This window comes from Nothobranchius furzeri, chromosome 14 (genome assembly GCF_043380555.1).
Source record: "Nothobranchius furzeri strain GRZ-AD chromosome 14, NfurGRZ-RIMD1, whole genome shotgun sequence".
Lineage (NCBI taxonomy): Eukaryota > Metazoa > Chordata > Actinopteri > Cyprinodontiformes > Nothobranchiidae > Nothobranchius > Nothobranchius furzeri.
Window position 1 is genome coordinate 16,501,306 of NC_091754.1, and position 144,179 is coordinate 16,645,484.

Sequence of the window (144,179 nt, forward strand, 5' to 3'; positions counted from 1 at the left end):
CTTTCTTCACTGGCAGCAAATGGTAAATCACCTGTATTTGATTTGGGGCCTTCTAGAGTCCTGGGACCCCCCAAGTTATTTTACTACATGATCAGTCATTCACCCTTTCACACACACATTCACATGCTGGTGGTGATGAGCTACATTGTAGCCACAGCTGCCCTGGGGCACAGTGACAGAGGTGAGTCTGCCGTACACAGGCGCCACCGGTCCCTCTGAACACCACCAGCAGGCAAGGTGGGTTAAGGGTCTTGCCCAAGGACACAACAGCAACAGACTGAGCAGGGCTCGAACCTGCAACCTTCCAATTTTGAGGCTAGCACTTAAATCCTGTTCCACCATTGCCCATGAATTGAAGAGGTAAATGTGTAAAACAACAACGTTTATGAATAGTGAAAGTTTTGTAACTGTTTTTTACAAATCAGTAGATACATTTTGTCCTCCTGGGCTCCTGTAGAAGGAAACATGGCATCTAATATGGCAGCACCCAGAGACTTAGACCCGCTCCCATGTTGTTTAGACCTGATTTTTATGATTGTATGTTTCTAAGCCGCTAACTTCATCTTGATGGATACTTCCAGAGATTACCGGTAAAAACGACGCGTTTCTTAAAATAAGGTAACAAAGTTGCACGTTTCTAACTTGACACCTTTGGTTTGTTAGCCTGAATCGTATTACAGTGTGAGAAACTAAACCAGCTTTGCTATAATCTTAATGTAGTTATAATTTATTTCTACTTTTAAAGTTTTTCATTTATCATGTTCGTTTATCATTTAACACTTTTTAATCATGGTCTTCGAAGTGTTATACCATCAACTTTTCATTATTTATTTATTTATTTCAGCGATGAACATTTGATAAGATTGCAGTAGAGTGTACTGGTGACTTAATGATGGAAACTTAGCCAAAGGTACCTGTTGATGCAACACTGTAGACATCAGTGGTGTTACATTAGCCAACTAAAAAGACTGTTATTCTGCTCTTAGTCTGTACCACTTTGTGCAGACCTTTAAACATAATCACAACAAACTGAAGGTCTGACATCTCTGATCCAGCCAGGCACTGGGGGAGATCAAGAGACTAAAGAAAGCAGGTTTTCGTTTTTCTTTTCGGTTCTTTTTCTCAGATTCAAACTTCAGCTTGTGACATTTGTAGCGTTAACCACTTGATCCCCGGGAATGAGCGACCAGAAAAGTTGAACAAAGCAGAGATAATCTTTTTTTTTCAGAGCATTTCCACATTTTGTTGTTTTTGATGCTCAACTGCACTACAGTGGTTTAACATTCAGTAGCAGAAAATGAAGCATTTAATGTAAATAAACGGACGCGCAGATGATTGACAAGATCAATGCACTGAAATGTGAGTGATTTTCCTTCTTTAGGGTTAAGTTTGGAACATCTTTTATTCCTTTTTTTTTGTCCTATTCCTGTCCAGTCTTGCTGTCCTCAGTTCGACTCCAGTGCCAATAAGCTGAGGCAGAGGTATCAGACGGAGCACCCATGCAGGGATCCATTAGGCAAAAACCAATTTCACACCGAGCCAATTTCATAAATATGGAGTATGGCCCCACTTTTAGCTGTGCTTGACTAGCTTTTACAGGAACACACAAAACCATAAACAGCACGCCTTTGCCTAAGTACTCCTCCTAGGTGATAACAGGAGTGTGTGGCGCGGACCTCAGCGCATTAAGTTGTAATTTTAAACCGTTTAATGAGGAACTCGATAAACAAGTCTTTCACCCGAAATCGAAACAACGGCTAATGGAGGATGTGTGAAGCTATAGAAATTCATGACAATAGAATACACAAAATTAGTGTGTTGGAAGTAAAAGTTTCAAAAGAACATACATGCATTTTATTTTATTTTTTCGGGGGGATTCTTTTGTTTGCTGGCACTTGATTGGTTGTGTTTGTTTTACCAGTGATGCAATCAGCCAAAAACTGTATTTAAGTTTAAAAATAAAAAGTATTTGTTGAAAAAAGAGTCAAAAAAGGAACATTTTTGAGTAAATTGCTGTTTTTATGGTACCAGAAGAGATGTTTTGTGCAGACTGGAAATCTATAAACATTTAAATAAAAAATTTTAAAAAGCTATAACGCCACATAGCAATTTGAGTGCTTCGTGTCTTTGAATCAATTTATTATATATATATATATATATATATATATATATATATATATATATATATATATATATACTGAAGACGAGATGCATTTAGAACATACAGAAAAGTATGATCCAAGGATCTGATTTGGGAAAGTTTGGATTCCTGGTGTCTCTAAAAAAAATGAAGGTAACTGGGGCTAAAAGGTTTATGCACGTGGAGAAGGAAATTCTTTGGGTTTATTTTCCATTTTCACTTGCTTGAACTCAAAGCCTCAGAGGAATCAGAAAATCTGAAATGTTTTCAGAGAGGCTGCAGTCCAGCACAGAAACGGCAACATCAAGGTGAGTTAGATCAACTGAGGAAACCTTAATGCTTGAAGCCTGGAGCCTGAAGACTTATATCATCTCTTCATCAGTTAGCATTGTCCCAAAGAAACATTACCCTGAAGTCCTATCATTGTTTCTTGTGGCATCTCGTTAGCAGGGGCCAGTGGCGCCAGGCCCCGACAGATGTTGCATGGAGCCATATGCTCAAACTAATCACTAGAAAAGAGTAACATTGAATAAAACTCTGTTCTGTAGACAAAATTATTCTGTTTTAAACATGTGTATCTAAATCTTTGCAAAAATATCTTTTTGAGACACTGAACATTGAGACTGGTCCATCAGGGGTACTTTGCAACTTTTTCATATTTTTAAATCATTTTCTTGAGCCAGTACATGTTAAAATGACCCTTTACCCCAATCGCACCCCGTGGCGAGAATATTACACTTGCAACTCCAGACTGGTGAGCCGTTCATGTTCCAGTGCATTTCATGCATGTTTTAGATAATGAACAAAGGTGATTTGTTTAACTTGGAGATGAATTTCTCCTGTAGACACTAATGAAGACTGGGGAGATGTTTCAGCAGTTAGATTGAGGTGTTAAGGAGATAGATTCTGCTTTTGTTTCTTCAACTGGACACTAGGGAGAGCTAAAAGCAAGCCAGTGCTGCCTAGTTCCCCTTTAAATATTGAATGTTAAAACTGTGCAATTATTAGTGTTTTATTTGAAGTAGTTGACCCTTGAAATTATATAAAATTTATTGCAGAAAAGCATCCAATGCTGAATTAAATGAATCAACTCTTTTTTTTTTCTTAGTGGTTGGCTGTGAAATCCTGTTTTTTTAAACGTATTTAAACATAATGAAATCAAGATTAAGAGCAGTGTGCTGTGTGAAAGTCAAGTAGCTCGAACTGTAGCAGAAAGGATTGGAGTTGTAGTGTGTTAAGGTTTCAGTCTGGCTGTGACTTGATTTCATTTTATTTTTTTCTGAAATTAGGAAACACGAGGGCCAATATGAAAATCAAGGTAAAAATTAGAGTTATGTTACTTTGACCGTTTCTTCTTTGCCCCATCAGCCATAGTGCTGTTCCAGTCAGCATAACACGCAGAAGTTATCGCACAGAAATTCAGGGAGGGAATCAAGCCCCCTCCCCAAACCCTTCCAGAGCAGTCACATTTATCCAGGCCCTGTCAGTCACGAGCAGGATTCAAACCAATTCAAACCAGTTGCTGCATCACTGGCAACTTACGAAAGCAAACTATCCCACTGCACCACCAGAACCCTTCACACTTGGAGATTTTCTCCTGGGAGATTTGAAGTTAGATGTTATACTAGATATGTGAAATTAGTACATTTTAATGTTGTGAAAATCCTGATAAAGTGTAAAGAAATGTATTCCTGATCAGCTTTGAACCCTGGACCTTCAGCATATGATCCACATCTTCTACAGATTGAGCTATATCAACAGTTACATATTCCTTATTTCTTTAGAGCTTTTCATGTTTTGGTGACAGTTTTTTTATGTCTAAAATTTAATTTTTGCCCTGGGTTTGAACTGTGCACCTCATGCACTTCAACCCAGTAACTTTCAGAATGAGCTATCAGACCAAAATGTGTTTGAACCTTTTTCAGCCATCAGAAAAATAGTTGAAGATGTCGACAAGTCCAAGGTTGACCTCCATTTATCAACTGTGCATTTAAAAGGATGAGAACAAGTAAATCAAAGTGCTTCTGGTGACCTTTGTCTGACACAAACAGAGAAAAGAATACCGTTAAACACTCTTTGAGGATGTTGTTTTCTGCCCCACATCGCTTTTCATGCCGCTGCTTGTTTCTTTTAATTAGCTGTGATTCAAAAAGCAGCATTCTACCATGATTCTGCTGTTCCAATGTCTGAGGAAGTAGGCCAATCCTGACCCAAATAAACCACTCTTATCTAAATGGCTTTCCTATCAATGGTGTTACATAGTGATTGCTCACTTCCTTGCTGTTCCAGAGCTCATTACAAAGTTCCTTGATCATTTTGTTTGATTTATGAAATTGAAGGCTGCAGTCAGCGCTCTGTCGCGGTGTTGCTTTTAGAGGAAAAATCTAGGATATGACCTCAGAACAATTAGGAACAAGCCTCCATTGAAGGAAACCGAACCTCCTACAGTGTTTTGTGCTACCGGGGAATACTTTAGTTTTTGTGCCTACTGAAGGAACATTTGCAAAAAGCTCAACATGCTTTCAATGGAATAAAGTTTGGGTAAACTTACCACAGGGAGGAAATCAGCATTAATTGTTTGTGCTTTCTGTGTCCCTAAATTTCTATTCTGACTTTTAATGCCTGAGATATCCTAACATAAGGTAAATGTATATTTTAATACAAAATTAACAAAACAGTTATGTGTGTGTTTATTGTTCAGTAAAATGCATTTAAATAACTTTCAGATTATTCTATTAACTGAATGGAAACAAATCAGATTTGAAAAATCTAATGATTTAGTACAAATTTTGACTGAAATTAATCATATTTTGCATGTTTTTAAAGTTATTTAATTTGAGGTAATTTCATGCTTTGAAACAGGAGGGGAGGGAATCCTGGTCATGGAGCGCCACTATCCATCATGTTTTAGTTGCTCCTATAATCCTAATTCGATGGTTGAATAATCTGTTTCGCAGCTCATCGAGCTTTGCAGAAGCATGTTAATCACCTGCTGATTAAAAGCAGGTGTGTTGAAGCAGGGAAACAACTAAAACATGCTGCATATAGCAGCCCTCGAGGACCAGGCTTCCACTCCTCTGCTTATAAATGTACTGGGGCCTCATTTATCAAGCTTGCTTACGCACAAAACGGGGTCGGAAAACTGCGTAAGCAACTTCCCACACAAACTTTGGGATTTATGAAAGAAAACTTGGCGGGGAAAATGCGCACAACTTTAAGTTGACTAAAGACCTGGCTTACGCACATTTTGGACATGGACAGCACCTGCAGAGCTGCTGCTGAGAAGATAAAATTATGAAATCCTGCAGCATTGTCACTTGTACTGCTTCGTTTTCACACAGAACAAGACCCCTCACACACACACACACACACACACGTGCGTGTACACACACATGTGCACATACTCACACACACACGCACTCGCGCGCGCGCACACAGCCTGAAGCTCAGAATACGGAATGCAGAATATCAGCAGGGGGACAGATTGAGGCAGAATGTCATGCATCTGTGACAGTGTGTGTCCTGTCACTGTGACCCGATTGATCATGCACCCTGGCTACTTAGACAAGGGAGGTCTCTGTTTGGCTGACTGGTTAGTGTGCATGACCATAACCTGAGAGTCTGGGGATTGAATCCCAATTGGACAATTTTTTTTATCCGCCACAGATCTCTCTGAAGAATTCACAACATTGGCGGCTTCAGCAACGCTGTGCCACTCCGTGGATTTTCTCTTATTTATTTTGCAAAAGTACTTCCTTTCATTTCTCCACTTCACCCAGGTACCTCAATTTCTGCTTCTGTGAAATTGCGCTTCCTTGATCTGCCTTGATCCATGGTCGCCATCGTCATTGGCGGAGCGCTGCAACAGCCGGCTTATGTAAATGCATGAGGTCCACAAGGCACTTTGCATTCGCTATTCGTGGCAGTAAGTGGGTGTGGTCAGGGCGGGATGTGACAAAAATGCAGCTGAGAAACTTTCTCGTTAGTCTGCGATTTATGAAACGGAGATTGTGTGCAGCTGTGCGTACTCCATGTTTGATAGATCTTGTGTGCAGCTGTGCGTACTCCATGTTTGATAGATCACAAACCTGTTTGGCATAAGTAAATCTTTTTTTGCTGAGCTTAAGTACTGTCACGGCTGCTAGCCTGAAGAGGGAGAAAGCAGCCAGGATCGCCCAGCTCTGGTGATTTGTGATTGACTGGACACCGCCCCTCCTCCTCCTCTCTTCCAGGCTGCTGAGGAGCACAGCTGAGCTGAATCCTCCTGATGAGCCACACCTAGGATAAAAAGGCTGTGCCTTCAGCAGTCTGGAAGACAGCAGTGCAGGGGTTCTGCTGTTCTCCATGATTTGTTTTATTTTAACCCCTTCGTTCGTTCGAGCCTTCGTTTTGATGAGTTTAACTTTTATAGTTAAACTCTTGAGTGATCCTGCGGGATCTTGTGTTCGTTGGTTTTTAAAGTTAACTTTGTTTGTTGCAATTTTATTGACTTCGTTTTTAAAACACCTTCTGTTCCGGTAAAACTTTAAACATAAGTTTTAACCAGGTGTTTTATGTCAATGAATTGTTTTAGAACTTTTATCAACTTTGTGGATTTAGAAACACCTTCTGTTTTGGTGAAACTTTTAATAAGTTTTAACCAGGTGTTTTTAATGTTGGTAACTGCTCTTTTAATGTTAACCTTTTTGAGTGTTTTTGTTTAGCATTATTTTAATAATGCTCACCATCTGTTTGCTTGTGTTTTTAATACCTTTTTGTACAAATAAACCCATTTTAAACTCCTCCGCCAGTTTTTATGTTATCCCCATCCTTCACATTTTACCATCTCATGTTGGGACGTAACATAATTAGGGGCTCGTCCAGGATATTTTTTAACAACAGGCCGTGAAGGAATGTACAAATTCAATTCAAGTTTATTTATATAGCGCCAAATCACGACAAGAGCCGTCTCAAGGCACTTCACATAATAAACATTCCAATTCACAGTTCATTAAGCCAATCAAAAATAATGTTTCCTATATAAGTAACCCAGCAAATTGCATCAAGTCACTGACGAGTGTCAGTGACTATACAGCAATCCTCATACTAAGCAAGCATGCAGCAACAGTGGAGAGGAAAACTCCCTTTTAACAGGAAGAAACCTCCAGATAATCCTGGCTCAGTATAAGCAGCCATCCTCCACGACTCACTGGGGATCGAGAAGACAGAGCACACACACACACACACACACACACACACACACACACACACACACACACACACACACAAAATAATGTGTCTATAGTTCTATTGTGATGTCTTAGTAAATATTCTGTTTGGTGAGATCAACTTTATTGTATTTATCCTAGTGGATCTCTAATTAAATGGGTAAACTAGCAGTAACACGTCCAACGTCAAGGAAAGCAAAAAGTTATTATCAGGAGAAGGAGAATGTTTTAAGTGGTAAGCAGCAGTGTGCTAGACGAAGGCCCCCTCCTTGAGGCCACCACAGCTCAGCAGAACATCATTGTAGCTTCTTCTGGGGAGAAAAACACTTAGAGAGAAAATAAAGTTAACAGCTGAAATTGCAGAAAGTAATACAGTTAAAGAGCAGATAGTAGAAGAAAGCAGTAGAGTGTGGAAAGTGGTCAATGTATCCTCCAGCAGTCTAAGCCTATAGCAGCATAACTACAGAGATAACTCAGGATAATCTATCCTATTTAGATGGAGGCATGTTGGAGGCAGGGCAAAGGAGAGTCGTCTTTGCCAACTGTACACTCCACCTCCCTCTACTCCCTCACTTGTCCAGATTTGGGCTAACATCAGATTTTAACCATAGGCCCTATCAAATAAAAATGTTTTGGCCTATTCTTAAAAGTAGACAAGGTGTCTGCCTCACGGACTAAAGCTGGGAGCTGGTTCCACAAGACAGGAGCCTGATAGCTAAAAGATCTGCCTCCCATCCTATTTTTAGATATTCTGGGAACCACCAGTAAACCTACAGTCTGAGAGCAAAGTGCTCTGTTAGGAACATATGAAACAATCAGGTCACTGATGTATGATGGAGCTTGATTATTAAGAGCTTTATACGTGAGAAGGAGGATCTTAAAATCTATTCTGAATTTAACAGGTAGCCAATGTAGGGAAGTTAAGACAGGAGAGATATGATCTCTCTTTTTAATTCTCGTTAGAACTCTAGCTGCAGCATTTTGGACAAGCTGAAGACTTTTAACTACATTCTGTGGACTTCCTGATAGCAATGAATCACAGTAATCCAGTCTTGATGTAATAAATGCATGAACTAGTTTTTCAGCATCACTGCTGGAAAGGATGATTCTAATCTTAGCAATATTCCGAAGGTGGAAAAAGTAAATCCTACACACCTGTTTAAAGTGGGATTTGAACGATACGCCCTGTTCAAAGATAACACCAAGGTTCCTTACTTTGTTCTCGGAAACTAATTTAATGCCGTTCAGGTCAGGTGATTGACTAAGCAAAGTCCTTTTCTGAATTTTGGGTCCAAAGATGAGAATTTCAGTCTTGTCTTGATTTAAAAGCAGAAAGTTTAGTTTCAACCAACTTATTTTATCTCCAAGACAAGCCCAGTAAAGTAAAATAAAAAATTTGTTAATTATAATACTTAGATTGTTTTTTCTAGATGGGTTGCTCCTGTTTCTGGTTTTGGTTATGTAATCAACTCTGGAGATTTTTTCCTGCTGGTTGTTATGGCTGCCTGCCTTTGGAACCAGCACCACGGCCAACGCTGCCTTTCTGCCACCCAACGATCAGCACCATGGGCAGCGGCCGGCCTAGTTGTGCCTCTCCCCTCCAAAGTCTCAGACACCGCAGCTGCTGCCAACTCCGGTGTCAAATTACAAATGCCAGCACTGCAGCGTTAGCCCGGCGCAAACTTGGAAATCTCACAGGCTCACATATTGTAAATGGTGACTATGTCTCTCTGTAGCTTTTTTGAAAGAAAATGAACTGAACACCTCCTAGCCAGCTGAGAGGAATTTGGTTTCAATGTAATCTTCCTTCCAACATGACAGACACGTTAGACTGTTTTGTGGTTATTTCACTGTAGAATTCTTACATACGGCTCTTTTAAGTTGGGGAAAAAATAGCTTTTTGAGTCATATATTCAAGTTTGACAAACACAAGTGACATCTGATCCATACATGTATCCAAAGTTATTTTACTTCTTTATTTTAAGTTATGTTTTTCTAAATTTCAATGCATTTATTACTGTTTTCTATTTTAAACGGGTTTGGGCTCTTCTCGAGAATTTTGTGGCTGTAATTTTCTCCAGAAGCTAGCAAGTTGGAACCCCACTTCTTAAACATGTCTTCATATTAAAATGTGCATAGAAGCAAGTACATGAAAACACAATAAATGTGTTTCACCTGCAACTGGCTTGCTAGAAATTGCTTTTGCTGCAGGTTTGAGCACAAGTATTTGAGCGGTTTAGGATTGAACTGAGAAGGAATAATAAGATGAACTGGGTTTATTTTGTGAAACATGGCATTCAATCATGGCACTGGATACTGGAGGTCCTAAACTTGAGTTCAACGACTCAGATTCCTTCTTGGTGGGTTGAAAGGTCAAGACAAAAGGGAACTATAATGAAAAGTGTTTTCTAGAGCTGGAGAGCATTATGTCTGAGGTTTCTGCCAACCTAAAAACTAACGAACACCAGGGGCGGTGTTAGGCCCGGCTACTTGGGCTGAAGCCCCGGATGTTTCATGAAAAGCCCCGGATCTAAATCTCGGAAGTAACATGCAGTACCAAAGTCCAACAGAGAGGGAGCAGCTGGCAGTAGTTTGTATACAGCCTGCCTGAGCCTCCACCACTGAAGAAGAAGCCCTTCAGCAGCCGGCTTCTTCTACACTCTGCTTGAAACGCATGAGTGAAGATGGACATAAGGACGTTTTTTAGACCAAAAGTACGGCGACAGAACCCCAGCTTTGATGAGACTGGTGTTGACTCAGGTTTGTGAGTCTTATTTGAAAATATTTGTTGTGCTGCTGGTTTGCCTAAAGTTAGCTTACTATCAGGTAAAGTTGTTGGAGAAAGAAAGGGAATATTTACTATCATCTCACACTAAACACTAACAGGAACAGGAATATGCTTAATATGTAGCTTCAGATTAAAAATTATGTGGTACAAGACACATATATATGATGTTGACTAGTGCGTGTCACGTGTGTGTGTGTGTGTGTGTGTGTGTGTGTGTGCGCGCGCGTGTGTGTTAAGCCCCGGATCTTCTTCAGTCCTTAATCCGCCCCTGACGAACACAACATTTCTTTGCTTTGAATCTCTGGGTCTTCGGCTGTCTTAAGTCATGAAAAGGTTCAGATTTGCAAGGGAAAAGTTTGTTACCATCTCTGTACAAAGTAGAAGAAACTCAGCCTTCCAGACTTTTTCTCCTGCCAAATTTAACTTCACATTATTCTGCATTCGTTGTAGCTAGGGAGTGTGAACTCAATGTTTTTGCTTTGCTAATAACTGCAGATAATCTGCAGAAATGCAACACATTGTCTTTATAGTGTATACGACATATGCATATGGGATGTTTTCAAATTAGCTCATGAACAGAAACATTTCTTCATTTTTGCATATTGCTTTGAAACATGCTCCGAACATTTTTGCTTTACCAAGTTGACCTGCCAATTAAAGGGTTAATGCACCTATTATATCAGCAGGATCTGACTGATGATTAGTATTTAAAATGCAGCATTTGATATGTTCTCAGGTGATCTGGTTATTCAGCCCAAATGCTTGATAATTAATGTTATTGTAAATTTTAAATGCATGAGAAAATTTAAAGTAGTCAGTGTCTCTGTGCTGGTTTTGTGAAAGCCTGCCAACGAGCCCTAGGTGTGCTAGATAGATTACAGCCCCAAAATCCCAAATCGCCCTAAGATAAGATGCTGTCGATAGGTGGATGGGCTCTAAATTTGATACAGTAAACTTTGTGCATAATCACAGCCTAAAACGCCTGGAAAGTCTTCTGTTTCTTCTGTCAGCTTTGATATTCTGGAGAACATTTCACACTCGAGAAGTGTATAATCAGACAGGACAAAGTGCTCGTGCTGTGTGAAATGGCTCTCAAAGTACATAAAACCGCTCTACGGGGGAAGGCTGGCAAGCCGAGCAAAAGTCGAAACTTTATTTAACAAAATCATCCAATGAAGTGCCAACTGACCTTCTGGAAAAATATGAGTTAGAGAAATATGGCTGTAGAGAATTTTTAAAATGTTAACACAGAGTAAAGATACTTTTGTGTGAGGTTGTGAGTGCTGCCATTGACCTGCTTTCCTCCAAATGACGAATAAAACAATTAACTTAGAAATATGTGGAGTCCAGGGCTAAGACTGTAGAACTGGAAAATTAAAACAATTAAGCATCAAATGAATATTTCCTTCATCTTGCTCTTTCACCAGTGCCCTCAAATCGGCAAATTTCTGCCCAAAATATGTTAAAAAAATCATTAATTTTTGGTTGCTTTGCGGAGATATTGCCCTTTGTCAAATCCATAAATAAAGTTAGTGAGGAAGCTAACAGCTATTAGATAAATGGGACCACACATAAACTATTTTAGCCAATCCTGGTTGTGAAATGATAGGAAGCTCTGTATCCTGCATTTACCCCAGGGTGGACAAAGAATTGACCCATGTTGTCAGTTTAAGTGCAAACATTCTACAGGTCCATCTATGTGTGGATCCAAAGCCACAGCTTAGACCTCTGGGTTATGTTAACTGTGTACTAGTATAGTACAGTGCATTGGGTAAAACGTATTTGGCAACCACCGATTGTGCAGAGGTCCCCGCTTAAAAAAATAAGTGGTCTGTTGCTTTCATCATAGGTACACTTCAACTGGGAGAGGCAGAATGTAAAATAAATCCAGGAAATCACATTGTATACTTTATAAAGAATTTATTTGCGTAATGATGCAGATAATAAATAGCAGTTAAAAGTTCACCTTGGCTGGCAATGACAGAGGTCAAATGTTCCCTGTAGGCTTTCACACTCTGTAGCGGGTATTTTGGACCATTCTTCCACGCAGACCTTCTCCAGAACCTTAAAATGCTGTTTTATGTAGCCACTCCTTTATTGTCTGGGCACATTGGGTCATACTCTCTGAATGAACCATGTTTCATCTTCAGTGTTCTGACTGAAGGGAGAGTTTTTTCCCCCCAATATCTCATGATATATGACCCCATGTATCCTTTCCTTCATAAAGATCAGTTGTCCTGTCCTATTTGCAGTAAATTATGATATTTCCACCCCCATGCTTCACAGTGGGTAAGGTGTTCTTGGGATGGAACTCCGCATTCTTCCTCCTCCAAACACAGCCAGTGGCGTTAATACCGAAGACTTTTATTTTTGGTCTCATCTGACCACATTACATTTTTCCAATGCTCCTCAAGATCATCCAGATGTTCTCTGGCAAGCTTTAGACGGGGCCCGGACATGGTGTGTTTACGCAGGGGGACCTTTTCAGTACTGCAGGATTTTCACCCGTGATATGTTACTTATAGTAGTTGGTTACTGTGGTCCCAGCTCCCTTCAGGTCATTGACCTGTTACCCTGTGTAGTTCCTGGCAGTTTCCTCCGTGTTCTTAATTGTACTTCGCAAACTGAGATCTTGCATGGAGCCCCATGTCGAGGGAGATTGTCAGTGATCTTTTATTTATTCAGCTAATCTCTTCTCACCAAGCTGCTTGCCTATTGTAAATCGGCTCATCCCAGTCTTGTGCAGGCGTGCAATCTTGTCCCTGATGACAGACAGCTCTCTGGTCTCAACCATGGCGGTTTGAGTTTGACTGGTGGTGTGGACATGTGTATTTTATACACATAATGAGTGCCATTAATATCAGTAATGAGTGGAGGATAGAAGAGCTTCTTGAAGAGGAAAAAAGTCAGCAAGGGCCAGAAATCTTGCTTGTTAGTGGGTGCTGAATGCTTATTTTCTACACCATTATAGAAATAAATTCTAAAAAAAAAATCATACAATAGGATTTCCTGGACTTTATTTATTTATTTTTACATGCTGTCTCTCACAGGTTTAAGTAAACATATATTAAAAATAACAGAATGATATTCTTTTTAAGTGGAACAACTTGCACAATCTGTGGTTGAAAAATACTTTTTTTTTGCCACAAAGTATAAATTGTCATGTGTCGGGGTGAGTACTCCACTCATTTTCCCCATCTTTGAGCTGTTGTGTTTTAGGAGAGGGAGGCTCCAGCTGCAGCACATTGGCAATCAGCGGGTCCAGCTATTTAAGGAGGAGAACACATCACGTCGCCGGATGATTAACTACAACTCGGTAGTGTCCAGCCCTTTGTGCCTCTTGGATATAACTCTAGTGATTATAAGTATTTTGAGACAGTTTTTTGGAATTTTTACCTGACTTGCCCGTCTCCCAGGTTTTGGATAGTTTTGGATTCCCTCTGAGACTCCTCTGGATAACCTTAGGACTTCTGTGACTCCTTTGGATAACACTTCTGGTTTCCCGTGACTCCACTGGAGAACATCTTAGATTTCAGAGCCTTCCCTGGATTACTCACCTGTGCCCAATGGACCTCCTGACACAGCTCCCACTGTTCTCCTCCCCTCCCGGTCAGCCCGCTCTCCTCTCGCTCCCTCTCCTGGACACTTCCCTCGTGGATTCACCCCGGCACCCAACCTACCCTCCCTCGCTCCTAACCTACCAGCTCCCAGTAAGTCCAAACTCTGCACCCACCTAGTTTTAGACTTACCTCCCTAGACTCACCTGTTTTCTGCTCTCCCCTCCTCAGACGCTGCGCTCCCATTTTCTACCTCCACTGGTCTTGTCCAGTGCGCCATGAGTTCCCGTTTTATTAAAACATTATTTTACCCTGAGATCTGTGAGTGTGATTCTGCATGTCTTGGGTTAAACTCATTCCCCAGACCATGTCATAAATCAATTCAACTCAGAAAGACATGCCTAATCAAATGTCGCTTAGATGAAGCTGTTTTAGGTGGTCTAAGAAACAGGATCCACTAATTTATTTATTTTTCCTTTTCAAACATAAAAATCAGCAAAAGCATTCCGCGTGCTAAACAAAATAATAACTTGAAGAGCACATTGATGCCAAGGCAGAAATCCAAAAAGCACAATATGTCCTCTTTATATTTTTATAATCACGAAGCAGACACGGAACACCAAAGAGACGCTGATGATGCTTTCATATGCAGAGGCTGCTGGGGAGTTAGGAGTCAGAAATTAAATCAGGCAACGTGGGAATGAGCTGAGATCAACTATAAAGATGCTTAACTTGGCCTGGTTTAAAAATAGTAACACATCTAGAGTGTTTTCAACTTCTTTGTACAACGTGAGCTTTACCAAATGAGACTGAGGGACAGTCTCAGTGTAGCTGGGAAACAGAGGAGAAGCTAGGGATCAGACGTAACAGTAGCCTATGGTAAAATATTTATTTGGCCTAGATTCATATCTAATGAGTTTAAAGAAACCCAGTTATGAAACCGAACCAAAGTTAAATGTTTAATGTCGTGTTGTTGTGAACGCACTGGAGACCGACACACTCTTTAAAACGAGTTCATCCGACTGCTTTCATACAAAACATTTAGAGTGAAATCCTCCAGCTATTCTTGTGCAACACCTTTGTCATCCTCTGAGAATGAACTGGTTGAATTCATTAGACATTTAATATTAGAATCTGGCTTTTCCTCCAGTATGCCATCTGCTGAATGACTTCAAACGGGCCGTTAGGTTGTTGCCATTATTAATAATGTTGTGCAAGTTGGACTCCTATAGCTGCCTGATCAGTCTTCCACCCCTGCGTCTACAAGGCCTCCCCCAGCGGGGACTCCTCTGTCATATGAACTGCACCGAGCCATTTTCTGGATGCTTTAATTAGTTGGGAGCATACTGGTTCTATTCGTGTGTTCTTGTTTTAAAGCTCTACACTTTAAGGGACCCTCTCTGCACTCATCTGTGCACACTTGCACCCTGAGGCCAGAAGACAACGCACAAATAAAACAAAGTGGTAGAGACAGACCCAGCAGGTGACAGATGCTGTGATGAGCCTAACATTCCAACAAAATCTGTCATACGTATACATGAAAGGATTTTTTTCTTCTTTGGTCTTTTTTTTGTGTTTTTCTTTCTTCCTGGGGTATGTCTATGCCACTAAAGATACAGCGACAGAGAATGAGTGGCTCTGAGAATTACTCAGCTCAGAGGCTCCTTAGGAAGTGCATCCTAAGTGAGGTTGCTCTGTAAAATGTGCCTTTGTTGTGTCAGTCTCTGCTCAGAGTTTAACTTTGTTCACAATCACCCGCGATCACACACTAAATCGTCTCGATCACACGCCGACGTGACGCAGGTGTTACAGGTGCAGAATTGATCCTGGTATGCTTGAACCCATAAACGTCCTCTATTGTTGGTCCGAGTCGTGCCATCGTTCATTTCACCATCAAACCGATTCTATTTGAATGCAAATGAACTTTATCTAAAACTTATTGCATTTTCCCGAAAAACTCTGACTAAAATATCCTTGATGTATTGAGGGTATGGAACATCTGCTGCACGCTACGTTTTTCGTGCGCAGCCTTCTAAAAATGCATTAATGTAAATTAGTGAATGTAACTTAATTGCATTTATTTTTGAATGCGCGTTGGCATGTTTTCTGTGCCTCTGGGTGTTTTCTTCTGCTAGCAACATGTGTCACAATTCAAAAACCTGCATAATTTGATTACCTAGTAGCTGTAAACAGGAGGGATAGGCTTGAGAGTTAACAGGATTATTATGTCTGGTCTTTTACCTCGGTGTATATCTAATGTGGTCCTATAATGAAGTGTCACCAGGTGTCGTACCATGCACCTTTATCAGTTGCTTTTTTCTCTATAAGCGGGACCAGTCGGGTCACCTGGGTTGGTCACGTAAACAACTGCCAGGCCCCCCGAGGAGGGAATCCTGGGTGTGAGAGTTGGTAGGCCCCCTTCTCCTGGTTGATTACTCTCTGGGCTCATTCCTTGATCTCGATGGCCTCTTTGATCTAGGTTTTGTATCTTTTCTCTTATTAGTCCATTGTCTCACTCCTCATATGTGTTGCTGTTGATCTGTCTTTTGTTATTACAAGTCTTTTCACATTTATTTTGGTGTTGATTTATAAAAATTCTAAATATCTTTTTCCTCCTATATACATTTTTTAAAGACCTGCAGTGGTTTCTAGTATAAATAAATGCCATGCAAATCAATCTCTGGGGGGGAAAAAAAGCTCTGGTGCTCCCGTTTCAGGAACTAGAAGTCAACCAGAGCAGAGAAGAGCAGATCCTGACAGGATTTGGAGTATTATCGCCTGATATTCAGACATCTCACCTCTGACTGAGTAACTGCAACGTGACCCTTCCATTGACTCCATTTGCATATCAACACTGATGTTTTATCTCCACAAATAACACAATCCTAAAGGAGCTCTGCCACATTGTGGAGTTGATAATGATGATGGTTAGATTTTACTAGCAGAGATGTGCTCTGCCCTCTCCTGGACCATTACCAGCACGGATTTACAAAGACCATTTCCATTCAAAATGCTCACTTGTTTTAGGTAGACTCTCCTCCTGATGCTGAACTGCTTCACATCTGCTCAGACTGCTTAACGTATCAGTGAACTCATGCTGGGGTGACGAACGGCTGGAGGCTTGGAAACATAATCCTGTGATACTGTGGGTAGAACTTTTCCCTGGAGCGCGTTTTAGAGCTTTGTTGTAAGTTTTAGCAGACTACACCAGTTTTCTCTGACTGCACAAGTGTGTGTGTGTGTGTGTGTGTGTGTGTGTGTGTGTGTGTGTGTGTGTGTGTGTGTGTGTGTGTGTGTGTGTGTGTGTGTTGTCAGGAGCATATCACACCTTATCTTTTGAAATTCTAGACAAAGCCTCAGTTACAGCCTTCACAGACCATAGAGGGAAATCGTCCTACAACACCTGAATACTAACGCCGCTTCTCCTTGACATTTAATTGCTTCTACCCCTCTTGCTAAACAAGGGCTGTGATTGAGCTCAGTAGATTTTTTTTTTTTACGATGTTGATTGCCAAACATTTTCTTTAAAGCACTTAAAGTCCTCCCTGGAAACCGGAGAGGTAAAAGCACAACAAAATAAAATTTGCCATCACCGCAATTTCTTTCGCCAAGTGCGCCTAATTGTGTCATAACAAGGAAGTAATTCAAACGTGGGCTCATCAAGCAATCCTTCATACGTGGGGATTTGATGCAACTCAAGGCCGGTGTAATTACTGTGTAAGCTGATGATATCTACATATGTCAGAGTAATGAAACAGAGTTAACCATTTAGGCTGGACTCTTCCTGCTAATCAGGATTTACAAGTCACAGTAAACCCACGGTGATCTCTGTGGTTGTATCTGTGATGAATCTACTGATTGTGTTAGCGGCACTAACTCATTTCAATCACAAAGATAAAATGAAAGAAGTATTTTTTTTTTATCTGAGGGGACAGCAGATAAGGGGGTAAAATGTAAAACATGATGTGTGCATAAACACAATAATCTTTAATTAGGTGAAACAACAAGCAAATTTCACCTGACAGTCTAAAGCCAGTTTCCTACTGCAAGCATCAGCGGAATGGAACGGCAGCGAAGCGGCACCGCTTCAAATAGAATCCAGTTATAGTCTATGGAGTGTTTCAAACCAGCCGCGATGCGGCAACTTCTAGGCGCGTCCCAGAAGCGGCATACCGCGCTGCTAAAGATAGGATCGAGTTCTATTTTTTCCACAAGCTGCTTCTGGGTCACGTCAATTTCCGCAGTTCACACAGTGCGAGACAGGAAACCAGACGGTTTCAGTGTAAAATCCCTGGTTATTTTCAAAATAAAATGCAACGTTGCAATGTTACATATAACTTAGGTCAGCACGTGTGACCGAACGGCGCTGTTTACCACCAGTTTCTTTCGAGAAGTGCAACGGTGTGATTCCTCGCGGGGGTTGTGATCTCTCGATGAGGAGGGTGTCGGAAGTCTCGAGGGATTTTAGAATGTCGCGGGTACAGCGAGGCGCAGTGAGGGAGCCGTGCCGCGGCCAAGACTCTCCCGGTGGCATCATTTGGAATTCTAGGATATCCAGGGAAGGTCCCGCCTTTCTCACCTCTGATTGGCTAGAAGGGCTCCCCTACGATTGGCTATTTCATGTAAGAGGAAACTGCAGGATTTTATGTTTACAGCCAATTCTTGAGGAGTTTTTTGAAGAAAATGAAAACTCATCGCTATAAAAAGCATCCTTTCCTGATTTACAACAAACTAGTTTCAGTTTCTTTCATAAAAGAAGCTGAAAAACGTCAAATGTGAACTCGTAATCAATTTTGCTTCGTTTATCCCACTGTAGACTGACTTTATCTGCTAACTCTACTGGGGTTATCTTATTAGGTAATTATTACAATGATATTACATTATTATTATGTCTTCACTTAAATAGGTTGAGGCTGTTTACACATATCTCTCATGATCAGATTAAATGTGTATTCATCATCATCATTTCATCAAAAATTAAGGTAAAGCTGATGTAACGTCATGAAATGGCCTGATTTTGAGATCCCACAGGTCAAATGCACAGCCAGGTCAACTTACCCTGGCTATGACACATCTTACTGCATTTTCCCCTGAAAGGAGTCGGAGAGTCTGCACGTAGCCCCTTTAGTCAGAGCCTACTTCCTCACACCAGCCGGACTGCAAAGATAATAAAACATAAACAATGACATCTTCTCCTCCAAGGTCCATCACAGAGAAACTTTTTTAAAAATAAACTCATTTATTCCCAGAAGAAAAGAAGATTTTATAATTAAAAATAATCATTGAATGAACTTTTGTTCTTGCTAATTGCTAATAATGAAATGTTTACTTGACGAGGTCATAACATTTGCACTCAGAAGTAAGGTTAAGTTAACACATGACACATAAGTTAACCTTTTGACCACATTCAGAGTCTCCATAACAGAGGCTGTGTCTCTGCGATGCGTGGTAATGTCTTCAAACTTGTCAACCTGTGGTTGGTTAGTCAATCATAACATCAGTCCATTAAAACTAGCCAGCTCTGGTTTTCCCTCAGTTCAACTTCAGACACAACAGTTCGAACAGTACTGCAGTTCGAGGGTTGTAGAGAAAAGCTCCAGACCGGCCATCTGAGCGAAAGCCTCTTTAACCAGAAGGATTTTGACACGTCAAAACCTTAAACCTTTTTCGCACCTGCGAAGATGATACAAGATAGTTTCCTGCAGAACAAAGCTGACTCAAAACTCCTTCAGAGTGAACTGCGGAAATTGACGTGTCCCAGAAGTGGCTCGCGGAAAAAATAGAACTAGATCCTATCTTTAGCGGCGCGGCATGCCACTTCTGGGACGCGCCTGGAAATTGCCGCATCGCGGCTGGTTTGAAACACTCCATAAACTATAATTGGACTCTATTTGAAGCGGTGCCGCTTCACTGCCGTTCCGTTCCGCTGATGTTTGCAGTGTGAAACCGGCTTCAGTGTCACTCTAAATAAACAAAATAAAAAGCATTCATAGCTCAGAGGTGTACAGTTTTCAAGATGTAAAACTAAAATCTGATAGCTGAATACACATCCACGTCACAAAAATAGATTTATTTAAAAACACCACTTATTTTCTTTTACCTGTTCAACATTTACATATTGAAAAAGGTTTTTACGCTTTTTCATTTGTGTTATGATTTTTGTTTTTAAACCTTTTTCATTTGTTTAATGAATTTTTTCTATTTTTAAAAACATTTTTTAGCTTATTGAACTTTTTCATTTTCTTTGTTTTTGATTCATTTTATGATCTTTTCTTTTTAATAAAACCTTTTTTAGTTCAATGAACTTTTATAATTTTTTATGCTTTAAAAATTTTTCTTTTTATAAATTATTATTTTTCATTTTTAATTCATTTTATTATATTTGTCTTTGTTTATGATTAGTTCTAATTATATTTTTCATTTGTTTTATGATATTTTCATTTTTATATTCTTTTCAGTTTTAATAAACTTTTTTCTTCCACTAGCATTTTGTAGACAATGTAATGTCAATTTAAACAGAACTGGGTGGGGGTGACACTTGAGGTGGCCAATCAGAATCCAAGGGCATGTGGGACTGTACCCCACTCTACTCCCTGGATACACCCCTGTATCTTTTCAGTTTTAATAAAAAAAAAGATTCTTTAGCTTTATGAACTTATTTCCCTTTTTTGATGATCTTTTTTCTTTTGTTTTATCTTTTTATATATTTTTTTATTATCTTCTTTGTCTTTAGATCTTATTCTTTTAATTGTCTTATAATATTTGAATTTTGATATATTTTTATGAAGCACTTTCTGATTTATTTCTTCTCTGTGATGGGTGCTATATAACAAAACTTTGTTACATTGAATCTAATTAAAAAAAAATTTCATTAAAGATAGATAACGTAGTAAAACTTTGTATGAGGTTTTTTTTTTACGTTTGTCTAAATAAAAGGAAATGTTGACATTTCCGACTAGATTGCTCTTTAGTTTCTTCAGCATGAAGAACATTTTTCTTCAGTACTGATTTCACTATTTGGCCAAGGTTAATGAAGGGTGTTTTTCTGTAAAACTTCGTGAAATCAAAATAAAATACTCTGAATTGGACTTTCTGCTGCTACATCCTGTACTTGTGGTCCAAACCTCTCTGCTATTCTGGAACAGCAGTTGACAGCTGAAGAAAACCCCTTTGGGGTTGCAAATGGCCAATGAGTTGCACTTTACACACCACTGTTATAGCTTTATACTTAACATTTGACTATTATACACATTATATATTTATTATATGAGATGGTTCGGCTCCCATCTACCTGAATCCTCTTGCAAAGGCTTACGTCTCGGCCCGGCCGCTCCGGTCATCACAGGATTGTCGGCTAGCAGTGCCTACACCACGCTCAGCACAATCCAGACTCTTCTCATGCATCGTTCCACAAATGTGGAATGACCTTCCAATGACTACCCGAACTGCGGCTTCCTTTTCAATTTTCAAGACACTCCTGAAGACCCTGCTCTTCAGAGCATCTTCTAAACTGTAAGGTTTCTCTAAAGGAGTGTCCAATAGAGAGTGTGAGGGGCCACAGACCTGCCCCCCAAAGATGTGTAGGAGATGGAGGGAGCTCTAGGTCCAAGAGATCCAGGAGCTGCCCCAGAGCACAGGGACCCCAAGGAGACCGCAACCAGAAAAGCCCCTGCTCCCCTTGAGAGGCGCAGAGGATCGCCTCGGGGGGCCACAACCAGCAGCCAGCAGAGTCCCGGGAGATATCAGCAGCAAGCCTACAGGCCCGCCCGCAGCCTCCCACCCCCAACCAGCCGAGCCCGGGACCCAGCAACTCGGGACCCAGGGGCGACCACCCCCGCCCAGCAGACCACCCCCACCCAGCTGAGGACCCAGCAGAGCCCAGGAACCCAGATCCCACCAGGCAGCCACCGGGATTGATCAGGCAGACGCCAAAAATCTTAAACCTCCTGACCCGGGAGCCACGAACACTCAGGCAGACCAAAACACCACACTCCACACCAGGTGTGGCAGGGGGCGGGGGGACGAAGATGTATAGCATCAAAAGAAGTTCCAGGAGAAGGGAGGAGTCAAAGGCCCCACCTGACATATACAGTCAAACACAGACACAGTCACACACTCCCTCCCTCATGCTCACACATACACATACAACCAAAGACTTACAAAAATGCACACCAGACACCCACTCATGCTCCCCATACACACCCTATTCACTCTGGTCCCAGTACTGCTGCACATGGGGTACAACCATTACCGGTTCACAGAGTTCGACCCTTTCTGCTGGGGTGCTGATGAGCAGGCTCCCCCTCCCAACGCTGAGCAAAGCAACCCACCAACCCAGACCCCAACCAGACAGCCAGATCTCCCTCCTAGCCTCCAGCCCCAGGAAGCCAAGTGACAAAAGAGGTGTACTGAGACCCCCTAGTCTCCCCCCCCCCCCCCCCCCCCCCGCTCCAATATAGTGTTAGTGCATGTTGATGAGGTGTATTCCATGGCTGTGGTGAGTGGGCAGTGCGGGCATCGTCTGGCCTATGCAAGCTGATGCAAGCCCTCAGTGTCTAAGTGCAGTTCAAAATTGGAAGTGGGCACCGGCACTCGGGATGAGGCTGAAAAATCCCGCTGCCAAATGCTGTTGAATGTGCTCTCTCCCAATGCCCAAAGTGTGTGTTTGTGTGGAATGTCGTTGGTGGAAGTGTTTAAGGTGCAAATAAAATTGGGGGGCTGGTTGCCACAGGAATGCGGAAATGGGGTCCATACCCGCACCCCCTGACTTGTCCACCCCCCAAGGTCCTATGTGCATGATTGTGTGATGATGTGAGGGAGCAGGAGGAGAAAAATGTGTGGGGATGGGGATGAATGGCTGGTTGGACTTGAGCCCTCCAGGGAGCTCCTGTAAATAATTAACTGAGCAGCATGAAGGACCCATGTCAGTTAGCCAGGTCTGGTTTTTTTGAAAAGCACCAGGCCTCTCTTTATGCCAACTAGAGGAGTTATGTAGTGAAACAGTGCATTATTTAGCATTTCTGGACATGGCTGCTCAGATGACATGCCCTCATTCTTCTTCACAAAAAAGGAACAAAATTACAGTGTCAATTATTCTGTTTGAAGTCAGCACATTATTTATTTATCTTTTTCTTTTGGTGAAGACAGAGTCAAAGTTTGCCTGCTGTGCTTTTATTGCTGTGATTGACATTAATTTTCAGTCTTTTTACAGACTTATAGATCTCTGCCAGCTTCTTAAAGCAATTACTGGATGTAATTTTTCTATCTGTCTCAACGCGTATAGTGGCACTAGTGCCACAACATGAGACATTTATACAGACCCACAAAGTTAAAATAATACTAATTCGAGAATGTGTCACACCCTGTCCTGTCTCCCCATTTGGTTCAGCCTGCGTCTCTGTTGATTGCTCCCACCTGCCTCTCGTTTCCCAATCACCCAAGCTCCCGGTCCTCTTGTAATTAAACCCCTCCAGTTCTGTGTCTCTTGTTGCCTCATTGTTTCCATGTCCTGCATGAGTGAATCATTAAAACCCTTTAAGTTTTCCAGTTTGTCTGCCTGCCTGCTTCCTCCCCAGCACTTGGATCCTCACCTCCGCTCCACTCACCGGCACGTCGTGACAGAATGGTCTAACACATAATTATCTTAAGTACTCTTTTCATTCAACGGGATCATTAAAATGCATCTTGCTCACATCTGCAGTATTATAAGTGAAAATCTAAGAAACACGCTGTGGACAATATCGTCTCAGGGACACCCTTTACCTGAGAGTCACTGGTTTTCTACTTCTGGGTAATATTGTAGTGAATACCGCACCATACAAGACCAAGACCACATGTATTGTTACAGCTGATGCACAAGAGTACATTAAAATTGATTAAGATCCCGGACAAGCCCCCAGAATGTCACGATCCATGATGGCGCTAAAATGAAGGACCCAGCAAAACAAAGTGGTGTGTGCCTCTGTCCTGTTAAAAACTATGGCACCAATTTGAATACACAGAGGCAGCAGCCGTAACAATATCAAAGAAAAACTATAAAGCAAAAAAAGTTTTTTTTTATCTAAGTTTGTTTATAAATATGATGCAACACGTTTTCAAAGTAGCACAAAGAATGACACAAATCTCTAATCATACCAAACTTGTGTCTTCAAGTTAAATTGACCTGACAAGTCACAATAAACCTTCCATTTCAGAGAGAAAGAATGGAAAAAGCTGCTTGGGGAAATCGCAAAACTACCAATGATTTTTGAGTCTTTTTTCACCTTTTACATGTTTCTCCAAATATCCTCAAATACACTTCAATATCTGATTGCACTCTGGCTAACTGAGAATGATCCTTTATCCACTAGCCTTGTGTGGACAATAAAATGTCAATTTAAACAGAACTCAGTGGGGTGGCCAATCAGAATCCAAGGGTTGCATGTGCTACCCCAGGCCGCTCCTTGGATATGCCCCTGTTCTAAACCCTGTTTCTGTTCCACATTTTTCTCTTAGGCGATATCAAGGGTTATCATACAGTTTTCAGAATAAAAACAGTGTTTTCTAAAGCTTTGACCAACAAACTTGAAATTATTTTTTTCAAGTTTATATTATTGTGTACCATTTTGCTTAACCAGGAATGAGTGTACTGTCATTTTAGAACACCTTTCATCTCTTCTGGAGGGTCATATACTACAGCACACAGAAAGCAAAACACTTTCTAATAATAATGGAATAAGGTTAGATTTAATCACACTGCACTTTAATCAAAGATGGATTTGTGGGTAAAGTGCTAAACATCTACCTGGGAGTTATTGTCAGCAATGAACGTCACTTGCAGGCCTGTTGCTTAGAAACAATGGCAGAATTGAGTCTCGACTTCGATGGCCCAGGGCTGCTCAGGTGGAGTTAGTTATTCTGTACAGGAATCAACATTTTGCCCATACTGATTTTTTTTTTCCAGAGAGCAGGAGAGGGAGAAACAGAGAAGAAGAGAGAATGTATCTGTAGTCAAAATTAATCAGCAAAAACTGATTAAGTACTTAAATACATACTGTGCGACTTTCTAATATTTTTAAATAATTTCCTTGAGCAAATATGTACTGAAATGACCCTTTAAGGATTAATAAAAGGTCACTTAGAGTCCCACTGCCTCCTGTGGCCACAATACCACACTTGCAACTTTAGAGTATCTGGATCGGTCCCTGTTAAGTCTTAACTAAGTGGAGCTGACATGCTAGCGCTGCAGTCTGCTTCCAGCACGTTTCCTGTATGTTTTAGATCATGAACACACCTGTAGAAACTAATGAAGGCTGAGGTGACATTTCAGCAGTTAGATTAAGGTATTCAAAAGATGAGCACACAGCAGTTTCACTTTTGGTTTTATGAGAGCATAAGTAAGACAAGACTGCCTAGATTTCCTTTTAATTGTTAGTACAAGTAAAATTATGATTTTTGTCCTAATCATTAAACTTTCTAACATGTTTGTGAATTCATGGTGCATAAAAACTAATGAAGCAGTACTGTTATTATGGTTTTGTTAACAAAAACCATGTGATTGTCACAGATACTGAAAAACAACGAATCAAACATTTACCAGACTGATAGATCTCAGTTACTTTTGTTCTCATTTGTTCTTGAATTTATTTGGATCTTGGCATGATGTCTAGCTTTTGAGGTGCTTTTGGTCTACTTCGCTGTGTCAGGCAGCTCATATTTAAATGATTTCTTGATTGAAACAGGTGTGGCAGTAATCAGGCATGGGGGTGGCTACAGAAATTGAACTCAGGTGTCAAACACCACAGTTGGGTTATTTTTTAAACAAGGGGAGCAATTACTTTTTCACACAGGGCAATGTAGGTTTGGATTTTGTTTTCTCCCTAAATACTAAAACCATCATTTCAAAACTGCATTTTGTGTTTACTTGTGTTATCTTTGACTAACGGTTAAATGTGTTTGATGATCTGAAACATTTTGTGCACAAACATGCAAAAGAATAAGAAATCAGGAAGGGGGCAAATAGTTTTTCACACCACTGTAGATTGTTTTAAGTTGTCTTGAATAAAAGAATCCAAGAAAAATAATTGAAATAACCCAAATAGGTTTCTCACTAGGAATTCAGATATTGTCTTGCAGCAAAACACTGGCGTACCTGTGTGTGAAGCTGATAGAGTTTCTATTTATGGGCCTTATTGGGCCGCAGGAAAAGAAGCAGGTTGATGCCTAATCAAAGAAAAACGCAGAGGTCCCAAGTAATCTAAAATTAAAGCTGCTTTCTGGAGTTTCCCCCTTTCACAAATGATATATGATTTATCAGAAATCCGTAAAAGTGATTATCTCATCATGTACTGTGATAAAATCTAAGCAATCCGTCCTTTTATTTATTTAATGTTTGCTAAGCACGCCCCCTGCCCCGCAGAGCTCCATTCAATAGGAAACTGAGCGCCGACCGAACTAACCAATAGCGTTAGACTACCGCTTACTTGATTCAAATTTAAGGAATACCTCGGCTGATCAGAGTTGATGAACTTTTCACAGACAACAAAGTCTCTAAAATATAAATATATGAGAACACAACATGACATGAGAATAATACTCGTAAAACAAAGTGTTTTAGCTCAGTTTGTTGGCTAAGAAGCACATTTATAAACAGAAAAGTGAAGTCGCGATCTTAGACAGAGGAATAGACTTTTTGTGTGATATGCTTGTCAGCCACTAGATGGGGCCATCGGATAAGATAAATAATCCGGAAAGAAGCTTTAACGGTTAAATGTGACAAAGACGCACAAAAGCTGAGGTGAGATCAAAAAGTTGGTGGAAGGTTGCCAGAGATTTGTAAGCAGATCAATAACAACATTTAAAGAGCGGCGCCTGTAGGAACAACCTGAAGCAGTTAAATGAGCAGAATAAGAAAAAAAAGAAAATACTGGATAGTGTGTTTAAAGTTTCACCCAGTGATGATCTTTGTTTCAGTCTTGAATCACATATAACTTACTTCTTAATGAGAAAACATCAAGTTCGATCGCCAGGAGAAATTTTGTTTGCGTTGTTTGGCAGTTTGAAGGAAAAACGCGACAGTGGGAGGGAAAGTAGCCAACTTTTAATACACATCTGCTGCACAAAGCACACTTTAAAACATGACACACATGCAAGAAGATGACATACTGCCTAAATGGACTCTTCTAACACAAATCACAAACAACAAACCCAACCAAACTTTTAAATATGTTGTATATACAGAGAAGTAAAATATATAAACACAGCCGTTTCAATTTCTAAATTTCACATTGGTGTTTTAGGCTGAAAATCATAAATATGTTCAGTTTGTACAACTTACTGTGTTTCATAGTTACTTGTATCATTGGATCACTTGTAAATTAAAAAAAAACTCAAACACGAGCAAAACAGTTGCCAAAATGGCTGCAGATTTGTTTGGTAATTATGAGGTAACACTTTATAATAAGGGCCCTTTTATTAATGTTACTTTGTGCATTATTAAGGATAAAAAAGGTTGCTTTATTAACATTATCATTATTGTTACCTATTAAGTGTCCTTAAGGTTTGGACAAAGTGCCAGGAGGAGTGTCTGCTTAGTAATGCGTTATTTAATATGGTTAAGTAGTTATTAATAGTTTTTCTAATGCCTAATAATGCACTAAGTAATGTTAATATACAGACCCTTATTGTATTAGTGTTACTTAAGTAGAATAATTATTTTCCAATACCAGTGTTTTCTTGAAGTAAAATAAGGACTAGCCTCGATCAGCTCCTCTTGGTTGGTTTTCTTTCTGCCGGTAGTGAAAGAGGCTGGTTGTGTCGAGCTCACCCGCATAACGAATGGCTTCAGCGAACAGCTTCACCACCTGCCAAACAGAAAAAAAAACACGTGAAGCTAAGTAGGATAAAGTGTTTGCCTTTTTCATTGGTAATGACTCTTTAACTAACCTGGTAATTAGTAATGAGGGGAACGCCGTAGTCAACAGCCATTCTCCGGATCAGGAAGTTATCCTTCAGGTGGCGTGTGTTGTTATTGGGCAGGTTGACAACCAGGTCAATGTGACCCTCACTGATCAATCTATCAATAAATACAAAATAATTGTTTATTGGGGGGGGGGGGGGGGGGGGGGTGCAGGCTTCTTTCTGTAGTTTAACAACCAACATTTGAGACTGCAGGTATTTGCTGTTGTGGACCAGACTGAACGCTAATGAAGACATTTCATAGATTCACTTTTCATTAATCAAACGATCACTACATAAAGTCATTTGAAAGCAACAGTAAAGAGTTTTTAAAAATATTTAAACATTTAAAATATTTAAAAATATTTTAAAATATTTAAAAAAAGTGGTTCTTGGGCAAGAAACTGGAGTAACTTCAACCAGGATTGCGCTCTGTAGCCCTCTACTGACCAGAAACTGAACTTAACAGTTTTGTGATTCAGGTAGGTGCGCTAGGGGAGGTCTCTGCCTGCTTTACAGCAATAGCTGTTAATTGTGTCGGTAGCTAACATAAAGGCTAGTAGTTAGGGTTTCCATTTGATGACAGGCAATAAAAGCACAAAAAGAAGAAATTTTCTTCTATTGTTGACATCATGGAAAAGCCTGGAAGAAAGGGAGTAATGTTTTTTGGAGATGAAACAAAGAGTTTATACCAGAGTGAACATCGGCAAGGCCTAAACTCAATTTAGGGAGCTGAAGGAGGCTATGAAATCATGGACTGATGGTGACCTGGCTTTGTTGCTACTGGACTAGTATTAATATTTTTTGCCCAACATAGTTTTTTTGTTTTGTTTTTTATTCATGGCTTATTTGGTATCGTTTGGCTCGTGTTAGCATTAGCTCACACCTTGCTACAGCAGCTTGTGTATGACAGTTGTAATTCTGCTTTTAACCAGCAGGAGGAAGAGGCTGGAAACTCATTAAGTGTTGCTTTAATTAACACAAAAATGAATACAAAAATCATATTTGATGTAGTTTCAAATAAAATATTAAAAGGATTCTTGACAATGAGCAATAAATTGATCTCTGTAAATGATCCCGTCCTTAAGTTATTGCAATTTATTATGCAAGGTTGATGAAAAGCTGCAATTGTCATCAGCCAAAAAAAGTGATGCAGTAGAAAAGTGGATCAAGAGTAGAAATCCAACAATTGTTCAGTGTATTAAACAACATTGTTTGGTAATGTACCATACTGGTATACATTTGTTTTTTTATTATTGTTACAACATTTTGTTAATGTCTGCTAACCTCTTTATACTGGGAAATGCAGTGTTTTCATCCTTTCCAGTTGGCCAGGCAACAGGAATGGCGGGTACATCATTGGCACACAACCAGGCTGAAGTGGCTTCAGTAGCGTAGAGCTAGATGGAAAATTTGACAATATTGCAACATTTATATATTGTCACAAAACAGAACACTATTTTAAATAAGATTTTTCATGGAAAATTGATAATTCATCAATAAATGAGTCTGTTTTTATACAATCTGAAACCGATTTTCAGAACCCACCTTGAAACCTTCCTCTTTCAGCTGGTGTGCTGTAGCTAAGAAATTTGGCCGAAAAGATTGCTGAAAAGAAAGACGCAGATTTTTTTTTAACCACAAATGGGATACAGTCATGCAGAGTATCTCTGTTTGCATTTGGTTTAAAAACAGTTAGAAAAGACTGAAATGTTATGTTTGCATATAAATTCAGTGCCTGGTTTTGTTCTTAGTAAACTTGAGCATGTTCCTGTTAAAGCGACATGAGCAGTTTTGCAACCTAATTTCCTTCTTGTCCAGTTTCTGTAATAAATCTGTCAATTCTGAACAAATTTATACAAACTCTGAAAAGGTAAAAATATATCTGTTGTATTTTTATACCTGAATCCCAATTAGGATGCCCTTCTGTGGCAGCTTAAAGCCTGTGGACAGGATCGCCTTTAAGAAGGCTGAATAAATGTTTGGGCCAAAACAGGCTACCTGGAACAAGACACATATGCAAATGCAAACACTGATTCTTTACATTTTTTGTGACAATCCAGAAGAAAAATTAGATAAATATCATTCAAAGTAGCTGGTTTATTTCCAATGAGCTTACCTCTCCAGTGGAGGCCATCTCACAGCGAAGCACAGGGTCTGCATCCCTCAGTCGTGGCCAGGAGAACATCGGCGCCTAGGTAAAAGGAAAGAAGGAAGGATTTTTGTTTTTAATTTGTTCAATTGGCAGGTTTGTTCACATACCAGCAGTTTGCCTGACCCCATGACAATTTTGGATATTTTTTGTCAATGACCCTGGTCATTAAGACTCTGGCTTTTGATCAGATCTTGCAAGATAAAAGTCCCAGTCCAGGTGGGCCAGCATTGTTTGTCCTTTTCCACAATCAGACACAAAACACCCAATGGGCATTTCATGTTTTTTTATAGAAGGAGGCGGGGCACAGCCACATAGCTTCCTGGCTGTCATCCAGTAGGCAGGGGTGTATCCAGACCTTTTAAACTGGGGTGGCCCAGGTGGGGCACTCGCTTATGCATGAGTGGCACCAATGGTTACATTTTTTTATTTTTATTTATTTTCTTATTCTAGTAGTGAGTTTGTGAGTTCCACATTGTGCCATGACCATTTCTCTCTATTCTTCTTTGTTGAGGTATTTTGTGGTGGTTAGCAAGCCACTTCTTGGCGCATTACTGCCACAGACTGGAGTGGACTGGGACTCTATAAATAATAGTAACTAGAATACAGAAATGTATTCTATTGGCTGGGACAAGAAACCAATGTTAAAGCAGCATGCTGCCACCTACTGTTTTGGAGTTAATAACTCAAAGCCTTTTGTGGACAATATACAGTCAATTTAAAGAGCGACTAACACCGAAAACCACATTATTTTTGCTCATAACCTGTATAGATGAGTGCCCAATAGTGCTGTAGACATGTGTAATCATTATTTTGACAATTTAGCGCAACTTACTTAAGATACTTCAGTATTTCAGCCCAAAATTGTAATTATAGCTTCATCTTCAGGTTAAATCTCTGCTCCACTATGATTTAGAATCAACCACAGTTGATGGCTAAGCTGCAGGACATAACGTTGTCTGTACAGTACTGTGTGGCTGCACTGCACTGGGCTCCAGCTGAGTCTCAGCCACACCTCCACCTGGCCCAGCCACTCACCCGCCCCCTTTCTTTTAGTGATCGTGGTGGACAGGAAATCCTCCAGCATGCTGAATGCTTCTGTGTCTGCTCTTCTCCTGAGCAGTGAGTCTAGGGTGTGTGTGTGTGTGTGTGTGTGTGTGTGTGTGTGTGTGTGTGTGTGTGTGTGTGTGTGTGTGTGTGTGTGTGTGTGTGTGTGTGTGTGTGTGTGTGTGTGTGTGTGTGTGTGTGTGTGTGTGTGTGCGTGTGTGCGTGTGTCTTTGCGTGTGGGTGGGCTTGTTCTGTGTGCACACAAAGCGTTACAAGTGATAATGCTGCAGGAATTCCTCTTCTCAGCAGCAGCTCTGCAGGTCCTCTCCATGTCCAAAACGTGCGTAAGCCAGGTTCTTAGTCAACTTATATTTGCGCACATTTTTCCGCTAAATTTTCTTTCATAAATCCCAAAGTTTGCGTGGAAAATTGCTTACGCAGTTTTCCGACCCCATTTCGTGCGTAAGCAAGTTTGATAAATGAGGCCCAAGGACATGTTTTTGTACCCTTTACCATTTCCCTTGCTTTTTATGCATAAATCCAGTTAAACTGAATGCCCATCTCATCATTTTTATCGAAGTGTTGCTGTAGCAGAGTCGAAGTCACTGGTTGAAGTGCTCTCCGGATGACAATCCCCTTTGGGAAGAACCAGGGGAACCACGGGTAGAGCCAAGGCTGCAGTCAGCAGTCCCAACAATAACTTCACCCTGGTTCTCTGTATTCAAGCTTCTACAACTTATTTCTACAGCAATTACAATAACTATTACAGGTTTCAGAAAATGTAGCTTTACGATGTCCAGTCTACCTGTGTAATGCACAAATGCAGCTCAGCCACAATCTGACATAATAGAGTGGATAAATGAGTGGTAAATAGCAAAAAAGAAAGTTGAAAAGGTAGCGGGGGGGGGGGGGGGGGGGGGCAATGACATAAACAAAAGTATAAAGACAGAGAAAGATAGACAATTAGGGAATAATTAAAAGGTGATTGGAAATGGAAGGTCCCAACGGAAGAGAGGAGGAAAGAAGATAAGGTTTAGAGAATGAAAGATAAGATAGTGATGAGAAATGGAGAAAGTAAATGTGAAGGAACATGAATAAGTGACGGTATCATCTCTCTTTTGTATTGTAGAAAAGGCCAGAAAAGTAGGGTGCCATTTGGGAAGCCATTATTATTACTCCATTTATAAAGGGGACAACCCTTATTAACTTCAAGACAGCATGAAGTGGTGGTGTGTGGTTGTGTCCATTTACACACACACACACACACACACACACACACACACACACACACACACACACACACACACACACACACACACACACACAGCCAGGGGGCCACAGGACGGGTGGGGGGTGGATTTATCCTTGAAGCAGGCTATCTAATCAGACAATGTAACGTTAGCAAGCTAATGTAAGAAGGAATGAGGAGAACGCTCACAGGGAAACAGAACGGCTTGTTGTCCTTTTGTTTAAAGAGGCAGAAATAGACAAAGATGTAACCAAGAAAGATAATTAGACAGAAAAAGTGGCACATGTAAAGGGAATAACAATGAGATGGAACATAATAAAAGACTTCAAATAACAAATGAATGACTGAAAAAGATGCTCCCATCTTTTTCTATATTCTCCAAACTAACATGGAAACTCCCAAAACTAAATGGGGCAGCAGTAGCTCAACAGGTAATCGGAAGGTTGCAGGTTTGATCCCGGCTCCGGACAGATAATTCTGCTGTTGTGTCCTTGGGCAAGACACGTAACCCACCTTGCCTGTTGGTGGTGGTCAGAGGGACCGATGGCGCCTGTGCTCGGCAGCCTCGCCTCTGTCAATGCGCCCCAGGGCAGCTGTGGCTACATCGTAGCTCATCCCCATCAGTGTGTGAATGTGTGTGTGAATGGATGAATGATACACTGTAGTGTAAAGCGCTTTGGAGTCCTTACTCTGAGAGGCGCTATACAAGTGCGGGTCATTTATCATTTATTATTTAAATCTGCAAGGTTCTCATTTGAGTCATAAATCAAAAACAGCTAAAAGACACGCTGTAATTAAAAAGGAATCCAGAGCACTAGCGAAGATAAAACTGAAACTATACCATATTTTTAAAAAGGGCTTCATCTCTGGCAATAAAAAAAAAACATTTGTCACAACTTTGTGTCCATTGGACTGAATGTTTGGTTTTGTAACATTGATCAAACCTTCCTAACAGCATCCTACCAACAGACTGAAGCAGCAGTTAATCTCCAAATATTATGCAGTCCCCCCTCTCCTGAGGATTACAGCGAGGCTTCACCACATGAACAATGTTATCATGAAGCAGAAGACAAGCTCTGGAAAGACAACACAGCTGTTTAATGTGAACACCTGTTTAAACGTTTCAATAATCACAGGAATTAAATAAGAATCTTACTTTAACGTTAGTACTCACAGGAACTCTGGGTCTAGACGTGTACTTATAGCTGGGGTCCGTAGTTTAAAATGTTTAAAATAACTTTAAAATGTTCAAAATAACTTTCAAAAGACTTAAAAATGGACTAGTTTACTCTGTTTTATGATATGAAATAGGTAAATTCATAATTTATAGTTCCTAAATCTTTTCTCTGGCCTCTACAGCAAAACGAATCATTCATGAGAGCCTAGTTCCGTATCCAGAAGAGGGAAATGTCGGTGAACTGGTTCCCAGCATGCCCTGCGGGGTGACACACAGTCAACTTAGCATGCCAACCTAGCTTGAATGCTAACTCAACTTGCACTGAATAAATGCCAGGCCCAATCCCAATACTCCCACTGCGCCCTGAGCCCTTCTGTGACGTGCACTTGGAGGAAGCATGCAGCAAAGCTTTGAGTGTAGTACGCACTAGTGTGTTGAATTGGGACAGGGAGCATTACGTCATTGACTGCGACACTTGTCAAGATGCCAGTTGCGGTTTGTTCTACTTTAAAAAAAATCTTTTTTTTTCCAATTTTCAAACGATTATTTGACTAAATTTATATTCATTGCTGTCCACATTAAATCTGTCAGGTTCGTTGGCAGATCTGAAGCGTGACTGAGAGTTCTGTTGCCCAGACGCGGAGAGACGGAGATAGCCGGCGTGGTTATCTCCTGTAGGTGTAGTCTGAGTGTTTTGAGGGCTGGTAAGCCTGGAGACTCGATACAAAGTCTGGTGAGAAACGATGACTGAGCAATGAATGAAACGCCGGCACTTCCTTAAGTAGTGCCGGCGTGATGACGTCAGTCGCCACGTTGGTGGCAGGAATGAATGGAATGCAGTCAGCTGGAGGAGTTCGTGACAGGACCCCCCCCTCGAGGGACGGCTCCCGAAGTCCCAGGACGGCGGGCCCAGAAGTCAGTCAGCAGGGTAGGGTCGACAAACGAGCTCGTAGGCTCCCAAGAGCGTTCCTCAGGCCCGTACCCCTCCCAATCCACGAGGTACTGCCAACCTCGTCCCCGGCGGCGAGCGTCCAGAATCCTGCGGACCGTGTAGGTGCGATCCGCCTCAACACCGCGGGGCGGAGGCACCCGGACCGGTGGAGGGTGGAGAGGAGAGGAGATCACCGGCTTAAGCTGGGAGACGTGAAAGACCGGGTGGATCCGGAGAGTAGCCGGGAGGCGCAGACGGCAGGTGACAGGATTGATGACCTTAAGGACGGGGAACGGACCCAGGAAGCGAGGAGTGAGCTTCCGGGAGCCAGCCGGCATCCTCAGGTTAGCGGAGGAGAGCCACACCTGGTCGCCAGACCGGAAGACGGGGCCAGGCCGGTGGCGGCGGCGATGCTGACGGGCATACTCCGTGTTGGCCCGGGTGATGGCCGCACGGGCCCGGATCCAGGCGAGCCGACAGCGGCGGACCAGCGTCTGGGCAGCAGGGACCTCCACCTCGGGCACCTGATGATCAAACAGAGGTGGCTGATAACCGTAACAGGTCTCGAAGGGAGACAGACTCGTGGCTGAGGAGGTCTGGAGGTTGTGTGACAGCTCCGCCCACAGGAGAAAGCGGGGCCAGGTGGTCGGCTGGGACGAAGCGAAGCAGCGCAGGTAGCGTCCAAGCTGCTGGTTAGCTCTCTCTGTTTGTCCGTTTGTCTGCGGATGGTATCCAGAGGACAGACTGGTGGAAGCACCGACCAGGCGACAGAACGCTTTCCAGAAGCGTGAGACGAACTGGGGTCCTCGGTCGGAAACCACGTCCTGAGGGAAACCATGGAGCCGCACCACCTGTTCCAGGAGCAGTTCGGCCGTTCTCTTGGCCGTGGGGAGGCCGGCCAGGGCCACTAAGTGCACGGCCTTGGAGAAACGGTCCGTGATAGTCATTATAGTGTCCAGGTGGTCGACCGCCGGCAGTCCCGTGACAAAGTCCAGCCCGATGTGTGACCACGGCCGCTTGGGCACAGGGAGAGGCTGCAACTCTCCAGCGCCGGGTCGGTTGGAGGACTTGGATCGAGCACACACATCACATGCAGCTGTGAACTCGCGGACGTCCCTCCTCATGGACGGCCACCAGAGAGCCCGACGGAGGAACTGGAGGGTACGGGCTTGCCCTTGATGTCCCGCGAGCCGTGAACAGTGCCCCCACGTGAGCGCCTCTTGCCGGCAGGAGGCGGGAACGTAGAGGCGGTTCGGTGGGGTCTCCGGCGGCGCTGGATCGCCGGGAAGTGCCGCCTGTATGGACTGCTCCAACGGCCATTGGAGGGAGGCCAGGAAGCGTTGAGCCGGTAGAATGGTCCGAGGCTCCGGGGGGCTGGCATCTGGTGCGAAACGCCGAGAGAGAGCGTCCGCCTTGAGGTTCTTGGAGCCGGGCCGGTAGGCGATATGGAAGTGGTACGGCTCGAAAAAGAGGGCCCACCGAGCCTGACGAGGGTTGAGCTGGCGGGCAGTCTGTAGATGAATGAGATTCTGGTGGTCGGTCCAGATCAGAAAGGGATCGGTGGTCCCCAGGAGCCACTGCCTCCATTCCTCCAGCGCCCACTTTATTGCCAGCAGCTCTCTGTCGCCGACCCCGTAGTTCTGCTGTGTGGGGGAAAACTTCCGGGAGAAGTAGGCACATGGGTGGAGCTTAGAGTCTGGACCCCGTTGCGAGAGAACGGCCCCCGCTCCCACATCCGAGGCGTCCACCTCCACGACGAAGGGCCGGGTCTGGTCCGGATGGAGGAGGATGGGTTCCTTAGTGAAACGTCCGACCAGCTCATGGAAAGCACGGACAGCCTCTGGAGTAAGGCGAAAAGGGCGAGGCTGATTGGTGGTTTTGGTGAGTGAGGTCAGAGGTGCTGCGAGGGAACTGAAGTTGCGTATAAACCTCCGGTAAAAGTTCGAGAAACCCAGGAAGCTTTGCAGCTGCTTCAGGGTCGTGGGTAGAGGCCACTGAGCTACGGCCTGAACCTTCTGGGGGTCCATCTTCAGGCCCTGGGAGGAGATGGTAAAACCCAGGAAGGAGGTGGACTCCTGGTGAAACGCACACTTCTCCAGTTTGCAGTACAGTCCATGATCCAGGAGGCGGGACAGAACAGCTCGAACATGACGGATGTGCTCTTCGGCCGTGCGGGAGTAGATGAGGATGTCATCTAGATAAACAAAGACCCAGCGGCCCAACATGTCTCTCAGCACATCTGTAATGAACCGCTGGAAGACGGCGGGGCTGTTGCAGAGTCCAAAAGGCATCACCAAATATTCATAGTGGCCAGTGGGCGTGATAAAAGCGGTCTTCCACTCCTCACCTTCCTTAATACGGATGAGGTTATAGGCGCTGCGCAGATCCAGTTTAGTAAACACTGCGGCTTGTGTGATGGCGTCCAGAGCGGTGCCCATGAGAGGGAGAGGGTGGCGGTCCCGGATCGTTATTTTATTTAACCCTCGATAGTCTATGCAGGGCCGGAGATCCCCCTCCTTCTTTTTAACAAAGAAAAACCCTGCGGCCCCGGGGGACGTTGAGGGACGGATGAATCCCTTCTGCAGGGCATCAGTTATGTAATTGTCCATAGCCCGGGTTTCCGCCGGAGAGAGGGAGAACAGGCGACCCCGAGGGGGGGTGGTGCCGGGCTGGAGCCTGATCTCCAGGTCGTAGGGTCGGTGAGGAGGTAACCTGGTAGTGGGTTCTTTAGCGAAGACCTGAGCGAGGTCGTGGTATTGAGGAGGGACGAGCGTCAGGTCTACGTCTTTGGGAGGAGCTGCTGCTGCCCGAGGTGCAGGGGAGTCCCGGTGGTTATGGCAACCCGTGCCCCAGGCCAGGACTTTACTGGTGGACCAGGAGATGTGAGGCTCATGGCGGCAGAACCAGGAATGACCTAGGATGAGAGGCGTAGCCGGAGCCTGGATGACCAGGAAGTGGAGGGTCTCCCGGTGTTGGTCAATAGTCATGTGGAGACCCTGAGTTCGGTGGGTGAGAGGGTACGGCATGATGGGCCGGCCGTCCACAGAGGTCACGGGAATGGGTCGGTCGAGGGCGGTGAGGGGTATCTTGAGCCGAGTAACCAGTCCGTGGTCGATAAAACACTCCGCAGCCCCAGTGTCTAAAAGTGCCTCCAGTCTGGTCGGGCCTTGGTCCAGGTGGAGGGAGACCGGGAGAGTGGTTCGGTGTGGAGCCGGAAAAGTGGAGACTCCGGGCGGGACAGCTCCTAATCCGACCCGGAGGGACCTTTTCCCGGTCGTTTTGGGCACGTGCCACGGTGGTGACCCAAATCCCCACAGTAAGCGCATCTTCCCTCCTGGTAGCGCCGTGCCCGTTCCTCAGGGGGAAGATGTCCCAGCTGCATCGGCTCCTCCGTCGGTTGGTGAGCCGGCCGGCGGGGTGACGTCCTGGTGTGTACGGGGGCTGACATGGTGCTCGGCCGGTTCAGGATGCAGCGGTCCAGTTGGAGAGCCAGATCCACTGCCAGGTCCAGGGAGGTTGGGACCTCGTGCCCGATCATGCCCTCCCGGATTCTCGGTGACAGTCCCTCCAGGTAAACGGCCTTTAGGGCGGCGTCATCCCACCTCAACCGAGCTGCTGTCGTCCGGAAGCGAGAGGTGTACTGAGCCGCCGTCTGGGAGCCCTGGCGAAGCTGAAGCAGCCGCGTCTCGTCCGAGACCTCGCTGCTGGGGTGCACAAAAGTCTTTTTCATCTCCTTTACAAAAGTCTCATAGTCATTGCAGGCAGGAGATTTTTGATTGTAAAGAGCCGCCGCCCATTCACCGGCTCGACCTGTCAGCAGTGAGGTCAGCAGAGCGACACGAGAGCAGGATGTGGGGTAGCGTGCCGGCTGGCACTCGAAAGTCATGGCCAGGGTCGCCAACATGCCCTCCGGGGATCCCCTGGTTCCGTCCCACTTCTCTGGAAGGCTGAGGCGTGGTTCCATCCTGTCAGGAACAGCTGCGGTCTGACGTTGCAGAGCGGTGGTCAGCTGGAGTACTAGCTCGGTGAGTGACTCAATCTTTGTGGCTTGGCGATCAGCTATGGCACGGAGCTGGTTCATGTCTGCCGTCTGCTGATCCAAGATTGCGCGCTGTTGAGCCACTTCGGCACGCAAACGCGCGAACTCCGCTGGGTCAACTTGGGGCTCAGTCATCCTGTCAGGTTCGTTGGCAGATCTGAAGCGTGACTGAGAGTTCTGTTGCCCAGACGCGGAGAGACGGAGATAGCCGGCGTGGTTATCTCCTGTAGGTGTAGTCTGAGTGTTTTGAGGGCTGGTAAGCCTGGAGACTCGATACAAAGTCTGGTGAGAAACGATGACTGAGCAATGAATGAAACGCCGGCACTTCCTTAAGTAGTGCCGGCGTGATGACGTCAGTCGCCACGTTGGTGGCAGGAATGAATGGAATGCAGTCAGCTGGAGGAGTTCGTGACAAAATCTTAGTTTAAACCATCCAGAGCATGAATAAATATAATTAATCATCTTAAAATGAACGTGTTTTGCTCAAAAATACATATTTTCACAAAAGGCACTTGAGCCATTGCTCCACTTTCTCAGCAAAATTCCCATGAATCAATGGATTGTGAGTAATACCCTTGCTCAAAGTCTGCATCGACGCGGGTGGAAAAGGGGCGTCCGCAATTGAGGATCTGAACGTCCGACCACCTCCATTAAGACCCGTTCGCCCAATCCATTTCATTATGACATCGTAAGACCGGGGGGCTGGGGTGGGGGTTATTTCTTGGGCTACCCTTCGTGGGTCAGCAGAGGGCTCCCCTTAGCTCGCCCAAATCCAAAATGACTGTTCGTTTTACCTTACGCTACATCAAACTATTGTTTTGGCCTGTTGTCACATTAGCAATGTTTCCCTGCTTGAATGACTGCAGATTTGATTAAAACAAGTGATCAGCAGCTCCTGCAGAACCCGATGAAGGCTGAGGAGACAAATCAGCAGCTAAAACTGGGAACATATCCAAACCATTAGTTGCTATCACAACAACGCTATTTTTTGTGCACAGTCTAATGAGCTTTGAAAGAAAAGCGTCTGGACTTCTTTGAGTTGCTTGAAGACGTTTCACCTCTCATCCGAGAGGCTTCTTCAGTTCTAAGGTCAAATGGTGGAGAGTCCCAGATTTAAACCCAGTGGGAGTTTCCCCCCGAAGAGGGAACAAAAGACCCCCTGATGATCCTCCACATAAACACACGAGCCAAGGTGTGTGGGTGGGTGTGGGTCCTATTCAGCCAGAGTTTCAGGTGAGCTCGTTGTGAAGCCTGGCCCCACCCTATCATGTGAATTCCTGAGGTCAGATGGCCCAGGATATGCGTGGGCGTTGAGGCATCTGGGAAGGGATCTCAAAACTGGATTATAGATGGCAGACAGTTGGTGTTGTAAACCACCGCCTCTGTTCAAAGATGGTTGCTCACAGTGGACATAAATGGCTTCCTTTAGTCTTCTTTCAAACCATCTCTCCTCTCTGTCCAAAATGTGAACATTGGCATCCTCGAAAGAGTGACCTTTGTCCTTTAGATGCAAATGAACTGCTGAGTCCTGTCCCGTGGAGGTGGCTCTTCTATGTTGTGCCATGCGCTTGTGAAGTGGCTGTTTGTTTTCTCCGATGTAGAGGTCTGGGCATTCCCCGCTGCACTGTACAGCATACACCACATTGTTCAGTTTGTGTTTAGGAGTTTTGCCTTTCGGGTGAACCAGTTTCTGTCTGAGTGTGTTGCTGGGCCTGAACAGTATAAGGTGTATCTTTCAGCTCCACCCAGAAGGGGAGGGGGAGCAGGGCCGGAAGCTACAGCCATTAAAATTTCAAAATGTCCTCCTCCTCTCCTTGATGACATTATATTATGGACCCCAGCTTTAATCAGAAGGTTTGGTTTGCTGCCTGCACAAATCAAGGAGTTTAAAATGCACTTTTAGTTTCAACTGAAGGGAATTAACAATGGCATTCTATTAATCATTAAGCGATATGAGCCATTTTATCTGGTTCCTCCATTTTCACTGGACTGAACATAACAAGACAAAAGGCAATCATAAATACTAGAATTATGTGCTTTAATGAAAGCCGACTTCACAAAATAATCCACCAGGAATTCACCTCAGACTCCCTCAGTTGGTGTTCTCCACAGGAGTTTCTGTTGGTCATTCTCTGTGCGCGTTTAATGTGGATCAATCAGATCGGCAAAAACTGAAGATTTTTTATTGTATTTTTTTTTAAATAACACAATTGTGTTTCTTGTCCTTGAGTGTCGCTTTTAAGCTCCTTCTCCTTTTAGCATTACAAATCCAACTCAGTCACTGCTTCTTTGAGTTTATGCTGTATACGAAGAAAAGAATGTACACAACTGGGACTTGTTAGTGAAAAATAAAAATGAAATTTCAAACAAGGCAATGCCCCAAACGAAGCAAAATAGGCAGCAACGTGGATGCTGTTAGGGAGTAAGGTAGATAAATGAAGATCATCTCTCTGGAAGGCAATAACATGTGCCTTGAGATGATACAGGAAGGATGAAGGCTGGGACGGATGAAAAATAGATCACACACACTTCAGGCTACTTCTGATGGAGACATCACTGAGTGTTTATAGCACCAACATGCTTGGTGTTGCTGCAGAAATAAAATGCAAAACAGCATAAAAGAAATTAGCACCTATTTTTCTTAAACAACCTGATGCATCATTATTGCAGGGTTTGCAGCAAAGCTCTCATAGGTGTGAAGTATGCATCATAAAGCCGGTGTAAACTTCAGAAGTCTTCTTAGCAAGTCGTCTGGAGAATTCAGAGCTCCTATTAATATTCCGTACCAACGTGTTGAGTGGAAATTGAAAACTTTAGGGGGTGGGTGAAGAGCAAAGGGGGGAGGGATTATACCTGCACGATTGGTTCCACACTACAACAATTGTTACAGCAGCTCAGTTGTAATTAGAGTGAAAATAATTTTTGGGAGAAAAAAAAATTGCTTCAGAGCAGCGAGGGACGAGTAATCTGACTCATACTTGAGCTGAGAAGTACGTTGATGAGAAACATGTACCTACGCCTCCCCTCAGAGCTATGAGGAGGGATGGAGCAGTAATTGCTTCCCTTGTCATGTGATCCAATGGAAAGTGGATCAGAGGAACCTACAGTAGCCATTAAGGCATAATACATGTCTGAAAGCAGACAAAAGATAAAGATATTAAAGATATATGAATAACTTTCAAACGCAACTTTATGCAACACGTAGTGATTACATTTGAAATCTTTTTGTGTCAGCGCCTTCATGAGTAGCAGACACAAAGGCTGTATGAGAGCAGGTAATGGAGCAGGTATAAAAGCACAGGGAAATTAAGATTCATTTGGTCTCTATAAAGAGTTTCAGTTGCTATTTTTTGGTTGTCAAACCAGGTTTGGTGCCCTCTAGAAGCTTGTGAAAGCCGGTTAGCAAATGTTGTTTGCTCAGAAAAGAGAAAATAAATCTGTAATTTCTTTAGATCTGCAAATATTAAAATAAGTTACATGCTTGCATGGTATAATTGTCCATCACATCATAAAAACACTATTTTTTTATTACAATTTAACACATAAAGGGAAGCAGGATTGTTTTTTTGTAAGAATTGTTACCACAAAACAAAAATGATGTTCCACGATGATGATGAGAAAACCTTTGTAGCAGATTATTGAGTAGTGTCAGAGTCAGAAGTAAGATTATTACCATCTAAAGAAAAGACGTTGAAGCTGAATATTCCAATTTTATTTCATGCATCAAGTTTTTTTCACAGAGATATTCAAAAGTTGTGTTTAACAACGTAAATCATCAGTACATCTCTAAACAACTTTCTGAGAGGGCAAGTGAGCTTAGATGTTAGGATTTAAGAGATAAGGCCAACAACAAAATGTGGGAATGGTGTAATTCTAGACTAAAGGTGTTTTTGTCTTGTCGAAAGTCAATGAAATGGCATGCTGCAAAAGCTGCTAAGGTACAAACGACAAGGCAGTTTTCTTAGTTTGCTTCACTGAATCCAACATGGTGCATCCAAACAATTCAAGACCAAGAAGGAATGATTATGGATTTCTAATGCTTGATCTTGGAGGCAGTTTGGGCAAAAGATTTCAATCTCTCCTGAAGAGGAGCTCGTCAGAACCTTATCCTGTCACCACGAGGCGGTGGGTAATTATGATTTAGACCAACTTGAGTTTGTGAAACTGAACTAATGCATTCAAACTTTTAACTTTTAATGAAAACTATGAAACCAATGATTAGGTTTGTTTTTAGGGTATTTCAAAAAGCTGCTGAATGTTGTTGCCTTTTAAAACAACAGTGTTTGACTGCTCTGAACGTGTGCATTTCACACAGACCAATCCAATGGCACAAGAAAATAATCAAGCTGCTCTCCATTTCAGTTTTGAGGGAAAAAAATATTTTACTAAAATATATTAATCTTATTTTTCTTTGAATCCTCGCTAGAATAACAGCAGACAGAGGCATTTGGGTTGACATATGTGGACATGGCTCCTGACTTTTGAATGAAATCCACTTAAGCCAAAAGCAGTCACATGGGACAACTGAGGAGCCACTTGATGAGGATGAGCACTTGAGGCTGACTAAAAAAACTACAATGGTTCTCTGTAAAGACAATGCAGCTGAAAACACGTCAACTTAACTCTTCACAGGGACACTAGATGAGCAGCTGGATCTGATCCTAAAGGAGAGTTTAGGACAGCCTGTTGGGCTGAAATTGAGCTTTTTGACTCACAGTTGAAGCTTTGAATGTTCCGCTATTAATTTGATAATGAAAAAGAGAATTGAACTATGATTTTACAAAACTTTGACCAGTAAACGAAGTGCATTTTTAGGTGGATTTGTTTCAGCGACAACACATCAGTGATACTAAAGCAGGGCTATTCAATTCCGGGCCTCGAGGGTCGGTAACCAGCATGTTTTGGTTTTAACCCTGCTTCAACACCCCTGATTTTAATCAGCAGGTGATTAACAGGCTTCTGCAGAGCCTGATGAGCCACTGCGCAGGTGATTCAACCACTTAATCTAGTGTGTTGGAGCAGAGAAACCACTCAAACGTGCTGGATACCGGCCCTCGAGGCCCGGAATTAAATATCCCTGTACTAAAGGGTTACTTTGCAACTTTTTCACATTTTTAAATCATTTTCTTGAGCCAGTATGTACTAAAATCACTCTTTCCAGGATTAATGACAGGCCACCCAGCCCCCATCACCCCCCTGTGGCCAGAATATTCCACTTGAAACTTCAGAGTAGCAGGCTGGTCCTAGTATAGTAAAATGGAGCTGGCATGCCAGCACTGCATTCTGCTTCCAGCATGTTCCCTGCATGGTTTAGATCACAAACGCAGTTGATTTGTTTGATTTAGTGATGAATCACCCCTGTAGTAACTAATGAAGGCTGGGGAGACATATCAGTTGTTAGAATAAGGTGTGAAGAAGACGAACGCACAGCGAGTAGATGAACAGTGAATTAATAACGAACACTATGGGGTGCTAAAGGCAAGCCAATACTGCATAGGCAAAAAGTTAACTAGTTTCAAACTATATTACATTATTTATATGGTACATCAGTGTACCTGGAGTTCTTTTGAGCAAAATTGTTCATGCACTCCAGGTAGCTGCATCCTGCACATGGCCACAGTAACATTCTCATAGTCGTGCAATCAAAAGAATATGATTAACACCTGATTGTTCGTGTCCACTCATATTCTCTGGTACTTTCTGACTGTTATATGTATTTGATGAGCCCTGCTGCAGCAGAGCTCAAAACCTGTGCTCTGGTGATTTCACCTCACTGCTGCAATCGTGCACTCTGCTATTTTTGTGGTCAGTAGATCCCTTTGAACTACTTGGCTCAAAAGTATCTCATGGGGTGAAAGACTAGCAATGTCAGGAAGCAGTTTTTCTGGATGATTGAGTTAAAAGCAGTTAAAAAACAAGAAAACAACAGGACTGGCTGGCTTGGGGGTGGGAGGCTGCGGGCGGGCCTATGGTCTTGCCGCTGATATCTCTTGGGACTCTGCCGGCTGCTGGTTGTGGCCCCCCGGGGCAATCCTCTGTGCCTCTCGAGAGGGGGCTGGGGCTTTTCTGGTTACAGTCTCCCTGGGGTCCCTTGCTCTGGGGCAGCTCCTGGATCTCTGGGGCTTGGAGCTCCCTCCATCTCCTACACATCTTTGGGGGGCAGATCTGTAGCCTCTCACATTCTCTATTGGACACTTCTATAGAGAAACCTTACATATACAAGCGTGGGTACGCACACAGGAGCTCACATGGTGCTCTCATAAGTATGGACGTGGGCATTTTCAACACGTCTTAAGGCTGTGGTTGGCACTTAATGCACTGTGATTTACTATTGTGTGATTGTTCAGTAAAATATGTCTCACATATTGGATTTAGTTTTTTCTTTTGGTGTTAATGTAACAGAGGTCAGACCTGATGTTTGTTCTCTGTCTGATCATGTTCCTGTTTTGTGTTCTGTGGATGTGGCCCGGCCTGTCTCTCCTAGGTAGGTGGGGATTTGCCATGCTCGCCGCATTTCCCCTTCCTCAATTGTTGAGTTTTCTGCTTTATTTTCAGATTTTTTGTTTTCATTTGAGGATTCTTCTGATCCTGAGATCCTCCTATCCTTATTTTCTGCCTCTTGCACTTCCATGCTCGATCAGATTGCCCCTCTAAGATCCCGACGTTCCCGCTGTCGTTCTGACCCTTGGCTCAACCTTCATACCCATACTGCTAGACGGGAATGTAGGAGATGTGAGCGGCGGTGGAAAAAGTTTAAATCTCCAGCTTCCTTTCATCTTCTCCATGAGGCCTGGAGGAGTTACCAACGCGTCGTTCGGAAGGCCCGTTTTGACTATTTTGCTGCTATTGTTACCGAATATTCGGGTAACCAGCGAATCCTCTACTCCACTGTTAATGCAGTTTTGTCACCCAACGTTCCTCTGAGGAAAGGTGCACCCAATTTTTGCATTTTTTTATCTCTAAAGTTGCCACATTTAGGGCTCAGATTCTTCTTCCCTCTCACTCAGAAGCCCCTGTTTGTTCTCCATTATATTCCTTTGAGTGTTTTTCCCCCGTCTCTTCTTCCTCCCTATGGAAGACAGTGGCTGCTATGACGCCCTCTGGCTCTCCTTGTGATTTTATGTCCCCTCGCTTCCTGAAGGATGTCTTCCCAGTAATTGCTCAACCGATTCTGGAGATCCTTAATGCAAGCCTTAAGACGAGGATTGTTCCCCAGGAGTTTAAGCATGCGGTGGTCCAGCCTGTTCTAAAAAAGCCAGGCTTGGACTAACGATTTGAGTAATTACCGCCCTATATCTAAGCTCTCTTTCCTCTCCAAATCGTTGGAGAAGATGGTTTTTATCCAGATTTTTAATTTTCTTGAATCCAACAATGTTTTAGATATTTTTATGTCTGGTTTTCGTCCTCAGCACAGCACTGAGACTGCTCTTATTCATGTTTTTAACGATATTTTGCTTGCCTCTGATTCTGGTTCTCAAAAGTGTTGTTGGTGTTTTTAGACTTATCTGCTGCTTTTGACACTGTCGACCACGCAATCCTATTAAAGCGACTGGAGCAGTTAATTGGCATTTGTGGAACAGCTTTAGAGTGGTTTCGCTCCAATTTCAATGGCAGATGTTTTAATGTTGCCCTGGGGAATTGCGCCTCTAGAGTGGCACCTCTTTTTTGTGGGGTTCCCCAGGGGTCCGTTTTAGGCCCGCTTCTTTTTAATCTATGTATTTTACCTTTGGCAGCCATTTTTAGAAAATTCCGGGTAAATTTTCATCTCTACTCTGACGATTGTCAGCTTTATGTGGCCCTAAAATCTGCTGACCTGTGCAACAACTGACTGCCTGAGTGAAGTCAGGTCCTGGGCCTCGGCTAATTTTCTCCATCTTAACAGCTCCAAACTGGAGGCTATTTTCTTTGCCCCCTGCTCCCCCTTGGCTGTGGAGCCGTCTCTGCCCCCTTCATTGTCAGTTTTGGTGAAGCCGACAATTACAAATTTGGGGGTCACTCTGGATGCTTTTTTTTAAATGGATGCACAGATAAATCAGCAGTGTTGGGAGTAACATGGTACAAAAGTAATTAATTACTGTAATGCATTGCTTTTTGCTGTAATGCGGTAATGTAAGGCATTACAGGGAAAGAAAATGGTAATATTTACTTGGTACAATTGTCAGTAACACGGTAATTACGATGCATTTTTAAACCCAGAATCAAGGTGTGGGTTTCCTAAAAATTCTAATTATGGGAAGCCTGAAAAAAGATCCAGTATCCACATATATGACGTCATTTATGAACTCAGCTTTGCGGGCATTCTATGAGCAAGAGGACGCAGCGGTAATGGCTCAAATACTCCAGCTGCGTCCTGCGCGTGGCCGCTATTATATTCACAAAACCGCTCCACCAAAACAAAGTAATTAGTTTGCGATCGTTTATATCAGCCCATATTCTTCACGTACTTTTCAGCTGCGTTCATAATCTGTGCCCCGGTGATTTCAACTCATTGCTGCTGGAGCATATTAAGTTTTTTTGCGTTCGGTAGATCCCTTTGGCTGATCGTTAGAAAGTAGGAAATCTAGGAAACCATTTTTCTGGAAGACGGAGAAAACATGCAGCATGAAGGAAGGTTAGCGAGAGAAAGGGCAGGAAATTATTCAAATAAAATCAACAAAACAAAACAAAGTGCTTGAAAAGAAAAAAGTAGGTAGATTTATCCCCAATACACATTTTTACCAGTGAAAAGCAATAATATATAAGCATTTAATATTTATACATGTGATAGAATCAGATCACCCCAGAAGTCAGTCCTACATCCAGGGCCGTATCAAGGCATTTGGGGACCAAGGCAAATATAGGCTTGGAGCCCCCACCACCTCACTCCCTGCTCAGTTAATATAAGATGGCAGCATGCTGAGAGTACAGTTTGTTGTTGCTTTATAAACAATCATTTTAAAGCACTGTTATTATATCTGACTGTTTTTTCCAGCAATCCTAGCTCAGACACCACATCACCTTCCACAAATATGTCATGAGCTCACTGAGTGTCAGATTATCAGATTCATATTGAAGTTGTATTGGTGAAAGTAACTTAAAGTAATGCAAAAGTAGTGTAATGCTTTACATTTTGAAATCAGTAATATTGTAATGTAATGAATTACTTTAAAATGAAGGTTACAAGTAATAAATAATGCATTACAGTTTTGAAGTAACTTGCCCAACGCTGTAAATCAGGTAGTCAGGTCGTGTTTCTTTCATCTTGGCCGGCTGGCCAAACTAAAATTTGTCCTGAACAAAAAATATCTTCTTCAGTCAGTTGTTCATGCCTTTGTAACGTCACGTCTGGACTATGCCAATTCTCTTTTATATGGTATTCCCTCCTCTTCAGTGGTGCACCTCCAATTGGTACAGAATGCTGCCGCAAGGTTTCTTACGGGCATAGACCGACGGCAGCATATCACCCCTGTTTTGGCAAATTTACACTGGCTTCCAGTTTGGTTTCGGATTAAGTTCAAAATTCTGTTGGTTTACAAATCTATTCATGAAATCGCCCCCTCTTATTTGGCACATCTTTTGAGTCCCAAGGTTCCCGCGCATACCCTGAGGTCCTCTGACCAGCACCTTCTGCTTGTCCCTCCTGCCCGCTATATGGCCCGTGGCGAACGGGCTTTTTCAGTTTGTGGGCCTAAACTTTGAAACCAACTCCCCCTGACGGTCCGACTTTCCCCCTCCCTTCCCACTTTTAAAGTACGTTTGAAGACGTATTTCTATTCCCTGGCCTCCCCGGCTGAGATAGTTTAACCCTTGTGCTTTCCTGTTTTTTTTTAATAGTTTTTATTTGTTTTATCTATTTTTGTGATGTATTGTCTTATACAGCACTTTGGTTTGCGTTGTCACCGTTTAAATGTGCTTGATAAATAAAGGTTGATGATGATGATGATTTCCTATTTCCTCATCAGGTTAAAGCAGTGATAGCTTGCTCTAGTTGTGTTGTTGCCCCCCCCCCCCCCCCCCCCCTTTTTTTGGTTTGTTTTTCTCTTTCTGCAGGTCTAGAAGCAGACTTGTGTTCATTATTGATTGTTTATTTTATGGATTGTGGATTTTTCATATTTTATGCAATTCAGATGATCTTCAAAACCCAGAGCTGTTTCAGGACATTTGGGGGCAACAGCAAAATAGACTTGGCCTTAGACCTGAAGCCTGTGTCTAGTTAAAACCCTGTATAAACCCCTTATGGTTCCATTGCATGTTTTCTTACCTTAATTCCAACGTAATCTATAGGAATAAATGGCTTCTCCAGTGAAGGAAGGCTGGACTCATCCAAAGGCTCGCCCACCATCACTTTGGTTGCAACACTGATAAAGTCCACACCAATCGTTTTCGACACAAATGGGAAGGATCGTGATGCCCGTAGATTACACTCTATCACCTACAGGGTGCATACCACACATACGTTTCATTACAACAAAGAAAAGGCTTCTTTCAGATAACAGTGAATTTATGTTTAGTTGAAGGTGTAAAGGGTTAATTTACATGTTATTTAATGAACCATGAGACATGAGATTCCATAGAAATTATGGAATCAACCTTGTGGATCTTTGGGTACTTTTTAAACAGAAGATTGGAACTTTTTATTGCAGGGATTATGTAACAACTTCGTATTAACTCAGAGACAACAGAAGAGAGAGTCAAGTTTTAAAAGTTTAAAGATTTATTACTAAACAAATTAAAACTAGACTACCTTTAAACACTAAATGTATGGTGTAACTAAGGTGAAGTGAGACAGAGAATGGCGTAGTGTGGAATGTTGTTCAGAACCAGCAAATCCAAAGAAACAATTAGTTCTGATGGGAGTGAAGGTGCCGTCTTCGCGCTAAGCTTTAATTCGGAGATTCAGAAACGCACAAGGCGCCATTCTGTCAGTCTACGCACCCTTGGCGGAAGTCCCCGTCTAGATCAGGAGGTGTAGAGGTCCAGCTTGGACCTTTCTGGAGCCGAAGCTCGTAGAACAGCCGCGGCAGCCGACCAGTCCAGTCTTTGAGATACTTCCGGGTCACGACAGTTTATCGGCATCTAACAAGACCCAAAACGGGGTTGTGATGGTTCAGCTGTTATTCTGAAAGGAACCGTTGCAGCAGGTGGAACGGCAACAGATTTTATCCAGCTTGTCGTTGGTTCTTTTGGCTGAAGAGGAGAGTTACGGATTGGCCACTCCGTCAACTTCTCTAGAACGCTTTGAACTGGCGTTAAAGATGACGTGGGCATAGTTTTATACTTCGGATGTTTTGGTTTATGGTCGAATGAAAAGGTGACAGATTTACCAAACACCACCAAAACCACGCCTCCGTCAGATCTGGCAGATTCTGATTGGATCAGTGAAAGCAATGTGTCATGTCTTAACGCTACTTGAGATCAGTCCCTAGTGGAAACATTTAAAGTCAAATTACTTATTATATTCTATAGGATTATAATAAAGTAATTAATTTTTTGATTTCACAAATTGGTTCACATTTTATTGTTGACTACCACTTTGTTTGATTAGCTTATTAAAAATAGAGTTCTTTGATTTATTAAAAAGGAAGAGTCCTTTGTCTTCATTCTTCCAACCAATCACTTCATTCCACATCGGTTGGAAAGGAAAACAGTTTAGGACAAATGCATGAGACCTTGAGGCAATAACTCATGCAGATTAGTTATTGCAGAGGAGAGGGGGGAAATGACTTTTAGGTGGAAAACAGTCATTTCATTCCGTTACAAAGGAAAATTTTAGCAATTCTCAAGTGAGTTTAGAAACCATCTTTCTTTCATCTTTCTTGTTAGTACTAAAACTAGTAAGTACTATATTTTTTGTCAAACGGCGTGGATCATTTTACTTTGTGGCTCTTTTAGTATCAGTTTGCCCGTGTCCGTGTTAGCTAATTTTTGGCGCTAGCTATAGCATGCTGTGGCTGAGCTGTTTACAGCAGTAATTCCACTTTCAATCACCAAGAGGGAAGAGCGGGAAAAGTTGTTTAATGTTGCTTTAACATTGCAGTGAATTTCTTTGGTCTTGGCACCGGTCAGACTAGCCCGTTAGCTCATCCATCCTGAAGCTCTATTTTTTCAAACTGAGGGGAAGGGTAGTAAATCTTTTAAACTTTTACACAGAAAAATACTTTAATGTGTGCAGTTCAGATGTTATTAGTCGACAAGCATGAACTTGAGTCCCGAGTAAGGCAATCATATGTATTTTAGATAGAATCTCTATAACTGAAATATCCTAAATGAAAGCATTACTGGTTATAAAATCAATCCAGCTTCACAAATCATTCCCGACATGAAATGAGTTCAGTTTGTGAGTGAACTGAATTCCCTGCAGCTTGATGTGAAAATCGTCAATCTGTCGCTGGGAATATGGCACTTACCATGACATCATTGCCTTTAACCAGAAACTGAGTGTTGAAGGGTCCTGAAATTTCAAATGCTTGCGCAATTTTCCGGGTGGCAATTTTAACCTGAAAGCAAAGAAAAACAACATTAATAAAGATATGAGCCTGTCACACAGGCCTTCATGATATATCATGTTTACACAGAAAATCCTGCAAACATTTTATTTGTGAAACATATTTTAAGTCATTTGCAGCCATCAGTTTTGTTGTTTTGACATATCTACATGCCATTGTGTACTCGTGACTAAGAAATCCACCAGCCTCTCACGTTGTTCTGGATTTTATAGTCACTTAAAATCCTCACATGGAGTGAAAAAACTCCTGGAGAACGTAAAGCAGAGAAACTCGATTGTGCTTTCCGGATTTACAGAAAAACAACAAAACACTTGAGAAATCTGCCCATTGATTACTAACCTGATCTACCTACTCAGGCTTTTATGGAACCAGCACAACTACAATAATATTGCATGATTTGTAATACTGCTGTCAGGATATTCCATAAGCACAGAGAAGGTAATATCGCCAGTGTCTCCAACATGATGAGATGCATGAGTAGGCAGGGGGCAGAAAATGACCTAAAGTGACAGCAAGCTTATGAAAAGATTAACATGAAAAGTTGCTTTTATGCCTAAGACTGCAGGACTTACAAAACGTAATGGGTGGAAAATGGCTGCTGGCCCCTGGAGGATCACTGGCATAAAGCTAAGAGTGTTTAAGTCACTATTAGCTGACGCGGCCAGAGCCATGGATTCCAATAAAATAGCCGTGGATGGTTTTCAAACTGCAGCAATTAACTGTGTTAAAATACATAGCAGCAAAGGTTAGATTTAAACTGGTTCGGAGTGAAACTTTTTAGGGACTTGAGTGAAATCAGTGTTCTTTCATTATCCCAAGGCTGAATTAAAAGCTGGTTTAGCCAATATCTGCCACAGAGTAGAATTAATTCATCTGAGTCATTATGCATTTACAGAAAAATAAACATGTAGCTGGCAAATAATTTAAACATCATTCTGTTTATTGAGTGAATCTAACAGATTAGATTTTTTATAAATAGTGGTGTAGGCTGGCTTTATTTCACTGCACACATTCACCATTGAAACGACTAGGTGTGTAACAATACACTGGTTCACATGTACATTGTATATTTGGTCATTGATCCAAAATACAAACATTGATAGGGTAACTTTCACTCACTTTTATTTAGAAAATTTTATTTTGAAGTTCTGTTGAAATGCCATTTTCCACCAGTTCCTGCACATCACCAACATGAAGAAGCATCATGGCAAGCATTGACAAATCTGTGAAGAAGTCATCTCCATCCATCCATCCATCCATCCATCCATTTTCATCTGCTTATCCAGGGTTGGGTCGCGGGGGCAGCAGCTTACGCAGAGAGGCCCTGACTTCCCTCTCCCCATCCACTTGGGCTAGCTCCTCCAGGGGAATCCCAAGGTGTTCACTGGCCAGCTGAGTAAAATATAGGGGTTTCACATCTGGTACCGTTCAGCCCAGCCTGCATTGCATTTATTGTTTTCATACCTGATTGGCCAGGTACTTTTCCCTACCCTACTGGGTTGGTTTTCGGCCCTTACCCTCTGGTGGTCCGATCAGGGCCAGGCCGGGCCAACACACTCACTGCTAACTGATTGGCTGGCTCAAATATGCCTACTGTTAGGGGGAACCTCCGACTGGCAGATTTAATCAACCAGCAGGGGCTTCCTGCATGCGCGATTCATTATCATTCTGGATGCTGAGACATTAACGTTGCCCCTGACTGAAGTTGCAGCAGCTATCTGTCTCTTCTCACTGCTGTGAGGAGCGCTCACACACACACACACACACACACACACACACACACACACACACACACACACACACACACACACACACACACACACACACACGGCCGTTTTTGTTTAAGGGAGACACCACAGACTTTTTTGCGTATCCTTTTTTTCCCACCCACATGCTCGGAGATTTTCCAGTACCTGAAAAATGTGTGTGAACAAAGCCTACCGGTGCGGGAGCCAGACCGACGACACCCAGCCCGGTCTGTGCTGGCCCAAATAATTGGAAACTGCCTATGGTCCCTCCAAAGTGTCCTGGATATTCCTTTAGGTCTTCTCCCAGTTGCACGTGCCCAAAACCTCACCAAGGAGGTGTCCAGGAGGAATCCTAAACAGACGCGTGAGCAACCTCAACTGGATCCTCTCGATGTGGAGGAGCAGCGGATCTACACCGAGCCCCTTTCCAAATGACCAAATGAGAAAACTCATTTCATATCTTTGTACTCGTGATATCTTTGTACGGGTGAATAAACGTTCATATTCTGCCACTTTTTCTGCAATGCACTCTTCAATCTGTTCCATGTCTGCTGCTAAATATCTCTTTATTTTTTGAAGCGGCAAAATCTGTGCTGTTGACGAATTTACACGAAGAAGCATCCTGACCAATCACAAGCTTGCATTCCCAGTCTCTTTCGACGAATAGTTAAAAATCGGGGCACATCTCCATCTTCCCCTGCGAACACGTCGAAGGGCTCTTGTATCGACACATAATCGCACTGCATGTCTCCGTCAACGCAGTCAGAGAAATAGAAAATGGGCTTCACATTGTAAGGACTAGCGAAATGTCCTCACTTTGGTTCTTTGGCGTGACCTTTGACCCAGCTCTCACCCTGGATTCTCATGTCAGTTCTCTTGTTTGCTCTTCCTTCTTCCATCTCAGGAACATTGCTAAGCTGAGTCCCATTCTGTCCCGCTCTGAACTTGAGACAGTTCTCCACACCTTCATCTCCTCACGCTTAGACTACTGTAACTCTCTCTTCACGTGTCTGAGCAGAACCTCCCTGAACCGTCTACAGGTGGTTCAGAATGCCTGTGCTCGGCTTCTGACCAAGTCCTCCAAACACACCCACATCACCCCGCTTCTCCCCCAGCTTCACTGGCTGCCAGTCAACTTCAGGGTTCATTTATAGATCCTGGTTCTGGTCTATAGGGCCTTACATGGACAAGCACCATCTTACATTGGTCATCTTCTTAGTCCCTACACCCCCAGCAGGTCCCTGAGGTCCAGTGATCAAAGCCTACTGGTTGTGCAGCGCACCAGGCTAAAGGTCAAAGGTGACAGATCATTTGCTGCTGTGGCCCCCAGACTCTGGAACTCTCTCCCCCTGAGCCTGACATCAGTGTACTCAGTGGTCTCCTTTAAAAAGAAGCTGAAGACTAACTTGTTCAAGCTGGCTTTTGTATGACCTTCTTCACCACTCTCTCTTTATTCTGCTCTCCCCACCTATTCCACCTTCCTCAGGATCCACTGATTTCCCTCTTTCCTATACACTCTCACTCTTTCTTAACATTTTTTCTTTTAAATCCCAATTGCTTATTCTTGCTCGTTTTAAATATATTTTTAAACATTTTCAAAATGCTTTTTTCTATTTTTACAATTTTTATATTTTTTGTTTTTGTGAAGCGCCTCGTGATTTTTATCTTGAGAGGCGCTATAGAAATGATATTTCCTTCTTCTTCTTCTAATGTCCTCAGTTTGCAGGTAAAAAGCTTGTCATTGGTCCTAACTTTGATGTATAGACGAGTACACACACACACACACACGTTCTGATCATTTAATGGGCACTTTAAAGAAATCCCCTTTCAAACTTGACCTCTAGCTGAGAATCTGTGCGCAACAAGTAAAGGGATTAAGAAGTTTCATTTAAAAAATCTGTTAATTGCATCACATTTTTGTTTTATAGTTCCTGTTAACAGCAAAATAAAAAATAAACAAATAAACCCAAGTTATATGTTGAGCACAGACATCCTTGTAGTTTGTTTTGCATGAAAAAATAAAATCAAAATACCTTAGATACTTATAATCACTTTGAAGTGTGTGTGTATAGTGGTGGCTCAATAATTAATTCCTCTAAGTTTTTATTCAGTGCCACATATTATAGAATTAAACTTTTACTTACGTAAAACACAAAAGTGCTCCTTCAAACATGATCCAAAACATTCTGTTACATAACTCTTTGAAAGCCGCGCATATCTGCAATGAGCTCCAAATAAATTTAACTACTGCTTGTTAGAAGATCTTTGACAACAGTGGGGAAACTGTGCAACACAACAAGAGACTGTTTCTCTCCGTGTCATCTGTGTTGGTGAAAATGGACGCATGCAAATGATAAAACGTCAACGTGACCCCGCTAACCTTCTCTAGAGCTCCCTGGCTGATGCTCTGGGTTGGGAGCATTAGGGTGGCGTCACCTGAGTGTACCCCGGCATCTTCCACGTGCTCCGTTGTGGCGTGGACAAGAACCTGGACAGAAACATGGCGATAATAACACAGAAGACATTTTTCATTCAAGAAGGGGGAAACAATTAAATCCTTCTAGTCCAAGATTTATTAGATTCGTCATTTATGAGTGAAAACACTTGGCAAAAGTAATACGCACGCTTTTACCTTAGAGCACGCTGGGGTAAAGAAAAAAATGTGAATGGATGTGCAGAGTCAAAAGAATAACTCTGCACATTCCACCCAAAGGAGAAGAGATATGAATCACCAAGCAACTGTGTGTGAATGTGTCTGTAAATGAGCCGCCGTGTCATTAGCTCATTTGAACGGCTGCTAACCGCGGCATTCATTAGCGCTCTTCAGATAGAGCCTGTAATTAATACGTATTATCTCCAACTTTTTCACTTTCTTACACACCCGCGCGCACACACACACACGTAATGAGGGCTGTTTGGTATTCACCGAGTGGACGGCTTGTTAATGTGATACTGGAGATAAAGGAGGAGCTTTATTCAGAGACGGCAAAGTGAGAAAATCTACCGTAGAACTGGATAGCCCACGTACAATGTGACACCCTTGAAATGACTCTGAGTCTGAACAAAAGAAAAAAAAACAGACAGGAAGTCACCTACAGCAAGTTATCGTGCCAAACCAGCAACAGTGTTTGAAAGTTGTGCAGCTTTGTGTCATAGTAAAGTAGTTTTAGATAAGGCGTCGGCGGTACCAGAAAATAACACTTGGAATATTTTTTTTAAATAAATTACAATTATTCTAATGCAATATGACAAGAACTATGAAACTGTGAACAGAATCAACATATTAATTAACTTGCTATGTGGAAGATACAAAGATTTTATATTTAATTCCCTTAAGCTTAGGGGAGAATGAACTGAGCTTAACTGAAGAAATATAATTAATAAAAAAAAACAATAAAAAAATCCTTAAAATAACATTTCATATGTTAAAGGGTTAATGAAAATAATATTACCTTTCCATTTTTTGCCACAGCATCCACCTCTACCTCTCTGGCTCCACGTATAAACTTGGTGATGACCACAGGGTGTTGCTGGAGAAAATGCAGCAGGAAGATTATTAATAATTTGTGAATGCTAATATGTACCACAGCAGTCTTGTCTTTTCACAGCCAAATGCTGAAAAAACGGACATTTTTAGCATCATTTTGAGTCTATTTAACCCAATCTGACTAAGGTTATTTTTTGAGTACTACGTTTTTCAGTCTGCTCTGTTCTTCAGCTTTGAATTTTATTTTTTATAGTGACATTAGCAATTTGTGTATTTACACATTAAAATTCTAAAACATTTTGAAGTCATGTCACTCTTTTTTCAAAATTATATTTTACTTAAGATTTGTACCAACCAAGACTTACAGCATACCACATCTTACTGAAGTCTGAAGTAATTGCACCCGGCATTAAACTGTTTTTATTCGAGTATACTCTCACTGGCCACTTTATTGGGTACACCAGTCCAACAGCTCGTTCACACAAATGACTAATCAGCCAATCACACGGTGGCAATTCAATGCATTTAGACATGCTGACATGGTCAAGACGATGCGCTGCATTTCAAACTGAGCTTCAGAATGGGGAAGAAAGGTGATTTAAGCGACGCCGAACGTGGCATGGTTGTTGATGCCAGACGGGCTGGTCTGAGCCTGAACTGCTGATCTTCTGGGACTGTCACGCACAACCATCTCTAGGGTTTACAGAGATTGGTCCAAAAAAGGGAAAACATCCAGTTAGCAGCAGTTATGCGGGCAAAAATGCCTTGTTGATGCCAGAGGTCAGAGGAGAATGGCCAGAGGAGAGTGGAACGGAAGATTCACATCATGGATGTGCAGCCGATAAATTTGCAGCAACTGCATGATGCTATCTTGTCAATATGGACCGAAATCTCAGAGGAATATTTCCATTACCTTGTTGAATCTATGTCATGATGGATTAAGGCAGCTCTGAAGGCAATGGTGGTCCAAACCAGTACTAGCAAGGTGTACCCAATAAAGTGGCCAGTGAGAATATATATATATATATATATATATATATATATATATATATATATATATATATATATATATATATATATATATATATAATCCATCCATTTTCAGCCGCCTATCCGGGCTTGGGTCGCGGGGATAGTAGCCTAAGCAGGGAGACCCCGACTTCCCTCCCTCCAGCCATTTGGGCCAGCTATATATATATATATATATATTTATATATATATATATATATATATATATATATATATATATATATATATACCGTGAGAATAATAATTGTTAATAATTATTATCGTAATTGCAGAGGTGCATGTTCGCAAATGAGAGGTATTGTTTTCAGTAAATTTCACAAAAGCAGGGAGAAGGGCTTAAAGGTGCAATACATTTTTTTACTCTAGGCGGTGCATTTGGAGGCTTCTGCTTTAATTGTAAGCGGTAGACACTAAATGAAAAAGTTGTCTGCGTGTTCGTGAGAGACCGTTGCTAATTTGAGAACACAAAGGTGAGACATAAGAAAGGAGGTCGATGGCAAAATGTCCATCTCACGTGTGCAGACATGTTCACTTGGCTTTAACGCTTGTCTCACCTGAGAAACCTGTGTAGCCTCCTCCAGGAAGCGTTTCATTTCTTCCTCTCCATACACAACGTTCATTGCAGAGCCACTGGTGGGATACGAGCGGCGGAGAGAGGGAGAGAGAGAGAAAGAGAGAGAGAGAGAGAGAGAGAGAGAGAGAGAGAGAGAGAGAGAGAGAGAGAGAGAGAACAATGGAGGGAAAACAAGAGGGCACAGGAGATGAGGAGCAGCGAGCCAACAGGAGAAGATGCAAGCTTCAAATGATTGTTCAAAACACTCATTATCTCTCTGTTGCATCACCATTACCACAGGGAGCAAGGTCTGGAAACAGTCAAAATAAGGAGCGAGAGAGAGTAACGGAGAAGAACAGCTATTTAGGTCGAAAAGCACTTCAGGCTCTTGAAAATGAGTTCAGAACTTCATCATTAAAAATACAACAGATTTAGGCTAGATTTGTTGTGGTTGTTGTTGTTTTTGATTTTATCTGGTTTATCTTGGTGTGTGGAAAGAGCGGGTTTGAGAAACAGGACACGGTGAGGCCATGGGCTGCTGTCAAATCTTCACTCCTTCTGTGTTTGTGGCTCAAAGGCAGACGTTTGTGCACCCCCACCCCAAAAAGAATACTGACCCTTCATTTGAATACCAGCGACGTGACTGCATTCAAGTTAAAGCACACGGATGTCTTGGAAGCGATCTGCTTTCTGCGTCACTGATCTAAGAATTTCAGATGAGGGTTTTTTTGTCCTTTTTTGTAAAAAAGTGAAATCTAAATTAGTAAAGCCTGAATAAAAGTGCAATTGTTAGCATTTGAACCGTTTTACTAAAATGTGCTTGGTTATGATGAATTATCAGATTTTTTTTCTTCCATTTTTTCTTTATAGTTTGTTGAGTTTTCATTATGAATGAGGTTTCAGTGACACCAAGGGTCCTGTTGAATTCAGGGTGTCTTCCTGACATCTGCTGGGCAGAAGCTTTACTGCAGGGTTTCATCATGCGATACGATCCTTAATTATCACAAATTAAAAGATAAATTTAGATAATTGGCTGTAAAATTTCAAGCCTCTTTCTTGCATTTGTTTGAGCTGATTTTGTTTTAATATTTGATATCTTGTTCTCGCAGCCTAAAAGAAAAAACATTTGTTTACTTTTCATGCCAAAATTGAGACAACTGCTTGTATATAGTTATGATGCATATGAATTGAGACTGTATTTTGACAGACATTAAGTATTAAAAACTTACCTAAGAACATATGAGGGCCGCAGGAGACAGGGGTAGCCCACCTGGTTGGCAAATGCAAAAGCATCATCCTGAAAGAGTGAACAGCACACAGGTGTGACATTAAGGTAAGCCTAGAAAGATCTAATTTGTTTAATTTACAGCATTTTATACTGAATTTATTTATTTATATTTGTTTCCCCTTAAAAACTTCACCAATATTTTCTTTTTCTTTTGAAGTCCTGTACAAATTCAGCTAAATAACGACAGGTGGAAGTTTTTTAGACCTCAGAATTGTTTTACTTATTTTTCATCAGCACCACCGTCCTCACGAGATGAATAACTGCCCTGGAAAATCAGAGTATCTACAAAGCCCTCGCATGTCCTCGTTTTTGCCTATCAGATCACATTCTCCTGCTGGGGTGTGTTTTGGTGCCAGAGGGAGAACATCTTCGCACAGGCTACACACTCTTGTAATTTGTAACAATAAAGGAAGTGCAACTTGAAGATCTTAACTCGTCCAAACTTGAAAACGCAGGACAAGCATGCAGAAAGCCTGTATAAAATGCAAAAACTCTTAGAAGTTGCAGTTTGCAAAACCAATTTTTTAAGGTTCCACGGGTCACACATAAGGACACAAGTCAAAACAACATCTAAAAATGATCACACTGAGCAGCAAAAGATAATCTACAATCGTGTAAATGTTCTTATTTCCTCACCCCAAAAATAATTAATCAGTAATTTAAAAAAAAGATCATTTGATGTTTTTAGGGCAATAAAGAAAGCAAACATCAGAATTTTTTGTGGTGTCAATGAAGAAAATATAACATTTTGATGAACTGACCGCCTAATGCAGAAATCTGGAGTCATTGTCTCAAAAGACGACATCTAGAGAAGTAAAAATGTATTGCACCTTTAAAGGTGCAGTGCGTAAAAATGAATACTGACATCTAGTGGTCAAATTTGATCAGTGCAGGCCATTTTGCTAAGCAAAAAGTTACTTTCTCCCTGCCAGTCTGTGAGTTTCATTGCTGTTGCCAGTGAGGGCTCAGCACCCGAAGACAAGATGACAAGTGAAGTTGACTCACAGTAGGTTTTTTATTATTTGTTGCGATGGCTTGTTAATGTTACATGATTACTGTATCACCTGTGTGGCGCTTAGGTCTGCTCACATGCCGTTTTTAAAAGACCTTGATAAATAAACTGGTATGGTATGGTAAGTTGATAAGTAGATCATTACTTTGTCATATTTGGTTTTAGCACTTATTACGGCTAAGTGTCATGCCCCACCCCCCTCCCCGACCTTACCGTGTCCGCTGACACGAACGGCGCAGCGAAACTAGAGCCCTCCATCAGCCAATACCAGTGAGAAACAGCAGCGGAACGTGTGCAACCACCCCACCCTCGCTCTCACAGAGGAACACCCCCCCACCCCCCCACCCCGACGGCCAAAGCTGCCAAGCTTAAAGAGCAAATCACCCCCAAATCAACTTTTTTTGCTGATAAACGAAATAAATGAGTGTCTAATTGCCCTGTAGACACGTGTAGTCAATAATTTGGCACTTCAGTGCATCTTAGTTAAAATTTAAATTTTCTGCCTAAAACTGTCAGTGTTGCGCCGTCGTCAGGTAAAAACTCTGCACTGTATTTGAATTTAAATCTGCCACCGCTATTGGCTAAGAGGTATGCTATGATGTCAACTGGTACATTATGATGTCACAATGCCGTTGTGAGCCTGTGTGTGTGTGTGTGTATTTGTTAGTGGCCCCACCCTCTCGGTCTGGCATTTTTCAAACATGAAGTGGGAGTGGAGTGTTTCTTGTAGGGGGTGACTTGCTCTTTAACCCATTTTCTGGGGGAAACCCTGTTGTTAGCTCAATAGAGTAAAACCAAAAGATGCAGCGACTTCTCAAGGAAATAACTTCTGGTTCACTCCTGTTTATTGGCTTCAGTTCTTTAAACAACTCTGGAGCTTTTTGCTGGCCAGTGCGGAATTACAAACGCCAGCGCTGTAGCGTTAGCTTGGCTCAGACACGGCATCCTCACAAACGCACAGTAACTTTGTCCCTTTGGTTTTTTTTTTTGGAAGGAGAAAAACTTCCAAAGATTTCCAACTGGCTGAGAATGAATTAAGTTTCAAAACAACCTTCCTTCCGACATGATTGAGATATATGAATGTTTTGTGGTTTTTTATTTTTTGGACTATAGGTTTCTTACATATTGCTCCTTTAAGCCCCTCTCCCTTCTTTCGTGATTACAGCTAACAACGTCAGACTTGTGATTTTTTTTTAAATGTGCCCTTAAAGGGACTTAACGGAGTTTTGAATTTTTATGCTCGCGATTGCCCCCCTCTGGCCAAAAGCGTAACGGCAGCTTCAATGGGAGGCTCGTGCACGAGGCGTGCATGCTGTACGTGCACACTCCTTAACGAAAATAACAGCTGAGACGAAGCTGTGAAGCTGACGGGGATCAGCTTCACAGAGCTCTGAGAGCTGACAGTCCCGTGTGTGTGTGTGTGTGTGTGTGTGTGTGTGTGTGTGTGTGTGTGTGTGTGTGTGTGTGTGTGTGTGTGTGTGTGTGTGTGTGTGTGTGTGTGTGTCCCGGAGGACAGAGGGCAGGAGACCGCGCAGCTAATTAATTAAATAATCTGGTTCTGTACCTTTCTCTTCAGCACAGCTGACAAAGGTTTAAGATGGGTCAGTCCTCCTGCATGCTCAGACCATTAGCTTCAAAAATTGTTCCAAAATGAAAGTTGAACCCACATCTTTTTATCTGTGAATTCAATGCCGTTCAGCGAGTCTCAAATAAAAATGTGGACATCTTACTGTAAAAAAAATATACCATTAATGTAAAAAATAAACTCTAAAAATTCTCACCCAGAATCAAACCCGGGTCTCCTGCACAAGAGTCTGACATCTAACTAGATGAGCTAAACCACCACTGATGTTTTTGGTATCTGTAACTTTTATATCCTAAATGACAGCTGAAACAACGTTCAAAGAATGGTTCGGAGCAAAAATGGCTATTTTGTTGCTAATTTGCACGAAATATCTAGAAGAAAGTAGCTAAGGGTCCTCAGAAATGTAGCTAGGTTCATCACTAGGCGTTAGGAACAGCGACAAAGTCGCTGAGTTGGCACTACCTATCTCTCTGCTGCTAAAGCTACTGATAGCAAATGCTACGGGCGATGCCTGAGCGTGAACGCGCATGAAGCAGCCTGTTCGACCCGAGCAGCTCAGCTCAACTCTCTTTTTCTGTGATTTTACAGAAAAACAGGCAATCACAGTAAAAATGCCAGGGCTCATTCTACAGGACCAGGGCATTGCAGGAGAATGTATGAAGAAGAAATTTATTATTTCTATACATGTTTTGGCTGTCAAACTTCCACAATGCCCCTTTAAGTTCCGTCATTTCCTTGTTATAACGCCCCACCCGCTCTTTTGAGCCTTTTCTCAATTCAATCACATTCATTTTGAAAACCCACATGAATTAAGAGCTACTCTCCACCAAGAAAAGGGCAAATCTAAAAAGTTCAACTGTTAACATCAGCTTTCTCTAATTCCTCTCAATTTTGACTCTTTTTCTCTCTGCATATTCAGTTTATAAAAGATGTAACTGTAGAGACCGTGGAAGCTTTTAGAGGAAAAAAAAACGTTCCCTTCTTATCATCATCGTTTTCATCACCGCTCTTTCTCCCAGCTTCATCATTCCTCAGGTTTAGCTTCTTCCCTCAATCATTACCCACCGTTCCCTCTCCAGGTAAAGTCCCATTTATAAACACAAAATAGCTTCCCAGAGCCATCTCCCCACGGCTCTGCTGGAGTTATTCCAGCCCATTAAAAGCAAAACTACCTCTTCAAGATCGGCATGGAAATAGAATATGTAGGTAAAAGTCTGCAGAGACACACTGAACTTATCTGTGTGTGTACCAGATAATCGGTCCTTAGTGGTACCTCGATACATGACCAAAAGAAATGGAAAATGCATATTTTAGCAGTAACTGCAGACATGCTGCAATTTAGCAGTCCACATTATTCCACTGAGTTCTCATTCTCATGGAAACAAGAACAAGTTGGAATTGGCAGAAAAAAAGAGAGACAGTTAAAAGTAGAGAAGTTTTAAAAAAGGTAATGGGGGTTAGAAAAGGCCCTAAATGATGTTTTTCACTTTAATATATGATTCTAAATTTTATTTAACACAAACTTACTAAATAAAGATGTCAGGAATGATGGTGATTTCTTTTTTCTTACCAGAGAGCTCAGTGCCCTCCATGGAGCTTGGGACACCTCGAGGTCGTCTAGGATGCTGGAAAAGATGGAGCGTTCCTCAGCTCGATCGATCTGAAGGGGGCTCGTCCCGAGAATCTTCACTCCGCTAAGTTGTAATGGTTTTGCCAAGTTGTTGGGAATCTGACCTCCCACCGACACAATGCTACCGCAACAACCCTGTACAGGAGAACACAGTGCATAAGTAAAAAAAATAAGTAAATAAATTAATTAAATTAAATAAGATCACATGAATAAGGCACAGCGAGATTCCCTGCCGCAGATATGTCAGTCAAATTATGTTGTAAAAAAGAAACACAACGTGAAAATGAATGTCTTTGCAACATTGCGGGTAAGAGGTTATTATTTTCAAGGTTGAAGTGTCATCAGGAAATGAATGTGAGTGAATGTTCTCCCCTCTAAAGCCAAAAACACAACCCTGTGCAAGATGAGACAAAGACCAAATGTAAACACATCTTTTAATATCAGCGTGCAACCCCGTTTCCTGTCTAGGTGATCCTAGAGGGATGCTGTTTCCATGGCAATGCTAGGTTGCATCTCTTCATTATTCATGGACCTGCTCTTTTACTCCTGTCCAAGGGTTATCTCCATGCTCTAATGCTGTATATCACACACACACACACACACACACACACACACACACACACACACACACACACACACACACACACACACACACACACACACACACACACACACACATGGGAAGAGTACATCCCTGACAAACACACTTAATCAGACGCTGACCCCGTCACAACTGGAAAACAATCCCTCTGCAGAAGATGTAAAACCCAAAAACAAGGCTGCACGCCAAATCTTAAAATCATCATGATCAGCTAAAAGTATAAGTAAATAAAAAAGGTAGATAGAAACAATACAGAGCAGAGATTTACAGATTAAAGGGAAAATCTTGTTTTTTTTAAGGAAAAATTTCTTGTTTGATTCGTATTGTAATAAATGTCCTCCCATTTCAACAGAAAAAAAGTCACATTAATGAAAACATTTTCCAGCAGATCTGCCGGGAAGGTCAGAGGACGCGGAAGATCAGACTAAATCAATACATGAATTGTAAAATAAATGTCTAATGTGTTTTTAATTTTGATCAAACAGCAACATTTTTTCTTGATTTTAGTTTTTGGCTGGTTTTCAGTCTAATTTAACCCTGGAGCATAGGTCCGTATGCTCAGTGGAGTAAATGAACATAAAATGAAACAGTTTGGGCATTATTTGTCCTGTCTGCCTCTGAAAATGGGATGCTGCTCAGTCAAAGGTCCACGATAACTCAGGCTTGATCTATGACTTTAGGATTTACATACTCAGGAAAATGACTAAATATTACTGCACTAAAACTCAACTCAAGGCAGAAAAATGCTAGAACCCTTGTGTAAAGCTTCACCCATGCTTATAGATTTATATATCCTGTTTTTGGGTGTTGACACGTACACAGAAGCAGTGATGTCCTTACCTCCTGTTGGGTAATATCAAGGATGCGTTCCAGGGTCAACTCTTCAAAGTAAAGACGGTCGCACTCGTCAAAATCGGTGCTAACTGTCTCAGGGTTGTGGTTCACCACCACCGTCTTCTTGTCCATTTGTCTCAAGGCCCTGATGCAGGACACTGCACACCAGTCAAACTCAACACTGCTACCTGGTAGACAAAACAGTGCAAAAATGGAATTAGCACACAAGTTAAGAGTGTGCAGGAATTTTAAAGCAACATAAATGCTGTACACTGCAAAAACTGATTTATAAGAAAGTAAGAAAGTCTTGTATTTAAATGTTTTAATCTTATGATTAGCCTAAAAAGTATATGCAAAAAATATATATACTTAAAATAAGTGAAATATAAAAATCTGCCAATTGGGTAAGCAAAAGTTGCTTGGCAGGACTTCCTAAAACTAGCAAATAAATCCAACTTTCTTTTAATAGTTTTAAATAAGTGGTCCATTCGTTTAATCAATGTTAACTGGCAGTATGATGTACATCTGTCAGAATTTTAAATCCTAGAGTTGCACCGTCTATTTGTTTTAATAATCTATAATTTACTATTAAAATGGCTTTTCAGTGAACCACACTTTTAAAATCCTAGCCAAGCAATTTTTTTTTACTCAAAACAAAAAAATGGATCATGTTACATATTACATAATAATATTTATCTCATTTCAAGTAGTGCTGTCTGCAGAAAATCACTTTTTGCAGTGTAGTTTTCCCAAGAAAATTGAAAATAATTAACTTTTAATGCACTGGATGAAAAGTTCTACATTCTTTGGAAACTTTAGAGGATGAAGCAGTTGAAACAAAGCATTTACTTATTACCATATGATGTGTCATTTAAATATTTTGGGATATATAAAATATTAAATATGGCATTCAATTAATTATCATTAAACTCACCAATGTGATAAGGTCCACAACCAAGAACCATGATTCCCTGATCTTTAAAGTCCACATCGTGCTCCTAAGTGGACACAATGACAAAACCATCTTAATTAGACATTATTGATAACTATCTATGAATAACTAGCTATTATGCAAGAAATAATGGAAATTGGTAAATTATAAAGACAAAAAACTTACAAATACAGATTTTTGTCAGATCAAGATATATATTTTTTTCTCATAGCCTACCTGACCATGATAAGTACAGTACAAGTAGTTTGTCATTGCTGGATACTCCGCTGCTAAGGTGTCGATCTATGAAAAGAGAAAGTTTACACAGATCATCCATCTAAAAACAGTCAGAATAAATAAGAACTCTTTAAAAACACTTAAAAAGCCTTCAACCGTTTAACTTGTATATTTGCGTTATGACAAAGGGAATAAAATGTGCTACTGCAGCTGGTCTGATGTCTGTTGGGAGGATCTGATGCTCACCTGTTTGACCCATGGCCTGATGCCATGAGTGAGCCTCAGCTCTCTGGCTGCTTTCTCATCACAGCCAAGAATCTGACCAACCTGCTGGTCCGAGAAGCCATCCTGCTTGGCTTTCAACAGCAAGTTACTGGGGACTGAACCACTGAGTGAAAAGGCAAGACAGTTTTAAAGCAGATGTTATTTAACTAGATTGGTGCTTAAATTTGTAAATATGTAATTTATTTGATCAGAATGTTTTTTCCTAGTTTCTCCAACCTGTAAAAGTTATTATAGCTTCTTAAAAAGGTGAAATAGCTACACTTAATTATCCTTAAAGAGATGTTTGTGCAACAAATAACTATAAGACTTTTTTGACACAAGTTCCCTTTGCTTTCTGAACCAAGTCCAAGTTAGACTAATTATCTGAATGCATAGCAATCAAACTGGCCCTGATAATATCATCCTGCTTTCACACAGCAAGAACGATTCTCATAACATAGCCAGGATGCCTTTAACCCGGGCTGGAGACCACAGAAAGGAATTAAACTGTTAAACCACAAGCTGCTCTCCCTCCCTCTCATCTGAATAATTTATGACCTCACAGCAAAATAATATTTGAAATATCGAGTGTGTTTAGACTCCCTGTGCACTTGGCCGAGCAAATAAATACATAAACAAAAGAAGTAGATAAATGAAGCCAAGAAAACAAAGAGAGGAGAGCAGAATGTCTGACTTAAATATAAGAGTACGTCTTTTGTGTAGAGGTTTCATGTCTTCTGTGCAAAAGAAAAAAGAATAATAATATCTGATGATTTTGATGAAAAAAATAATCACTTGACGGTGAAAGGAAAACAAGTGTACAAATAGGGGCTGCATTCCATTTCAAGTTATTTTATTTTTGTGTATGTCTTCCATATAATCCATAAGTGCCAGTATGGAATGCAGCATTTGATATTTCTACTGGAAGATGCAGAAAATGTTTTCCTTGAGCATCATCGTCGTCGTCTTCCTCCGCTTATCCGGGTCCGGGTCGCGGGGGCAGCATCCCAACTAGGGAGCTCCAGACCGTCCTCTCCACCAGCTCCTCCGGCAGGACCCCAAGGTGTTCCCGGACCAGATTGGAGATGTAACCTCTCCAACGTGTCCTGGGTCGACACGGGGGTCTCCTGCCGGCAGGACATGCCCGAAACACCTCCCCGGGGAGGCGTCCAGGAGGCATCCTGACCAGATGCCTAAACCACCTCAACTGACTCCTTTCGATCCGGAGGTGCAGCGGTTCTACTCCGAGTCCCGCCCGAATGTCCGAGCTCCTCATCCTATCTCTAAGGCTGAGCCCAGCTTCCCTACAGAGGAAACTCATTTGGCTGCTGGTATCCGCGATCTCGATCTTTCGGTCATTACCCAAAGCTCATGACCATAGGTGAGGATTGGGACGTAGATCGACCGGTAAATCGAGAGCCTGGCTTTCTGGCTCAGCTCCCTCTTCACCACGACATATCGGTTCAGCGTCCGCATCACTGCAGACGCCGAACCAATCCGCCTGTCGATCTCCCGATCCCTCCTACCCTCACTCGTGAACAAGACCCCGAGATACTTAAAGTCCTCCACTTGAGATAGGACTTCCCTCCCGACCCGGAGTTGGCAAGCCACCCTTTCTCGGTTGAGAACCATGGTCTCAGATTTGGAGGTGCTGATCCTCATCCCAGCCGCTTCACACTTGGCCGTGAATCTACCCAGCAAGAGCTGAAGGTCAGAGCTGGATGAAGCTAGGAGGACCACATCATCCACAAAAAGCAGAGATGAGATTCTCCTGCCACCAAACTCGACACACTCCACACCACGGCTGCGCCTAGAAATTCTGTCCATAAAGGTTATGAGCAGAACCGGTGACAAAGGGCAGCCCTGGAGGAGTCCAACCCTCACCGGGAACAGGTCCTGTACAGGACTATAGCCCCAGTTGATGTCAGCAGCTCCCCATCCCCACTGTAAACAGTGTGAGCGAGTTGCTGCCTTCCTCTCCTGAGGCGCCGGACAGTTTGCCAGAACCTCTTTGGCGCCGATCGATAGTCTTTCTCCATGGCCTCACCAAACTCCTCCCACGCCCGAGATTTTGCCTCGGCAACTGCCACTGCTGCACCCCGCTTGGCTATCCGGTACCTGTCTGCTCTCTCCGGAGACCCACAGACCAGCCACGCCCTGTAGGCCTCCTTCTTCAGCCTGACAGCTCCCCGAACCTCTGGTGTCCACCAGCAGGTACGGGGGTTGCCACCACGACTGGCACCGGCCACCTTGCGACCACAGCTAGCAACAGCCGCCACAACAATCGCAGAGTGGAACAAGGCCCACTCGGACTCAATGTCCCCACTGCTCTCAGGACGCAGTCAAAGCTCTGCCAGAGGTGGGAGTTGAAGACCGTCTTGACAGGTTCTTCTGCCAAGCGTTCCCAGCCTTCACTATGCGTTTGGGTCTGCCAGGTCTACGCGGCATCTTCCCCTGCCATCTGATCCAACTCACCACCAATATTTTCCAATATAGCTTGAAGTGCTCTTCACATACTTATGGCAACTAGTAAATTATAGATTTTGTCATGAAAAAAAAATTATTCACCTCTGAAATATAAAATAATGGAAAAACCTCGTCCAATGACTGGATTCTGATCCATTCATCAAACTGCCCTCTGACCATCTCTCCCCCCTCTACCCTTCTGCTATGTGCCCAAATCGTGTGTTTTCAGCTCAGACTACAGGAAGTGAAGCCAGATCCGGACTGACTAGTGAAACAGACAGAAAGTTATGTTCTGTTTGTGGTTTGGAAATATCAGTTAGGAAGTTGATTTACATGTTCTATTTGGAGTCTGGTTCTAACCGCCATTTTGGTTCGGTGAAGGGATCTGTGTCATCCCTTGACTGTGTCATCCCTTGACTGTGTCATCCCTTGACTGTGTCCTCGGTGAAGGAAGAGCAGGCAGCAGAGGGCGACAATTCCTCTGCTGCCCGCGGATAAACTGAGAAGGAAATGACGCCACCATCAGCGTCAGCTCTGAGGAAGTTTACAGCCGGTAAACAAAACTGTCAGCAAGGTAAAAAAGAAACATTTTATGTGTTTTAATAAAGAACCAAAAATGCAGTTTGAAACTGAACACAGCAAGAACATACCAAAGAGTCCGGTTCTGTTCTTGTCAGGAAACATTTAGGTGACAGACCTGTTGTCTGGAACGCAGCCTGTCCTGGCAGAGCTGTGTGTCTTAACATGCATGTGTGTATGTGTGTGAAATGGTTTTATCCCTCCCACTGTCCTAATGGGTGTGACCCCGCAAGGAAAGTTGACCATTGAGCAGGGTTGATGGTTTATTCCTTGGGTCCACGTAAAGACAGTGGGAGGGTTAATGAAAATATTTTGAAAATGCGACCAACTGGCAAGCTGTCAAGGGTGTACCCTACCTGCTTGCCCGAAGACTGCTGGAGATGACCCCCCCCCCCCCCCCCCCTCAAAAGTCTAATGTTTACTAAAGAAAAAAAATGTGTATTATAAATATTCAACACAGACTGCAGTGTGCAGAATCCCAAAGCCTGATGTCTACAGTTTGACAGCAGCCAAATACTCTCTGCTGCATCAGACATAGTGAAGACTACAACAACCCTTTGTGTGTCTGGGTATTGCAGTGAGCGCCCACCAAACAGCAAGCAATTAAATATTAAATAGCAGCATCATAAGAAGGCAGCAGGTCACCTGTGGCTGAGCCATCATAATTCACCACGGCTTTGAGTTCAGCCATCCAGGGAGGAGCCGGAGGGCAAGAGAGTGAAACAAAGACAGCTAAGGAAAGATAAATCTTTCCAAAGCAAGATACTGAAATGTTAAGAGACAAGAGCTTTTGTGAGTTTTCTGAGTAAAAACCTTTAAATCCACTTTTATTCTGTGTAAATGTTGGTTTACACAATCATCATTTGCAGGTTTTTTTGGGCATCAGTGGTAGAATATTGAGGTAAATGCTAATTTAACAAAAGATAAAAGTTTAGTTTTAATATTTTAATAAAATATTCGAGGATATTTAATGCAACAAACAAAAAAGTAATTTCTGTCAAAAACTGTTTAAACAAGAGAGAAAAGTGTGAAAATGTTAATGGCTTTCTGAGTAATGTGAATAAATTGTGTAGTTAGCAGTTTTACAATCTTTTAACATCTACAATAGTTATAAAAATAAAGCTGGCTACTTTGCAGATATCGCCTTTTGCAGGTTATTTTTTAGAACGTAATGCAAGTGATAAACGAGGGACCACTGTAAAACAAATATTTAAAGTGTTTTATTTATTTATCTAGTCAGTACAGCCCTGTTTTCCTGCAGGAGTTGCTACCAATGCATTTAATAGACTTAAATGGTGTTTTAAAGGGGAAATATGCTAAATATTTACAATAACGTCAAGGTCAATTTTATTTATGTAGCACATGTAAAAACAGGTGTTGCTGACCAAAGTGCTTCACAGCATAAAAAAAGAATAGAAGCAGACAACAATGACACTAGATTTAAAAACAAATAAGTAAAATTTGCAAGATGAAATGTTTCGGGCAATTCTGGATGAAGGCCATTTGCTAAAATCAGCCTTAATGTAAAATATAAAATGGCACTAAAACAGAATTAAGAGGAAAATATACCTCCTCTGTCCCTTATTAAAAGCAAGCTCATAAAAATGCGTCAACAAAGTTTTAAAATGATTCAGAGTCTGAGCAGCCCTAACATGTGCAGGAAGTCCGTTCCACTGTCTGGGGCCTGCCACAGAAAAAGCCCGATAACCACGGGACTTCAGCTTACAGTCGTGGCCAAAAGTTTTGAGAATGACACAAATATGGGGAAATTGGAGAAGTTGCTGCTTAAGCTTTTATAATAGCAATTTGCATATACTCCAGAATGTCATGAATAGTGGTCAAATGAATTGCATAGTCCTTCTTTGTCATGGAAATTAACTTCATCCCAAATAAATTTTCCACTGCATTTTATTACTGTCATTAAAGGGCCTGCTGAGATCAATTCAGTAATCGTCTCGATAGCTCATGTGAGAATGTTGACGAGCACAAGGCTGGAGATAATTATATCAGGTTGATTGGGTTAGAATGGCCGACTTGACATGCTAAAAGGAGGGTGATGCTTAAAATCATTGTTCCTGCAAAGAAATGCGTGCAGCCATCCCTGCGTTGCATAAAATGGCTTCACAGGCAAGGATATTGTGGCTGCTAAGATTGCACCTACATCAACAATTTATAGGATCATCAGGAACTTGAAATAAAGAGGTTCAATTCTTGTTAAGAAGGCTTCAGGGCATCCAGCAAGCGCCAGGATCTTCTCCTAACGAGGATTCAGCTACAGGATTGGAGGGCCACCAGCGCAGAGCTTGCTCAGGAATGGCAGCAGGCAGATGTGAGCGCATTTGCACGCACAGTGAGGAAAAGACTTTTGGAAGATGGCCTGGTGTCAAGAAGAGCAGCAAAGAAGCCACTTCTCTCCAAAAAAACATCAGGGACAGATTGATCTTCTGCAAAAAATATGGCAAATGGACTGCTGAGGACTGGGGCAAAGTCATATTCTCTGATGAAGCCCATTTCCAATTGGGGCATCTGGAAAAAAGGCTTGTCCAGAGAAGAAAAGGTGAGCGCTACCATCAGTCCTGTGTCATGCCAACAGTAAAGCATCCTGAGACCATTCATGTGTGGGGTTGCTTCTCATCCAAGGGAGTGGGTTCACTCACAATTTTGACCAAAAACACAGCCATGAATAAAGAATGGTACCAAAACACCCTCTGACAGCAACTTCTTCCAACAATCCAACAACAGTTTGGTGAAGAACAATGCATTTTCCAGCATAATGGAGCACCATGCCATAAGGCTAAAGTGATAACTCAGTGGCTCGGGGATGAAAACATTTAAATTTTGGGTCCATGGCCTGGAAACTCCCCAGATCTTAATCCCATTGACAACTTGTGGTCAATCCTCTAGAGGTGGGTGGACAAACAAAAAGTGTTGATAAAAGCCTTTGAAACATATGAAGTGCTCTTAATCATATTTCAGTACATCAGAGAAACAACTGAAACAACGTTATAAAAGCAGTTTAGCCGCAAACTTTGTGAAAACTAATATGTGTGTCATTCTCAAAACCTTTGGCCACGACTGTAGATCTTGGGACCATCAGAAGATCCTGAGTAGACTTACCAGATCGCAGGGCTCTTGAAGGGGCATAGATTGTTAACAGCTCACATAAATAAGAAGGGGCAAAACCATGTAGACTTAAAAATGAACAACAGTTTAAACTGGATCCCATACACTACAGGAAGCCAGTGCAGTGACTACAGAACTGGAGTCATGTGCTCTCTACGTCCTGTGTGTGTTAATAGACAAGCAGCTGCATTCTAAACCAGTTGCAGACGGTGTATGGAGGACTGCTCAAGGCCACAGTACAAACAGTTGCAGTAATCCAGCCTAGAGGATATAAAGAGGTGAATCACCTGTTCAAACACATTTGGAGGGAGGTAGGGCTTCACCATACCAAGCTGTCTCAGATGGAAGAAACAGGACTGAACCACTGCACTGACTTGCCTTGTTAATTTCAAATAGCTATCAGTAAACACCCCCAAGCTTTTAACATTAGGTTTACAGTAAGGCATGGACGTAATTTGGGGGGGGGGGGGGGGGGGGGACATGCCCCCCCCCCCTTTTTTTCCAAAGTCAAGTTTTGACCCCTGCACATTTTAACATCCAAAAACAATATTACTTTACATTAAATTGACACTGGTTGAGCTCTAGGACCAAGCGGAAAACAACCGTTTGTGTATAAGCCTGTTTCCAATTAGAACATACTGTAAAGATACCACTCCCCCCACCCCCAGCCCCCACCCCCACCCCCCAGGTCCCCTGCACTTCTAAAGTGAAAACTACGTCCATGCAGTAAGGTGCCAGTGGACCCATGAGGTGAGCAACAGGCTATGGAGATCTTGGGCAGCCAAAAACCACAATTTCGTTTTTTTCCTCATTTAGTTTGAAGAAATTTAGAGCTATCCACTGCTTAGCATCATTTAAGCAGATCATCAACACAGCAAGAGAGTCAGCTCCTACGTGTAAAGACAGCTAAATAAGCAAATCATCTGCAAAACAATGAAAAGCAATATTATGCTTTCTAAAAATGGAACCCAGAGGAAGGATTACTGTAGGATTAAGCAAAGTAAAAGAAAACGTTACAAAATACATTTTAAAGCAGCTATTCAGTATTCTGTAACTAAACACTTTTACAAGTATTCTCCCCAACACTGCAACATTAGTTTTTCAAGGTTTTGCGTGTTTATGTGTCACCTGTTGTAGTTCCCAAGGTTTTGCTCCAGCTGTGTTATCCTGCGGAGCTTGTGAAGGAACCACTTATCAATAGCCGTCAGCTGATGGATTTGGTCGACACTCATCCCATTATGAAGTGCCTTAAAAAGGAAAACAGGACATCACCAATGCTGTCCATCAATTCCCCTTCATCCATCACACAGCCATGTTTAAACCAGCTTGTGTCATTAATCTGGAAAACAGCGCAGGTAAAAATTGCTCTTATTCTGAAAGTTTTAGTGTGGCAGACAAATCAAACAACGCACCAAGCGATCGGGAAATGTGCTTATGCCGTCGCTTTTAAGCGTGAGATAAAAATAGCGATGACACATTTAATTAGTTTCCCTCCATTATGCTATATTTTTGCTTTTAAGCACACATAATAGAGAAAGCACAGATATTTTACAGTGATGTACAAAAATGATCAGAAAGTAGGTTAGATATGAGTGACTTGACCACCTTGTAGCATGCTTGATTGCCCGGAGATAAAATGAGGATTATTAATCCTTACTGCTGAGCTGCTATCTGATGCTCCCATTCCATTTTAAAAGAGGAATGAATCCACCATCATGACAAAAAACACACAAATATGGAGGTTTTGGCAGCAACACAACATCATTTTGCTTCCTTTTGATAAAAGCCAGCTGAAACGATGAACTTGAACATGTTTTTCATTTTGCAACCGATCAAAAAAATAAATCTTTGTTTTAATAATCGAGGCTGACCCTGTGAATCAAGCTGCCTCTCATTTTTTTGATGCTTTGAAACAAACACAAAAAAACTGAAAAACATTTTTTTTTATTTTAGATTCATCTCTGCAGCTCACTTAAAAATAATCAAACTGTTCATATGTGTTTTCATACGGTTTGCCTATTCAACTAAAGGCAATCTTTCAAAAGACGAGCTGTTCCACACAATTAATCATTCATAGCAAATCAGGCAGGAGGGAGTGGGACTTTTTATGCATTAACACTTCAAAATGTGCTTTTAATGAGCAAATGGTATTAGTGCCATTCATTATTGATGTTTTAGAAGATTTTTCCACCTTGGAAAGGGAGAAAATACGGGTACTGGAGGGCACAGCCAGCTCCTGTTGCAGGTTCTGGGTGTTGCCCCAGGCTTTCTTGAGTGGCAGCCGGGGAACAAAGCCATCCACAGATGGATGACACATCCTCAAGGCTTTCTGCACACTCTCCTCAAATGTCCGGCCTACTGCCATCACCTGAATCCAAAGGAGGATGGAGAAAAAAAAATAGGTGGGTGAGTAGTGAGTGTGTGAGTGAGTGAGTGAATGTGTATAGATCCTTCCCACCTCTCCGACACTCTTCATGGCACTACCTATTTCCAGGGACATGCCCTGAAATCGGTCGAGGTCCCAGCGGGGAATCTTGGTGACGATGTAATCTAAACTGGGCTCAAAACAGGCAGTGGTCTTCTCTGACACGGCATTTTTGATGTCTGGTAATGGAATTCCCAAAGCTAGCTTGGCAGCTACAAAAGCCAAAGGGTACCTGGGAAATAAAAACAACGGGGGTGGGGGTGGGGGGTGGGGGGGGGGGGGGACCAAAATCAGACGTGGAACAAATGTTATTCTGAATATGAGTTGTACAAGATAAACAATAACGATATTGAATTTTTTTCTAATAAAGACATTTTGAGTTTAATTAAATATCTACTTTACTCATATTTTAATCCATTTGCAGTGGTCTAGGAGTGAATGCCTGGTAAGTCTTACTAAGGGGGGAACAAAGCTCTGGAAGCTCTGGAGTCCAATTTCCTGATATTTGGACATCTTGCCTTTGATTGGCTAAAAGCAACTCTACCACTGACAGTTTGCTCTACAACAAGAATGCTTATCTCTACAAATAACACAAGCCTAAAGGAGTTTTGCTGTGTGGTAAAGTTGCTAATGAACTCAGGTGTCAAACACCACAGTTGGGTTATGTTTTAACCAGTGTTGGGCAAGTTACTTCAAAACTGTAATGCATTATTTATTACTTGTTACCCTCATTTTAAAGTAATTCATTACATTACAATATTACTGATTTTAAAATGTAAGGCATTACACTACTTTTGCATTACTTTAAGTTACTTTCACCAAAACAACTTCAATATGAATCTGGTAATGTGATGCTCAGTGAGTTCATGACATATATGTGGAAGGTGATGTGGTGTCTGAGCTAGGATTGCTGTTAAAAACAGTCAGATGTAATAACAGTGCTTTAAAATGATTGTTTATTAAATAAAAGCAACAACAATCTCTACTCTCAGCACGCTGCCATCTTATATTAACTGAACAGGGAGTGAGGTGGTGGGGGCTCCAAGCCTATATTTGCCTTGGTCCCCAAATGCCTTGATACGGCCCTGGATGTAGGACTGACTTCTGGGGTGATCTGACTCTATCACATATATAAATATTAAATGCTTGTATATTATTGTTTTTCACTGGTAAAAATGTGTATTGGGGATAAATCTACCTACTTTTTTCTTTTTTTCTTGATTTTATTTGAATAATTTCCTGCCCTTTCTCTCTCTAACCTTCCTTCATGTTGCATGTTTTCTCCGTCTTCCAGAAAAACTGTTTCCTAGACTTCCTACTTTCTAACGATCAGCCAAAGGGATCTTCACATGCGCGGCGCTCCAGCAGAAATGAGTTGAAATCACCGGGGCACAGATTATGAACTCAGCTGAGGCAAAGCACGTCAGAAAAGCACAAAATACCAGAGAATATGCGCTGATATGAACGATCACAAGTGAATTATTTTGTTTTAGTGGAGCGATTTTGTGAATGTTACAGCGGCCGCGTGCAGGAGTAGTTGAGCCGTTACCGCTGCGTCCTCTCTGCCCGCAAAGCTGAGTCCATAAATGACGTAATATATGCAGATACTGGATCTTTCTTCGGGTTTCCCGCAATTTGAATTTTTAAGGAACACATCTTGATTCTGGGTTTAAAAATGCATTGTAATTACCGCGTTACTGACAATTGTACCGAGTAAATATTACCATTTTCTTTCCCTGTAATGCCTTACATTACCACATTACAGCAAAAAGCAATGCATTACAGTAATTAATTACTTTTGTACCGCATTACTCCCAACACTGGTTTTAACAAGGGGGCAATTACTTTTCCACACAGGGCAATGTAGGTTTGGATTTTGTTCTCTCCCTAAATAATAAAAACCATCATTTCTAAACAGCATTTTGTGTTTACTTGTGTTGCCTTTGACTAATGGTTAAATGTGTTTGATGACCAGAAACATTTTGTGTGACAAACATGCAAAAGAATAAGAAATCGCGAAGGGGGGAAAATAGTTTTTCACACCCCTGTAGGTGTAGCAGGCTATTTTCACGTTCAGCCTGCAAGAAAGATTTAGACACCAACTTTGATCAGAAATTATATATTTTTCAAAGTTTTTGCAGTGAAGTTGTTCTTTAATTTTCTACATATTTGTTCCAGGTGTTGCATTGGTTCTGATTTTAAGGGCCAATGCCATTTTTTTTTAACTTTTGAACAGGTCGGACAAGACGAGAAATGTTTTGACTCATTCCAGTTTATCTCAAAGAACTATACATAATCCCAATACTTTTCTAAACCTAAGTGAAAAGTGTGATTCAGCAAGAAAAAACGTCCACCCAGAAGATATTACTGCTAGAGTGGAAATCCCCCAGAAATTCAGGTGCTTTGTAGAAGTTTCAGATAATCCTACACATTTCATTATGTCTGCTGTACAGCGACATGATATATTTCAAACAGCTTTATCTAGTTTCTTTATGCAATCCCAGGCTCCTGACAGCATGTGACCTCTATTAAAACACTCTTGCTACCATTGTGCCTTGATGCAGTCCCGTTTAAATCAATGAGTCTCTTTTACAGCTGGACAAATCCTGGAGAAGTCTCAACTAGATTAAGCTATGTTAGTGCATAAAAACTAATTGAAAACATCCATGAGAATAATCTGCATGAAAAAATATTGATGAAACATTTTAAAAAATGTGGGAATTAAACATTTAATTTCCCTCTTGTGTCTACAAATCAGTGTTCGCTGTGTTTAATACAATTCGCTCATTTCTGATTACTCATGTCACACAATGGCTACCGAGGCAGTGCCGAAAGCAAGACCTTGCTCATTAAAACTGAACGACAGAGGCAAATATATGAAAACATCTAAACGTCTATTTTTTGCATCATCCTAGAATGAATTATTTTAACAAGCTGATTCAAAAGGTAGGTTGTCTAAAGTGTTGCAAACTAAATATCCAACTAAGTACCACCTAATCAGTACTGGTTAGGACTCAAGAGAGACTTCACAGATGTAACAAAAAGACCAAAACTAGCCACAAAGAAGGTCCACCCACAGTAGGAATGAAAGCGTTTGTCCTGAGGACAACTTCAAGCCACATTCAATAAAAGTAGGCTTTATGGAGGACACACCAGAAAAATATTATTGCCTAAAGAAAAATGAACCAAAATTAATTAAAAGCATCATGAGACTCCCGATATAAAATAAAAAAAGGTATGCTGGTCAAATAAAACTAAAATAGAACCTTCTGGCCATCAATGAAAACGCTGTGGAAACATCCCTCATCTACTCAAGAACACACACCCCCACAGTGAAACCCAGAGGTGCTGCAGGGCAGATTTTTTTTTTCCTTTCATCAGTGGGGCAAAAGAAATTGTTCAATTTAGACTACATTATTAAATGATGGTACCTTTCGGTGTTTGAGAGGACTAAGAATGGGTCTGGAGCTGTCCCTTCTGGCACACCATTGACCCTAAAGCAATGCTCTAATAGTCAAGGGGGACACCTTTAAATGTCTGACCTGAATTCAGCTAAGAAACTTTGATATTCCTGTGCACAAGCAGAATTTCTCTACCCCAAAGGAACAATTTTCTCCTCATAAACGACACTAAATTTGCAGGTGTTGTGTCTGACCACTGCAGAAGTAAAGATGCAAGCTCTTGACTCATTTGTTTTACAGTTAGAAGCATTTAGCACCTCTGAGGTGGTGATGACCTACAACACATGCATGTTCTCACCCAGTAGCTTTGGATGCCAGAGCTGAGCTTCTTGAGAGGCGAGCGTTAACCTCAATGATGCAGTACTCCAATGACGATGGATGCAGAGCATACTGAATATTACATTCACCCACAATTCCCAGGTGCCGCACCACCTTGATAGCGGTCTCACGGAGCATGTGGTACTCCTCATTGGACAGCGTCTGGCTCGGCGCGACCACTATAGAGTCACCTATAGAACAAGTGAAGGGCTGAGTGAGAGGAATCAATCGTTTTCTGTGGAAAAAAGGTCTCACACTCCCGTTTCAGGAAGTATAAGTTTGCCATTGGAGTAGGCAACAGAAAATTTGATGATTTGGAGTCTTACTCATTATTATTCATGATATTTGGACATCTCACCTCTGATTGGCTAACAACAATGCCACTCTTCTGTTTGTTCTTCAACGTTGATGTTTTATCTCCACAAATAACTGAAGCCTGAAGGAGTTCTGCAGTGTTGTGGAGTTGCTAATGCTAATGGTTAGCTTCTACTAGCCGAGATGTGCTCTGCTCTCTCCTGGACACTAAATTAACAATAGCCTTCCCCATTCAGAAGCCAAGATGAATGAGTCCACGAATACTAATTTACAGTGTGACGTGTAGGTTAGTGCTGCTTTCTCCGACCTGAATGTTCCCCCATTGATTTTCTTTCAGCAGCTAATGCAGGAAACGGGGGTAGCAGACTGCTTTCCCCATTCAGCCTGCATGTGAAACTCAGAGTGCTGATTGTATTAAAAAAAATAACAAGAATTAGACGTTTCTCAGTGAACCTCGCCTTTAAATTAAATACATTTTTTATTTTAAAAATAACAAATGCAACCAAAACAATTTTAAAGGCCAAGTCACCACCCTGCCAGTCTTATCCCACACTTCCTGTTTGAAAAATGCACCAAAAGAAAGAATAGTAGTGCAGACTTTTAACCTGAAGAGGGCGCTACACTGACGGTTTTAGGTAGAATCTTCATATTTTAAATCATTTACAAAAAGCCAAGCAAACAGAGCATTCTGTGGTTTGTTGAGTCCATTAGCACGGTCCATTGCAATGGATGCGATGCATTTTTGGTACCTGTGTGAATGCCCAGGGGATCAAAGTTCTCCATGTTGCAGACAGTGACGCAGTTATCAGCCACGTCTCTCACCACCTCGTATTCTACCTCCTTCCAGCCCAGTAAAGACTTCTCCACCAGAACCTGACTGCTCATGGCCAGAGCCTACAATAAACACACATTATTACAAAAGCAGCATAGAAATTGAGGCTGAACTTTCCAAATCCAACATGGCAGCTCAGATTGCCCTCATTTTTTTTAACATAAACCTGTCACGTTAAAACTATGACCAATACCTCCTACCAAGTATTGGTACCTCAGTGAGAGTAAATAATGTGCTTGTGTTTAGCTTTAAGGCAGAGTTTATGCATGTATCATAAGAAACCTCTCACTTTAAGTTTGTTTATTTCCAGCAAATCTTCTAAGATAAAAACATATGCTAAATTCAAGGTAAACTGTGAAACTCATGATGACACACACACAGATCTATGGTGGATTGTATCAAATTTGTGTGCACATAAGCATAATTATCTGTGAAAAACTATCAAAACAGCAAAACAAAGAAAAATGTGTGCAGTCTGGCTCAGACAGCTCATTTTGTATCCTGCAATCACATTTTATAACCAACTGAAAGCCAAAAATGAAAAAATAAATATATATGAGCACAAAAAAGCAATAAAATATCTTAGCAACAGCAAATCTTCCTTTGTATAGATGGTTGTACCCAGATGCCTCACCGTGCATCGTTTATTCTGACCTTGTTGGCCGTTTCTTCCAGCTTTTCTCTGTCAGCACATAGACCTGATCCCAGTCCTCCGAGAGCATAGGCCGACCGGAGCATGACGGGGTAACCTATCTGCTCAGCTGCCTTTAGGGCATCAGACACCTGAAAGATGTGCATGTGTTATTTACAGCATTTCCCAATTATGTAAGTTTTGATCAACCAAACTGGATCAGTACCGACTCCACAGCAACGCTGGGTGCGATTTTCTCATTGATCTCCATAAGTTTGTCAGCAAAAAGCTGCCTGTCTTCTGTAGCCATGATGGACTCCACTGGAGTTCCAAGAACTTTCACCCCATATTGCTCCAAAATCCCCCGCTGGAACAGTTCTACCCCTGAAAGGAAGTTCACGTGGACACATACTTGTTTAATTTAATGCATTTACAAACACTGCATGTTCCATTGGGTGGAAAATGACTAAATAATCAACAACATAACCTGATGTCTTACTTTACAAACAATTATTCAGCATTTTCCATGAATAAAGATCAGTTTCAAGACAACTGGACACAACCTACCACAGTTGAGAGCTGTTTGTCCACCCATGGAGAGCAGGATCCCATCTGGACGCTCAGCTTTAATCACATCGGTCACAAACTGTGGCGTAACAGGAAGGAAGTAGACAGAGTCCGCCTGCTTGGAGCCGACCTCATTGGTCTGTACAGATGCTATGTTTGGGTTCATGAGCACCGTCTTCAGGTTTTCTTCCTGCATTTCCACAAAATAATCAAAGGTGATGAAAGAAAGAATCTTGAACACCAAGTACAGAAGTGGTTGAAGGTTGTTTTTTTACTTTTAAGAGTAAAAAGATTATTATAAAATAATGATTTTAGCATCTTAAGCTAATCCAATGCAACTCAAGAAGAATCTGTTTATATCCCAAAGCGCATCATGATGCTGGGCTGCACGATGGCATAGTTGCTGCCTTGCAGCCAATGGTTGCTGGGTCAAGTCTCAGCCGCGGCCTTTATATGCCGAGTGTGCGCGTTCTCCCCATGCATGCATGGGTTCTCTTCATGTAACCCGACTTCCTTCCACGTTCCAAAAGCATGTATGTCAAATTAACTGACACTTTATTGTTTTTTGGTGTGATTGAGAAGAGTTTATGACCAGTTGTTTGTCTTTGTGTGGCCCTGTGATGTACTGCAGACCCTTTCAGGGTGTCTCCTCCTCGTGTCCAATGACTGCTAGACATAGGCCCTGAACACACATAGCAGGGTCAGAGTTTTCTATGATTTGGCCCGTCATCCACACGAAAGCTCAGATATATGGCAACACAAACAAATCTTTCCAAAACCCTGACCAAAGTGAACATTCACAAGTAACAAAGGTTTTAGGGGACTTCACATGTGCAACCTGTGTTTAAACTCAAACAGCATGAATACCGTGTTGGCATTATCGATGGTCTGAGAGCTTTTTTTCTTGTTTGTTCTAACAAGCTCCATTATTGCTCTCTGCAGAGGACTTGTTTCATGTTTTGTGGGTTTGACACAGAAACGGAGTGATTCTGATTGGATTGAAGTTAGGGAACTACTGCCACCTACAGGTTTGGCACGCCTAAGAAAAAAGCTTAACAACACACTTATGTGTTTAGGTGTGGATAGATATTTTCTCTAAAAATAGGGTGGTATGGACCGAAGATTCTGTTTTATAACACCCTGCTCTGTGTGCACAGGGCCTTAGACACCAGCTCCCTGTGATCTTACTGTGGAGTAAGCTGTGAGGACATGCTCTTACTTTCAAGGCCTTGACAGCCTGAGATCCAGAGTAGTCAAACTCTCCGGCTTGACCAATAGAAAGACCTCCAGACCCCAATAGAAGTACCTTTGAAACCTGCATCAACAACAAATAGTCAACTGTGTAGCACTAAACATCTCCTCTTTTAGATAGCATGAGTACAGTTTTCTTAGCACCTAAAACCAGACGTTTATTAAATGCAACATGCTGTACCTGAGGTCTTGGAGGAAGGACAGGTTTCTTTGGCATGACTGACACTATGTTAGCATCCTTTCCTTTTTGGATCAGCGAAATGAAGGCATCAAAAAGAAACTGAAGACAAAATTTGATTTATGAATAGACATATTTAAAGGACATTTAAAAATCAACAATTTGTTAGGATTAGCCCGAGAAAGGTTAGAAAATGTTGCATGTTAATAATGATCTGCCTTTTATCACTGACATACAACAGTCCACATTCAATGGCACCAAGTTACCTAACAGCTGCAAGGATCAAAACTCTGATTCAAACTCAAAGTCTATGTGGTGGTGAAAAAAAGGGTACATGTGAATGGATTAGAACCCCCAAGATGCTTTACAACACAATTAGTCATCCACCCACCCACACACACACACACACACACAGTCACATGTTGGTGGTTAAGAGCAAGAACATAGCTACAGCTGCCCTGGGGCAAAAAGATAAAAGTATCAAACTAAAGATGTACAGGGCATCAATGCTGTTGATTGTTTACTACTGATTCACGGCAAATTTCAAAAACACTAGTTCCTGCAGATGAATCCGAACACCGAGTACGAAAGCACCTTGTGAGATGATCTCTGAGGGAAAACAGCTCTGGCACTCCTTTTTCAGGAAGTAGAAGTTTGCCAGAAGAGTGGGGAGTGGAACACGTTAAGATCTGGAAGCCTGTTTCCTGATATTTGGATATCTTGTCTTTGATTGGCTATTAGCAACATGACCAGCACTGACTCTGTTTGCTCTGCATCATTGATTCAGATTCATTTATTAATGGCCACACAAGTTGGTGGAATTTGTGGTAAGTACAGCATGGCACGCTCACATCTCACATCTCTGTGTCTTCACACAACAGTCCACATTCAATGACAGGAACACATAGACATTTCAGGCAAAGACTTGATTTAGTGACCGTACAGCTGTCGGGAAGAAACTGTTCCTGAATCTAACTGACTTGGTCGATAGGGACCTGTACCGTCTTCCAGAAGGCAGAAGGTATAAACAGGTGGAATGCAGGGTGTGAAGGATCAGAGATGATTTTTCCCGCCCATTGTGTAATGCATCTTTGATATAATGAGTCAATGGAAGGGAGGATGTTTTATCTCCACAAACAACAGAAGCCTAAAGAAGTTCTGTCCTGTTGTGGAGCTGCTAATGCTAATGGTTAGCTTCTACTAGTCGTGACGTTCTCTGACGTTTTCAGGACGCTAAACCAACAACAGCTTTCCCTGTCGCGAGTCAAGATGGGTGAGTTCACTAGTGTTAAGTGACAGTGTGACATATTTGTCAGGCATCTGAAATCCTAGAGTTTCACCATCTATTTTCTATCAGAAGCTAATGCAGGAGATAGGTGTAGAAGGATATTTTCACTTTCAGTCTACATTTTAAACTCAGATTGACCAAAATTAACAAGTAAAAAATGTTTTTTCAGTGTTACAAACTTTGCTACTATCCAAAGACAGCCTCAGTTTTCCAGGCCATCTTTTTCACAAGTGCTATTTCAGTGGAATATGTAAAAATTTTACCTTGACTGCATCCTGTGAATAAACCTTTAATTAGTTTCTGTATAGTATTCAGGTACTTTATGCAGCACCATCAAAGTCTTTAATTACCTCTGTGTCAGTGGGACCACCCTTAGCCTCCGGATGAAACTGGGCCGTGAAAACAGGCTTAGTGTTGTGCATGATGCCCTGGAAATTATGCACATTATATTTATAAGAAACTGAAAAAATAAACATCACTCTTGCAAAATGTGGTTTTGAAGACATCTGCAGACTCCAGAGTGTCATTTGTTTGATTCTAAATTCAATATTTTCAACCTTTACCTTGTTCTTTTATCCAATTCCAACTTAAAAAAAACTATAAATAAAATACATGAATGTTGTTTTGTCTTATCAAAAAGGCTGAACATGCAAAGAGAGGGAAATTAACCTCATTAGTGCCGTCATTAGCATTGATGAAAAGCGGGCTCCAGTCTGCTGGCAGGGATTTGCTGTCTATGCCGTAACCGTGGTTCTGTGCTGTAATGAAAGCTTGTCCTGTCATCACATTCAGCACTGGTTGGTTCTGACCTCTGAAAAAAAAGGATAAAAAACACAATTTTCCCCCCTTAATGGTGAAGAACACTTGTTTAATCAATACATGTCCGGGGGTCTCTGGTAGAAATGAATGCCTTGTAAGTTGTACTCGTGGGGGTGGGGGGATACACCAGTGCACCATTTCCAGGAACTAGAAGTGACCCACATCACAGCTGAGCTTCAGATGGAAGATTTTGGAGTCCTGTTTCCTGATGTGATAAAGGGCCTGTATTTGTAGTGTCTTCTTAGAGGTCTACAACCCCCAAGTTGCTTCAAAACACAGTCATTCACCCATTCATTCACATGCTGATGGGGATGAGCTGCAATGTAGCTACAGCTGCCCTGGGGCACACTGACAGAGGCGAGGCCTGCCAGCCAAACACTGGTGCCAAGGGTGCCACCAAGGGGTGGCCAGGGGTGGCCATGGCCACCCCTAGAAAATTGTTCACCACCCCTGGAAAAGCCATTGTTAATAAATCATATTATTATTCAGTCAAACCATAAATTGATTCTTGTTTATTCAAGACATAATTGTAAAACAAAATTAAAATAAATATTGTGTAAAGAAATGATCAGAAAAAAATACATGTTTCTGCTGCTCACCATTTTAAAAAAGTTTTTATCTCCATAGTTTTTTGTGAACACAGCAAACAGGTGAATTAAATTTTTAAATTAAATTTAGAATAACATTTTAAATAACTGAAATTTATTTTCTGAAATGTTTATGTTTGTAAAATTTAAGTTAATTGTTTTGGATACGTACTGTTTTTCTTTGGCCCATCTGGCCACCCCTCTCAAAAATTTCTAGAGGCGCTCCTGACTGGCGCCACCGGTCCCTCCCAAACAGCATTCTCCGGTCGGAGCCGGGATCCAACCCAATTACTGGACAACCCACTCCACCTCCTGAGCTACTGCTGTTTCTAATATTATGACAGATTGCCCCAGATTGGAGAACAAGAACGTGACTCTACCACTGACTTGCAATGTTGAAGTTTAATCTGCACAAATAACACAAGCCTGGAGGAGCTTCTGCCATGTGGTGAAGCTGTTAATGCTAACCATTAGCTTCTGCTAGTCAGGTTGTTCTCTGCTGTTTCCTGGATGCTAAACCAACAACAGCCTTCCCTGTCATGAGTCAAGATGGGTGAGTCCATAAATGTTAAGTGACGGTGTGACGTAGATCTGTCAGGCTTTTTAAATCCTAGAGTTTTACCATCTATTTTCTTTCAGAAGCTAATGCAGGAGATAGGTGTAGGAGACTATTCTCATGTTCAGCCTGCATGAAAAACTCAGTGACCAATTATAATAATAAAAATTCATTTAAAATGGGTTTTTAGTGTCCCACACCTTTAAGAAGAGGTGACATTTTTTTATTTGTTTACTCGAGAGACCAAGGGTGTTTCTCAATGCCAAGGAACCTTGCCTTGATGTCTTGGCCCCGCCCCAGTTGCCTAGGAGATACGTCATCGGGAGCCGCCAAGACGTGTTCCAATCGGTTCCCAATGTTCATGTTCTATCGAGGCGTGTGTTCTCTGTTTGTTAGCCGTTTAGCTAGCTGAGCAAGGAAACACGGGAGGTGTCTTGTGGCCTAGACTTGGTCAAAAATTACCCACAATACACCACGGTATTTTCAAAAGGACGGCGTATCAGAAGCCAGCAGCTACTTCGGGGCCAAATTTCAAGTTTAAAAGTAAGTCAACTAATTTAAAATGTTTTTTTAGATCCAAAGAAGTTATCTATGGTTGGTTAGTTGCATAGTAGTTGCAGCTTCGGTGGCTAGTGGGCAGTAACTCACTTATAGATTTAATTTAACAAATATATATACAATTTAAAAAGTAAAAGGCTCGTTATATATTTATATTGAAACTAATACGGATAAAATATAACATTATCTCCCGTGTCACGTGACGTTATGTGACTGCCGTGGAAGCCGCAGTCACATGACGCAAGTCTGTTCCATTTAACCGTTTTCTTTGACCAAGGAAGGACAGTGTCCTCGTAAGAAAGGAGCCTGGCCTCGCAAGACATCGCCCTGCAAGGCCAGACACCTTGACATTGAGAAACACGCCAATACTTCACAAGACTGAATTTTTTTTAATAAATAAGTGCAAAGTGGTTAGATATTATGAAGTTCACCTGTTACCCATAGGCAGCTTGTATGAATTTGCTCCTGCAGCCAGAGCTGTGATCTGGTTTCCCATGCAGATCCCAAAAAATGGCTGGGGGCGATCGCTCTGCAGCACCTTCAAAAATAAACACATTTACAATTCATAAATAAATGGAAATTTGTAGTAATTAAAAAAAATTTTTAACTGGCTATGAATTTTAAATTCTCTTGTTTGAGCAACATTTTGATCTTGTTTTCAGATTGTTAGAAATATTGATTTAGAATTAGATTTTCTCCGAAGCTCGTATACCTTGCGCACATTGTGGATGAGTGTTTTAGCTAGGGATGGATCTCCTGGTCCATTTGAAATGAACAGACCATCATAGTCAAGACTCAGCAAGTCTTGGTTCCATGGCACCAGGTGGACCTCTGCCCCTCGCTGCACACAGGAAAATGTTCATCTTACACCACTGATAAACACATTAAATCTGTTTTTCTAGTGAAATCACCCAAAATCATAATTTTTTTAATACTTTTGTCAACACCTCATCAGCAAAGATCATGAGTTACACAGATTGTGTTTTGCACATTCAGACCATTATTTATTCATTCATTATAAGCAAAAAGCTAATTTCCAAACCCACCTTAACCAGCAGTCGTATTATATTATGTTTAATGCCGCAGTCTACAACCACTACTTTGATTGGATTGCCTTTTCCAAAAACTTTTATTTCCTGGTGAAAGAATCAACACAAAAATAAGTTTTGAGGGTAGTTGTTAGTTTTTTTATTTGATATGATGCAAAAAAAAAAAATTTTTTTTAATTCTAATATCTGAAAACTTTTACCTTGGTTGAAACCTCAGCAACAAGGTTTTTCTCATTGGGGTCTGAGATTTCTACAGGCTGGCCGTCAAACTCAATCTTCGCCAACACTGTTCCCTGAGGAAACATAAGAATATGAGTGGATGATCCGCTGAATGGTTCAGTCAGGATTCAGGAGATCCAATATTATCATTTACATCACCTTGTCTCTGATTATCTTGGTCAGCATTCTGGTGTCTATTCCAAACAGAGCAGGAACCTTTAAAGGAAAGTAAAGTGTTTGTTTACACAAGAGTCCTGTTCACTTCCAACATCAAACCAGGTAATTTGCAAACAAACCTTCTCTTCTTGCAGCCATTGACCCAAGGACTTGACAGAGTTCCAATGGCTGTACTCATGGCTGTAGTCTTGAACCAGAAGACCAGACACCTAAACAGCCATCAAAGAACAAACCTATCCTTAAAAACAAGTCCTAGCTAAAAACCTACTGATTTGGTCAAAGCAGACATATGAAAGTTTTTTTGGTCAGAGGGCACCATCTAGAGGCAGGAAAATGTGTAGCGCTTTAAGTGTTTGAATTGTTGATTTGGATTCCTTTAGTTAACAGGTGAATAAATGTTTTTCTGACTTTTTTGGTGAGGTGTTCTTCACCTTCACCTTCTGTTCCGTGCCTGCCGCCAAGTATGTTTTTTTTTTGTTTTTTTTAGGGGGTAATGGCGGTGCTTTTGACAAATTTAAAGGCAGCAGAGTCCCGACAAATCACAAGGTTGTGATCTCCATCACTTTCGACAGATAAAAAAATAAAAATGGCCATTCCTCCATCAGCCTCTGTGAGCCTGTCAAAAAGCCCTTGCACCGATGCATAATGGCATTGTGTGTCTCCGCACCCACGCAGACGGAGAGGTATAAATCAGGCTTAATGCTACTGGCTAATTCTAAGCAGGCTCAACTCAGTTTGCATGGGGGTCTATGGGATGGGGGGCAGGTTTAGCAAAAAAAAATTTTTACATAATGCCAATATCATAGTACAGGGCAAGACTATCACTTTTATAGATGTCTTTTAAAAAGCATACGTAATTCTAGCCTAGCAAGCCATCCTTTATATGTGAATATATACAGGTGCTGGCCAGTAAATTAGAATATCATCAAAAGGTTGAAAATATTTCAGTAATTCCATTCAAAACGTGAAACTTGTACATTATATTCATGCAATGCACACAGACCAATGTATTTCCAATGTTCATTACATTTAAATTTGATATTCATAAGTGACAACTAATGAAAACTCCAAATTTGGTATCTCAAAAAATTAGAATATTCTGAAAAGGCTGAATATAGAAGACACCTGCTGCCACTCTAATCAGCTGATTTACTCAAAACACCTGCAAAGGCCTTTAAAAGGTCCCTCAGTCTTGTTTTGAAGGCACCACAATCATGGGGAAGACTTCTGACTTAACAGCTGTCCAAAAGACAATCATTGACACCTTGCACAAGGAGGGCAAGACACAAAAGGTGATTGCTAAAGAAGCTGGCTGTTCGCAGAGCTCTGTGTCCAAGCACATTAACAGACAGGCGAAGGGACGGAAAAAATGTGGTAGAAAAAAGTGTACAAGCTCTAGGGATAACCGCACCCTGCAGAGAATTGTGACGACAAACCCATTCAAAAATGTGGGGGAGATCCACAAAGAGTGGACTGCAGCTGGAGTCAGCGCTTCAAGAACCACCACGAGGAGACTCATGAAAGACATGGGATTCAGGTGTCGCATTCCGTGTGTCAAGCCACTCTTGAACATGAAACAGCGCAAGAAGCGTCTCGCCTGGGCCAAGGACAAAAAGGACTGGACTGATGCTGAGTGGTCCAAAGTTATGTTTTCTGATGAAAGCAAGTTCTGCATTTCCTTTGGAAATCAAGGACCCAGAGTCTGGAGGAAGAGCGGAGAAGCACAGAATCCACGTTGCATGAGGTCCAGTGTAAAGTTTCCACCGTCAGTGATGGTGTGGGGTGCCATGTCATCTGCCGGTGTTGGCCCACTCTGTTTCCTGAGGTCCAGGGTCAATGCAGCCGTCTACCAGGAAGTTTTAGAGCACTTCATGCTTCCTGCTGCTGACCAACTTTATGGGGATGCAGACTTCACCTTTCAACAGGACTTGGCACCTGCACACAGTGCCAAAACCACCAGCACCTGGTTCAAGGACCATGGTATCCCTGTCCTTGATTGGCCAGCAAACTCGCCTGACCTTAACCCCATAGAAAATCTATGGGGTATTGTGAAGCGGAGGATGCAATACGCTAGACCCAACAATGCAGAGGAGCTGAAGATGACTATCAGAGCAACCTGGGCTCTCATAACACCTGAGCAGTGCCACAGACTGATCGAGTCCATGCCACGCCGCATTACTGCAGTTATTGAGGCAAAGGGAGCCCCGACTAAGTATTGAGTGCTATACATGCACATTCTTTTCATGTTCATTCTTTTCAGTTGGCCAACATTAGAGAAACAAACATTTTTTCATTGGCCTTTAGAATATTCTAATTTTCTGAGATACCAGATTTGATGTTTTCATTGGTTGTCACCTATAAATATCAAAATTAAACGTAATAAACATCGGAAATACATTGGTCTGTGTGCATTGCATGAATATAATGTACAAGTTTCACGTTTTGAATGGAATTACTGAAATATTTTCAACCTTTTGATGATATTCTAATTTACTGGCCAGCACCTGTAGTCTCGCCACGACCCATTGATGGCTCTCAGTCATGGGGCGGTATCTTAAAGTTAAAGTTAAAGTCACATAGTCATCTGAACACAGTGGTGAAATTAATCTCTGCATTTGACTCATGCCCATGGAGCAGAGCTGTGAGCTGCAGCGGTGGTTGTGCTCGAGAACTATTTGGTGGTTTAACCCCCCAGTCCAACCCCTTCAAGCTGGGTGTCAATTGGGTGCCTTTTTTTTTTTTTGTTTGTTTTTGGTATCACCTGGCCAGGAAATGAACCCCTATCTCCCAGTTCCAGGGCGGGCACTCTACCACTAGGCCACTGAGCTAGTTTGATTGTCTAAGCAATCTACGGTTGTCTTTCAAACTGTCTCCAACTGCTACTGGTTAACATACAACGTGTCAATCAACAGAGCAGTCCGGTATACATCTTAGAAAAAGCAGGGAAGAAGACAAAAATAGTAAGTTTTTCTAAATAAACATGCTGTGATTGGCCAGCCACAAGACTGGCCGGGGCTGTGGAGGTTCCAGTGGGGCGTTGCTAGAAAGCTATGCAAGCAGTCTAGATTCTAAGCAACCATGTTTCCTGAAAGGGGGAAAACTCTGTATTGCTGCATTAAGTGCACTTTTATTTACTGTTTTATTAAACATTAGGTCTATGCTCTTTAGAAATCCCGACACCTCTCGGTCTCAGCTGCACCTTTTTACCTGGATGCAGTCAGACTCCACGTGTTTTCTCAGCCCAAGCTCATCCAGCTCCTGGGTGTTTGGCACTCCATAGTTCCCAACAATCGGGTAGGTCAGGGTCAGAATCTGACCTCTGTAGCTGGGGTCAGTCAGGGCCTCTGGATATCTGGATCAGGAAAACAAAGACCTCAGGATGAGGAATGTCACTGATGTCCTTCCAAATAAGGCCATGAACATGTTGCTCTATGCACATAAGGTTATGAGTACAAGCGATAAGAAAATTTGTTTTTCCTGAAAATCTGATTCTCTCCTTACCCCACCAGGCCAGTATTGAAGACAAGCTCCCCGGCGACTGAGGCATCATGCCCAAATGAAAATCCTTTCATCCTGGTGCCATCCTCCAACACCAGGTGGGCCGTCTGAGCCTGGGAGTAAAAAGAAAGCTGGCAGATGACAAGCAAAATCTCACCCAAGACTAACACATTCTCTTTTTATAAACAGAGTTTGGACAGACCAAAGGTAAAACTTTAAAAAAGGAGGGAAAAAAAGATGTGTTGTAGATTTTGAGTGTAGGAGGGATGGCAGCCAGTGAGCCACTGGGACTTTGTGCTGAAACTGCAGGTCATTGAGAAATGTGCTGCGAATGCTGAGACAGACAAATCTCTTCAACTGTTGTGTGCACTAGGGTGTGTGTGCATGTGTGTGTGTGTGTGTGTGTTTGAGAGAGACAGGGACCCTCTGTGGCTGTCATTCTATGCAGCACACATAAAAAAATAATAAAAACCCAAAAAAAGGAAGGTGATTGTAAATAAATTTATAAAAATCGAATTCTGATTACTTAAATTCATTCAAGTCTGGCAAATTCCTGCTTGAAAATAACAACATGTTGCCAAAACATGTGTCTCACACAACTGTGATGCAACAGTTATTTACAGACGATACACACATGTCCAACAGCTGCACAGAGACAGCTGTCCAAAATGTCTCATCAGCAAACAGCATCTTCTTAAAAACAAAGAGATGACCCACTTCTCTACTCCTAGACCTTTTAAAATCAGAATACTGAAAATTAATTATGAGGTTAAAAAAGTGTATTTATTTCAGGAGTCACGTGTTCCACTTTTCCAAACTTTCTCTTGTATTTTACTAAATATTTTTGCTGTACCTTCTAATTTATGTGACGTTTTTGTGCCAAAATTGCAGCCGAATAAAAGAACTGCCGTTCCCATACCTGAAAACGAGCGTAAATAACTTTTTTGTGTTTAAGCGTTTGTTTACAGCCCGAATTTAAACATTTCTCTATGGAGTTTGGTGCAAGTAGAAGCGCTCCTGAGGAATTAGATGAAGTTTATGCATCTTTATGAACGAAGGAAAACAAACCGACATCCACGAGTTATTCTCTTACCTTTACACTAAAATGTTTTGCCGTTTGAAGCCTCAGCCAGCCCGACTCGTTCCCCACTTTTCTGACAACCATGCATCCTTGTCTCAGAGATTTATAAGCCCAAAGGATTTTTGTCATATTAACCTAAACCAGTGACTTTTTAATGAACTGGCATGGACAAGGATGGAAGAAGAATATATTTTAGAAAGTTGGACAAACAGACTCGTTTCGGGTATCTCCTCGTGGTCGAAGAGTTAGTTCACGCGTGCGTTTGCATAGTTGTTTCGGATTGGCCGCCGGGGCTTCGATGCAGCGCGTACATGAAGCGCATCAAGCTCCTATTGGTAGTCTTCAGGATAACGCCTACTTGTGTCTTTTGTGGCTGATGAAACAAATATGTTGTTTTCTTTTGTCTATTTTAAGAGTTTTCGTCACTAATCAAGCTGTAGAAGTTAAAAATGTATGTTAAAATTTAATTCATGTAATAAATTATGATGATGATCAGCTAGCCAGGTTTCTCATAACAGGCTACAAGTAGACTTCAAATTAAACAAGGTTCTATTGCACACATTTATTTCATGATATATATTTTAATCTTTTTCATTTATTTTTTATTAATTTTTTTTAACCTTAATTTCACCAGGAAGAAATCTTATTTAGATCTTAAAAAATCTATTTTTTTTTCAATTGAGACTGGAAGCAGCAAGCATCACACATTGTTACAAATAATTTCCCAAATAAAGCATATGAATGAACATCACAAGAATGATAAATGTTCAATAAAAACAGTGAGCAATATAAATGAAACAGAAACGGAGTTTGACTCAAGATTTTTTTATTTTATTTTTATTTTTTTAGATTTTAAAACATTCAATGAAATCAACTCTGACATTTTCCTGTCGTTCTGCAGTTTGTTCCAAGCCGAGGGTGCCAGGTGGACAAAAGCTCTTTTGCCAAGTCCAATGTGCTAACGGAACAGAAACCACATGTAGTCTTGCAGTAATAACTTGGAATTAAAACTAGCCTAAATCCAATTCAAAGGGTTGTCCCTTTCACAGGGAACCCGGTTTTATGTGATCTTTTCAGCCTTTTCTTTGAGGCAAATTGCCTGTGAATAAAAAAAAAAGCCAACGATCCATGGTGCTGGCTGCATGGTGGCAGGATTAGACTGGTCTGGACATTTGCTGATGGCTGCAACACTGGTGCTCTCCGGAGAAGGCTGTCTGACTGCCACTCTGCTGTGTTCAGCAATCTGAACAAAGTGAGGCTAAGTTTCAGGACCTGAGTAGGTCAGGAAATACGTTTGCACTTGAAAAAAGTCTGGAACAATGCACTGGGTGACATTTTGCAAAATGCCATCAACAAAAATGGCTGATTTGGGGCTAAATTGCTGTTTAAATACACTACGATGTTTAAAGTTTCGTATTCAAAAGCTTTGGATTGGACTAAATTAATCCCAGCTCTTTGGGAGTTTCCTTTATTTAAAGGAGGCTGTAGTCTTGTGGACCTCTTCTGACATCTAGCGGCCATACCTATATAAACAAAACTGTAAACATGTTTGTTTTGATGGCAGTGACAGAAAGTAACCTCACTTACGTGTATTTTGTTTACTGGAACTTCATGTTTTTCCTCCCTTTTTGTCACATAAATAGAAATTTATGGTTTCCCAAAAAATTGAAACTATTTTATTTACATTTGATATATTTATTATTTACAAAATGCTGCTGAAACTTGAATCAGAGGGCTTCAGTCATTTTTAATTGTTTCATTTCAGAATTTAAACAAATATTTCACAGATTAATTTACACTTTTTTCATTTGCTACTAAATAAATAAATACAAAAATTAAATAACTTTCTATCTTTTTTGTTCCTCAGCTTTAAGAGGCCATTTTTTTCTTGACCCACATTTTTCAAAATTGTATCAAAGATCTGAACATCATAGCAGAATGTTACCTTCATGCTTCACATTTGCTAAGACTGCATAAGGGAGGCCTCTAGTGTCATCTTGCAGTCAGTGTTTACAAGCTCTGACAGCTTTACAGTTGGCCTGGCATCTTTAATGAAAGGCTTGTCCGGACCACAAACTGCGAAGGTAATGTATTAAAGCAAAGTTCTAGTTTAGACTGCTGTCTATATATAATATGATCTTTTCTCAAATTTATGAGTATCAGTGTTATTCTAATAAAATGTATTCCTGCTCTGATGAGATTTTACAATTTATTAAGTTGAATTAAAAAATGTAAAACATATTTTAAATAATTAAACATTTCAGCAGATTTTGGTTGTTAAAATTGTATTTTAAGCAAACACAATTGTGAGAAAATGTAGCCTTTGTATGTGAGAGTGGGGAACAAGTTTGACTGAAAATTAAAAACCATGGACAACCACGGGGCAAATTCCACCTGCCAACAGAAACGTGAGGTCCACACTTCCACCTTCATCCACTATAGGGGCTGGCTCCAGAAAGGAGATAGTTCTTAATGACCCTCATGTTAAAAATGCCAACTTCACAGCAGAAATAAACATGTTTACAGTTTGGTTCATAAAACTATTTTAGGTTTAATAGTTTGCCATCATGACATTTCAAATTCAATTCAAAATCAAATTCAAAGATACTTTATTGATCCCAGAGGGAAATTAGAGTTCCAGTACACACAATTCAGAGATCAGACATACATGGGCAAGGACACATGACAAGAATTTGTGACTGTGGTCATTCGCAACCCTGAGTCGCGCTACCTTAATAGAGATAAGAGGTTTACATGAGGATTGGTTCAGGTGGAGGGGGAAAAAAGGCACTTCAGAGTTACCCTCCACAGGGAGGGCAGCTTTGCTATGCAAAAAAAACACCTCAGACAGAAACACAACAGTCTTCAGACGTCACACAACATAAGTGTCCACTAGGTGGGGTGGTGGACACATCAGTGCCTGCAGCCACGATAAGCAGTGCACGTCATCTCAGTCTGGACAGGGGTGGGAGGTTGTTGAGGTTTGGAGGGAACAGTGACTCCTGGAACGATTCGGCGGCCTTCACAGCCCGCAGTCCCACCCAGGCTGGGATAGGAGACAGAGTTGCCATAGCGACAGCAGCATTCCACATTTCTTCTGAGGGGGATCAGCATCTTAATGTGGCACACCTGTAAGGTGGGATGGATTATCTCAGCAAAGCAGAAGTGCTCACTATCACACATTTAGACTGATTTGTGAACAACGTTTGACAGAAATGGTAATATTGTGTATCTGGAATGAATTGTAGATCTTTAAGTCCATCTCATGAAAAATCGGAGCAGAAACAAAGGTGCTGCATTTATATTTTTGCTGAGTGTATACATATGTGTGTGTATATATATATATATATATATATATATATATATATATATATATATATATATATATATATATATGTGTGTGTGTGTGTGTGTGTGTGTGTGCAAATGGCAAATGTGGTTTTCATCCTGGCCGTGAAACACTGGACCAGCTCAATACCCTTAGGGGGGTCCTGGAGGGTGTGAGGGAATTTGCCTAACCAGTCTACATGTGTTTTGTGGATCTGGAGAAGGCGTTTGACCACGTCCCTTGGGGGGGGGGGGGGGGGGGGGGTTGGGCTGTAGAGGGTACTCTGGGAGTATGGGGTACTGTTAGGTCCCTGTATGACAGGGGTCAGACCTTGGTACGCATCGCTGGCAGTAAGTCAGGCTCGTTCCCAGTGAGAGTTGGACTCCACCAAAGCTGCCCTTTGTCACCGATTCTGTGCATAAACTTTATGGACAGGATTTCTAGGTGCAGCCAAGGTGTTGAGGGTATCCGTTTTGGTGGCCTGAGGATCAGGTCTCTGCTTTTTGCAGATGATGTGGTCCTGTTGGCTACATCAGAACGTGATCTTCAGCTTTCGCTGGAGCGGTTCGCAGCCGAGCGTGAAGCAGCTGGGATGAGAATCAGCTCCTCTAAATCTGAGACCATGTCTTGATTCAGAAAAGGGTAGAATGCCTTCTCCGGGTCAGGGATGAGGGCCTGCCCCAAGTGGAGGAGTTTAAGTATCTCGGGGTCTTGTTCACGAGTGAGGGAAAACTGGAGCGTGAGATCGATAGGCAGATTGGTGTTGCATCTGCAGTGATGCGGGCGTTGTACCGGTCTGTCGTGGTGAAGAGAGAGCTGAGTCAGAAGGTGAAGCTCTCGATTTACCGGTCGATCTATGTTCCTACCCTCACCTATGGTCAGGAGCTTTGGGTAGTGACCGAAAGAACGAGATTGCAGGGCAGAAATGAGTTTTCTCCGCAGAGTGGCTGGGCTCTCCCTTAGAGATAGGGTGAGAAACTTGGTAATTCAGGAGGGGCTCGGAGTAGACCCGCTGCTCCTCCACATAGAGAGGAGCCAGTTGAGGTAGCTCGGGCATCTGGTCAGGATGCCTCCTGAACACCTCCCTGGTGAGGTTTTCTGGGCACGTCCAACCGGGAGGAGGCCTAAAGGTAGATCCAGGACATGCTGGAGGAATTATGTCTCTCACCTGGCCAGGGAACGCCCTGGGATTCCCCTGGAGGAGCTGGCCCAAGTGGCTGGGGAGAGGGAAGTCTGGGCCTCTCGCGATAGTCTTCTGCCCCCGCAACCCGACTCTGGATAAGCAGATGAAAATGGATGGATGGATGGACATATATATACATACACATATATATATATATATATGTGTGTGTGTGTGTGTGTGTGTGTGTGTGTGTGTGTGTGTTTTAATAAAATTAAGATTTAACCAGTTACATTTACAATTAGATTTAAAGAGATTATGAAAAATATTTGGTGTTCTGTCAGAGAGACATGAGTTTAGCGTGGAGGGCAAATTAGCTGACAAAATGAAAACAGTGCACTTAACCTTTTCTTTAATCTGATTTAGACTGTCAACTCGGAACTAATCAGCACACAAACTCCTGCACGACTCAAACTTAATATTATTTCTTTTTTTTCAGGCTTTGAACACCAAAGGTCACAAGATCATATTTTTTTTTAATTCCTGAAGCCATTTAAATCCACTGCTTTTGGATTTCACTGGATTTTGATTTTGCCCCTTAAATATTCACAGAATAAAAATAGTCATATAATTTTTGCCACAGACAGTAGTCGTGTAATTCCAATTTAATGAGAATTTATTTTTTATTATATTATATTTATGGTTGCCGCCATGCTTTTGAGAGCACAAGAAGCCTGCGCAGTGAAGCCGGTTATTGCTCCAGTTCCTGTCATTAGATGCCCTCTAAATGCTGTCACCGATTGGCCGATGTGAGTTCTAACAAGGTCCAGCGTCTGAAGGGATCCCACATTGTCTGCGGTTCAAAGTGTGAGTTTCAGATGGTGACCAGGCTTAAGAGAGGATGTAAATAGACAAACACGCACCCTCTCCATTCTCCCTGCCATGCCTCCAAACAAAGTTTTGCCCCTGAGATGACTGAAATAAAATGTGGGTGGCTTCAAGGATGCAGGAAAATGTTTGTTAAGAATAGGGTGTGAATGACCAGCTAGGAGGTGTTGGTATTTTATACATCCAAGACAAGCTTGTCTTTAAAGATGCACCACTGATTAAAATGAGTTTCTTTGTTTACATTTCCACACATTATTTTTAATCTGCTAGATGTTTGAATATTGTCCTACACACACTGTCAGGTGTAAATCCCGTTCACAACATTTCAATGAGATTCAGGTTTGACCTTTGTCCTAATCACAGTCCAACAATAAATGTCTTTTTCCTGAGCTTTCCTTTAGCCCTCCCATTGTCCTAATGGGTGACCCCGCGAGGAAAGTTGACCATTGAGCAGGATTGATGGTTTATCCCTTGGGTCCACGTGGCAGGGGTGAGGAGTGAGCACCACCTCACCCCTGCCACGTGGATCTCAAGGGATAAACCATCAATCCTGCTCAATGGTCAACTTTCCTCGCGGGGTCACCCATAAAGACAGTGGGAGGGTTATTGAAGAACAGTTCTCATTAACATACTATTGAACTGTCTTATAGGCTGATGAGTTATCCTATAGGCCAGTGGTTCCTAACCTGGGGGCCCCGACCCCCACAAGGGGGCGCCAAAACCTCTCAGTGGGTCGCCAGGTTAAAACTTCATTTATTACTTGTTTATAGCCTACATTTTGCTCACTTTTTTTTCATGAGTGAAAAGTTTACTGATATTAAGACAGGAAATAATTAGTACAGAAAGAGTAACACACTTTTAAGAACATTCTGCTCAGCTCACTGTTTTATTTTCAAGTGTCAAAAGTTCATTAAAGATAGGACTGGTTGATTAATCACAGCCTTTACAGTAAATAATCTAGTATAAACAGTAATATACACATTTAAGTACATTTTGCTCAGTGTATTTTTTATGTGTCAAACGTTTATTTAAAGGAATGATTGATTTATCAGTGTTTACAAGAAACAATGTGTTCAGAAAAGTAATACAAACTGTCAAGCACATTATGCTCTGTTTGGTTTTGTTAATGACTTTGTTCTGTACTGGAGCCTACTATTACTGTTATCTATTGAATCAAGTCATATTAAAATGTGCTTGAACAATTTTATCATTTCTTAATAATGTTTGTACTGGAAGAGAGAATGGGAGGGGGTCGTCAAAAATTTTACTGGTAAAAAACGGGGTCCCTTGGGAAAAAGGTTGGGAACCATTGCTATAGGCTATATGTTAGGCAATGTAGTCCTCTAGGGTTGCTATCTGGCATGTTTTAGCAGTTTTCCTGTTCCAACACACTTTTAATCAGCAGGTGATTAGCAGGCTTCTGCAGAGCTTGAAACCCTGGTGAGTGGGTGATTTAACCCATGAATTAGGTTGTGCTGGATAACTCTAGGATCAAAGAAAAAGAAGCAAATTCATCCTTTTCAAAATAAACAACTTCAAGACGTGGAACACCTGTTGAATCAAAACATTTGCAGTGGTCTCTAGTAGGAATGAATGTCTTGTAAGTCATGCTCAGGTGGGAAAAGGCACCAAAGCACCATTTCCAGGAGCTAGAAGTGAGCCACATCACACCTGAGCTTCAGGGTTTTGAATCTTATTTCCTGGATATCTCGCACGAGATTGGATAACAGCAATGCAACTCTACTACTGACTTGGAATGTTGATGATTTATCTTCACAAATAACACAAGTTTGAAGAAGTCCGGCTGTATGGTGTGGATGATGTGGATGGTAATGCTAACGGTTAGCTTCTACTAGTGGAGACATTCTCTGCTGTTTCCTAGACGCTAAATCATTAACAGCTTTCCCTGTCACGAGCCAATGGGTGAGTCCATGAAAGTTAAAAGACAGTGCGACGTGGATCTGTCAAGACTTTAGAGTTTCACCATCTAATTTCAATCAGACGCTAGTGCAGCAGATAGGTGTAGGAGACTATTTTCATGTTCGGCCTGCATGAAAAACTAAGTGATGGATTATAACCAGAAATAAGATTTTTAAAATCTTTTTTCAGTGTTCCACACCTTTAAGTAGCTCTTTAGGGAGCCTAACCCCCAAATTCCACTACCTCCGCTCCGGTCTGCCCCCGCCTTCCGCAGCCGCTCGCTTCCGAACTCAATTTTTACTGGTACCCGCTCTACAACGGCTCCGCTCCGGTGCGGAGACCTGAGGGGGGCAAACAAGCATGCGCGGGATTTTCGAGATCTTGCGATACAGTCCGAGCAATAAACGCGGAAGTTAGATCCAAACACCCGTTGTGTGGGAGAAGCATCGAAATGAACTGTTTAATCTGCCCATCATGTGTGTTGAGAGATCAGCAATGTTTGGATCAACAAAGTGTGACTACTTTGATAGTGGAAACTGTATTTATGGCTTACTTTTGTGCATTTAAACTTCAGCCGCCATTGATAGTGGTTAAAAGTTGTTAAACCTGTGCATATGAAACAAAAAACGCCTTTTGTTTATCGATTTATTGTGAAATACAGAAATTGTGCTTGCTCCTTTTCCTGTTGGGCCGTTGTGATTTCTGTCCATTTACTGCGGAGGTGCTCCGGCGTCCGGCGAAAATAGGATCGATTCTACTTTTTGCCGGACGCCGGAACAGAGGGCGGCGCACGGCGCCGCACTGCCGGAGCACGGCCGCAGTAGTGGAATTGCTCTGATTGACTACAACGGGACCGATTTTGCTCCGGCGTTCGTGTCGGAGTGGAGCGCAGCGGAGCGGACGTAGTGGAATTTGGGGGTAAGTCTCCTCTCTTTCCGGTCAGCTCATGGGTCCCTGGAAGAACTAAAAAATGAATGCAAGTCAACTAGGCTAAAAGAGCCATTTTCTAATCCGCTTTGTCTTAGGCCCTGGATCACAAATATGTTGTACTGCAATATAAATAAAAACTAATGATTGGTGTTTCGACTACGCCTGTCACGTACTTTGAGATGTATCAGCTTGTGAATGTTCGTAATTAGCACGACTACAAATCAGCCATCAGCACGTTGCATATATGACGTCACTACAGAATCTCCTCTCCCCTAGCGTAGCTGCTACTTACCAAGTGGCCAGATTTGTGGTGGTTCTTTCTGCCTGAAGGAAGGATTTCAAGTTTGTTACTTACTTGCTTACTTGTTTTAATGAGACCTGTGAGGCTATCCTTAACACTGTTGCGCCGTTAAGGCCAAGGAGGGGAAAGCAACAGATGCTACTCGTGCCGCAAGAAGGACATGTAGAAGATACGAGAGACAGTGGAAGAAGGATAATCTGCATGTTTCCCTAATTGCTCTACGTGACAGTTGGAAATCTTACCAAGAGGCAGTTAGATCTGCGAAATTTGCATATTATTCCAATCTCATTTGCAATTAACTCAGTTCTGAAAGTAAATGATCGTCATGTGGTGCAGGCTTCAGCTAAAATGTGTGATGAGTTCCGTGACTTTTTTATCGGGAAAGTTGCTGCGCCCCGGGCTACCATGCCTAGGGCACCGGTATGTAGCCGTTGTATTACTGCTATCAGAGATTTTGTTTTACTTATAGTGATTTGTGCACTCACTGTATTTTTATCTGTATCTTCTGATACAATGTTTTTATCTTCTGGATTTAATGTTTTATGTTTTTACTTGATCTGTATAGTGCCTTGGTGGCATCTTTTTGCCTGTAAGGCGCAATTTATAAATAAAGTTGATAGGGATGTCTCGATCAGGTTTTTTTGCCCTCGAGTCCGAGTCATTTGATTTTGAGAATCTGCCAACATCGAGTCCCAATCCGATACTTTCGATACATAAAAAAAAAGAAAGAAAAGGAAGAAACAGTTCCAGAATGTTCCTTATTTTTTATTTAAGTACCTTTTTATTTTAATTTTTAACAACAGATCACTTCTGTGAGGTAGCTTGAACAGTCAAGTAATAAATAACATAAATTCTTCACTTTTGGATTTTATTGCAAATATAAAAAGTCTAATATAAAAACAGATAGCACTTCAGCTTAAAATACCTGGCAGGGGTCTATTTTGCCTCGGCCCCAAAAATACTTAGATACGCCCCTGGGCATGGGACGGAGTTGTGAAGATGATCTGAATTGTATCAACTATGTAAATATCACATGCTGATAAGTTATTTGTTTATACAGGTACAAATGTGTAGTGGGATAAATCTATCAACATTTTATTTTTTTAAGAACTTTGTTTTGTTTTCTTGGTTTTATTTTCCTATCTTCCTGTCCTGTCTGTCTCTGATCTTCCTGCATCTCCCAGTGCTCCAGAAAAACTCCTGTCTGCTCCCTTATTTTTCACCTCACAAGTAACTGTTTAACTAGCAGATCACATTGATCTATTGACCGCAAAAAAATGCGGAGCGCTGCAGCGCGAGCGAGTCCACACGTCATGCTCAAATACAGACAGATCTTACAGCTAGAACATACCAGAGAGAAAATGAACGGACACGGATGACTGTGTGTTAATTATATATATTTTGGTGACGCCACTTAGAGAACTTAGAAAATGTTACTGTGGCCGTGTGCAGAACGCAGCTGGAGTTCATGAATAATCAGCGGTCTGCCTGCCGCTGTCTGCATAAGAATCCCCGCTACTCTGAGTCCATATATATGTATATATATATACGTGTATATATATAGGTAGGTACTGGATCTCTTTTGTGCTCCTTCTGGGTGTGTAAGTTAAGGGCATCAGGGGAGCCTGACAACCTTTAAGGAGAACCAAGTTGCTCTCCTGTAATTTGAACCCAGTATCCGAGTCCGGATCGGGAAGTAAAGCCCGAGTCCCGATCAGTCTGAAACCACGTGATCGGGCCGATTTCCGATCGTGTGATAGGATCGGGACATCCCTAAAAGTTGAGTTGAGTCATTAAATTTACAGCTATTTTCCCTCAGTTTTCTCCATGTCTGGTTTGATGATGTCACTTTTGTGATGTGCGTTTGTAGTCCTGGACTTCTTTTCACACAAAACTTAAAATAGCTTCCCCCCAATTGAAAATGAGGGCATTCTTGGAATCAAAAAGCCCCTTTAAAATTCACGGATATCATATGTGAAATCTGTGGAATGTAACAAACGGAATTAGAAAATAACATTTTTAGCCCCATTGACTTGCAGTCATTTCTTCATTCTTATGTTTATGTTTATGTATTTAACAGACACTTTTCTCCAAAGTGACTTACAAGTGATAATCCTCATGTTGCCCTTGAGGCCAACAACAACAACAGTAACAACAACAACTTGACATCAATCATGGAGAGTAAGGAACAAGGAATGCGCTGGTTAAAGTAGATTTTTTCCCCTCTTATCTAATGCTGGGCAATTTGTCAATAACAAAATTTCAATTTTGGGTAAAATATCGCTTTAAAGAGCATTTTTCCTGGTAGGAAACTACTGATTGGCTTAATGAACTGAACCGTTTTAGAATGTTTACTTTGTGAAGTGCCTTGAAACAACTCTTCTTGTAATTTGATGCCATATAAATAAACTGAATTAAACACAATTTAATTGACTTCCTCATTTAGGACTTGGTCCTGATGATGGATCTACAGATGTTCTTTGGTGACTCTTATTTACATGCTTGCAGACATGATGCTGGCACGATGCACACAGCGTTATGTAATTGATCACATGAGTCAATGGTGTTTCATGTTGAGTCACAGATAGACAGGGTTTAAATGTGAAGCTAAATGTTTTATTCATGAATGCTGAAATGTTGTAATTTGAGTCTACATCTGGCCTACAGAGTCACCAAGGCAACATCTGCTGCAACACCCATGAAAGAGATGCAGGCTGGGTAAGTTGTCGTTTCTATAGAAGATAAACAGAGAAAACAAAGTTGAATGGCATATAGTTTTAAATGCAAATGCAGAGGGAGGAGTGTGTTCAGTTTTTCTCCCAGAAGTCTAGGTCTGAAGGGATAAGTCAGAACAACTGTGACTAACAGACCCATTTTTGTTCTGGACAGCATCTGCATCATGACTGGAAGCTGGTTCCACAGGAGAATCCTGAGATCCACAGGCTCTGCTTCCCAATTCACTTAATTCCACTTTAATGTCAAAACTGTTTCTTCACATCCCTGGTGCAAACAACAACACAAGTAATAATATAATGACAAAAACATGTGAAGTTAAAAGAAGACAAAATACCTAGTGGTATCGGCGCCAGCAGCAACAGGGAAAAGCTTCCAGTCGTGCAAGTTCTCCCAGTTAAAAAGATGAGTGGCCTGTAATTTTCATTGTAGGTATAACTCAACCATGAGAGACAAAATGAGAAAAATATCCAGACATTCACGTTGTCTGATTTTTACAGAATTTAAATGAAAACAATTGTGGAAAATTACTATTTGGTTTCTTACAAACAAGCAAGATTTCTGACTCTCACAGATCTGAAGGCTCCTTGTCCTCCGTGCGTTACCTGTATTAATGGCACCTGTTGGAACTCGTTATCAGTATAACGGCGGTTACACATTAGCGTCGGCATGGTCGGGGTTTGGTCGGGCTGGATGGCATGAGTTTGGTCTCTTACGGGTGGTGTAGTGTTAAGGAAATCCGAGGGACTTCTCAGCAATGCGGAAATCCCCGAGCCTGTGGGCGGCGCTTAATACGCTCCATAAGGTAAACAAAAAGTGGGCATGAGCTGTGTTCCTTTTGTAGACTCAGAACCACATTATTTTATTAATTTGCTGTGTGTGTCCTCATAATCTTGTGCCACACACACACACACACACACACACACACACACACACACACACACACACACACACACACACACACACACACACACACACACACACACACACACACACACCGATTTCTCCCCTGAGCAGTTGTCTGCTCGCCAGGGCAAGAGCTCCGATGCGGAGAACAGGCCCACACACACACAGTTATTCTCTTCTGCCGTTCCCACACTTAAAGGCAGCTCCGGAACGGCAGCTTCATGCTACAGACAGATGTTTACTCAACAGCGTCCAGCATGAGAATGTTTGGGTCTGTTTTTCTGCAAAGAGACCAGGATGACTGATCCATGTAAAGGACATGGGGCCATTTATGATCAGATTTTGAGTGAAAACCTCCTTGCAAGGGCATTGAAGCTGGGTTTTTAAAACATTAAAAGATCACACACACTGCCTAGGTTACAAAGGAGTGGTGTCATAAGAAGCCTTTCAAGGTCCTGGAGTGGCTTATAGTCTCCAGATCTCAACCCTATAGAAAATCTTTGGAGGGAGTTAAAAGTCTGTTTTGCCCAACGTCAGCCCCAAAACATCACTGCTCTAGGGGAGCTCCACAAGGACAAATGGGCCAAAATACCAGCATTAGTGTGTGAAATCCTTGTGAAGACTTCCAGAAAACATTTGACCTCTGTCATTGCCAACAAAGGTTGTAAACAAAGTATTAAGATGGACTCTTGTTATTGACCAAATACTTATTTTTCACCATAAGTTGCAAATAGATCCAAAACAAATCAGACAATGTGATTTTATAGTTTTCCTTTTCTCATTTTGTTTCCTGTGGTTCAGATATTCTTGTGATGAAAATTACAGACCTCTCTCATCATTTTGAGTGGGTGACCATGCACGATTGGAGGCAGACTAAACACTTTTTTTGCCCTACTTTATACATAAAAGAAGTATAAAAGTTTTAAAAACATGAAAGAGACGATTTGTTGATTAAAATAAAACAAATAAATCATAACAGTTTTGATACAATCAGTACACTTACCACTCAGCCTGCTAAGGTTTAAAGACAATTCAAAGATGAGAGAAAAAAGCATTTCCCAGCAGATGTATGATTTAACACAGGAGTTAACGAGTAATAATTACTAAACCATAGACATGAACATGTAGATGATGTCTGTGAGAATAAGCGCCTGAATAATAATAATACTACTAATACTAATAACAATAATAATTGTTAGATATGTTATCCAAAAGAACACACACATATTTGTTTTGTAAGTTAAATATTATCATATCCACACGTTAAATTAAAATTAAATTGTAAAAAAATAAAAAATATCTAATATTTACTTTGGGGTGCTATGGGGGTGCAATGACTAATCCAGGGGTAGCTATAGCACCCCCCAGCACCCCCTGGCGCCGCCACTGCCTAGGTTACAAAGGAGAGGCTTCATAATTAGCATTTCAAGGTCCTGGAGTGGCTTATTGTTTCCAGATCGCAATCCTATAGAAAATCTTTGGAGGGAGTTAAAAGACCGTTTTGCTCGCCGACGGCCCCAAAACATCACTGCTCTAGCCCTCCCACTTTCTTCATGGGTGACCCCATGAGGAAAGTTGACCTTTGAGCAGGATTGATGGTTTATCCCTTGAGGTCTATGTGGCAGGGGTGAGGAGTTAACCCTCCCACTTTCCACATGGAGAAATGGGCCAAAATACCAGCAATAGTGTGTGAAATCCTTGTGAAGACTTACAGAAAACATTTGACCTCTATCATTGCCAACAAAGGTTGTATAACAAAGTATTAAGATAGACTTTTGTTATTGACCAAATGCTTATTTTCCACCAGAAGTTGCAAATAAATCCACAACAAATCAGACAATGTGATTTTATCGTTTTTCTTTTCTCATTTTGTTTCTCGTGGTTGAAACATTCCTGTGATGAAAATTACAGGCCTCTCATCGTTTTGAGTTTGTGAACATGCACAATTAGAGGCAGACTAAACACTTTTTCCTTTAAAGAAATATAAAAGTTTTAAAAATTGCAACAATAAGACAATATATCCAGGAAAACACACAACAGGAATAAATAGTCGTCGCCGTCGTCGTCTTCCTCCGCTTATCCGGGTCCGGGTCGCGGGGGCAGCATCCCAACTAGGGAGCTCCAGATCGTCCTCTCCCCGGCCTTCTCCACCAGTTTCTCCGGCAGGACCCCAAGGCGTTCCCGGACCAGATTGGAGATGTAACCTCTCCAATGAGTCCTGGGTTGGCCCGGGGGCCTCCTGCCGGCAGGACATGCCTGAAACACCTCCCCAGGGAGGCGTCCAGGAGGCATCCTGACCAGATGCCCAAACCACCTCAACTGGCTCCTTTTGAGCAGCGGTTCTACTCCGAGTCCCTCCCGAATGTCCGGGCTCCTCACCCTATCTCTAAGGCTGAGCCCGGCCACCCTACGGAGGAAACTCATTTCGGCCGCTTGTATCCGCGATCTCATTCTTTCAGTCATTACCCAAAGCTCATGACCATAGGTGAGGATTGGGACGTAGATCGACCGGTAAATCGAGAGCCTGGCTTTCTGACTCAGCTCCCTCTTCACCAAGACAGATTGGCTCAGCGTTCGCATCACTGCAGACGCCGAACCAATCTGCCTGTCAGTCTCCCGATCCCTCCTACCCTCACTCGTGAACAAGACCCCGAGATACTTAAACTCCTCCACTTGAGGTAGGACCTCTCCCCCGACCCATAGTTGGCAAGCCACCCTATTCCGGTCGAGAACCATGGTCTCAGATTTGGAGGAGCTGATCCTCATCCCAGCCGCTACACACTCGGCCACGAACCTACCCAGCAAGAGCTGAAGGTCAGAGCTGGATGAAGCTAGGAGGACCACATCATCTGCAAAAAGCAGAGACGAGATTCTCCTGCCACCAAACTCGACACACTCCACACCACGGCTGCGCCTAGAAATTCTGTCCATAAAGGTAATGAACAGAACCGGAGACAAAGGGCAGCCCTGGCGGAGTCCAACCCTCACCGGGAACAGGTCCGACTTACTACCGGCTATGCGGACCAAACTCACGCTCCTCTGGTAAAGGGACTGAATGGCCCTTAACAGAAAGCCACCCACCCCATACTCCTGGAGCGTCCCCTACAGGGTGCCCCTGGGGACACGGTCATAAGCCTTCTCCAAATCCACAAAACACATGTGGATTGGTTGGGCAAACTCCCATGCCCCCTCCAACACCCTTGCAAGGGTATAGAGCTGGTCCACAGTTCCACGGCCAGGACGAAAACCACATTGCTCCTCCTCAATCTGAGATTCAACTATCGATCTGACCCTCCTCTCCAGTATCTTGGAGTAGACCTTTCCAGGGAGGCTGGTGCCTATCTCCAGCAGTCAACGGGCAAGTAGGCGAGGTACACCCTGGACAGAGAGCCAGTCCATTGCAGGGCAACACAGAGACACACAGGACAAACAACCATGCACACACACACTCACACCTAAGGACAATTTAGACAGATCAATCAACCTAACAGTCATGTTTTTGGACTGTGGGAGGAAGCCGGAGTACCCGGAGAGAACCCGCGCATGCACAGGGAGAACATGCAAACTCCATGCAGAAAGATCCCAGGCCGGGAATCGAACCCAGGACCTTCTCGCTGCAAGGCAACAGCTCTAACCACTGCGCAGCTCATAATAATCAACTAGAATTATTTTTTTACTCAAGTCTCATGTTGTGGTGGAGCATTCAGAATTTTTATCTGAGTACCACAAAAACATGCCAGGTTTACTTTCACAAGTAAACCATTACTGCATTCATTGTAATAGTTTACGTGTTCATTGTCTTTTATTATGAATTTATTTGAATCTTATTTTAGTAAAATACAGCTGTAAAAGATCACAGGTGAAAAAAGTAAAGGAAATTTTTTGAAAAATTTGATCCCCAAAATATAGTAAAGATAGATATGAAAAAGAAGAGAACAAAAAAGTAAGTAGTTTCACAGTACTAGGAATTTCCTTTGGTAAAATTGTGCACAAGCACAAAATTAGTCATATGGCGGAGACCAAAAAGAATTTTGATATTGCCCTAATTATTCCCTTTTTTTTTTCTTGCGCCCCATGAAAAAATACTGGCCCCACTGTGGCCCCCCTGGAAAATTTGGTCTAGAACCGCCCCTGCTTGACTGTCCTTGTTTGAAGAGGTTTTCTGGCTTCAGGATATTGTTTGTGATGTTAAATTCTCATGTGAAGGAAAAATAGAAGGTGAAGATTGTTCTTTTGAGGTTGGGTGGTATCACTTTTCCAGTTGGTGCCTTGCTTTGTTTGGCCTGCCCCCGTCTAATCCCATTGACATTGAGAGGCTTTTAAGAGTGAGATGCGAGGAAAAAGAACATGCGAGCCACAGAGGCTGCATCAGCCCCCTTAAGGAGCAAAAGCCCCCCACTCATGGAAATCCCAAGAAACTTCACACCTCTATGGAAGGTCTATAAATAGGCACCATCTGTCCCCCCAGGCTCAGTTACAGCCTCACTCTCTTTGGCGTGGAAGGAGGGAATGGGAAGGAAGCGCTCCATTTTTATAGGAGGGGGGACAGCGGATGGCACCAGAGTCCAAAATCCACTCTCTAGTCATTACACATGGCTGTGTGACCTCTGCTGCATGTCTGGTGGCAAAGGAAGTCCCTCTGTGAGCTCAGTCGGTCTCCTCAACTACTTTCATAATGTTTCAGTTTACAGAAGCAAAATGTCAGTGAGCAGAGAGAGCTGCTGGCATCGTTGGAACTCTACACCACAGAGCTCTCATCACATGGTTTTTCTCCTGAGCTCGGGTTCTTCTCATTTCATTAATCATGCTTAACACAGAAACACAGCAGGGCCAGGACAGGTGTCCTGTCTTAAAATCACTACCTGTGTTGTACGTTTTTCAGCAAAACTGCACTAAAAGGTGCAAGATTCAGTGAGTGCTTTAGTCTAGCAGGACAGGATCTTCTCTTAGCCCAGCTCCCCGTTGAAGAGTTTATTACTCGTTTTGATACGCTACGCACATCTGTTTTGGATGACGTTGCTCCCTTTAAGATTAGGAAAGGAGGGTATAGGGCAGAGCCGTGGATGTCTGATGAGACCCAGGCCTGCAGGAGAGCTGAGCGAAAGTGGAAGCAAGACAAACTTCGCGTGACCTGTGAAATTTATAAAAAGTAACTTTTTGATTACCAGAAAGTGGTCCGACAGGCTAGGATCAGATGCTATGCCAACTTTGTGGAATCAAATTCTCAAGACCCACGCACTCTCTTTAAGGTGATTGATTCAGTACTGGAAACTGCAACTTCTGCTTCCAGGTCCACGGCTGCGATAGCCGGGACATGTGGATTTCCTTCACTCTTTTGTGGACAAGATAGTGATTATTCGGGCTGCTATTGTAGGCCGCACTCCTGTTTATGTGGTACCTATGCCACTTGGGGCAAACCTGCCAGCCTTTCAGACTATATCTATGACAGAGTTAGAGGAACTCATTTCTAAGCAAAAACCTTCTGGATCCCCTTATGATGCTCTTCCCCCAAGGATGCTTAAGGAGGCTTTTTTTCTGTTCTGGCCCCATATATACTGGTTATCTTAAACACCAGTCTGGCCTCTTGTGTGGTCACCCCTTACTTTTAAGAGGGCTGTTGTATGACCGCTGTTGAAAAAGAAGGGGATGGAGGAAACTGTGTTAGCCAATTACAGACCTATCTCACATCTACCTTACTTATCTAAGCTGTTTGAGAGGGTTGTATATTTACAGTTGGTTGCATTTTTAGACACTCATGAACTCTGGGAGATCTTTCAGTCAGGGTTCAGAGCAGGTCACAGTACAGAGACTGCACTTTTAATGGTTCTTAATGATGATTTTTTAGCTTGTGACGGGGGGATGCTGTCATTCTTTTGATGTTAGATCTGTCTGCAGCCTTTGATACGGTCGATCATGACATTCTTTTGGATCGGGCGGTAATTACCGGTTCACCCCTACAATGGCTACGCTCCTACTTATCCAACAGGCGCTTTTGTGTCAGTGTAGGTGAAACCTCCTCGATCTGGGCGGGACTCAAGTGGGGTGTGCCACAGGGGTCTGTACTGGGTCTGCTTCTTTTTGCCATCTACCTAATACCGTTGGGGAATCTTCTTCGGCGGTTTGGCATGCGTTTTCATTTTTATGCTGACGATTGTCAGATCTACCGCCCCCTTCAGCGGGGGGTCGATGGATCAATATCAAAGCTTGTAGATGCCTTAGAAGATGTGCGCTCCTGGATGGCTACAAACTTTATACATCTGAATGACACTAAGACTGAAGTAATTGTACTTAGCCCTGGCATGTCTACACGCCCATGCAATGCTGTGAATCTGGGCCCTTTAGCATCTAATGTGAAGACCACCATCCGAACTTTGGGAGTACAACTGGACTCAGCCCGTAAATTCGACGCGCAATTCAACCAGGTTGTGCGATCGTGTTTTTTTTTACACCGACTAGCCAATTAAGCCCCTGCTGTCCAGAGTACATCTAGAGACTTTCACACATGCTTTTATTCTTTCAAGGCTCAACTACTGCAATGCATTGTATGCCGGCCTTAGTCAGGGTGTGGTAGCACGCTTGCAGTTAGTACAAAACTCAGCCGCTAGGTTCATGACAGGCACTTGGTGCAGGGAGCATATCACCCCTGTGTTGGCATCCCTTCATTGGCTGCCTGTGCAATACAGGGCAAAATTTAAGGTCTTGGTACTGGCATACAAGGCCTTACAAGGAACGGCCCCAGCATATCTTAGCAACCTTTTGCATAGACATGCCCCCTTGCGGGCCCTTCGCTCAGTCGGAAGGGAGCTGTTGATGGTTCCGTGTACCAAGTGCAGGTCACGGGGGGACCGTGCATTCTCTGTGTTGGCACTTGCACTTTGGAGCCAGTTGCCTTTGGTGGTACGTCAGTCACCCTCATTGGGGGTTTTTAAGACTCGCCTTAAGAACCATTTTTTTGTCAAGACATTCCAGGATTAGCAATTTTTACCTGGTTTCGTTGCCCTGGCCTCTTAATCTTTTTCACAATTTTATTTTTTGTTTTTGCTCTCCTCGCTTAATATTTTTTATGTTGGTTTTACGATTGCTATATTTCATTTTGATGGTTTTATGTTTTTATTGTGTTGTGTTCAGCACCTTGGGCGTCTGCATTGGTCGCAGAAGGGGCTTTATAAATAAATAAATGAAAATGACATGAAAATAAAACATTTCATTGTTCTCTATTATGGTTACAGTATCTTTATGTGTAGCATTGATCGTTTTGTTATCAAATCAGGGTGAGGAATGCTTTTTTTATAAAAATTTGGAGATTCATCAGGTTTTGCAGAAAAAGGTGTTCAATCTTTGCATAGTGCAGAATAAACAGTTAGCACTCAGAAGCTAAGATGGGAGTGAAATTATTGCATCTTATCAATGGAGTCAGCTGGGTAGAAACTAGCATAGAACATGAGTGGTGTGGTAAGTATTGTGTCCTCTCAGGAAGATGGTGCACAAATGTTCTTCCTGCCTTTCATGGTTCCCACCCACGAACATGCTTGGTGGGAAAAGTAGAGTTGAATTGACTTTAAGTGAGAGTGTGAGCCTACATAGTCATTTATCGTATTTATGTCTCAGTGTTGGCCTTTTGATGGACCCATCCAGGGTAAGCCCCACCTCTCCATTGACATCAGCTGATTGGCAGCGACTCCCTGCAACACTTATCAAATTCCCATTTTAATACGATCCTAGAACAACATTGTTTTACAATTGGAAACTGTTTCTTGAGTCTCTCTATTGAATATATAACTTTTGGGGACTCAAAATGGCCCAGGAGCTACGATAAATGGTCAAACCCAACCCCAGAATAAAGCCCTATAAAGGAAAGTCTGGTTGACTCCACCCACTTAGCCGAGACATGCATCCTGATTTACTCTGATGGGTTTAGGATGGTGCCTGAAGCTAGAAACTCTGTTCAGCTATATATCAAGATTACTCAACAGGAAAGCTACAACTGAATCTGGTATTCATTCAAAGTCTGGATATTCCCAGTACATACTTGAACGTTACATGTGTTCTCCAACATTCTTCTTGGCATGTTTCCTCTTGTCCAACAAAGATGTTAGCACTAGCTTGGGCTAGCATCAGCATTAGCTTTGACTAGCATTGCTCCGCAGTTAGCATCACCACCACCAATATATACATATATATTTATACAACAGTTAGTTCTGACCGAGTGATTTGATTGGTCAAGAAACTTTCCAAGAGTGCTGATATTGGACTATAACAGCACTGGGACTGTTTATAAACAGTATCACTCCACTGTGCGCAGGTGTTCTCAGTTAATCATTAGCGTTACTTCCATTAATTCTTGGATTTTGACCAACTTCTCACAACAAAGATGGACACATTTCCTCAGATAACATTCGATCTACAATATGAATGGTCATCAGACTCTGACACTGAAGGGAAGGAAAGCAGACTGAATACATCAGCGCAAACCAGGTGTGCTGACATGTCAACAGTGGACCTCGACGAATTAGAGAAGAGCAACAAGGAAGTCAACACTGTGAGGCAGACAGCCTGGGCTCTGAACTGCTTTCAGACTTTGCTCAATCTCAAAAATATCCAAGTGAACTTTCAGCAAGTTAAGAAGACTGAACACAGTGTTAAGTGAGTTTTATGGATCAATCCGGACAGCTAAAGGGGAGCTCTACAGCATCAGCAGCTACTTCGGACTTCGGGCGGGATTGGAGCCGCCGATGAGCTGCTCATGGGATTTAATGCAGGACCCAGACTTTATACCTGTCATGGTCTGTGTCTGCATCTCCCCTCATGTGCCTCCTGGTGTTTCTCCATCCTCTCTAGGTGCTCCTTTTGTGTCCTAGCGCCCTCATGTGTCATGTCTGCATCTTCCTCATGTGTCTTCTGGTTTTCCCCATTTGCCCCTAGATCTCCAGTCCTCTAGGTTTCTCAAGTCATTTCCTTTAGTTACAGCCTTTCATGATTAGTATGTTTTTTTCCCATCACTGTTTATTATTTTTCTCCCACCTCCCTTTGAATTGTAGTTATGTTTCCTGCTCTTTTGTATTAGGTTTTATTCTTAGGTCAAGTTAGTTTATCCCCTGATTAGTCATTGCCTTCACCTGGTCCTCCTCCCACACCCCACACACCTGCGGCTCATCTCCCTCTCATCCTCCCTGTGTATTTAAGCCCTGTCTTGTCTCAGGCCCTGTCCACATGTAGCCGGGGATCTGCCAAAACGTAGATATTTTTCTACGTTTTGGCCTGTCATCCACACGAAAACTGAGTTTTTTCACACGAAAACGGATCTTTTTAAAAACTCCGGCCAAAGTGAAGATCTGCGTTTTCTCCGTTTTGGGTGACTGCGTGTGGACAGACAAAACCGGAGTTTTAAGGTCCGCAACGTCACTTTCCGCGACAAAAAAATGCTGACATCACGTGTGCGACCTGTGTTTACACTAGCCGACAGCATGGATGCCCTCAGAGCTGCGCTCTGTCACTACCCGATCCATCAATTGTCCAAGCGCTTTTTGCTTGTTTGTTTTTGCAAGCGGAATTACTGCTCCTTGTGGAAGACCACAGACGAAGGACAAGGTTAAGAACGGGTGAAGTACTGCCGCCTACAGGTCTGGCATGTCCTTAACAACGTATTTATCCAGGTACGTGTGGACAACGTTTTTTTAAAACGAGGTGGTGTGGATGCAAGTTTTTGGAGGGGCGGATATTCGTTTTTTAAAAAACCCGGCTACGTGTGGACTAGGCCTCAGTGTCTTGTCGGTCCATTGTTTGTATTCTGTCAGTCTTGTCTAGTCTCCAGTGTTTTTGCTCTCAGCCCTCTCTAGCCTCCTGTGATTTTGGTCTCTAGTTTTTGGACTGCCTTTGGATTTATTGGCTCCCAGCCTTTTGGATTTATTTTATTTTTTGGCTCCTCCAATAAAGGATTTTTTCTTATATCATATCCTGCCTCGTGTCATCCTGGGTATCTGCATATTTGGGTCCTGAACATCCCTGAAATGTGACAATACCAGCAAACAATGTTTTCAAAGGAGTCACACGGAAACATTCAGATAATCGTAAATGATACGAAGTAAAGTTAGTGCTTAGCAGAAAACGTTTGTGTTGCCTAGCAACAGCCTTGTCTGAGTCTCTGTTTTGTGTTGGGACTATTTGTGTTGGCGAAGCCTGATAAATGTAAATAAATGAACAAACCATAATCTGTTGTTGCTTATTGTTGTTATAACAATAAAATGAGCAGGTAGAACTGTTGTATAAAAGCAACATCGCACTCGAGGTCGTGCGTTGGTACTGAATATCAGCACTGGTGTGATTATCTATACGGCACTTGGCCTGCGGCCTTGTGCCTACGACCGAATCACACCAGTGCTGATATTCAGTACCAACGCACGACCTCGAGTGCGATGTTGCTTAAATAGACACATACACACACACACACACACACATATATATATATATATATATATATATATATATATGTGTGTGTGTGTGTGTGTGTGTGTGTGTGTGTGTGTGTGTGTGTGTGTAAGTATGACTTACAAGGCATTCTTTTCTACTGAAGACCACAGCAAAAGTAAGAAAAATATGAATGAAGAAAGTCTTTAAAATCATACATAAAGTGATGAAACTTGCTTTTATAAAACTTTTAGGCTCTTTCAAATATTCCACACACAGGAAATGAAGTACATCTCTTGACAGCTCTACTGAGTACATTCAATCATGGCCCTAGGATATTTATGGATCTGTATTGTTTCACTGGCTAAATACCCACTCACCTATTAGAGCTCACCTGCCTTTTTTCTTTCATTTTATTTTAGAAAACAGCTCATTTGCACCAGTCCATAGCTCTGCCTGCAGCAAAACAGGCTGCAGTAATAAAAGATGTCAAAGTCAGAGGCAACTTTAAAGCCTGACAGTTAATCTCAACCTACATTAGTTTAACGGAGCAATAAGTCTCTCATGATGGGGACATAATCTGCAAGAAGCTGCTTTGTTTTTAAAACTAAATGTTTGCTTTAAGGTGAAATGAGGTCCTTGATTATGATTTAAAAAGATACATTTTTTAAATGGTATCATCCCAGAACCATCTAGAACAGATTAGAAAGAAATTTGTAGAAAATTGGGGGAAAACTATTTACACACAAAAGTTGGATGAGTTTTAGGACCCACGTGAGGTAAATTAAGTCAATCAGAAGGGAGCAAGAACAGGAAGTAACATTTTAATATGGAATTTCAAAACAAAGCATAAATTTAACTTCAAATACCAAAGATCTGATGAATAATTTTGTGAACCTTAGAGAGGAAACCAGTTTGTTTGAACGTGCCAAACATGACGCTGCACTTCATTGGGTCACCAGCAGCCTGCATGCCAAGCCTGGAATAGACAGAATGAATGGGTAGATATATTTAAAACTACAATTTTTCAGTCACAAGTTAGATTTTTAAATTTATGACACAAATGTGATGCCAAGTGAAGGTTTTTCTGATTTAAAAAAGGCCAATCTACCCACTTTCTTTGTAAGTTATTCAAGCTTACAACCATAATCTTTACTTTACAGTTTTAGTTTTCTGATGCCACTTCTTACCAAGAGTGGCTGTTGCTGCTTTGTAGATCTGACGTCACATCTCCAGCAGAAGCTGAGCCCTGATGATGAATCAGGAGGAGTAGAATGTAAAGTTCACTAATGTGATACTGAAGGATTATGTAACAGAATACCAAAATATATTTAGAAGCTGTTTATTTATGTTACCTGGGCAAATGACAGAAAATAATGTATTTACTGTTCGAAAATCGGTTTTAAAGAGAAATCAAATGTATTTATATTTTATACACGAGGTTTTTACCAACAGTAAGACAAAACAAAACAGATTAGTAAAAATGAACTTGTGTGATTGCCAAATGAACCTGATCTGCCTTTTCTCCTTCTTCCATAGCTGACCTGCCATCACATCTTAATAAAGCTCAGCTCTGCCAGGCTGCTGAATCCATTAGGATTCTGTAGCGGAGCTCAGATTGAACTGCAGCACAGGTGCAAACACTGAGGCTGCAGGATTTCTATAGGGGGGAGGGAGAAGATGCAGGGGCAGATGACAGCTGAGGGACTGGGCGTTCTGTGGCTCACCCTCAGAGATGGGGTCAACTAATGCAAGTAGGTGGGTGGATGTGTGTGTGTGCAGGCCAAGGGGCGGGTGGGTGGAGGATTTTTTAGAGTTTCCTTCGTCACCAGCCCCTGTCTTGTTGGAGGGGGGAAAGCTTCACCCCTGGGGCCGGTGAGACGAATATAGACAAGAATTAAGGGGACAGAATTTGCGCTCTTGGCCTCGTCTGTGTTACTGGCATCAGCAGCTGGAAGTTGTTCTAGAGCTTTTACGTCACATCCGCCCTGGAGGTGGTGTGGATATGCACGGAGCACCAAACTGGACAAAGCTGTTTTGGAACGTGAAAGACAAGAACATCCGCCAATAAAACGTTTTAAATGAAAATGTATTCTCTCTTTTGTAGGTTTTCTCTTCAGAAGCTTACAACTTGCAATGATTTCCTCTTCTGCGCATCTTTTAATTGCTCTTGCTTTATATTAACTATGATCAGTCAAAATATTACAGATAAATATTTATGTTGTCAATGAAACAAAAAAGACAAGTTTTTTAATTAATCTCAGATTCAGATTGATGCAGATTATTCTTTGTCAACCTTTGGAATCTGTTATGTTTCAGGCAGAATTAAACGCACGGATTAGGTTGCAATATAGTAAAAAAAAAATCAAAGTAAGAAATGCGTTTATGGTTTTTTGCCTCTTTCTCGCCCTTTAGTGCTCCACTCGTTTATTTTCTTTAATCTCGGTGGAAACGTTAATAATCGTTTTTCTTTATGTTTGTTGAAAATCCGAAAGGTTAAATCCTAACGTGTCATTTTACATCACCGGCCTCGTGGCGCAGATGTCTGGTGCGTAAAAAGCGCAGCGCCGTGCGTAAAACTGAAAAATTGGCCACGGAGAGAATCTCGTGACCGCGGAAGAATTCCAAGCATTTTTGATCAGAAATTAATTGAATGAATTAACTTTTTTTTCTGGCCTGCGAAAGAATAATCCTTGTTTAGAGAGAAGCTCATCACACTCACACACACTCATACACACACCCTCTTCTCCGTCATCCAATCCTCATCCGGGAACGGCGTTGACGAGTGTCAAGAGGAAAAATAGCCTGACATATAAACGCCCAAGCGTTGATTTCTTGCTCCGAGACCCCTCCGTTCTGCTCCACTCCTTGTGTGTTTCACCCGAACTGGGAATTGTCTGCGTTTCAGGGACGTACTTAGTTTGAAATGGCACCAAAGAAGGACCCTAAAGCTCCAGCCAAGAAGGCCGAGCCCGCACCCGCACCCGCACCGGCACCAGAACCAGCGCCTGCTCCAGCTAAGGCTCCTGCCATCGACCTGTCAGCCGTCAAGGTACAATGTGGGGAAGGAAGGCCGCTAAACTGGATTGTTTTTGTTTGAAGATCTAAGGAAATCAGTTTTAGTGGGGAGTTTCTTCATTTTGGAGAAGTTTTTGTAGGAGACCTGCTCAAATAAGCAATATTTCCTTGTTCGTTTACTACATTTTTTATGATAAATCAATCTGAGGATATAAGATTTACATTTGTTTTATTAAAAGAGCATAAAACACATTCAGTTGAACTCTGGATACAGCTACAGGAGGGGTAGGGAGAGCAGATTTGGGTTTGGAGGACTGGGAGAGGCTGTGCAGAACCATGGATAGCTCACCGTGGTTTAGGCCACACCCAGGCCTTTGGCGATTGGGTTTACTGAGAGGTGATTAATGTGTGATTGCAATACACAATGCTTCCAAATGTGGACATGTTAATGTAGCTAAAGATGGACCCTCAGAGCTCAGTTGCAAACGAGTCCAGTTTAAAGTGTAAATTCTGTGCAAAGCGACCATGGCTTTGTTGGTTTTGTGACTGAAATGTCTGATTTAAACACTCACTTTTGTCATCTTTGCACTCACACTGCTGCTTTATGTTGGTTTGCAGATAGAATTCAGCGCAGACCAGGTTGACGGTAGGTCCATTTCTTATCATCTTTGCAAACACATGATGTTGCATCGCAGGGCTCAGCTTTCTTTTGCATAGTTATACACGTTAAACCCTAAAATTAAAAACTCTACAATCAAAAATCAACAAAACCTCTTCGAAATAAAAAAATTAACAACGGGCAACTGCAAACCTGCAACACACTCAACAGGTGTTAAAGGAGTCGTGACAGGTAGTCCACCTCAGTCAGTTCTCTGTTTTGACATTCCCTGAGAATACCAAATGCCTCGTGAAATCTTAGAGTAGCTAAATAGGGAAATAGTTACTGTGGGGTTTGTTTAACTCAAAAAAAAATTCCGTTAATAATTGATAATAAGGAACATGATTTCACACAAATACAGAGGAGGTTTAATTTCACTGCAGAATGTCAGAAATAAGTCCACCCAGCTCTTTTATCATTTGACATATAAAACAAAATGCCAGTAGCTGCATATTAAAAAACTATACCAGTACACGGAGAAAAATAATGGAGCAATTAACATTTGACAGAAAGAAGCACCTGCAGCCTGCTGGTTCCCACTGGCAGGCCTGCAGTAAGACTGGTTGCTTGTTACCATGCAGTCAGCATTCCTCGCTTTTACCCAGCTCACCCACAGAAGGCCTTGCCTTTAAAAGGAGGGGCTCATATTCTCAGCTATGTTTATCAATTCCAAGGTGGTCTTTTAAAAGAACCCATAGCTCTGCGGTGAGGGAAGGAGACAGCTGACACGGAAATAGAGCAAGGGGTAGATGGCGCTCGGCAAAAGTCACTCCATTGAGCCAATAATACCGCAGCCGTCTTGGATGTCTTGTGCTTACGTGTTTTCCTTGTCAGTGAGAAGAGGACATGCCTCCACCTGCCGGCAGGCGTTCAACAGCTACAGCTGCATATTAAAAATATGGAAAAACATTGTGATAAGGCATGCATTTCACTCGTGAAGAGAAAATATGTAGTGCAAAGTCCATGATGCTGCAGAAATGTGCATCATCTACTAATGGTCGCAGAATAAAACCTGAAAATGAGCAGATTTAGCAGAAATGTAAACAAAATGCATTATTTTTCACTTTACTGTTACAAAATTATTTAAAAATATATGAGTTTTGATCTCAAAGCGAGAAGTTTGGGATTGGGTCAGTCACCGTGCTGCCTTTTCAAATTGTTCAAGCCATAAAATGAGAATAGGAGAACACACCACAATGTTAAATGTACTGATTTAAAACCAGACACACACAAATGCAAATAACAATAATATTGAATTTCAAGTGAGTGTTTGTTGCCCTTTTTTCAACAGACTACAGAGAGGCCTTCGGTCTGTTTGACAGGGTGGGTGACAACAAGGTGGCTTACAACCAGATCGCCGACATCATGCGCGCTCTGGGACAGAATCCCACCAACAAGGAGGTGAACAAACTGCTGGGGATGCCCACTGCTGAGGGTAAGTCAGGCATTATGTTGGCAACATACGTGTAAAAAGAACTGGCTGCACACAAAACACAAAGGTGCATAGGAAAGGGGCAGGTTTGAAGCTTTTTGCCTGAAGAGGGCGCTGCAGCACTGCTTTTCTTCTAGTTTTGTGTGGCTCTGGATGATGTAACATCCTACAAATGTTAAATGTGCAAAACACACAGATATAGCCGGTACAGCATGGCTGTGACTTTATCAGATATGAAAAATGCAACTGAATGCACCATCACAAAGTCTTCTTGTAAAAAGTACAGAAGAGGGTTAGGGCCACTGAAAAGAAATAAGAAAAGATGATCCTGACTTTAATCTCAGAATTCAGACTTTGGGACTTCTGATAAAATATGTAAACATTCTGAGATTAAAGTCAGAATTATCTTTCTTTGCTTTTGTCTTTTCAGTGGCCCTAATCTAACCTGGCAGCAGCCAGATCTCTACGTGTAGCCCTGACCCGTATTGAATCTACACATTTCTTGCCGGTAGTCAAAATAACAATTCCACATGTGACTGTAGACATGTACAAATATATCTGAATGGATTTTTAGGGACATTTCTGTTCCGTATGTTTTAACAAATTTAAGACTGGAACATTTTTGGCCGTGGACACCGCGTTGCCGTTGTGACTGTTGTTTGCTGTTAGCATCAACCGGCGCGGCCATGTTTGTCTTACTTAGCGCTTGATACTACCGTCAAAACTAACTCCCACCCTACAGCACAGTACTGACACATGATTGGACCGGCCTATTTTGGGCCAGAGGTCAGACGGTTTGAACTAGAGTGGTACAAGATGGATTCTCCTGAATTTGGAAAACTCAAAATCTCACGCAAATTCATCTTGCAGCGCACGGTTAGGCCTAATCCTCTTCTGTAGGAAAGAATACAATTGTTAATATATGCATTGAATTGAGCTTAACCTTGCTTTCTCATGCCTGTTTCTAACGAGTCTGTTCATGCAGACATGGCCAACAAGAGAATAGAGTTTGAGACCTTCCTGCCAATGCTCCAGACCATCATCAACAGCCCGAACAAAGCTGGGTTTGAGGACTACGTTGAGGGTCTGCGTGTCTTTGACAAAGAGGGCAACGGCACAGTGATGGGCGCTGAGCTCCGTATTGTCCTGTCAACACTGGGTTGGTCCTGATGCTGCATCTAACCTGGCTGGAATATTTCAGCTTTTCCACTTTTTGTTTGTAACACGGGATCTCCTCTGTCTGCTCCTGCAGGAGAGAAGATGAGTGAGGCTGAGATCGAAGCTCTCATGGTAGGACAGGAGGATGAGAATGGCTGCATCAACTATGAGGGTGAGCCACAAATTACTCTTAATATTACTGATATAGGAGGAAACATGGAAAATTTGAAAATGATGCAAAAGTTTAAGTTTTTTCAGTAATTCAACATAGACTGAGAGACCCTCTAAAGGCTCAGGTTTTGGATTAATTAGCTGATGAAAGTGCGACACTTTGAGTTTATAATATTGAAGCTTTTCACATTAGTCTTGAGATTTTGAATTTGGGGAGCATCCGCAAAGACTATTTAAGGCAGCCTCGAGTGTTTTTATTACAGTTGAATTGAGTTAAAGTTGAGAATCTAACAATATGTTGCACTAAAGTTGTAAATCAGCTAAAAAAATCAGCAGAGGGAATTTAGTCCTATGAATTTTGCCACATTACTCGCCTTCTGCTGGCCACGAAATAGAGTGCAGGTTTAAGACATATTGATATCTTTTTCATTCTCGATTCCAAAACTCATTTTCCTCTTTGCTGTTCTTTCCTGCTGTCCTGGTCTCCACCTGCAGCCTTTGTCAAGCACATCATGTCTGTGTAAGGACCGTGCCACTGCAGCAGTGAGCGTTGAATTCTGCAGACCCCATGGTGTCGCGACATCCACTCGCTGTTTCCTGAATTATCTGTGGAAGCAGGAGGAACAAAGGACTAAGAGATGTCATTTCCTGAACCCTATTTTCTTTTGTCCTACACATTTTTTCCTCTTTTGTCTAAATGGTGCTTTGTTTTTTTTTTCTTTTTTTCCTTTCTCTCTTGCTCCTCCTGCTACTCGGAAAGCAATAACTATTTCCCAAGAGGTGCTTCCGCCCTCATTTTCATCCAAGTACCGTGGTCTCATTGGGGTTTTTGTTATTACAGAGGAACAGTGATAGAGGGGGGTGGTGGAATAATGATGAGCGCTCCCCCCTCGCTTGTTGTCTGGTTGGCTGCCAGTCAGGTGACTGGTTTGGCCCAGGACTGGCCATCAAAATGAATCCACCCTTCGCCCGACCCATCCCTGAGTCTTAAGATGTATCCGCTGCCATTTCACAATAAATTTTTCACACTCCCATTTTACTCAGCAATTTCTGACTCTGTTTTATACCAAAGAATAGGGATCTGTATTGGTAAAATTGTGATGATACAATACGTATCACGATAAAGGGGAGACGATACAATATGTCACGATATATTGTGATACATTCAGTCCAACATTATTAGCGATCTTTTTAGACTGAATTTATTGTAGGAAACTTCAATAAACAGTCCAAACTGATACTTAAAAAAGTGTTTATTATGGTTCAGATACCTCATGTTAGAGGGATTTACGTTTCAGTGTTGGAAACAATTCATGGCACACTGCTGCCCACTAGTGGTCGGCGTTTCAATAGCACAGAAAGAGAAGAAAATACACAAATGTTTGTATAGAAATTTTTCCAATAATTAGGTACACAGCTTTTGATATAATAATGCTGGAAAATGTATCACGATATATTGCAATATCGATATTTTCGATACAGCTTTTGAATATCTTTATATTGCTGGAAAAAATATCATGATATATTGGCTTATTGATATTTTCTTACATCCCTACTAAATAATTAGGAAATAGATTTTGCCCCACAAACATTTAGAGACATCTTTTTTTAAGTCGACTTTTACGCTTAAAGATGCATTATGTAAGAATGAAGTAAGGATTACATCATGTGATCTAATTTGGGTACTGCAGGCCCTTTTATAAACTCACAAGTGACTTTCTCACACAAAAGTTCCATGAGTATCACAGCCGTTGCCAGATAAGAATCAGCATCAGCCGACAGATGACGAGCAAAGACGAGTCCTACACAGCAAGTTGATAAGTGGATAAATATATTTCACTGTAATATCAACTTGCCGGTAAGTGAAAAAGTAGCTTGAGATTTTTTTTAGAGCCGACAAGTTGCTTCTAATTCACCATTAGCATTGTAAGCACAATGTTAGCCTCTAGGTTCCTTCAAGAGATATTGTAGTAAAGGAAAAATATGTATGAATGATATCAGAAATCAAGAGTTAGACTATATAGGTATCTCGGATATTGGTTGAAAAGTGGATATCGAACATCCCTAATAAGTTCAATACAACTATAGTGATATATTATTGACCTGGCTACGCTGTTGGTTCAAATCTTAGTTTTATTGTCATTCTTAGAGGACGGTTAACAGTTGTTTTTGGAAATGGCTATTTTAAAGGGACTTTACGGAGTTTTGAATTTTTATGCTCGCGATTGCCCCCTCAGGCCAAAAGCGTAACGGCAGCTTCAATAGTAGGCTCGTGCACGAGGCGCGCATGCTGTACGTGCATACTCCTTAATGAAAATAACAGCTGAGACAGTCCTGTGCGTGTGTGTGTGTGTGTGGGGGGGGGGGGGGGAGGAGGAGGAGGACAGGAGAACGCGCAGCTAATTAATTAAATAATTTGGTTCTGTACCTTTCTCTTCAGCACAGCTGACAAAGGTTTATGATGGGTCAGTCCTCCTGCATGCTCAGATCATTCCCTTCCCTTGCTTGAAAAATTGTTCCAAAATGAAAGTTGAACCCACATCTTTTTTATCTGTGACTTCAATGCCATCCGGCGAGTCTCAAATAAAAATTTGGGTATCTTACTGTAAAAAAATATACCATTCATGTAAAAAAGAAACTCTAAATACTGTACATTATGTTCACATCCAGAATCGAACCCAGGTCTTCCACACAGGAGTCCACCATCTTACTGGATGAGCTATAGCACCAGTGATATCTTTTGTATCTTTAACATTTATATTCCTGATGACAGCTGAAACAACGTTCAAAGAACGGTTAGGAGCGATAATGGCTATTTTGTTGCTAATTTGCAGGAAATATCTAGAAGAAAGTCGCTAAGGGTCCTCAGAAATGTAGCTAGGTTCATCACTAGGCTTTAGGAACAGTGACAAAGTCGCTGAGTTGGCACTGCCTCACTCTCTGCTGCTAAAGCTACGGATAGCAAATGCTACGGGCTATGCCTGAGCGTGAACGCGCATGAAGCAGCCTGCTCGACCCGAGCATCTCTCTTTTTCTGTGATTTTACAGAAAAACAGGCGATCACAGTAAAAATGCCAGGGCTCATTCTACAGGACCAGGGCATTGCAGGAGAATGTATGAAGAAGAAATTTATTATTTCTATACATGTTTTGGCTGTCAAACTTCCATAATGCCCCTTTAAAACAGCACTTCTATTCCAAACTAAATAAAATAATTAAATAAGGTTTTCTATTGTAACTATTTCAAGTAAAATATAAAAACACTCGTAGGGGGTTTGGGGGTCTTTTCAACTTACAGAGTAAAGTTGAAGCAGAAATTTGTGGAGGTTTGACACATACTACCCACTGACTCACTAAATGAATTAAAGGTGTGAAACACTTGTTTAATCAATGCTTTTGCAGTGGTCTCTAGTAGGAATGAATACCTTGTAAGTTTTACTCTGAGGAAAAAAAACACCAGTGTACCATTTTCAGGAACTAAGGGTGTTTCTCAATGCCAAGAAATCTTGCCTTGATGCCTTGGTCCTGCCCCGGTTGCCTAGGAGATATGTCATCAGGAACCGCCAAGGAGTGTTTCAATGTTAATGTTCTACCTAGGCGTCTGTTCTCTGTTAATTAGCTATTTATTTAGCTTAGCAACGATACGCGGGAGGTGCCTTGTAGCCTGGACTTGGTCAAAAAAGTTCTCAGAATACATCGCAATATTTTTGAAAGGATGGTTGATCAGGAGCCAGCAGCTACTTCTGGGGGCAAATTTTACGTTTGTCATGGAAGTCGACCAATTGTAGCTATTGGGCTGAAATCTAAAATGTTCTTTCATATCCAAAGCAGTTATCTATGGTTGGTTAGTTGCTTATGTTGCAGTTTCGGTGGCAAGCAGGTAGTAACTTGCTTACATTTTTAATTTAACCAATCTAATGTATACACGATTAAAAAAGTAAATTATATATTTATATTGAAACTTATACTTATAACTTTACCTCCCATATCATGTGACTTTACGTGCCTGCCGTGGTCTCGTGATGCAAGTCTGTTCCATTTAAGCGATGTCTTTGACCAAGGAAGGACAGTGTCTTCGTAAGCAAGGTGCCTTGACATTGAGAAACACCTAAAGTGAGCCACGTCACAGCTGAGCTTCATATAACCCGATATTTGGACATCTCACCTCTGATTGGCTAACAGCAACAAGACTCTACCACTGACTCGATTTGCTCTGCAATGTTTTATCTCCACTAATAACACAAGCCTGGAGGAGTTCTGCTGTGTTGTAGAGTTGCTAATGCTAATGGTTAGCTTCTACTAGTTGAGACATCCTTTGCCATTTCCTGGATGCTAAACCAACAACAGCCTTCCCTTTCATGATTCAAGATGGGTGAGTCCATGAATGTTAAGTGACGGTGTGACCTGTCAGGCGTTTCAAATCACTGTTAATTTTCTATCAGAAGTTAATGCAGGAGATTGGTGTAGGAGACCATTTTCATGTTCAGCCTGCATGAAAATCTCAGAGTGACCATTTATAATAAAAAGTAATCATTAAAAAATGGTTTCTCAGTGTTCCACACCTCTCTGTATTTGTAAACCAGTTTTATGCTTAACATTCATCACCTTAAATATTAGATTTCTTTAATTTGGCAAACCTCCCATTCATAAATAAATAAGAAACAAGTATTAATTACGAGGAAGAAACCTCCAACTAAAACTGGCTGCATGAAAAATCACTATTGACTTATTTTGGTTCAAGGCAGTCATGCTTCAGCATGCCAAAATGATGTAATTTCATCAACTTACTGGAGGAAAAAAACAACCTCCGACACACAGAGTATGAACAGCATTCAGTGATGGAACTATTGGGAGCTCCACGGCCGACGTTACTTCTGCATTTCATTCCTTCTACCGAAGCCTATGGGAGTGTCCGAACTCTGCATCTCAAAGGCGCTGGTCTACACCACAAGTATGCATCCAGTTTGTTTTGCCTGGCCACACGACAAGAAAACAAAAATCAATCCGGTGTCACTTTTTTGTTGTTTTTATTGTCAGTAATTATTGTAACTGGTGTCATATCAACAGGAGAAAAAACTGCATACATCTACTTGACCTTTTAAATACGATAAGATTTGCGAGAGTGAAGCAGGAAGTGGGAGAGAGGCACACATAGATCAGAGGAGGGGCGAATGCAGAAAAAACACAGAAGCAAACAAATTGTTGCAGTTGGGGACAGGTATTGTCTGAAAAAGAAACTAGATCACCCAAACACGTCTTCCTAACAGATACAACAGGAGTCTTCATCAAGTGTCGTTTTGAATTTTTTAAGGCTTTTTTAAAAGTATATTTTAGAATTGCTTCATCCTAAACATTGCAACAAACATCCAGACACAGTAGCACCCTCCTAAAACAACTCTGTACCAAATGCACACACACATTCATACACACACAGATTGTGGAGTCATCTTCTGCTAAATACCAGGTACCAAGGTGTGGCATCTTCCTCTGCGGCTCGGGCATCGACCTCGATGAATGCAACGTTAGCCACCCCTCATGGATCAACGTCTGTCTTCATTCATTTAGCAACGAGTTCCCCTTAAAGGTTTCCTTGTAGGATGGGAGTTTGTGGAATGAGCTCCAGAATTTTGCGTTTTTCTGACATGGAAACAGGCTTTTATATAGAACAGCTGAGCAGGCTCACATGAGTAAGGCTCTTCGACGGGACTGAGATGCATTCAACACCAAAATTAGTCTCGAACATTGTCACCAAGCATTACACTGTAAACAACTATTAACTACAAAACATGAACTTGTTCATCTTTATCCAGTAAATGAGGAAATAAATTACTAAAATCAGTTTGTTTAAATACAAAAGAACCTCTTTTTAATAGTTGAATCTAAACATGCTTGTCGGTATATGACGTCGTTCTTGCATAAATGCTGTTTTAGTTATATTTTATAGCCATTATTGTCATTTCTTTTAAAATGGGTTGGGGACTGGATGGTGACAGTCAGGGACGGACTGGAACTAAAAACAGCCCTGGACTTTGACCTGGCCCGGCCCAAAGTAATTGGCGCGTGGAAATTCGGCAGCAAAAATATGTGGTCAAAGCATCAAAATTATAGCATCAGCGCTACTGTTGACTAAATGTTGTATTAAAAGATGTATTACTGATAAGCTTAATAATTTATGCAGTAATTGATCTTCTTACTGCACAAATAATACCACATCTAAATGCAAATGCAGCATTACAAATGTAACTTCTGTAGTTAAGATTTTCAAAGTTTGTGAGCATTAAATGTAATACTACTACCAACCTTTTTACGTAAAACCACAACATATTTCTTATTACCCACTGCATGTGGCCTTTTACAGCTAAAATGTTGAAATTTAGCTGTTATCATAAAATAAAATTGCAACCTAAACATGAATTCCTAACATCGATCCTCGCAAAGGTTTCTCCTCTTACATTCCATACTTACTTCCCCTAGATCTGCCTGTGGAAGCACCGCTTCTTTCTGTCCCTCATTACTGCTGGCATGTTGCTGTGTCGCTATCTGCCCGACTTCTTCACTGCTGTGAACCTGCTGCGAGGTGCTGCTGCTGGCTGTGCTGCTAAATATGTCAATTTGTGACATTTAGAGGCTTCAGCATCTAATGCTCGCAATTTTTTTTATCTTGCCTTCTCAGTCCCACCCTTTTCTTTTCTTTTTTTACTAGCGGCCGGGTTTTGAATCGTTTTTTATCCACTGCCTTTGTCTCCTCTCCTCTCTGCTTCAGCTTCTTCTCCTTGTCTGGTGGCCGCAGCCAATGTAGCTGGCATCCAACTTAGAGGTGCAGTGCTGCCACCTAGAGTGCTGGAGCGTGAAAGAGCTTTGGGTTGAAAGCGTGCATGGAGAGTGGTGGGCCGGCCCACCGGCCGTCCTGGAGTACCGGCCGTTCTGTGAATCTGTGATTCTCCAGTCCGCCCCTGGTGACAGTGAACGTGTGTTTTTTTATACACATCTCTGTATATTTCTGTATATTTTTGTTAAATATATCAAATGACGATAATGACTTGCAGTATGGATGCTTGTTGTGTTAGGGGATCTGGCAACCATGCACATTTACGGAGTATAAATAAAAGGTGCGGCTTGGTGTACTCATGGGTTCTTTTGTTGTTTAAAGTAGAAAATAAATGACTAACTGACCTAACACTGACCTAAGAGCGGCAGAGTCAATGTTTGATCTGCACCTATTTGTGGATAGCTTGTTTATAACTAAAACCAGCACTCAGTCTACTATATGTAACTTTTTTTTTTAAAGAAATATCCACAAAAGTAATCTAAAAAGCACATGTTTAGGGTTGAAAATAGACAGCAAACAGGATAAAGAGGACCAAAAATACAGTAACTTCTAACTCTAGTCTCTATGTAAGAGTTTGGGGGTTGTTCTTGGAGTAAAGGTGTTTCAAGGCCGTGGTTCAACTCAGCAGTAGTGACCATTCTGCCTCATAATGGCAGGTTGGGGTAAAAAAGTTTGGACAGATGGCAATGAGGACGTCTGGGATGCAGAGATCCAGTGTTCACAAGTCCTGCTTGGCGAGGGCCGCAGTGACATCCTCCGCCAAGGTTGCTAACTGCGGGGATTCCGTCGTGTTGAGACTGCCAGAGGATGATAGGTGGCTTTCCCGGAGGTGGTGAGGAGACTCCGAGCCGGACAAACCCGGAGACTGGATAATGATGTCTGCTCCGTGGTCCACCCGGGCCTTGGCTTGCTCCCGAAATGTCAACCTGTGGCTCTCGATCTATTAAAGGCAGGTAGTATGATGCAAGAATCAATGAGGATGAGGCAAATCTAGAAAAAAAGGCTTTTCTGCTTTTGTAATCAGGGTAACATCACGTTGTAAAATAATAACTGCCTCTTCACTGAATTTAAACCCAGTAAAAGAGGGAAAAGGATTTTGCGTTGGAATGTATAGTTGTCTTTGAAACTGTCTTTCAATGCAGTTGGACAGCACTAGGCCAATCAGAGCAACAAACAACGATAATCAGTCAACGGGACAATCCGCCATACACCGTTGAAGAAGAAGCATACATATCTTTTTTCGAAATAAATGACTCAAGTGCCTCTATCTGCTCATGCCTCAAAGAAAAGCTCAAGTCTAAATCTTCCAAAATTGACGCCAAAGCTGTTTCAGCTAGTCCGCCCAACATCTTTCTACAAATGTAGAACGCTGTGATTTGCCCAACCTAAAATAGTTTGGGCCAAAGGTGGACCTGCTGAGGCTTCAACGGAGCGTGGCTAAAACAACCTTTACCCCCATTTCACACTGAAAGACTCAGCGGCGCAGAACGGCAGCGGAAATGCTTTAGTCATGAGCTTCAATGCGGTCCGGTACACAGCGGGAGAGCCTTGGCCAAAGAATGGCTTCCTCGCTTGACTCCCGAGATCACAAGATCCCCCGAGACTTCAAATGTCACTGTTTTTTCTGCAATTCACCATTAAACCAAAAATAAGGAAATCACATTTGAAATTGTTATTTAATGCCATAAATGATGTTATTCCTCTCCACCGCCAGGATTAAAGCCATGAAAACACACCATTGTACTTTTCGAATGATGCAGGGAGTAAATAAACAATTAGGTCCCACATAAGCTACATATGAAGAAAGCTACATCGTTGCAATACTTTTATTTTGAAAATTACCTGGGATTTTACACTGAAACAACATAAGATTTCCTGTCTAGCCCTGTGTTAGCTGTGGAAACGGACATGTCCCAGATGTGGCTCATGACAAAACTAGAACCTGATCCTAGCTTTAGCGGTGCGGTGTGGGATGCACTTGAAAAATCCCATCGCTGCTGGTTTGAAACACTCCATAGGCTGGACTGTATTTGAAGCGTTCTGCGTCGCTGGTGTTTCCAGTGTGAAAAAGGGGTTGAAGTTCAACCTTTTGCTGCTGGTGTGGTTGGTCTAGATTTCTAGGCTAGGGAGTAATCAGCGCAGAAAGTGTTTCTCAGCAACCTTTTTTTTGCATCGTTGAAACTTTGGGTAGCCCTTGAAACACCTGATGCTCTCCTCTAAATGATGGTTATGAGTATGTAGTTGACACTCACCATGAGTTGACCTCCACGAGGAATGTGATGAGCATTATCCAGTGAACCCACCTTGGCTTGTGCTTTGTCTTTGAAGCCCAGCTTTACGCTCTCTATTCGTACATAACCACCTCCTGCCGGAGTGCAGAGCAGAATAAAACCAGAGCTTTCACAAACAGAAGTTTGACAAATCTTTGGGGAAGAAAATCTGATTAAAAAAAGAACTGTCTCAAGGAATAAAAGGAAACTCCAGATTTTGCAAGTAGCAGAAATCAACTGGACCACAGTTGGGTCTTTTAAGCTAAGAAAGCTGGAACACATGTCAAAAGGAATCTCCGATCCCACAAAGCCCTCTGCAGTGATATACAAAAACACCAGCAGGTGGAGCTAGAGAAGTAGTCGTAATGCCATGGGGTTGACAAAAATGATTTAACTCCACATCTCAAAACAAACCGCTAAAAATTCATACCACCTATCTTTTAATATTGTTATAAATCAGTTTTTATGACAATAATGACTTCATCTCGGAAAAGCCCAACAAATATTAGCAAATGTATAGAATAGATGGTCAGAATGGTGAAACATTCCTATAAACATTGCCCGTTTAGTCTTTAAATGTAGGGTCTGTTTTTTGTCCCCTCCAACTGGGATGTACGTCACCGGGCCAAACTGTAGATGCAATTTATTTCACATTTCTAGTTTTATACAATTTAGTTTTCAATCAATTTTCAACATCCTTGAGGATTTACACGCTCACTGTACAAATACACAAACTTCAGCACTGCTGCCAAGGACTGAAAAACACCTCCTACAGCCAGCCACCTGTGGACATGTCCGTCGAGCTGTCAGTTCACGGCTCAGCTCTACTGTTTTTCTTTCAGCTCTACGGGATGCTCAAGAGTGTGAAATCCCAACGTGATTGACTGGTTATTTCTGATTCTCATGAAACTATAAACAAAATAACTTGTTTTGTTATGTTGAAAAGGATTATTTAGTTCCAAACTAGTAAAAAAAATGTACAAATGGAATATTGGAACTTCTGGGAATTCTTTATCCCTTAAATGAATCAAATAATGTAGACTTTATTGCCTGAGAAGAAGAAGAAGAAGAAGAAGAAGAAGAAGAAGAAGAAGAACAAGAAGAACAAGAAGAAGAAGAACAAGAAGAAGAAGAACAAGAAGAACAAGAACAACAACAAGAAGAAGAAGAACAAGAACAAGAAGAAGAACAACAACAACAAGAACAAGAAGAACAAGAACAAGAACAAGAACAAGAACAACAAGAAGAAGAAGAACAAGAACAAGAACAACAAGAAGAACAAGAACAAGAAGAAGAAGAACAACAACAACAACAAGAACAAGAACAAGAAGAAGAACAAGAACAAGAACAAGAAGAAGAACAAGAAGAAGAAAAACAAAAGTTGAAGAAAAACAAAAACAAAAAGAAGAAGAAGAAGAAAAAAAGATAAACAAAAGAAAGAAGAAAAAGATTACCGTACTGACCAGAATATAGGACGACCCTGATTATAAGACGACCCCCCCTTTCCAAGACTAATCTTTAGAAAAGGACAAAAATAATCTCTTTTAAATAAACTATTTTTATTGAAAATTTGAGAACAGATACTGAGCAAAAATACCATTTTAATGCAAACTATCAGAACTATGCTGACATGTGAAATCTAAAGTCTAATGAAACTTTTATTTAGATGCCCTCTGCCTCACTGTACTCACTCACTCACTCTCACGCTGCTGCGATTCCGGTGTACCATCAGATCGCTACACCTGCCGACTCCTGCCTGAACGTCATCCTCACTGCCATCCAAGGCATCCATGCATACAATGTTTGACGCCTCTGCTGGATTGACCATCGCCATCTTATAATTCGCATAACTCTGCCTTATAGCTTGTTAACTTGCCCCACTTTCGGTCCACTCTGCTCCGGACTTCTCGTCTCCATTTTCTTCTCCTGTTGAGAACATTCAACCCCGCACCCTCTGCTATTACGGGCATGTAATGGTTAGACCCCGATTATAAGACGACCCCACATTTTAAAACTATTTTTAATGAAAAAAAAAACTCGTCTTATATTCGGGTCAATACGGTATTCTTAAAGGTGTGGATTACTAGCAGTAATAGCAGTTACCCACATCGAAGCTGAGCTTCAGACGGCAGGGTTTGGAGTCTTATTTCCTGATATTTGGAGATCTCGCCTCGGATTTGTTAACAGGAATGTGACTCTGCCACTGATTTGCAACTTGTGTGTTTTATCTCCAAAAATCACACAAGACTGGAGAAGCTTCTGCCGTGTGGTGAGACCCTGTTATAAGTCAAGATGGATGGCGTAGATCTGTCGTGATTTTCAAGTAATAGAGTTTCACCTTCTATTTTCTATCAGAAGCTAATGCAGGAGATAGGTCTAGGGCAGTGGTTCCCAATCTTTTTCCCAAGGGACCCCGTTTTTTACCAGTAAAATTTTTGATGACCCCCTCCCATTCTCTCTTCCAGTACAAACATTATTAAGAAATGATAAAATTGTTCAAGCACATTTTAATATGCTTTGATTCAATAGATAACAGTAATAGTAGGCTCCAGTACAGAACAAAGTCATTAACAAAACCAAACAGAGCATAATGTGCTTGACAGTTTGTGTTACTTTTCTGAACACATTGTTTCTTGTAAACACTGATAAATCAATCAATCCTTTCAATAAACATTTGACACATAAAAAATACACTGAGCAAAATGTACTTAAATGTGTATATTACTGTTTATACTAGATTATTTACTGTAAACGCTGTGATTAATCAACCAGTCCTATCTTTAATGAACTTTTGACACTTGAAAATAAAACAGTGAGCTGAGCAAAATGTTCTTAAGTGTGTTACTTTTTCTGTACTAATTATTTCCTGTCTTAATATCAGTAAACTTTTCACTCATGAAAAAAAATGTGAGCAAAATGTAGGCTATAAACAAGTAATAAATGAAGTTTTAACCCCTTAAAGTGGAGAGGTCCTGGCGACCCACTGAGAGGCTTTGGCGCCCCCTTGTGGGGGTCGGGACCCCCAGGTTGGGAACCACTGGTCTAGGAGACTGTTTTCATGTTCAGCCTGCATGAAAACCTCAGAGTGGCTGATTATAATAAAAAGTAATTATCAAAAATGTTTTTTTATCTTAAAAATGGGTTTTCAGTGTTCCACACCTTTAAAACGTGATTCTTACTTACCCAAAACCCCCAAATATACAATTGTTTTAGCATCTAAACACCAAAACCTTTAATTCCATTCCTATTTGATATGTAAATAAAAGTGTTTAGCTAAGTTCATAAACGACTTTAGGAAATATGCTTCCTAAATTATTTCTGTTGTATTCTTTCTATGAAGTCTAAAAAGAAAATATTTTGTGTTCCTAACAAAATGTATTTTGTTGTTTGTTTTTTTGGAGGAAAGCATGCAAGTAAGAATACATTTCATGGAATGTGCCTCGATTTAGAGCTGAAACTGTAATTAGCAATCTTATCTATTAGTTTAAATTCTCTTATATACATGTCATATTCCTCTTTTCTGTAGTGTTTTGATTGAAACTGCTGTAGATTTACCTACAGCTCACTCCATTTACAACATTAAAGCTTAAACTATGAGGAAAAACAGAATTAGCTGATGTTTTGCAAAGGATTTTTTCATATTTTTTTTTAAATGTCACCTTCAACACTTCTTTGTTACAACTGGGTTTGTTTTTCATCAATGCCGCCTCAAATAATAACCTCATTGCAGAGAGTTTCATACCTGGCCGATGATGGATGTTGTCCAGAGAACCGCACTTGGAGGTCACATGGCTCAAGTCTATCTTCTTGTTCTGTATTTGCACCTGGAAGAAGAAAAGTCAGGAAATGATGAGGTCAGAGCTCATTGGGAACCTATTTTTTCCTTAGCTTCGGTCATACATTAGTACTGCAGTAAATCAGGTCTGCACTATATCTGGAACCCCCTTTCTGTGTGAAGAAATTAGATGGGATTAGCTGAGAATGGGAAAAAAACAAACCAGCCCTTTCTTTTTTTATTTTCAACCATGAGTTTCTAAGGGCATGCCGATATCAGAACACCAACTATTACATTACGCTCTTTGTGTTCCCTTTTGAAGGAATCTGAAAGCCGTTCGCTGTGACTGCTGAATTTCTCTAAAGATTTGCTTTGGCACATTCACCATATTTGGGAGCTACACCGTATCAACGTGAAGAGCAAGCTAGCAAAATGGACATAATAAAAGACACGTTTGAAAGTAGTCACAGGCATAGAGAGAGCAAGGATATGGAAATAAATGACACAGCAGGGAGGTCTAAGGAGGAACCCACAAAGAAATGTGCAAGGAGTGAACCGATGAGACAGCAAACAGAGTGCAGTTATAAAGCTTTGGACACGGTACGATGAACAAGGAGCGACATCCTGAAATGAATAACTGGGACATGCTGGAGGTCGCCGGTTTATCATAAGTCATACAGTAACTATGATCTGTTCTTTATATCCACCTAGAAGGGGTCCCGGGTCAAAGAAAGTGATATTTGAAGATTGTGATTCATGTAAAAAATACATATTGGGAACAGAACCAAGCCAAAAGAAAAGAAGTTTATGTTTTATATTCACCAATATGTATATCACAGTAATTCTGACAGACGCCGTCCTCACTTTTTTATAGTGCATGTCTAAGAATGTCACTTCACACAACAGCATCTGCAAAACCAGGAAGTACTCAATAATTTGTCACTTCGCCTTTGTAAATGTCTTTCACACTGATTAAATGTAACAGTGGTTTCATCTGTTCCGTCTTTTCTTTGCCAAAGGCGGAGCAGGTAGGTCTTTTTTTTAATGAGATGTTAACACAGCTGTTACCAAGGTAACCTGCTAATTTCACATTCAAAACTGATTTAAATGAATAGAAAAATGGGGTGAAAAAAATTCAAGAGACAGCTTTTAATTCTTTTGTTGTCATTAGGCTTGTGTAATGGTGCGTGGGCAATGAGAAACACTTAAATCAGGAAGTGCAGATGAAACACACAAAATACTTACTGCCTTCAGATGGATATAATTAAGTAAAATTGCTTCATGCGGGGTGGAAAAAAGATGTTTTGCATCCAAAATATATAATTGGATATTGTTGCTTTATATCCATTAAAAACATTGACAAATATTTTAGTTAAATGGAAAACAGTGGAATTCAAAGGAATCTTGATGAACATTTAAGAGGAAAAACATAAATAATTTTGATCCACAAAAACAGAACCCCTTTTTACGTTTCCTCCCACCATGGGGCACCAAGTTGTCCAATTACCACAAAAGAATCTGCACTTCTACAAAAACACAACCCTTTCTTTCATCAGCTATTGGAAGAGGATAGTTGCAAATTTTTATCATCAAAACTTGCTGAAATATTCACTACTGGAGTAAGACATGATGTTTAAAGCTGGGGTCCATAGTGTGATGTCGTCAAGAAGAGGAAGAGAGGATTTTGAAATTGGAATGACTATAGATCTCACCCCTGATCCTCCTCCTCTTCTGGAGGACGCCTCATAAGGCACACACACACACACAGATAGCTTTCTAGAAGTAATGGAGTAATGTTTTTGATATGTTCCTGCTCAGAAACTTGGTTCAAACTGCCTAATTATCTTCTCAGCCTTCATGGGGTTATGCAGGAGCTTCTAATCACTAATTTTAATCAAATCTGCAGTATTGAAGCAGGTAAACATGTAAAACAGGCAGGAATCTGGCATTTGGAATGCTAGCACACCCTTGCTAGTGCTACAACAGGCTAAAACAATTGTCTGATGTAGTGCAAAGCTGAACGCTACGCTAATCACTCAGCTCCATTAAGCACAAGAACAATCCCTTATCGCTCCCCTTCCTCGTCTCTTACAGGGAGCTTGAAGTTTATAGACTGACATTAATTCAATGCAGGTGGAGTTAGCATTCAAGCTAGGTTGGTGTGCTAAGCTGACTGTGTGTCACCCCGTAGTGCCCCGTTGACTGACAGCTCCCTCTTGTAGATATGCAACTCTTGTGGATCTGTAACTCCATTGGTCATTGCATTAGGCTCTTGTAAATGATTGGTTTTGCTGTAAAGGGGAGGGACTTAAGGGAAATGTGAATAGCCTGCTGGAAAAACTAGCAAAGACCAGCATGGCTTCCTTGCTGGTCTTTGCTGGTCCATGCTGGTTTATAAACCAGCAAAGACCAGCATGGCTTCCTTGCTGTCTTTGCTGGTCTTTGCTGATTACCAGCTATGCTGGTCTATGCTGGTTTTTCCAGCAGGGTAATGGAAAGATTACCTACGTTATGTCATAAAATAGGGTCAGATAGTCAAATGAAGCATTTTTGATGTTACTTTAAACATTTTAAACTATGTAACCCAGTTTTAAGGAAAATGAGACGACAACCATCCACACAACTGAGTGAATGAATGAGTCACTTAAAGAGCAAGTTGCCCCCAAGTCAACTTTTTTTCTGATAAACTATATAAATGTGTGTCTAATCGTGCTGCAGACACGTGTAGTTAATAGTTTTGCACTTTAGTGCATTTTAGTTAAAATTGCAATTTTCTGCCTAAAACTGTCAGTGTTGTGCCGTTGTCAGGTAAAAACTCTGCACTGCATTAGAATCTAAATCTGCCACCGCTATTGGCTAAGAGGTATGCTATGATGTAAACTGGTCCTTATGATGTCACAATGCCGTTGTGAGCCTGTGTGTGTGTGTATTTGTTAGCGGCATTTGTTGCATTTTTCAAACATGAAGAGGGAGTGACGTAAGTTTCTTGTAGGGGGTTACTTGCTCTTTAACTAAACATCAAGCGGTAAAAAGCGAATCACTACCACTACAGAGACACAACACAACACACACACATCATGGGGTTTACAGGACAAGGACTCACATTTCCACCTCCTGCTGAGTAGCCCCGCCTGCCCAAGGACCCACATAGCAGTGACTTAACATGGCTATAGTCAAGTTTAACAGTGGAGATGAGGACCTGCAAGGGCGGAGGTGAGTAATGGGCTGGCATAATGCTCTGGCTTTCAGGAAAGTCTCAAAATTTGCATCACCCAGTCTTTTAACGTTTCAGTCTTAAAATAAAACATGTTTCAGTTCCTTTGCCGTCCTAAATAAACACAATTTCAATGCAAGTACTCTAAGCAAGCAGGTGGGACAACTTTAAAATACAGCAGAATGGATTTTGAGACTGACTTACCCATGCAAATTAATGGCTAACTACTCTCAAAGCCCTATATGTATAATTTACTTTTAAAAAAATGAGACGTTTATGAGGTTTTAGTGGCTAAACTGAACAATGTTGCAGTTATTTGTTGTCAGATTACTTTTTCATAAACTTATTTATGTTTTTATGGCTTTACACTGTTTGACAACAGAAGGCAATTCTGCAGAGGTCCCTCAAAGTACTAATAAATGCAAATGATATGCAGTTCAGGGTTAAGGACCATGAGTTTAGAGTGTGAAGATGATAAAATATGGGAGTGTGCAGCAATGATTAAACGTGCGTCATAGCTGCAAGAAGAAAAAACAGGAGTGAGAGGCAGACACAACAGACTCGGTTCTGTGCATTCGCAATGATAACACAATTTTTATCGAACAGGACATTTAGCAACAAATATGTCCTACATTGTTTGTGCATGAAATACGAGGACATGCATCTTTTTGTTTTAAATGCAAAAACAAGGCTTTGAAATACTGTTTATTTTAGGACAATGTAAAATTGGTAAAATAAATAAATTATTTTAAAGAAAGCTACTAAAAATGTGCTTCCTTTTCTTTTGTGGTTCATCATAAATCACAGAAGCAAACAACTAATATGGTATGTGGACAGTAAAGAAAAAGGTTTCTGCAATCGTCAAATCAGAATCCTAACACTTGTTAGGAGTTTGGCGTGAGAATCAAACTTACACTCCGAGTGAAAATGGAAATCAGTGACATTTTCTCGGCAGAGAGGCAGAAGCACAGATTAAACTCATCCGTAACCCACTCTCTTCTAGTCTGTCAGCTTTAAAATAAAAAAGTGGATGAATCCTGGCACTGGGTTGGGTCTCATAAACACGAGATGTAACTAAATTATAACTAAAACATACAATTCCAGAGATTTTTCAAGGGAATAATTTATTGATTTGAGCTGGTAGAACAAAAAATATATCTTAATGTTGCCTTAATGACTGTTATTCATTAGGGGTTATTCATGGGGCAGCAGTAGCTCAGGTGGTAGAGCGGGTTGCCTCATGATCGGTGGGTCATGGACTTGATTCCAGCTCCCACCAGGGGTATTCTACTCTTGTGTCCTTGGGCAAGACACTTCACCCAACTTGCCTGTGCTGGTGATGGTCAGAGGGGCCGACGGCACCAAATGGCAGCCTCGCCTCTGTCAGACCGCCCCAGGGCGGCTGTGGCTACAAGTAGCTTACCATCACTAGCAGTGTGTGAATGTGAGAGTGCATGAAAGCATCTAAGTGTCCTAAACACGCGCTATATAAGTTTGATGTATTATTATTATTTTTTATTCAGGATAATTTGTGTTGCTGAGTGAAACCAAAATCTCAAACCAGTTTCTTTGTTGCTATTGGCTGTTAACCAGTAGTCAGTTAATGTATATTGATTACATAAATTCAAACAAACATAAACAAAACTATGTAAAGAACATACCAAAACACTACAAAAATAAGTATTCCAACTACAAAGGATAACTAATAATAATAATAATTACCACCTTTTCTGTCAGTCAATCACTGGTACATACATTGGACCTGCGATGGATGTGCGTCGGGCTTTCCTTGGAGCTGCGTTTTGACAGTAAAAAGTGACTGAAGTCCAACTTCTTGTCTAAAATGTGATTCTATGAAAAATGCAGAGGGCTGCAACATGGGCAAAATCAATTAATAATTCTCCTAAACGCTAAATCTCAGCAACTATTCAAAAAAAAGGGACACATTTCCTCTCAAACCGCTTCCTGAATTGTTTGTTTTACCTTCACAAGAAGAGCGAAATAAGAAAAGAACATTGTGCCATAAATAACAGCGAGGAGGTATACCAGCAGTCCTTGGGTCCAGGTCACAGAGTGTGCTGCTGACAGACAAAGTGTAAGGGAGATGAAGCGGAGCACTGACTTCCAGATCAAAGAGCCTCTGTGTTTGGCTGCTGCTGTTACGTTTTGGTCCTTGAGCTTCTATGAGGACAATCAATAAAGAGGCCAGCAGCTGGGTGAAGGTGAGCAATGGGCCGAGAGAGGCTCACTACAGGTGCTACTCACACCAACAGAACCGGGGAGATGTTAAAACTATGGTAGGTTTAGAAAAAGAGCAACTTCCTGTCAGGATGAGCACCAAACTGCTGCTTTCCTGAGTTTCATTTCAGATGTGAGCAACGCCACAATGGCAAATCTGCACAAAAGGCTAGCTTCAAATATTTTTTTCCATGCCTCTTAGCAATGTTCTAACATAGTACAGCTATAAATATGATAATGACCGGGTTGCTCCCAGTGGTGGCACCAGGGGGGAGCCAGGGGGTGCTATAGTTACCCCTGGATAAGTCATTGCACCCCCATAGCACCCCCAAGTAAATATTAGATTTTTTAAATGTTTTTACAATTAAATTTTAATTTAACGTGTGGATGTGATAATATTTAACATAAAAAACAAAAATAATCAGTAAATTATCATATAGATAGTAAAAACTTAAACCAAAACAGGAAATTGATGTTAACCTTTGACCTCATTTTCCACCTGCGAACGAGTGAAAGGTAGAGCTAGTGTTTATGTTTATGTTTATGTATTTAGTAGCTAGTGGTAAAATGGATCGGTTTTTGTTGCTCAATCTTCCACGGGTTCAGTCAGAAACGAATGAATCTTTGGAAGTGATCTCAGACACACAAAAACCTACGGATCTGGATGAAGAGAGTCAACCCTCAACCGCCGCAGCAGTCGAGGGTTTTGACGCTGGAAATGCTAACACTAACGTTAGCTAACCTTGCAACACTATAGATGGTTTTCTGTGTGGCTCTATGCATTTATGATTTCATGGAAAAATCAGTGATTGTTCATATGTTTATGAAGTATATTAATGATTGTTTCAGGCGTTGTTGAGGTTTGGTGCACGCATGTGTATCTGCTAGTGTTGAAGGTGTTTTAGAGAACAATAGGTACACATGACCACTTCCTTCATAGCACCCTCATTAAAAAGACTAGCTCCTTCATAGCACCTGCAGAAAAAAATTTTCTGGAGCTGCCCCCTGCATTCAAATTTGCGTGGCAGCCACCTCCAGCTATTTTTGTGCCACCCCAGCCTGATTTCACTCTGCCCCAGCTATTGACCCTATGCACATGACATCACAGCACTCATGTGACCGCCTCCTTCGCCATGATGCACGGCAAAAAGACCGTTTACACCCGTTGGAACTCCAGTGAAGCTGGTCAAAACAAGCCTTTTATCTCTTTCATTTAGGTGATTTGACAGCAAGCCCCCACAATGCGGGACAGAAATTGAGGCCAATGCGGAAGTGAAATAAATTGCAGTTCCACCCTCATCCACTGGGGGCTGGTGTCAGAAGCGAGCAAATCCTCATTGACTCTCATGTTAAAAATATAATTTTCACAGCAGAAATAAACATGTTTACAGCCTGGTACCAAAACATGTTTTTGGTTTAAATGATCTAGTTTACACTCATGACAACTCTGAGGGGGGGTGAATTTTTTTCTCACTCTTCTGTTTAAGTGTAGTAAAAGCCTAAAATTCTGTATAATTAATGAGCATCAGACCCACGTGACCACAGAGCTAGCTCCGTGGAAAGGTCTCAGTAGAGCCTCGGTCTGGCCTGAAAACTGTTCGGTTATTTTCAGTCTCTCAACTTAGACCATTAATTGTGCAGTTTGTGTATTCTTTTTTGGATATTTTTTGTGCAATTGTTGGACAAAATGACTTGCTGTGGCATTAATTGCACTAATAGAGCGTCCAAGGAGTCTCCACTTCATTTTTTCGGTAAGTAAAATTATATTCATGTATTTTAGGTCACTGCCGAGCTGAGCTTAGATTTTAACATGTACTGTTTAACCATGAAATTTAAATGTAATAGTGTAAAACCCAGTGCATTTAACATAATGCTGTACTTTAGAAAATAGGTTGAAATATAACATGTTGGTGGAGCTGGGTTCCGACTATCGGCTTGTGGAGCTCTCGGGAGACCGATGTTTTCCACCCGGTTCTCCCCTCCCCGCAGCTCGGCGCATCACTGATCGCGGCTTCTGTCTGCTGCGCGGGCTGACGGCTTGTGGAGCTCTGGAATGGAAACCTTTCCACCCAGTTCTCCCCAGCGGCAGCTCTGCGCATCTCAGATCGCAGCGGCGCTTGTCTGCTGTGCGGCTGCCAGCTTGTGGAGGTCTCGGAGACCTCTGTGTTCCACCCGGTTTTACCCAGCGGTCAGCCCGGCGTATCTCTGACTCAGAAGCTCTGGTGTTGTGCACAGTTAACTCCGGTTGTAGCTAGGTTGCTACCTCCGTTAGCTTAGCTCCCACCTCCGCGTTAGCTTTGGGTTAGCTTGTAGCTAGTTCGAAAGGGTGTCATCAGTTGATCCCAGCCTTACAGCCCCACCCTCAGCTCCACCTCTCTTCCCTTTTGTGGAATTGTCTGGGCTTGACGGAACCTGTGACACGGTCAAAATGGCGGTGGTGGCCACCTCCCATTTTTCTTCAAAAATGTGTTTTTGGAGCCTATGGAAATGAATTGTCCAGTATATATGTCGATGTTTGACTGTAAAATGTTTTAGCTTGCTGCGTGGTTGGCTGCACTAACAGACAAGGATTTAAACTCAACTCGTTTTGTTGTTTTAATAGCTTTAATGGAGACTGAGGACGGAGACGAACTGCAGCAATCAATCAATCAATCAAGTGGACTAAGCCCTCAGATTTGCAGCGAACATGTTTTTACCGGGTAAGATTAATGCTCATTTATTTCACAAGGAAGACAGGGATAAATGTGATGTGTTTATACAAGTTATTGATAATCCTGATGGATGGGTATTTCACCCTGGAGGATGTGCGCCGTCCACTGTAGTGTAAAGCGAGACAATTATTAACAATATTAAAGCTCCGATGTATGATTACGTGTGTTAAAATTATGTTATTTATTTATATGAGCGTCGGCGTTCAGAGATCTTCTCATTCCGGTCTGAGAGCAGCAGCTGAACCCGGTAAGACCACCAGCAAAAGAAGCTGGTAGAGATCTGGACTTTTTAAAAATCAGCTTTGGTGTAAAGTAAAACGCTGTTTATAACATAATGTTATAAATCCAGTGGGGTGAATTTAGGCAAAGTCAGCAACATGTTTACATCAGTGAACAGCTGCAGAGAGAACGTAAGCTAACGTTCGTAAGCTAGTTAACATACCGCTCTCTATGAGCCCCCGCTAGATGCGCTACTTCTTCTGATAACTGAACATGAACTAGTTGAAGGAATGCTGGAGGAGTTTTGTTTTTGTTTTTGATCGCAAAACAATTTCAGGCTCTACTTTTCCCTTTGTTTAGTACTCGTGTCGCTCACTGTTTACATGCTTTTGCCGTCCACCATGGTGGACCCACGTGATTAGGTGACGTCGGTGCAAAGGGTCAACATGGATGTTATTTTAACTGCAGTTGCAGCGTTGCACCACTACAGGGGCGCTGTATCAGCAGCGGTGCACCGAAAAGCACTAAAACCACTGCAGACAAATGTCAGAAATAGCTTTTCTTGCTAGTTACATATCTATGGTTGGTGCTATTGACGTCCTGATTTTCCCCCAGGCTCTTCCATATCAGAGCAGGGCTGTACAGTGCGACGAAAATAAAAATGTCTGTGCGTGTCTGTCTATTTGTAGCACTGGTGCAACATCTTTGAACTACTATTTTCCCCAGAACTTTATTGAACAAAAGTAAGTCACGTGTAAGAAAAATGCTTTTTACTGGCGCACAGTGTGGTAATCTGGATGCAGTGGACGAAAATACAGGAACCAGCAAAGGCACATTGGCAGAACCGGTCCAAAGTTTGGGATCAAAAGTGCAGCTACACGCAGTTTGGCTAAAGCTAAAGGGTAGCAATCTCACGATCAATTGGCGCACAAAAAAAAAAAAATATGATGATCGTAAAACTAAGAAAGACTAAACTCTATAGCGGATGAAAAGCCCCCACCATCCTGTTTATTCTGCATCCTGCAGCGCTACGGATCAGAACCGCTGCAGATACGAGTCACATTACTGCTACAAGTCTGCTCCACACACAGGAGCAGGAAGTATGGAAAGTCGTTGAAGAATATAGGTTCCGCTCAGCTACTCCACCGGGCCGTTCGGAGTACCTGCTCAGAAGGTTCCTGAAAACGGCCTGAAAAACGGCCGTTCGGACGGCCCGGTCAGGTGGAAGCACACGCATGTCGGGAGGTTCCTGTAAATCTACCCTGACGTTCTTGTGGTGGAAATACTGCTGTTGTGTCCTTGGGCAAGACACATAACCCGCCTTGCCTCCTGGTGGTGGTCGGGAGGAACGGTGGTGCCAGTGTTCGGGAGGCCTCGCTTCCATCAGCACACCCCAGAGCAGCCGTAGCTACATTGTAGCTCATCATCACCGGTGTGTGAATGGGTGAATGAATGATTGTGTTGTGAAGTGCCATTCACCTGGGTCCTCCACTCATTACAGGCTTGCACATTCAGCAACAGAACACCACTGGTGAGAGTTTCTCTGCTCAAAAATATCAGAGTAGAAGAAACAGTCGGCTGCTACCACTTGAGCTTTAGGAGAAACTACCAGAGTCCCAAAAAGAAAAACACCATTTGAAGTCACGGACAACGAAGGACGTTTGAACATAGAAAAGTGGAACTGGTGTTTTGTGCTCTCTTGTTTACTCTGGCAATGTGTGTTCTGGTATCGGACAGAAGTGGCCTAAGGATGACCCAAACGAGATGGGTGAGTGTTCTGCGACTGTGTTTGTGTTCAAAGGCTAGCTTGTTTTGCAGATTTGCCATTGCAATTTTAAGATAAAAAGTAAAAAAAGTAGAGATCAGAGTGGTAAGTTAATGTGCAAAGCTACCTTCTATGTTTTAGTTTAAGTGCTACCTTTGTTTTATGCCGCTTGTGGTGAGACTGAGGTCAGTAGTCACCTCTGGGTCTAGACGGAGGCTGCCATCATCACTTTGTGTCTGAGAGGAGGCCGACAAAGACACAAGCTGGCAGTGAAGCTGCATCTATCTACATACTAACATTGTCAGGAG

General features: G+C 41.8%; 3 protein-coding genes across 11 annotated transcripts in view; 1 reads left to right on the forward strand and 2 right to left on the reverse strand.

The window, feature by feature from the left end:
* Window positions 1-26,755: 26,755 nt before the first annotated feature.
* On the reverse strand, window positions 26,756-92,145 carry cps1 (carbamoyl-phosphate synthase 1, mitochondrial). The gene is made up of 38 exons (XM_015975844.3): window positions 91,897-92,145; window positions 90,807-90,916; window positions 90,513-90,657; window positions 87,425-87,514; window positions 87,288-87,344; window positions 87,110-87,202; window positions 86,907-86,996; window positions 86,573-86,701; window positions 86,292-86,398; window positions 84,010-84,151; window positions 83,691-83,768; window positions 82,056-82,154; window positions 81,843-81,938; window positions 80,624-80,813; window positions 80,283-80,440; window positions 80,080-80,208; window positions 79,343-79,487; window positions 78,259-78,469; window positions 74,533-74,731; window positions 74,266-74,442; window positions 73,203-73,321; window positions 65,889-66,030; window positions 65,643-65,708; window positions 65,409-65,472; window positions 64,481-64,662; window positions 62,980-63,174; window positions 58,754-58,821; window positions 57,526-57,601; window positions 55,908-55,985; window positions 54,836-54,943; window positions 50,609-50,698; window positions 48,463-48,633; window positions 29,747-29,821; window positions 29,530-29,628; window positions 29,176-29,235; window positions 28,915-29,027; window positions 27,616-27,745; window positions 26,756-27,533 (listed from the first exon to the last, which is right to left on the reverse strand). The coding sequence occupies exons 1-38, from the start codon at window positions 92,011-92,013 to the stop codon at window positions 27,423-27,425; spliced, it is 4,509 nt and encodes a 1,502-aa protein (XP_015831330.1). The 5' UTR covers window positions 92,014-92,145; the 3' UTR covers window positions 26,756-27,422.
* A 24,041-nt stretch (window positions 92,146-116,186) lies between these two features.
* myl1 (myosin, light chain 1, alkali; skeletal, fast) lies at window positions 116,187-121,890 on the forward strand. Its single transcript, XM_015975848.3, has 6 exons — window positions 116,187-117,466; window positions 118,051-118,078; window positions 119,382-119,525; window positions 120,508-120,681; window positions 120,775-120,852; window positions 121,347-121,890. The coding sequence occupies exons 1-6, from the start codon at window positions 117,341-117,343 to the stop codon at window positions 121,373-121,375; spliced, it is 579 nt and encodes a 192-aa protein (XP_015831334.1). The 5' UTR covers window positions 116,187-117,340; the 3' UTR covers window positions 121,376-121,890.
* Window positions 121,891-125,860: 3,970 nt separating this feature from the next.
* The window catches only part of map2 (microtubule-associated protein 2), a 108,224-nt gene continuing 89,905 nt past the window's right edge, over window positions 125,861-144,179 (reverse strand). For 8 of the 9 annotated variants that reach the window (XM_054747038.2, XM_054747042.2, XM_054747040.2 and 5 more), the window contains 3 exons: window positions 133,692-133,773; window positions 129,932-130,044; window positions 125,861-128,619 (listed from right to left, as the gene is read on the reverse strand). In XM_054747038.2, the coding sequence (XP_054603013.1) occupies window positions 128,398-128,619; window positions 129,932-130,044; window positions 133,692-133,773 (417 nt within the window). In that variant the 3' untranslated portion in view covers window positions 125,861-128,397. The remainder of the gene's footprint in view (window positions 128,620-129,931; window positions 130,045-133,691; window positions 133,774-144,179) is intronic. The other variant, XM_054747039.2, reaches the window with a different exon arrangement.

What these genes read in the sequence shown, in the direction of transcription:
- cps1 (XM_015975844.3), bottom strand. Translation starts at nt 92,013, where the DNA reads ATGACAAAAATCCTTTGGGCTTATAAATCTCTGAGACAAGGATGCATG. An exon ending in TGGAGTCTGACTGCATCCAG is followed by an intron (nt 87,515 to 90,512) that starts GTAAAAAGGTGC and finishes ATGGCTGTTTAG; the next exon opens with GTGTCTGGTCTTCTGGTTCA. An exon ending in TTGTGGACCTTATCACATTG is followed by an intron (nt 64,663 to 65,408) that starts GTGAGTTTAATG and finishes TTTGTCTACCAG; the next exon opens with GTAGCAGTGTTGAGTTTGAC.
- myl1 (XM_015975848.3), top strand. Translation starts at nt 117,341, where the DNA reads ATGGCACCAAAGAAGGACCCTAAAGCTCCAGCCAAGAAGGCCGAGCCC. An exon ending in TCGACCTGTCAGCCGTCAAG is followed by an intron (nt 117,467 to 118,050) that starts GTACAATGTGGG and finishes GTTGGTTTGCAG; the next exon opens with ATAGAATTCAGCGCAGACCA. An exon ending in TATTGTCCTGTCAACACTGG is followed by an intron (nt 120,682 to 120,774) that starts GTTGGTCCTGAT and finishes CTGCTCCTGCAG; the next exon opens with GAGAGAAGATGAGTGAGGCT.